This window comes from Mastigoproctus giganteus, chromosome 9 (genome assembly GCF_048544385.1).
Source record: "Mastigoproctus giganteus isolate SK-2022 chromosome 9, ASM4854438v1, whole genome shotgun sequence".
Lineage (NCBI taxonomy): Eukaryota > Metazoa > Arthropoda > Arachnida > Uropygi > Thelyphonidae > Mastigoproctus > Mastigoproctus giganteus.
This window is the reverse complement of record NC_143583.1, coordinates 72,246,767-72,390,945: the sequence shown is the minus strand read 5'-3', so window position 1 is coordinate 72,390,945 and position 144,179 is coordinate 72,246,767. Positions and strand designations below refer to the sequence as shown.

General features: G+C 38.7%; 1 protein-coding gene across 1 annotated transcript; it reads right to left on the bottom strand.

Moving 5' to 3' along the window:
• Window positions 1-61,018: 61,018 nt before the first annotated feature.
• LOC150080447 (ras-related and estrogen-regulated growth inhibitor-like protein A) lies at window positions 61,019-121,125 on the bottom strand. Its single transcript, XM_090381326.1, has 4 exons — window positions 121,045-121,125; window positions 74,841-74,897; window positions 68,931-69,007; window positions 61,019-61,690 (listed from the first exon to the last, which is right to left on the bottom strand). Exons 1-4 carry the CDS (start codon window positions 121,103-121,105, stop codon window positions 61,241-61,243), a joined length of 645 nt encoding a protein of 214 aa, XP_090237452.1. The 5' UTR covers window positions 121,106-121,125; the 3' UTR covers window positions 61,019-61,240.
• Between the last annotated feature and the right edge of the window lie 23,054 nt (window positions 121,126-144,179).

Genomic DNA, 144,179 nt, shown 5'->3' with positions numbered 1-144,179 from the left:
CAATCTGAGGAATAGCCATTTATCACAACCCTCTGTCTCCTGCCCTGAAGCCATCCTTCTATCCATCTAAGGATTTTCCCAGTGATTCCAACCTGTTCCAGCTTATAAAGCAACCGCTCATGTGGGACTGAGTCAAAAGCTTTGTTGAAATCTAAATAAACAATGTCAAAATTATTCCCTAAATCCAGCTCGTGAGTGACCCTTTCGAAATAGCGAACCAGATTTGTTAAACATGATTTTCCCTTTACAAAACCATGCTGAGTATCCTTGAGAATTTCAATTCGATCCAAATGATCCTGAATTCCACCCTTGATCATTGCCTCCATGATTTTCCCTACCACTGAAGTCAGACTGACAGGTCGATAATTTCCAACTTCACTTTTAGAGCCACCCTTATGTATGGGAGATACATTTGCACTTTTCCAATCCAAGGGAATCTCCCCAGAGTCTAGTGATGCTCGCATAATTAGCCTCAATGGTTCAATGCACTCGCTTGCCTCCTCTCTTAAGATTATAGGGTATATTCCATCAACTCCAGGAGCCTTACTGCTCTGTAGGCTCGAAAGTTTTTTCATTAAATAATCTTACGAAATTTCAATATCATTAATTACATATTTTTTAACTTCGCTCCCACAATTTCCCATTGCCACAAAACGTTTTTCATTTGGAAATATCGATGCAAAGTAACTGTTGAGTTCATCTGCAACGGCAGCTGGTGTATTTATTACTATCCCCTTTACCTTACGTGAAGGTCCGATCTGGTTTGTCCTGCTCTTCTTGGCATTTATATATGTGAAGAATTCTTTATCCCCCCCCCTCTTTGCTCTGTTTGCTAGTGATTTCTCATAAACTGCCTTTGCCTGTCGGACCTTTTCTGTGGCTCTATTACAGATCACCTTGTAGCTGCTATAGGCTTCAGTACTTTTTATTTCAAGGCATCTGTGATTAATGTTTTAAAAGCGTACCACAGATCAATTGTATTCATTCTCAGCGCGATATCTACCCAGTTAATAGAGACCATGTAGTACCTTAAGGCATCGTAATTTCCTTTTCTGAAATTAAAACCCATTCCTTTGCCTTTTACTTCTGCTACCTCTCTCGTCATCATCCACCGTAGAACTCCGTGATCACTTCCTGCTACTGGTTCCTCTACTGTCAGCCTTGTTATGTCATCTGATTCATGTGTGATGATGAGGTCTAGGATATTCTTTTCTCTAGTACTTTCCCTGACATGTTGATACAAATAACAGTCACCTAGTTGATTTAAAAATTTTGTTCCCCATGTCGAGTTTCCTTCCCATTTACTCCAATCAATTAGAGGCAAATTGAAATCACCCATAATAAGGCATTGACGCTTACTTGCCCATTCCATTTGCATGTAGAGGCTTTTGTCATAATCTTCACAATCACCTGGTCTGTAGATTACTCCTACTCGCATTATACCTTTGTTTCCAACTATCTCACACCATACAGACTCTATACTAGCATGTGAAATGTCTGAATCCGGGAAAGCTATCGTCGCACTTAGGCTGCTTCTGATAAGAAGCATTACCCCACCACTCCTTCTATCTACCCTATCCTTCCGAAATACATTATACAAGTCGTACTGAAACTCATCTTCCCCAATTTCCGGGTGGCACCACGTCTCTGTAACCCCTATTATGTCCGGTTACTTGTTTTAACCAGCAGTTCGAATTCGCTCATTTTATTGACGACACTTCTAACGTTACTGTATAAACAATTAAGATTTACTGTTCTTGTATATTTAACAACCCTAACACAACCCTTGAAGTTTTTTAGGCTCCCTTCCCTGATATTAGCTACCCGCTCACGTGAAACGTCTTTGCCCCCAGAACATCTAGATAAGACGTCCAGTTGGGGTAACAGATAAGAACTCTTAAGGTATGTGCAAGAGTTACATTGACCAATATTATCAGATATACGCGTGTCAGTATTAACCACATCCCCCCTAACTAGCAGTTTCCCTGAACCTTTAAGGTATCCTCAATAATACTGGCAAAAACGTTTGCACCACCTTTGTTTAAGTGTATCCCGTCTGTACAAAACAAATTCCTTCTACCTACAAGTGTGGGGCCATGCTGATAGAAATTTACCCCCTAAAGCCTTGCAAGTTCCTTCAAGTCTTGAGTTAATCCACAAGGCTCTTAACATATAATCCCTCCTATCGTGTCTGGGCAGAATTGCAGACACATAGACATTATGGCCTAGCTCTCGACCTTTCCTCAGCATGGTCCTGTATTTTTCCAACAAATCGTCAGATCGTGTACGTTTAATATCGTTTGTCCCCACATGAATAATAATATTTTCTTTACCCCCTTTAAAATCTGACAGTCTGTTGGTGACATCATCAATAGTTGCTCCCGGCAGACATACCCTGGTTCTGCTCCACCTATCCTTATTACAAAAAATATTCCCCGTTTCCCTGACAATGGAGTCTCCTAATAAAACAATGTCCTTTTTAACCAGAGTAGTTTGCACTTGGTTTTTCTGTTTTGAGGCTCGAATCGGGTGTGCATCACTCGGTAGATTGCTGGAGTTTTGAGTCCCTGACGAGCACCCAGATGCATTATTTTCGAGGGCAAGCACTCGTTTTTTGAGGGACTCAAATTGTTCCATTAATGCACCAAATTGTAATTTAAGATCGGTGCACTCCTTACATCGATCACAAAGAAAAGAATTCCCAGGTGAGGTAGGATTAGTCACCAGATCGACCTTGGAAAACATACCACAGGTTTCACAACGGATTAAATCATGACTCACCCGTAAATCGCCATCTGCTATTTCCGTGTGAGTCACGATACCCTGTGACGTGTTTAAGGCAGATCTCGTAACTACCATTATAAAATTAAATAAATATTAATGAAAGTAACTTTAAAAAATTATATCTATAATATTATTAAAATCAAACAGTTACAGGAAAACCTATAACAAAATAATCCAACAATATCTAAATAAATCAAATATTTAAAAGCACTATCCAAAAGTAAACCACTTAAGTGAGGAGCCCTGTTTAAGCGCATCCGCTCACCTCGAATTCTAACGTATTAGTTATACAGGATTTAGAAGTACAGTTCGCAGATTTTTTTCCCCTCTGAAACATGAAATTTTAAATTTATTTGATTTTTTAAAATTTTTCCTGGTTGGAAATATAACAAATTCAGATTTATTAAATAATTTTCTGTTCAATGTTTTGAAACTAACGTATACAAACGTACACGCAACTCATGACATCGATATTTTAGTCACACAAATAAAACGTTCATCTGAAACTGAAAATTCATCCCGAACCTACTGAGGACCGCTTGGAAATATAATTTGAGTAGCAACCTGAGGTTCGGAACCATTGCAAACGTACGGTATTTTTATATAACACAGTTTTATATATATACAGTGGTTTCGCCAGATGTCCCTCATTTGGAAAGATTCGATTCCTCTTTATGACTGGAGGAATTTCTAAAATCCTCTTCAACTGGGACTTTAGTTAGCCGATCTGTGGCGGAGGGAATAGGTTTCCCGGTGAGTTATTCCAGGATTTTCATCCAGCACGACATGCAATTCGGCCGTGAACACACACTTGTACAGACATAAAGTTGCTCTTCAGCGTCAAGCGTCCATTTTAGTTATGCCAATTTTAGATCATTATAATATTATGTATATTTATATGCTCCTGAGTCTAAGAGTAGCCCAATTGGCATTAACCTGAGGTATAATAGAAAACAGTGGCAGACAGTGATGCTTGTCATTGTGGACCGGTCCACTGAAATGATCCATTGGTTCTTCTACACCTCATGTGGAGTGGAGTGGAGCTGACTACTTAAAAGGGTTGTTATGCTCACACATAAGTGTATATGGCAAACCCTTCTCGATACTAAAGAAGCTGCTGATCGGTCTCGGGGCGGTTCGTTACCCTGCAGAGTGGAATCCATCATCGTGCTAATTTTTAGGAGCTCCCGTTGAGTAGAGACAACGTACATACCACTCTGGAAAGAAATTCTCTTTATAGATTTCAGGCTCTCGATCATTGCAATATTTTCGGCCTTTCGCTTTTGTATACGTCTGTATTTCTTAAATTTCCCCTTTGATGGACGTCTTATTAGGAGGAGCACTGTCGTTGTCGTATTTATTTGAAAATTCGTTTTTTAAGGTGGCTGCTTAATTCGGATATCTAATGCTGCATTCCAAAACGAATATTCCTTACTGCACTCCATTCTTGTAAATCTGTAAAGGTAAGAAACGTTAATTCAGTAGGTTTTTTTTGTTTTGTTTTTTAAACACGCTGTAATTAATAGATAAGTCGTAAACATTCAGATTGCTCTCTGGCGACGACATTTGCTTAAAAACATTTTTCTGTACTTCTTAGTCTTTGTTCTTTTGAGATTTTTACAAGATCATTATAGGTTTGTCAGGTTAATTATTTATTTTTGTTTGTTTGGATCAGTTTTGATTTAATATTTTTTTTTCAGGATGTTTCTTTGTTGTTTAGAATTCTGTTTATTTTTTTATCCTTCTCTTTTCTTTCGTTTATCGCGACAGTTTCATACATTTTTCACTTGTTTTCAGTTTGCATCCTCGAACCTAACCGCATGATTGTCGCGTTTAATAACTTCCATAATCTGAAGCATAGCTGTGAGCCTTGTCGGTGCGTTCCTTGGGTTTTTATCCCTTTATTAAAATAAAATAAGATGTTGGCATTTTTGAAGCGGTGTCTCTAAAAAAGTGATTAGCGTTAGTTTCATCTTAATAAAGAGAATCTTGAGTGACCTCGGCGTTTCTTATTTTTGCACCTGAGCATTTTTGTGAATGGTCAGGAAAGATGTGAAAGTTTAGAAGCGAAAATTATTCTAAATAACAAAACCTGGTCTTGCCTAGGGATAGGAAAATTAAGAATTGGTGAAAAAAAAGTTTTCTTTGCATAAATATTTAATCAGAATATTATCATCGTGATAACTGCCAGACGGACATTGATAAACAGAATAATTCAAAATGACTTCCTAATTTCAAAATTTATTACGACTAAACCAATAAAAGTATTCCGAAATACAAATTAAATTTATGACAAAAACTCTAAAGATTCCTTTTTTTTTTGTGTTTTAAAGTTAATAAAATTCTGGGTTCGTTTCGTTTTTGGTTTAAGATGGTGTAGCACATAATCCTGAAGTCTGGATATTCAACGCCCCAGCATGGAAGAGAGAGAGATCGAACTTTATTAGTTTTAAAAGGCTTTTTGAGCTTTAAGTGATTAGTCAATCAGTTCTTATTGAAATCAGATAAGAATTCTCCTTTATAAAGGAAAAAGTTCGTGTAAGAACAGAATGAACAGAACCGCATTGATAAAACACGATAAGCAACTCAATAGAACCATGTGTCCTACTAAAATGATTTCTTCACTTTTCCAAAGGGCTGTATCCATAGCTTTTCCAGCTGAGAAAATAAGTCTAAATTTTTAAGACTTTCTTGTACAATTTATAAGAATGTGTTTCAAAACTCTGCATTTAAAAATGAAAAAGTTAAATCTTATCTCATCAAAAGATTCGTAATTTTTCTGCGGAAATTTATTTACTTTTGTGTTTAAATGGGAAGCATTATTTTTTGGGGTAACCAAAACCGACGTCTTACAAAAAATAGTACCTCATATTGATACAATGCTCTGAGAACTCTACTGTATACAAATTGATTTACTGTCGCTTTAAACATAAACAGAATAAAAAGAATTGTACATAATAATGATTAAGTTTTATTTTTGGGAAGAAATCCTTCCTTTCCCTGTTGAATATTTTCTTTCTTCTTTTCTGGTATTTAAGGAAAAATTATGATCATTCCGCTAGCTGAAGTTCGTATTATTATGGTAGCATTTTAGATTATGAAAATTAGATATGCGAGAAATTAGCGAATCCAGAAGAATTGCCAATTTAAAGAAACCCATGAGGGGATTAAAATAAATTTCTGAAATGCACTCGATCGAAGATATTAACCATCGATATTAGAACCCATGAGGAGGTGCAAAACTTCCAAGGATGCGCGACTCGTGATACCTTCAGGATATCCATCCTGAAGATTTTCCAATGCAACTTATTTATGAATGAATTGTTTTAAAGACAGCAGAACTCACTCGAAGAGGAAGAGCGGAGATAATGAGTTTCCCAACATATCAAACATTTCTTCTTCTCCAACCACAACTTTCCTCGACTTCATTCTCTGCTTAAATAAAACTCGCTAAAGATTACAAAATGTCTTTGTACAATGCAAAATTTGTAATTATCTCTTTGCCGAATAAACCCGCTAAGACGTCCGCCGAGACCACTAGCGGATATCTACCACTGCGTCTCACTGCGCCCTTCTCTTCTTTGGAGCAGTTTAATTGCATTTCAGGGAAGTTTCCGAGCGCGTGACAGCTGCACTTGGGACGACGGAATTAATGCATAATGTCTCATTCATTTCGCTGCTTACAGGTAAGCAACACTAATTTAAGTTGTTTATCTTTGGTACTAACACGTATCGAGCGCAGAGATTAATAACCTGTCAATAACAGAGAAGAACCCGCTTGCAATTCGAGGAACAATTCGGCCCAAGGTTCGAAAGAGAAAGAGTGGACACATTATTCTGCTTTTATTGCATAATTCCACCACTGATTATAGTTGACGGTATCATCCCCTGACGACGCTATTTTCATTCAAATGAATTGCTGAAGTTGTTGTAGTCTGATTTGTTCCCACCGAGTGAATGTTCCATGAATTAAAACGCGTGGAAGCCACCCAAAGATTATTCTGTCCGCCAGTTCTACTTCAGGAGTTTCTAATACACTGCAAAAATTGTACTTGGGAAAGAGAGCTGTTTCAATTTCATCACCTCAGTAGATATTTGCAATTAGATAACAGCATTCCCTGTAGCAATCGGAATTGCTTCGATTGTATGCTATTAGCATACGTGGGTTGTTATGGCGATGCCATGTTAGCTATACTATTTTTTTTTATCTGCTCCTGACTTGTTATGTAGATCTTTTTGATTAAGCACAGAAACTTTTTTCCCAATATACTTTTTTTTTTAACTGAAGTTCTTTTTTTCACTGTTCGAAAAGAGCAAATTTAATTTTGAAGGTAAATTGGATTACATTTTAGCAAAAGAAAAAGTCTGACGCGTTTTAATAATTCATGTGTGCAGTTCTCCATAATTGCATTCCATTACTTTGAAATGTTACATAAGTTGAGTTTCTTTTCACATGTCTAATTTCCAACAGATAAGCAAGAACTTTTAATTAGTTAGTCTTGAGATTACTGATTTTAATTTCTCATTCACCATTTTATTATCATCAGCCTGTTGTTATTGTTAAAGTTAATAGAGATAGCATCAGCATTCTCGATGACTGTAGATACGACCGCAGGCGCCACAGAGGTATATTGTGAACCCAGAGACTTCCCAAGTAATAAACTAGTATATCAAATATCAGTTTTATTAGCGGTTAAATAACAGCTAACATACAAATAAAATAAAGTCACCTTTTGTATTTTAAATAATAAGAACTACATTCACTTTAGCTATGGTCTCTGAGGCGTAACTGTTGTTGCCTCCAGGTGAAGGAAAGAGCAGTTCCAGAAACCACGAACAGAAAAATAAATTTTACTGGGCAAAAAAGAGTACCAACTGAGCAATAAATACATTACTCCTGGGGGATTTTTCGAGAAAATCCAACCAAATGCCAAAAGACATGGAAATATTAATCGAACGTTAAAAACAGAAACAGCATCATCAGCAGCACCACTATTCTTAAACACAGTTTTTGCCTCCCTTCTTCCTTTGAAAACTTGGTGGAATATTTATTGTATTGAAATAAAGAAAAGAGAAGACAGTGGGTGCAAACCATATAATTAACCTTTCACAAGTGATGAACTAAAACTTTGCACTTAAGAGGATCTAACGCTGTTGGATCGGACGAGGTACCTTAAGATGATAAAAAACCATGTGAGGACCTACCAACCTAAACAAATACAGACCCATTTCTCTAATCAGTGGCATATATATATATAAAACGTACTAGAAAAAATAATAAATACAAGTTCAGTATGGTATCTAGAAAAAAATTTCCCCATCAACGCAGTTTTAGACTCAACAAGAATCGAAGTCAATATCAGAGACGTCGGATCTGAAAATTAGTATCATTTAGTATCAGTATAGTCTACTTAGATATAGAAAAAAAGCTTATTACACAGTGTTCATATGCCATCTTACAAGATATATTAAGTTTTGGATTTAAAGAGCATCGCCTGTCTTCTTCCGGAACTTCTTACTAAACCGGATTTTTAAGTGCTAATTAAAACCACTCATTGAAAGATTTTTCCAAAAAGTAATCTCACAGGCTTAAGTGCTACTTTATTCCCAATAAAGATAAATCCCATTAAGACTGATATTATCCTCCTACAGTGTCCAATGCCTCTATGTGCCTTCACTAGACCTAGCCATCCGCAAAATATGTGAACAATCGAGACTGATAACATTCAGGATAATATGTCAGCTCTAGTATATGACTACCACGAAAGAGTGTACCCAAACTTCTTCACTATAGCGATCCCTCAGAAACAGTTCTAACGTCTCCAATACTTATATACAGAGACGAATGTGCCTTTATCTTCAGAAGACAACAACCAACAATAAATTATGGCTGTAAAATCCGATCTATTCCAAACCACCCTAGGTGGACAGCTTTACGTATATGCAATATGCTGGGAAAACATCTACCGAGCATATCAGAATGCCAACCAACCAATAGGCATCCGACTCTGGACATTGTTAACGACATTTAAATTAACCATGGACACTGTTGCTCTTTAACCAAAACATTCCTCTAAACACACAACTTCCAACAGCTACATACAGCCCATTGACTATACTGGGATCTAAACAAACTGCTGAAAATCAGAAACTTTACTTGAAAAAGTAGCGGTCTTTCTAGAAGCAGCTTTGTCATATACATTTCCTCAGAGTGCACTATTTATACAGCAGGACTACGCGCAGAAAAACAACTCTCGATCACCTCTGAACTAATCGAAAAACGCATCATCTACACATTCCATTAATGATCTAGAGACCTTGCACAAGAACCTATTCCTATTACACCGGTACATTACCTTGACCTCCTTAGAAATAGTTTAAAAAAAAACATCCGTTTCTGTTGGATCTCTCACATCCTATTTCCAAGAATTCCTGCATGAACCAAACCCCCTGCAAATCAGTTTCATAATTTCACCTCCTGGACTGGTGCACTATGACCTCATTTGTCGAAGCTCTAGCAAACAAACAAGTAGATCTTGTATAAAGAAGTGCATGATAAGCAATTCTGTTCAATCTACACATACCTCAGTGGCTGATCTTATTTGTTCCCTCTTCAAACACCTGGAAAGCTCTAGGGGAGGGGTGATCTTGTTGATTGCTCAAAGAAATTTGCCCAATTTCGGGAGGAGAAAGAGGAAGTTAGATTTTTCTGGGATTATTTTCCCCTCCTCGCACTTTTCACCAATTTATAGCAACAATTTAAAAAAAAAAGCATCATCTACACATTCCATTAGTAGTCTTGTTCTATTTAACATGTTTAATTCATAGGAAACCAAATTATTCTAATTATCTGAAAGGGAGGGATACGCGATTTGTCATCACGATAAATAATAAATTAAATAAATAGCACACTGATACACCATATGAAATTGATTTAAGATATTTATTGAAATGTTTCCATCTCAATACGCCTCACTTAAGAAGCAGTTTTGGCGACTTCAGAATAATCTCGATGCGTCGCCAAACTCTTAAGTGTGTTTTCAGATGGAAAGTTATCAATAAGTAACTTAAATCAATTTCAGGTGGTATAACAGAGACAGTTTTAATTATCTACAAAGTTGACTGATTTTTCAGGTTCCTTGAAAGTTTTGACTTACTCATTCTTGTCACTCAGGAAAAAACATCGCTTTTTGTGCCTATATTTCGTAACAAATAGTCGATGCACAAAAATGGTGCAAAAATGGAGCAATGCGTTAATATTAAATTTGCTTTAAACTGGGTAAAAGCGCAACTGATATTTATAACTTGTTAAATGGTCTTACGGGTAGCAAAGTGATTGCAATCACCTTCCTCCCCCACACCGGTGGAAAAGGCCCTGGTTCGAATCTGGTCAATGACGCGAGCAACTGTTATGGGCTTTTTCACTTAATCATTGAGTTAGTCGGCCTCAGGCGTGGATATCAAGGTTTTTTCTCCCGGAAACAGGCTTTACTACAGCAAAGCAAGCAAATCTACACGCCCAGTTTGTAGAAAGAATACTCGTGGGCAGATGAGATCGTTCTCGGTTGGCCCTAATATGACTTTTTTTTTTTAACTTGTTACATAAAACTTACTGTAACGAAGACTCACCACGCCCCCACCACATTTCAGTGGAGTTATCGTTCTCGCAATGGGGTGGAGCTATTTGGAGATGGACGGCCATCCTCATCATGCAATCCTATAATTTGTGAAACAATTCTTGTATTGCTTGCTCTTTATTGTTTGTCTACCTGAATTGAAGCCATTCAATAATTCGGGAAGCACCTGATGACGAGTCCAAAAAAGAATAATAAATAAACTTTCTAAAAAAAAAATCTGTATCGATGCAAAGGGGACTATTTAGAAACAAACTACAATACTGTAGCTCTTACTATACTTTGCATCAAATCATAGAGACATGGGCTGTGTATATCGTTCTGATTTCAACCTGCTTATTCTCTCTCTCTCTCTCTCTCTCTCTCTCTCTCTCTCTCTCTCTCTCTCTCTCTCTCTCTCTCTCTTTCTCTCTCTCTCTCTCTCCCTTTCTAGAAGCATGCGCCACATGCTGTCCTTCCCCTCTGGGTATATAAATGGCAGTGGGCCTTCCATTCCATGTGCTATTGACAGGCTATTAATCTGTGTGTTTACTACACATGGGTGGTCCCGACACGTAATATAACTTTTGGACCTTATTTTCACGTAACAGAAATGAATGGGATATTATTGCTTAATTCCACTTGAAAGTGCAGTTGTTACAAGTCTAGAAACTTCAAGGTAATGCAATTAAGCTGTCCCGTACAACGACCGCTCAGCAGTATGCAATAGTCATCTGTTAGTGGCAGGAATCTTAACCAGTTCATTCGACAAGAGATAATTAAAAGATCTGCGTTGTGAAATGCAATATTTTTTTTTTTTTATTTTTGGAGAATTCATTTAAACGTGGAATGAGACTTCTTGAAAATAATTTTAATCCCGAATAAAAGAAGGGTCGAAAGCCTGCCAAATATGTTAAATTTAATGTATAAAAATACATTAAATTTAATAACTTAAAGTATTCATGTAGTATGACTACCATGATGTGCAGAGAGATCCTAGAAACGTTTTTAAGACAAAACGAGTAAAATAATTATTTGCATGGAAAAAGAAAACTGTTTTATTCGAACTCCAGACTTTTCGCTGCGTTTAAGAACTGATCAGAATTGTTCACTATAGAGCGCCGTCTCAACTCATTTGGAGCTGCAACTTCCCCTAGAGTTTGTGAAGCCTTCCTCATCCACGAAAAGTCAGTTTGCTTACACCTTCTTGATCAGAGAAGAAACACGGAGTATATATTTATATATATGGTAATAAACAATAAAATGTGAATACTATAAACCAAGATAAAGTGAAGTACGAGTAATATTACAATATGCTGTAAGATATAAAGAAGTTGGAAAAAAAATGTAAACTTCCTAAAGATCCAGCCTATTGGTTTTCCCAATAATTTATACTTATGCGCCCTGCTTTTTGTGCCAATGTAAAAATTTCATCGTCATTCAATTTGCTCCTCCCTTCTCAGTGTCTTATACGCCTCAAACAGAACCCCTTTGAGAAACCGATTTCCAACCTTTTTAATCTTTCCTGATATGGATACCACTTTGCTATTCGTGTTAGATGAGTCGCTTGTCAAATGCGATCTCCAAACCTGAGCAGGTATTCCAATTGTGGTCTCGCCATTGACTTATAATGGAACTATAACTTCCTTAATCCTAGATGGTAGTGAAAATTAGTTATAAAATACCATCACCTTCTTCGTCGCCTGCTTATACTGCATGCCAACATTCATGCCTAACCGTATCAAAACGCCTAAGTATCTTGCCTAATTGACATCCTTCAGTTCTGCTCTACTTAGTGTATAAGTTACTTTCGCCTTATCGTTTCTTCTTAAATGTAGAGCTATACATTTGGAGCGTTGAAATGTTGCTGCCATCTCTCGAACCATCCATGAAATCTTTTCAGATCATTGTGAAGGAGATCAGCCTGATTTGTATTATTAACCACCCTTTCGATCTTTTCGACGTCGATCCTTTATTCTCTCATCTATATAATTCAAGAAAGGCAGAAACAAGAATGGTCCTGACACCGAATCTTGAAGGATTTCGGTTGTAACTCTACCCCACTCCAAAGAATGATCCTCTCTCTCCTGTCTATCAGCCATCCCGCAGTCCACCTGGAGTTCCATGTAAGTGTTCTCTGGGGGGGGGGGGATTACTGTTGTTCGGTTCTTATGGAGGTTCTATGGCACAATGCCGGTAGTTGACACGATGATCGGAATGGTCATTACTTATTCCATATGCCACATTCCTTTGACTTCCTGATCTTTTCCTCATGTTTTCTGGAGGTTGCGAGTATTGGGCACCACTGTGTCAATACTCGCAACCTCCGTACACTCTGAGGCTCGTACTTTTAGTACGAGCCTCAGACTGTACTAAACTTTCTTTGATCAGCTGGTATTTTTACGCTAGCTTCTAATGTATTATCCTAGCCACCTGGTCGTGTCTGTGAGTGTAATTCGTCTGGGTGATCAGCCTGCATTCTGCGGTGATGCGCTGGATTGTTTCTGGGGGCAGCTGACATTGGCGACATGTGTCATCTGTTATTCTGTGGCCCTTAGAGATTTATTTCCTGTAATTCTTAGGTTTGATTACACGGTCTTGGATGTCGAGCATGAATCCTACGGTTGCGGGAAAGAGCCATCCGTTCGTCAGTCAAGCGTTGAAAGCTAGCTTATCAATGTAGTCCCCATGGAGATCATTGCAGTGTGCCATGGAGTATCTTCTTCGCCCATCTTTCTGTACTTGTTTCTTCTGTCCGTATCACTGTAGTCTCCTTGTTGAGGTTGAGTGTTGTATGCTGTTTGTCTATCTTTCTTATGGTTGGTACATTGGCGTTCTGTTTTCCTGGAAGTAATTACGCAAGTTTTAATTGTCATCTCCTGTTGTTCAATGAGGTCAGTCAATCCCCTCCCACCTTCTTTACAGGCTGTTGTCAGTCTCTCGATGGCCGACTTCGGGTGGTGTTGGCGGCTCTTGGTCATCATACTCACCAGATGTGAACCCCAGGGGCTCACATCTGGTGAGTATTGGGCTTGGCAAACCCAGGGTCCTGAGCTGGATATCATCATTCTTCTCTTTCTTGCTTCCTTGGTGATTCCTTTCTACTTCTCTCTCTCTCTCTTTCTCTCAGGGTAATGTGGAATTTTTTTTTTTTTTTGGCTGGTGCAGCATAAGTCTCAGGCTTTCTTGCACCATATGGCTAATAATAATAATAATAATAATAATAATTATCCAGTCGCTCTCATAATCTCCTCTAGCTCGGTGTTGGTACAATCTATGATCCCGAAGGAGTACGTTAGTACTGGGACTGCGTAAGTGTTTATGGCTGTGACCATGTTCCCGTGATTAATCTTTGATTTTAGCAGGCTTCTCAGTCTCTGAGGGTACATCATCAGTCTCCAATAATTTGTCTAATTCTTCCTTGAATTTATTCAATATATCCACCTCCCCAACACCAAATGGGAATTTCTTTCAACAATCAACCACCCGCTGGCTGAAGCACATCCTTCGCACATCTATTCCGCAACCATACTTCTTTAGTTTGAATTTATGCCCCCTCATATGTAGTCTGAGCACGAGGAAGAATGCTATCAGCACTGAGCTTGCCCAATCCCTTTCAAAGACTTAACCATCTCAATCAGATCACCTAGCATGTGCTAGGTGATCTGATTGAGGTGGCTAAGTACAATTACAATTTGCAGAACTGTGGCCATTCTTTGTAAGACCACCATTTCATTCCCAATCTCGTTGCCCTTCTCTGCATCCGTTCCAGCAGATCTACAACTTTCCTGAAATGAGGAGTCCAAACTTTTATGCAGTACTCAAGAAGATACGGGTTATCACCTCTTTAACTCAGCTAGAAAACGTCTTGTATATCAATGACAAAATCCGACGAGATGTCCTGGACACCTGTTTGTATTGCTCAGAGAACTTCATATCTCACTCTAGGTGTCCGAAAAGTCTGTAACAAATGGGATTTACACTACATATGCTTACTCTCATTTGCAATATGTATTCAAAGTGTCCACCCTGACTCTCCACGAATTTTATCAGCCGGTGTACCATGTTTATTTGGATTGTTCTCAACATATTGGGATCGACAGCAGCACAAGCCTTGTTAATTCTCTCCCTAATAATACGAAGGTCTGGGATTTTTACAGCATACACATTGGGGATGCCTTCAGGAATCCCCAAAATCAAAGTCCAGCGCGTTAAGATCAGGTAATCGTGATGTCCACTCCAGTGGTCCTCTCTTCCCAATCCATCGATGAGAAAACGTGTCATCGATCCAATAATGTACTCCAATTGCGCAATGGAGGAGCTCCGTCTTGTATGAACCATTTAGGTCGTTCCCCAATTAAATCAAGTTCTGGTATCATTTCATCACCGAACATTTTCAGGTGTTTTTCTCCATCCACTGTTTTTGCGAAGTAGAACTGTCCGATGACATGTGTGTCCCATAGACCACATCATACTATTAATCTGTTCGCTCCTTGTCTCTTTCTACCAATGAGGGTTTTCGCTCGACAAGTAACTGAAATTCTGCTTATTCACTTCTCCACTCACATAAAAGTTTGTCTCGTCAGAGAACATCACACCTTCCAAGAAACTCTCTTCTGCTTCAATTTGGCGCAGAAACCATTCGCATATTTTGAGTCGTCGATCAGAATCAGCCTCGTTCAGATGAGTCAGGATTTGAAGTTTGTACGGGTGAAACTTTTCTTCTTTCATAATATCATGCACCGTGCTCTTGAGCACTACGATTTCAGCACTCGTCCGTCTTGCGGATTTCTGTGGGCTGGCATGAAGCTTAGCAATCGCTGAAATTCGAGTGTGTCTTCACTTACAGTAGGGCGACCACATCGAGACTTGTCGGCGAGAGATTCAGTCTCTTTAAATTTCTTCCCCAGTTTGACAACTGCGCTGTAAATTATTGGATTCCTTATATTATTTAGAAATATAAAGTTTAATGCTTCCTCTACTATAATGGTGCGTTTTCCTACATACACTCTCCATCTATTGACCAATTTGTTCATTATTGGCCGTTGCGAAAAATATTGTACAAGGCGAATATCACGAGGGAACTAAGATTCAATGAGAACAGTCTAGTATTCAGCAGAAGTACTGATGACTTGTTTCAAGCAGTCTTTGAAAAACCACTAAGTTATTCTTGTAAATTTCTCCAGCTAGTTCAGGAAATAAAATAAAGTAAGGCCAAGAAAAAGACGAGAAGAGGACCTATCCGAAACTCGACAAGCGGCATACTTAATAACAGTTGTATCACATCTTCTCTGGCTCTACCTACCTACCAGATCTTCTATCCAACATTGTGCTATCTGCACATTCCAGCGGTGGCTACCAGACAGAAGACTGCTTTCCACATCAGTAACTCCAGGTCAGAGACATCCAAGAACTCCTTCTTTAAAAGAACTATGGCACTCATGAACAAGTATAATCTAGATTTGACTGTGAATAGGAAAGAGTTTCACAGAAGTATCTGGAGCAGGTTGGCTGGTTGACGGATGAGCTCAAGATAACAGATGTCCTCATCAATAATGTGTGTGTGTGTGTGTGTGTGTGTGTGTGTGTGTGTGTGTGTGTGTGTGTGTGTGTGTGTGTGTGTGTGTGTGTGTGTGTGTGTGTGTGTGTGTGTGTGTGTCCGCTATTACCTGCTTGCTGTGATTCTCTTCATGAATTGGACTTATCCCATTGGAAATGAACTATTATTGTACTTTGTCCGTTATTCTGCTATTTATTTATGTGTTAATATACAATCTTTGTATCCTCCTGTGTATTTTCGCTCTGTTATAAACTTTAACTGGGCGCATGCCTGTTGTGTATATTTTATGTTAATAATAACAAAGGAATAAAAAGCAGTATTGTTTATTATGAGATTTTCTAAATGAAATCAGTTTAAATGCTGTATATAGACATCAAAAAGTTTTCCTTTAAGTGTAAACAGCTGCACATAAGTTGAGAAGGCTCCATGTGGTTGTGCACTAGGATCTTCTTTGTCATGTCACCCGTGCAGAAACATAAACACCAACCGAAGCTGTAAAAGTTAATATCTGGAGTTTCGAGCTAAGGTAATTTGGTTCAGAAAATGTAACATGGTGACGAGAAATGCGACGTAGACATGTAATTAATTATCATTAATTAACCCAGTTTACCCAGTTTGTGGATTTGAGCCATTCATTTTGATGTATTGTTTATATTGAAGTTTGTTTTGTTATTAATGACTCACAAGTAATTGCCTTTGACTATTATATATATATTTAATAAGTGTCATTAATTAGACCAATTGCCAAAGTTTTCCAGAACTTTTGATGCTTCCTATTTTTTATTTTGAACCTTTCATTTTGATATACTGTTTATAAGTAAGTTTAATATTTCACATCTAAATCTAAAAGCTTTATTAAGACTCAAATTCCCTATGAAAGTAGAGGAAATTCTGCGTAGTTTGTTTATGATTATTAAATTTCACCAATTTCAGATAATAATCTTGTTCAATTTATTCAAATATTCTGCTCATAATTTTTTCCACACAATAATATTCGAATAAAAACTACTCCCCCTTTATTGCAATAAAGATTTCTAAGATATTCTTTTTTATGAAAGTATTTAACTTTCAGTAAATTCCGTAGTAAAAATTTAATGGACAGTACAAACATTGTAAATTCGTGAACAGCGCTATTTGTATTATTTCATTAAAGCGCCACCTGGTTTCTTTCTTTGTATGACGCAGTTAACAGTTACTCTCCAAGTTAACGCTTAACGTATTTTGGACGTCACAAAGAAACTAATTAAAATCGCCAAATCCAATTAATTTTTTATGGAGTGAAAATTAAAAAACTGAATTTTCCTTAGACATTTTAATGCTTCCTCTACTATCAAGACGCGTTTTTCTGTTTTATAACACAATTCTTCCCCTTCTACCAATCAGCCAATTTGTCACTAATACAGAAAACACACAGAAGTTGTTCTAACTGGCGAATTATAAAAATCTCCGATGTCGTCTAGCCTTGATTAATCGTTTTAATATCTTTTACGATGGGTAAAAGGCAAAAAATGTGTTTCGCCACCTTTCCCATTCCACAATATATCAACACTGCCCGCGTTTATTGCTTCTTATTATGTTTTAATATGTATTAAAAGGAACAGCAGCTGCACTGCATGAGAAACGCCTGCTGCTTATTACGTGAAACTTTTCATCTTATCTCGTTTTATTTCTGTTGCGCGAAATAGGATCTAGGAAGCTGACAGCAAAGACGAATGAGCTCGAGAATTTTGAAAGAAACATTTAACAGAGGAAGGTTCGTTATTAAAATCTGTATTTTGAGAGCGTAGCGCAAACCCAGTTATTTGCGTAAAACGAATTTGGTGGAATAATCAAGGTTGAAGTAATAAACTGGGGCGAGAAATAGATTGCATCATCAAATGAATATTAAAAACTACACCTCGTGCATCGCACACTTAACTTATATTACTACAGTTTCCTTCCTTTGAATAAAGAATATCAATTCTAGTTCCACCACTAAAATCTAGTGAGTGCGTACCGCGGACTGTTTACCAACGTTTCTTTTTTTATTATTATTATTTTTTTACCAACGTTTCTTTTTTTTTATTATTATTTTTTTAATTTATTTTCTAAATTAAGAAGGAGAATATTTTGCTTTCGGTTGTTTGTAGCATCTGTAAAATATATATTTTTTTTTCATTAAAAGCAAGGCAGTAGTTTTAATAACTGAAAATATAAACAGTCTTCGCAATACATTTTCCATCTAAACATTAAGCTTTCGGGCATGCGCAGAAATTGTATTTTTGTAAGATCTAATAATGCAAATTAAATTATTTCTCATTTATTTCTTTGTTTGAGGAGCGAAATTAAGTTATACATGTTCCGGATGAACATCAACTAATCCGAATTTAATGTATTTAAGAAGATATCGTGTTTAAATGATAAAGAAAGAAATTATGATATAATCGTTGTTCGTATTTTAGCGATTATCTTACAATTAGTTAAAAGCTAGGCAATATAATAATGAGAGAGGGAAAAAGACAAAGAGAGAGAGAGAGAACTTGTATGAATAATTAATTTTATAGTGTACCGCTAAATGGAAGTACATCATAGAATGACAAAATCATTGTATTAACCTGTGTAATTAGTGTATCTGTATTTTCATATACACACTATATTGCCAAAAGTAATCGGGCATCTACACACCTTTCAAAGAACCTTTAATTGATAAATATAACTTATAAGACCCTTTGGCTTTAATTAAACAATATATGAGTACGTATAATCGTAGACTGAATCAATTGATAAGAAAATGCAATGTTTTTATCCATTCCTCCTTCAACACAGCGGTCGGTCAATTCAGGAACTGGCCCAAAGTTGCCGTTACGGTTCATACTAAAAGTATTACTGTGGTTAAGGCTAGGACTGTGGTTAAAGCTATGGAAGGCTAATGAAGCTATTGCCCACCCATGTCTTCAAACTAAATCACTATCAATCTTGAAGTATGACAGTGCTTTGTAATGCTGAAACAGGAAAGGGTTCTCCACATCCTGCCATATTGTGGGAAGAGAGAAATTGTCTAGAACGTAAACGTATGAGTGGCATTCGTTGTTCTAGGTATGAAGACCGATGGTCCAAGACGAAACCACGAGAAACAATCCCCAGAAGATGATGTCATCTCCGCGCTAAACATCAGAGTTGGGACGACAGATTCTATCAATCTATGGCTATCAGATCGAAATCGTGTACCGTGATTTGTCTCACTATAACGCAGCTTTTCACCGTTGCAGGGGAATTCAATGGGTTGTGCACTAGGCAGGTTGGCGCTAAGAATTTGATATGTGCTGCAGCTCTTCTGTAAAATTCAATGCGGTGGTCCTGGTGTGTCACTGACGGTGTTGTACTGACAGTTTCTGTGGCCTCCCCGAACTTCAGACAGTATTCTGTGACAACTAATAGGGTCTACGTATCACTCTTCACAGCGTACCCTCCAGCTTTTTCCGTTAATTGCACAGTTGGTACAATCACCGTTTTCCATATACCGGGTTGAAATGATCTGAGTTCGAATATCGTCAGTGACACACCAGGAATTTTTAAGGGCCTTTTTTATAACGTGGCTGAGTTAGTTGGTCTCAGACGAGAGTAGCATGGTTTTAACTCCCTCACGGAAACTTGGGTTTTTCGTTCAGAAAACAGCAACACGACCACAGAACGCATGCAATTTACAAGCAGACATATTACATACGGGGAAATATGGCCTAAATTTCTGATATTCCTAAAACGACAACAAGAACGCAACAACAACTAATATGGATCTCTACGCTCAACGTTTCGAACCCATCTATTCGATGCTTACATTTATCGTGAATGCAGATCACGATAAAAGTAAGCATTAAAGAAATTACTAACATATGGATCTAGTATGGCTCCTTTTAACAAATCCAATTGTCAGATACTTTTGGTAATGTAATGCGTATTTGTGGTAGAGATACCAAGATGGTTGCTTGTTTTCGAGTTCTTCGAAGCATTGGGTATAGTGTACCTAATTCACATGGGCACCTACACGCAATCTTTATTATTACCATTAAAATTGGTTTGTTTTTCAATAAACACCTCCTTTACAGTTATTCAGCCCACAAGACCACAAAAACAGTCTACATCCTTATACACTGTCCAGTCAAAACATTACCACCACCCCCCACGTTTTAGCAATCGGCCGTTCCTCCCTGCCTGGTGGCACACGTGTCGAGGTGAAAATCCTGTGAATGTGATACTGTATGTTCGCGGCATGGGATTCATACGAAGTACGCGATCGACATGGGCAAGGTGGACTGATCTGATGGACTTCGAAAAATGGATGATTGATTGTCGGGTACCGGTTGAAGAGTGACAGTATTGCGGAATCTGCGAATCTTGTGGACTGTTGCGGAGTGCTGTAGTTATGGTGTTCCAAAAGTGAGCGGATTGTGGGAAGAGCTGCAATTGCCGGGCCAATGGCGAATGCTCACGCTACATCGATAGTTGCCGTGAACGTAGGGCTATCTCGCCCTGTGCGAACTGATGGACAGAAAAATGGTCGAATGGGTGACCATGAACTTTTTTAACCAGGAGATGACTTCATCCTTATTTGGATGAAGCGCTTTGCTGTGTAGCGACGGTACTTCTTCTGTTTCTTATTTGGTTTTTAGGAGCATTAGCAACTAAGGCCATATTGCTCCGGGATATGCGGTGGTCATTCCATGACCTTTCCGCATCCTCCGTATTTGGTGGTCACGGGCTCGAACCCCGGTCTAATCAAGAAGCGTGTTCTACGCACTGCTGCTCCTGCTCACCTGGCTACGGAGGCGCCGGCGACGGTACTGTCGGAAAGACGAGGGCATATCCAATATTAGGTAGGCAGGCACAAGGTTTGGACTGGACAGTGTGTATAGTTTGTTACTATGTCATGGACGAAGTAAAAATAAAGGAGAGACACAGAAGAGTCAAAGCAAGAGCAAAAGAATAAAATCTCAGCATGAAGAAATAGACAAGCCATTTGAAACTCAGAGACCTGCGCAGGGCTACTCCTCCTGGGAGAGACCAAAGCAAGAATCCTGCAGCCGACCATCTCTGATTTGATACAAACGCGCCACAACGAAGTTCCTGAAAATTATGAAAACTGGAATGACATCAGAACTAGAGTGCCATCTGGCTATCAAATCTCGCACCTGCGAGATTTCTTTAAAACCCTAATCCCTGGTGGGGAGGGAGAGATACACGCTCCCTTCCCCCTTGCCAACCCTATTTCCCTCTGGTGAGGCATGGGCATGCCCCACTGAAAAACCTTCCCTATCGACCCCTCTGCTTCCTGTTTCACCCCCAGCCTTTTGTCTCCCCACCCAAATCTGTCATCTCACACAGCGATTAGCCCTACATCAAAATTCTAAGCCACACCAAAATTCTTGCCAGACCCAATTAGGCTTTATCAAAACCTTCAGCGTAAAACCCCAAACAGTGCTCCTAAAGCAAAAACCCAAATTCGCAATAAAACATCCTCGCGACTATTTATTTTGCTAATTTTTATTTAATTTATTTTGGTCCTAGCCACTGAAATCCCAGGTAAGTACGTCGCAGGACCTGCCAGAGTACTGATTCAATCACTGGTAACACCCGGCCGGCCTCCCCGTGGCTGGTATTGGTAACGTCAGGCCCCACTAGGGGCCCGGCGGCTAACAGGCCGGATGAACAATGGGCACAACATACTACATAGTACATATCCCACCACTTTTAAATCTCTGGCTTGACCGATACAGAGAACATACGCGGAGATGGGAGAAATCCCAGGAACCGTTAGACCCTCAACATACCAAATACCAAATACTTTGTTTTAAGTTAAATACATCTGTTTTCTAAATTTGTAGAGATTCTGTATAAATCATTTTAAAACCTGCGCACAACGATTCCCATACTTATATACATTCTGCCAATTCGTTTCAAAGTTAAATGCATTACTTTTAACATATTATTACAGTGGCGGACAAAAAAACTGCATCATTTGTGAATTTTTGAAAAGAATGTGTTTTGCACTGCATTGTGGGTCGCAGAAATGTTCGAAATGCATTTGTTAGATACGACGTCTCTGTGAATGAAATCCAATAAAAAGACTCCACCTGATATACCGAATTGCTATAAATATCTTCCCAAAGGGTAAAATGCGAATAGGATAGCTGGTATGGCTCCTGTTTGTCATGATTTCTCATGCAAATGGTAATCATGACAACTAAACATCCATTTTATTGCATTTACATGTACAAACAGAAATGACAAGTTAACAAAATAGTACTATGTACTGCAAATCAGCAAAATAAGTCCTCGATATTTTGTTGTTCCTCCTCGAGCAGCAATTACAGACGATCTGGCATAGAGTTAATCAATTTCTGGAAATACGGTTGCTCAATTTCGTGGTACCACACCTTACAATGCTCTCCTGCAGCAAAATCTTACTTGTTGGCTTCTTCTGAGCAATTTTGGACGACATTATGTACCAGCAATTTTCAATAGGGTTCAAATCTTCACTGTTGCCGGGCCATTCCAACACTGTAATATCAGCATTTCTGAGGTATGACTGCACCTTAAGGGAGAAAAATGAAGGAAAACATTGATGTACGTTTTAAGCCTTGTGAGACAAGAACACAAAACTCATCATTAAATCTAAAGCATATAATTTACCAATTTTGCTGTGTGGGAAGGTGCTGAGTCCTGTTGAAAAATGCAGTTTTCGAAGTCTGTGTGGTGATCCCTAATAACGGGTTTCAGGCACTCCTCCAAGATAGGTTTCTGTATTCACCGTTCCGTTAATAAACTAAATTCGCCCACCCTTTACTTGCTATACATCCCCAGATGATCTGACCGGGGGGGGGGGGACTTTACAGTCGGTGTTATGCAGTCAGGATGTTATGCCTCTGATTTTCGTCTTCTGACAAATCGCTTCCCATCCGAGCCATGCAGGTTGAATTTCGATTCGTCAGAAAAGACGGAGTCCCATTGCTCTTTTGTCGATGAAACATGTGTTTTAGCCCAAGCAAGTCGCTTCTTCCTCATTTGTTGGGTCAACAAAGGATTGTTCTTGGGCCGATAGGCATGCAGACCACATTCTGAAAGCCGTCTTTGGATAGTTCGTGCACTTGTTTCAACACCAGCGGCCATCTCAAAGTCTAGTTTTAGATCAGGAGCACTAGCATTGCGATTACGAAGGCATAGCCGTTTCAAATATCGATCTTGGGAAGGCACAGTCACTCTCTTACGGCCTGATCCAGGTCTTCTCTTCACATCACCAGTTTCACGCTTTAATTTCAGCACCCGGGATACTGTTGACTGGTGGCAGCCTATTTTATCAGCGATAGCACGCGTACAAAGCCCTTCCTGGGACAAAGCAACAGCTACACCTTTTTTTTTCTTAGTGTCAACTGAACATATGAAGCCATGCTTACACCTCTGCAAAACAGGATACTGATGATCGTGTATACCGTTCCAACGCTGTATTTATAGAAACGGCTGATGCAATACCTTGCAGTTAGAAGTGTCTGATGCAATACTTTGCAATTAGAAGTGTCTCATGCAATACCTTGCAATTAGAAGTGTCTGATGCAACAGAAGCTTTATCTGACGCAATACATTTGCTCTGCGACATGTAGACATGTATAGTATCTTATGTAAGGCGGCTCCCAAACGCTAGTTCAACTCCGCCGTGGTACACTGTGATATTACAAAAACTCTGCAGAAAGGCCAGAAATATGTGTAATGCTATGTTTGTGCCGTGTATGTGTCTGTTATGTTGTTTCTGGCCGCTTTGCTATCAGGAAGCAACAAGCACCAGGGTGGTGCGTCCTGATACCCGTCCAGCCACGAGGAGGCGGGCCACAACTGAGCTCGAATTGCAGCAAATCTCGAGTGTCACGTACTGAATGTCGAAATCATTCAAAATATGAGCAAATAAAATTAAATTTAACAGTAAGTTAATAAAAATCAGAAAAATTAAAGATAAAATAAATAAAATAAAAATAAAATTCTGTAAAAAAAATAAAGATAAAAATAAGTTAATAAAATGGAAAAAAATAAAATAAAATAATAAAAAATATATAATAATAAAATAAATTTAAAAAATCATTGCGCACCAGTGTAAGGCAGTGCCAGCAGATGACCCCACCTCAGGACCAGCCTGAGGTTAGCAGGAAACAGAAGTCAAGAAGATACAGTGATATCACTCGGCGTTATACAAGTTTGTTAACCAACTGTCCAAGTCGAAGACGGTACTTGAGCTAAAAAATGGTGGTAGTGACGATGGTGGTGGTATCACGAGATGGCGACGATAAAGATGCTGGTCTGGACTGAAGGTAGAGCTGGAATAGGAGTAGTTCCTGAAATTGGGACACTACTGATGATTTGTCCAGTCTGGCAAAGGCTTTATTTATGTGCAAAACCTTGCAGAAGATGAAATTTTTCTTTGGAGTCCAAGAGAGAAGACTCATTGCCTGGGGAGAATGGTTGACACAGAGCAAACGGAGGCTGACGAAGATACAAGTAATATGGACAGGTGAAAAGAACATGCTGCCAGTCTTCTGGCAGCATGTTCTTTTCACAGTTACCGAGGGGAGAACCAGACAGGTTAAACGTAGCAAGTTTAGCACGAAGGGAACCATGACCAGTTAGAAGAAAAAGAGTGCGGAAACTTGGACTGAACCATTTTAGAATAGACTTATGTCTATTCTAAAATGGCAAAGGACTATGTCTATTCTAAAAAATATTTTAAGGCAAAGGACACAGTGGAATAAACTTTCTTGTGACCATACCTTTGGAAGAAGAAGACCACCGATCCAGGTGGTTCCAGCAACGAGTTTTTTCGGTTTTAGGATCGCAGTGGATATTAACAGCGAAGTCTAAAAAGTCAACTGGAATGACATGTATAAGGTAATAGCAACAACCTCGATAAGCGATTTGGAGATCCAGAAATAGGCAACCGTTTAAAACCTGGAGCGCAGCTGTCGAGACAGTGCGACAGGTACGACTCGTCATTAAGAGCATACGTCTTTGGATAGAGGAGAGTTTCTCTTGGATGGCAATCTTCTTAGTATACCAAAACGAGGCGCCAGTGCCATAGGTACAAATCGGAACAAACGCCACTTTGTACAAAAGACGAAGGGTATGATGGTTAATACCCCAGGATTGATGCGAAAGACGGACAAGCATAGATGTATACTTGGCTATTTTATCATGAAGGCGCAAGATATGTTTCTGGAAATTTAACTTACGATCTAGAATAATTCCCAAAAATTTGTGTGAGTCAACCATGGAGAGAGAACAAACAAAAAGTTTAACAGTCGGAGGCCTGAAAATGTTAAGGTTGCCCTTAAGATAAAGAAACTTAGTCTTGTTAATGGTAAGTTTATTAATAACTAACCAAGAGCACAGATCATTCATAATGCTACTGGCAATACTTTCCAAAGAAGCACGAGAATTACCAAGGACAAGAAGGGTTAGATCATCGGCATATAGACAAACAAAATGACTGTAATCAAACAATGTCTTATACGTTTCACTATAAATATTACTTTTTAAGGTGATGCAGTTTTTTTTTCCGCCGCTGTATGTATAATTTTTCAGATTTTTCACACAGATGAGCTAGAATAGGGATGAAAATTGGGTAATCGATGTACGTTTAGGTAGTTGTGGTCTTAAATAAAAATTTCTGAATCGCTTCAACGCCATGGTGCCTGCTACAAAAATAATGCAATTTATTTAGAGTATTTAAAACTTTACTAAGTTTTGGGTTTTAATTTAATTGTAAATAATGGAATATAAATGCACTTTCTTAATTTAATGACTCTAAACTTAGAGCTCCAACTTCGGTTCGCTATTATTTTTTAATGGATAGTCTCAGGCCGTTCTTTAGCAAATATAAAGATTCGAAGCATTTTCAGAATAAACAAAAAATATGCTACTAACAGCATCATTTATTTTATATTTTGTACTTTGAAAGTTTTGTTATGGTTAAGATTTCTTTCTTTCTCGTTGGGTTGTATTAAAATACAACCCAACGAGAAAGACCCTTGTGTAGATAACGAGTTTTTTTTTTTTATGACTGCTAGAAACCTAAAGTGCATGGCATTACGGTTCTTGAATCTCTAAGAAAGCTGGATTCGCCTGGTCAAGCTTAAAAGGAGTAATCGCATTATTACAATACAAAGGCGAACTTAAAAATATCTTTTATGTAACCAGTTTAAATTTCAGCTTAAATTATCTGAATACCTGTGCCATTACCTTGCGTGAGTCGAAGTTTGTTTTTCGGTGTCCAAACTGGAGTGCACGGCCATTAGTGACTCTACACCCTTCGTTACTTTGACTAGCGGTTTCTCTGAATTATACAGACATTGCTAAGCGACTACTTTCTCCAGCATCTCTGTTTTATATAAAGTAATTTGATCCACATACTACCAAAGTTGTACGTAATAGCGAGGTTCACTGGAAACTTAAATTACAGCAGCATTCTCCGAAATGCTACCAGCATCGATTTGATCTATAAAAGCCTGCGGGAGAATGAGAGAAGGGGAAACGAATAGATAACACAGCGACCAGATAAAGATGACAGAGAAAGTTAAGGGAAGAAATCAGAGAAGAGAGAGAGAGAGAGACCCAAAACAGAAGTGAAAGTCAAAAAAAAAAAAAAAAAAATCCGTGAAGAAGCATAAAAGTTCGATCTCATTTTCGACATTCTACCAGACCCTTTTATTAGCGGCGGAATAGGGAGAGTAAAGTATACCCTACCCTCCGGCAAGCGCTTGTTAGTATGGCAAAGTTTGAATAAGGCAGAACTTGTAATTTGGAAGCAAATGAACAACTCGCACTTCGATCGGAAGATCACGTGACAGGCCTGGCAATCTATTGGCGCGCGATCACATAGCAGGTGAATGAGAACAGAGACACGCACAGGGAAACTGATAGGTATTGAGTAACAATTGTCCAGGGATTGCACGAACTGGGGTGATATAGACCGGCATCCTATTGATTTGTAAAGCGCTCCTCGCTGGGATCTGCCATGGGTTAAGATATCTAATCTGTTCTCTGCTAATTGATTATCGACTCCAATGTTTGTTGCTTTGAGCATAAACTCGTCCCTCTTTTGCAGTTTAAAATACATTCTTCGTTCGTTTAATCAAAAATATATTCTTCCGTAATACATGGGGATGAAATGCTCTTGGTGTTGATTGTTGGTTTGGTCTGGCTTAGTTGTGTTGATTATGAATCCTAAAGAAGTCAGCTGAAATGTACACTTTATAATCGGTTAATCATTACTCCCTTCTGTTTCTCAATTAGAAATCCCAAACCAATCAGTGAAAGACCATCAGCGAGGCACCAAATTAAAGTTTAGACTTTTACGCATTCATACGTCATAAAGTCTCAAAGTGCTAGCTTTTACAAATCATTTGAAATACAGTGATTCGTTTTTACTGTGCTAATCGACAAAGTTATTAACAAAAACATAACTGAATGACATAACTTGAACATGACTTAATGTTTTCTATTTTTACGTGCGATCCATCTCAGGACAAGCCAGTAAATGCCAATATTAGACTTTAAGTACCACAGTAATGATTAATAGAGATTTTGGTTGATGTTGATCGATGGATATGGTAAGAAACGTTAGGAGCCTCTGTTTTATAATTAATTATAGGAAGCAAGCATGAAGAAACTAAAAAATTGATAGATAAAATTCTTCTAAATAAAATTATTTTATCTTACGATCTTTTATGGTAAATGCAGTAAATGTATAAAACACGTCTAAACTTGAAACTGTACTATTTCAATCTAGATATCCTCGGCTATTGTTCAATTATCCATTGAACAAGGTCGAAGACAGAAAATGTTAAGATTAATTATTATACTGTAATTTTTTTCTAGAAGGCATCCAGATTGTTGCCGATCTACACTTTGCTAAATCAGCGAATATATCGTTTAAAAAAATCAGTCCTAAAACTTTTCAGAAACACCTTTGTATGCTGTTTTCACAAACCATGTAGAAATTTTTCGATTTTAGGTGATTTTTTCCATGCTACAGCAGAGTTAGCCGTCTTGGATGGAGGTTGCATGTATTTTCTCCGAAAAGTTTGATTTTTCATCCACAAATGAATAAACTGACTCTGAGATACACTCCTCGTAGCATGGAGTGTATCTCGGACACAGCCCTCGCTGCCTTGATGCATATTCTTAAAAACAATAAACCGATCTTACGAATACGAATCTAGAAAAGAAAGCTGACACGCGGGAGACAATAAGTAGTTCAAAGAAATACCCTGTTTGTCAACTAATCATTGCTCTACGAACATCCTAAAATTACTATGGGAAACTGCTGCGAAATACTATGGAAGTGGCCATATTAGAAACTTCAGTTATTTGATGCGAAAACAATAAAGTATTCAGTTGGAATTCGCTCTATTTAAGGAGCAACTGGCTTCTAAGTTCATTCATTCGACATCAGAGTACATCCATCAGTAAAAATTGAGTTCTTTTGGAGGTAAATCTTCGAGAAGGTAAAACTTTGATGTCACGACCCTGATAATTCAGTAACTCTGTCAGACAAGTACTGAATTCCCGGAGCTTCCAGTAAGCAAAAATTTTAGTTGCACAGGCGGGAAGGTGAGCGGAAAACAGACGTCATAAATTACTGGGAGAGAAAGACTTCTATAACGGAACATTGAAAAGGTGCCAAATGGGGTAGAAATGTCCATTAAAGCTTCTCCAAGGAGGAATTTGTTATGGCTCAGTGCGAAATTACTGCTGCAGATTTCACAGCCTAAAAGACACATGTCTGCTGGATTAGATACACGTAAAGAAACAAGAGTTTTTCACATGCCACGCGATGCATTGGAGCCGCTCACTGTAAAATTCAGTTATCTGCTGTCCGCTATCATTAGAAGATGCTGAAATGGCAGTCAAAAAAAATTAGAAACCTGAAAAAATTTTCAAAATGAAGATTTAAAATCTAATTATGATACTCTACTGATTTAAAGATTTTTCATCCGGTTGTCCCACACCGATAGTAGGGAGAATCCCTGAAATTAGGGAAGAATTTCCAAGCCGGGGGGCTCCGCAAATTTTATGGTACTTATAGCACATTTTCTGAAAGTGATAAAAAACAGACCGGAAAAAAACCGAACTTTTATTCTGTTAAAAATGTTTGTAGCAAACTCAATTGAATTAACAGTTTTATTCTTTATCACGATTAATGCTTTTATTTGATAAAAATCGAAATTGAATAAACTAACGTTCGCATGTCACCATTGAAAAATCAAAACAATCGTTTATATTAATGAATTGATAGACACTACACTATTATATCACGTGGTAGATTAAGCAATTTATTATTGAAATCATACAATTTTAAAGGAATTGAACCACCTCAATGTCAAACACTTTTATGGTTACGTTTCGGGAATTCACCGTTTCCTGTTTTCAGGCCTATTGGGGGGGGGGGGAGAACATGGTTTGAGGAGTGGTCCCACAATTTTTCAATTTGATAATGATATATGATTATTTACAATACATTGTTTTCTAATTATGCTATAGTCCTTTACATGTACAATTGTCGTATATAATTGTTACACTTTTTTGCTTATAATTTAATTAACTCATAGATTAATAAATAAATATAGTTTTTGAACAATCCCTAGAGTTACCTCAAAATTAGTCGGAATGGCTTATCTGTTGATGTGATCAGGGCGTGGAGTCTCTTGATGAGACTCAACAATCGGGATCTCACATTGCCATAACCAGAACACCGTCAGCTAGGCCACAGTGAATATATTGCTTTTTGGGACTTGTGGCTTAGGTCTTGTAGGCGAGTTGCTTTATCTGGTGGACAAGAGATTATAAAGGAGGAGCCCGTATGTGGTAGTTAAGTATGTGAAACTGGATTGCTAAACACTACCTGCCACGAAATTATTGAAATTCTGCCTTCTGTTTGCATTGCAGAATGACAGATTTCGGCGCATCAGCCGTGCCGCTTACTTGCTGCATATGTCTGACGAATGATGACCTTATAATTAAATGCGTTACTTGTCACAAAAATTATTGAAATAAGCCTGATTGTACTTCTGGATCAACTCTTGAAACCTTGGGATGCGATATTTGCCCGGATGACTGCGAGCACTGTGAAGGCTGTTCCGCTAGACAAAGGAAAAATCATAGCCCGAATAAAAGGCAGGAAGAGAACTGTAAACAATATGTCCCGCTTGCAGAATTAAATGACATTCTTGCAGACCGCATCAGACCCTTTTTGATGCAGGCTGCGGAATATGCTGAAAATCTCGGAATCAATTTCATCCCTGTACATAAAATGCTACGGGAACTGCAGGAAGAGAATTTTCTTTTCAATGAACAAAACAGTAGAATACCGCACACCCTTAAACGACTGGAGGAAAAGCTAGGATGCTTTGAATCCGTCCTCGTTGCACAAGGTACCTCACCGGCCCCTGTAACTGACGAATCGTGCTATACGAGGCACAGCTACCCAAAGAAAAGTAGAAGTGAAATGCATGGATTGCACAAGAAGATAGAAAGTAATAAAAATCACAAACAGAAGACAAGAAACGAATGGAATTCAGGGGAAAACATATCAGAAAGAATAACAAATCAACAAGACATCCAAATAATAAGTGAATTTCGAGCCCAGCCGCGAACTGTCTATTTCCGGCAGGACCTCGCAAACAAACCCAGTGAAACTTTATGGGAAGCACAAGGAAATGACTTCACACATTCCACTAGGAAAATTAGAAACCAAAATAAAAGTATTAGAAATATCAGGACAACAGGAATCCACTGAAACGATTTGGCCATGCATGTGTTCCGAGAGTATGAGCATCAGAGTTACCTTTTCTCCCTCAGATGATGTTCTTACAAACCCACTCACCTATACGCACATCGCTAAGCTACCTAAAAAGCATAACACTTTTGAGGGTAGAAAAACCCTCACATCCCAAAATTTCATTCCTGTTCTTTCTTGCCGAGGATGTAAGCCAGTTCACAGAGAAGGTAATAACATGTATATAGCCTCCTATAACACACCTGAAACAAACAAACGGTTTTCTGAAATCTACAACATTACTTCTGTTGCAACCAAAGAGAAAATTTTTTATATCAAGGCTGGGTCCCACAAGACAGCCCAGAAATATTAAAGCCATGTGTGTGTGGGTGAACATAGGATAACTGTGGAAATAAAGCAAGTGAAAACACGACACCCAGCTTACTCCTCCTTTATAATCTCTTGTCCACCAGATAAAGCAACTCGCCTACAAGACCTAAGCGCCTGGCCAGTAGGTACCTTAGTCAAGCCCTATAGGGACAGATGGGCCAGATCTTTGGTTAAAAATGATGCAAGGGATCGGGCTCAATAGCAATCCAAAAACTTCCCCCAGCTTGTGATGCAGAACATCACATCCACTTGTTTGTACAAAACGTAAGGAGCATCTCAAATAAGCTCCACACCTTACAAACAATGATTATACAGGATGACCTGGATTTCATTTGCTTAATCGAAACCTGGTTGGGAAATGGAAAACAGTTAGATCGGCTAACTGCAGCAGCAAACTACAAATGTGTGGGAACCGGAAGAACAGATAGACGATGAGGGGGAGTTATAATTTGCTATCAAAATAAATACCAGTCTATAAGAGAACGAACAACTAATTCAAATAATTTTGAAGGTATTTGCGTTACTTTTTTAAAAGAGTACGTGAAAATACAGTTATACATCATATACCTCCCACCTGAGCACACAAAGGAGACGAGAAATGAGCTATATGTGTGTCTTGCTACAAATCTAAATCATCAGTCGACACAATAATAGCGGGAGATTTTAATATGCCTCTTCCGAAACACAGGGAGGCCAAGAACGAGCTGGATGCTACACTAGGAGCATTGCACTTAACGCAGCTTCCGACACCAGTGACAGGAGGAATTCAGCAACTTGACCTGTTGTACCATAGTTCGTTAGACATAAAGCTAACGCAAAACTTCATAAAATTTAAGTCGGACCACAATCCCAATGAAGAAGAAGTAGCATTGAAGATTCATAAATACATGCAGGGTAAGCACACGAACTGGGCAAAGCAAAGTATCTCTTCTGCGTAAAGTATATTAATGCAGAAGTCATTTTCAGCCATCTAACTAGTTACTACTGGAATGACCTGCAAGAAAAGCCAGTAGACGAAGCTTTAGAAATGATCACTAAAAAGCTATACCAAACAGCATTGGAAGGAGCAGCAAAAGAAATCAAAATATCTGAGAGAACAAAAGAATGGTTCAACCCACAACTGAAAGCAAGTTTCCTCAGAAAGCAAAAACTGTATAGAAAATGGCAAAGAACGGGTCATCCCTTCGATCATATTCGTTATAAGAAGGAGAGAGCACATTTCATCAAATCAAAAAGACAGGCACACTGCAATGTTGTTCATAACAAATTAAAAGCAAAAAGAGTTACTAGCAATAGAAATAGCACAGAGAATATGACCGAATGCATTTTCAAGGAGTGGGCTAATAACAGTTTTGGTAACCCCCTCGACTGAATCAAATTGAGACTAATGGTAATAGGAACAAAATTTTGGACCTCCTGAAAGGTTTAAACAAGCGAAACTATTCGACACGAGAGGAACCAACAAGACCTCCATTGAGTGAAATACAAATCACCAAAGAGAGTGGAATGAAAGCAATCAACGATCTGCCCAATAAGGCCACTGTTGGACCAGATAAATTTTCAATGTTCATCCTTAAAATAAGTAGCCTATTTATAATAGATCTATTACTACACATCTACCAAGAAATCATCAAATCAGAAGCGTTTGCGCAAGCTTGGAAAAATTACGTTGTAACCCCAATACCAAAGATTAAACACCCAAAATTTGCTAAGGATTACAGACCAATTTCTGTTAGTTGTACCCTACGGAAGGTATTTGAAAAATCACTGCTTCCTACCATCAACCAACACTGCTTCAGCCATAGACCACCACATTTGCACTCAGTCATTTCAGGGAGATCGACAATGACAAACTTACTGGAAACCCTTTTTCGCGTGCAGAAAGCACTAAATGAGAAAAAACAAATTGATATTATTTTTATTTTATATTAATATAAGAGGAAATTTGTTAAACATAATAAGCAGCTAGAACAAAGAAAACTTACTGTTAAGCATCAAAAGCTACAATCTTGTTTTACCATCTCGCGAGGAGTGCCACAGGGGAAAGTTCTTTCGGCTACCCTCTTCGCGGCCGCCCTGGAGTCGTTTCTTGATCGGTACTGCAATTTTATAACGTATGCTGACGATGCGAAATTCTTCATCACGTCCAAAGACCACGAATCAGCAGAAGGTATTTGCCAGATGGAGAATGGCGCAACCCGAGAATTTGAGAGCTACCTGGATTGCATTGGGCGCCGTATTAATGTACAGAAGTCTTCCCAAATGACCATAACTTACAAGCAGAATAAAAATGACATCTCGATCTCTGTGAACAGGTCTAACGGGCAAAAGTGCAACTCTCACCTGGACCTGGCTCTTAAGTGGAATGACAGACTCACCTTTGCTCAACACTCCGCCCATAAGAAGACGAAAACATACGTTGTTTTATGGGCTACTGGACAAGAACTGGTAGGAATTAGGGATCCTCAGCTGGCAACCAAGTACATTTTAAAGCGTATCCTGCCAATTCCAATGTACGCCTCTCAAATCTGGTCCTCAGCTCCTGAATCACATCATAAGTCGCTCCTTGGGATTGAGTACAAGTTGTTCTGGAGATGGCTTAACAGAGTTGCTGGCCACTCTTTTACTATCTGAAGGGCCATTCTCTACTCAAAACTGAAACCTTAACATCATACCCTGGATGCAGCGGACAATTAACAGGAACATACACACTCTCGCACAAATACTCACAGGCAGAGTGGTTGCGCCAGCCATGGATAATATTCTAGTCAAATCACGTGCCTCTGCTAGATGTTGCGGAGGGGTAAATCATCCACTGCGTTCAATCCTGAGCAATCTTAGTAGTCTGCAAAGATTCTTCCCATCAAATACAGCAAAAATATTAAATATTTAACTCTCTGCACATAGATTCTGAAAATCTCTATGAGAATACAACATACCGGAAACAGATCTTCCAGAATTCTTACAGACTTACCAAAATATAAATCGGCTGCAAAATGGCAACATCGTGAAAGTGCCCCATTGAACTTACCTTCCCCAAGGGCGGAGTGACCACTGAGGCAGATAGTAGCGCCAGCTGGTGTCACCCGTGAGAACTAAAAAAATTAAATAAACCACTGGACATAAGCCGAAGCTAAACAAGTCCACCTCCATAGATGGATGATGTCGCAGAGAAATATTATTCATACTGCATCGAGTGTGGCGCAGTATAAAGTCACTCTCGTTAAGGCCTTAGGCAAAGGGATCGGTTCGAAAAGTTGGAGACAATTTCCCGAGAAAGACAGTGGAGCAAGTGGCGCTGTCCCCCGTAAAGCTACCACAAGCGAAAAGCAAGACCATCCAGCTCCACCAACTCGAAGCGTTTCCTGCGCAACTACACTAGTGACCACCCAGGAAGGAAGAAAACACCAATGTACGAAGTGGAGCATTGAAATCAATACGTACATCATGCGAGCAAACTATGAAATAACCAGGCTTGAGACCGATATGACAATGTACAGGTCGCGACTACATACCAAGTGGTTTGAACGATACCCGGATATTCAGGTCACGAAACAGCGATTAGCAGACCAAAGAAGGACCATCGTCACGAGGAACCTAATAGCTCCTGCCATCTTGGAAAAATTCGAGCAGGATGTCAGCGATCAACTACAAAGCACAAAGAATATGGTCAATATGGAACAGAGGAGGAACATCATACAATGGAACAAGAAGAGGAACAGCAAGAAGAAGCACAACCCAGAGTAGCTGAAGTGAAAGAGACGAAGTCATGATATCCAGAATAGAAGACGAGTGGAAGAAGGCCCTAACAGAATTCGGAGGAATGGACACCACAAGTACCTACGCGATACCTAAGCAAAGGCCATATAAAATCCTGTGGAGAGTAACAGACCTCCTCAATCGGCAAATAATGCCACATTAACTTGACAACAATGGTGCAACTTTGGAGGCTATCCACACAGCCATATACTGTGCTGCCGTTGCAGCTACTAGGATTAATGAAAAAGAAACGAGAGACCAGCATCAGAAGAACCGTAAAAGGAAGGAAACCGCCAGCATGGGAAAGAAGACTTCAGCAGAAGATAGATGAATTAAGAGTCAAGATAGGTCAGTTGACCCAGTACCAACAGGGTAATAGAAGTAAGAAATTGATTGGAAAGGTGAAGAGCATTCTCAAGAGAGACAGCATCCACAACAAACATGAGACTAGAAATCAGAGAATAGGAGAATACTTGGACACACTGAAGCAGAACCTCTTCGTACTCAGCAAGAGACTACACAGATACAAAGAGAGCTCCCAGAGGAAAATAAACAACCGAATCTTCGATGAGGACCAAAGAGCCTTTTACAGGAAACTGAGTGAAAATGAGAAAGCAGAAAACGGACCACCCGAGAAGAAGACGATCGAGGAATTCTGGCGGAAATATCTGGAGCAGTGACGTAAGACATAACAGCAGAGCACCCTGGATAGAAGTAGAATGGAAGAAAACCAAGGACATACAAGAGATGAGAGAGTGGGAGATTCGAGGAGAAGAAGTAAAACAGTCGATCAGGAACAACCACAACTAGCGAACCCCAGGAATTGATAACATCCACAACTAGTGGTACAAGAAGCTCACCTGCACATACACACACACACACACAAGCACCTAGCAGAGCACTTCACCCGAATGATAAGGCACCCGGAGACAATCCTGAAGTTTCTCACCGAAGGATTCACATTTCTGAAGCCTAAAGATGAAGATACAAGAAACTCGGGGAAATGCAGACCAATCACCTGCCTCCCAACGATGTACAAGATCCTGACCAGCTGCATAACCAAGAAGATATCAGACCACTTAGAGAGTCAGAACATAATGGCCGAACAGCAGAAAGGATGCAAGCGGAGGAGCAAAGGATGCAAGGACCAATTAACTATAGATGCCACAGTTATGGAGCAAACCTACAAGAAGCACCGCAACCTATACACGACCTACATCGATTACCGCAAGGTAATCGGTGTAGATCGTGTATCGCAAGGTACCGCAGGGTCTCTATTAGCCATCTACACCGATTACCGCAAGGTAATCGGTGTAGATGGCTAATAGAGACCCTGAAGATCAACAAGGACAATCCGATAGTGACAAACCTCCTAGTAGCAACATGGTGAAATGGAGTACCACCATTTCACCACCAATGGTGAAATGGAGTACCACCATTGAAATGGAGTACCACCAATGGTGAAATGGAGTACCACCATTAAGGTCGAGAACATCACAACCAGGCCAATCCCCATTAGAAGAGGAATCTTTCAGGGAGATGCTCTGAGCCCACTGTGGTTCTGTCCAGCATTCAACCTGCTATCCTCCATGCTTAACGGCAGAAAGTATGGATATAACGTAAAAGAAGGAAGAAAGAACCTGTACACCCTCACCCATCTGATGTACATGGATGATATCAAGCTCTACGCGGCAACCGAGAAGCAACTCCAGCAACTGCTCCAGATCACCGAAGAATTCAGCAGGGATATCAAGATGGAATTTGGTCTAGAAAAATGCAAGACCCACACACTGCACCAGGGAAAATTAGTTGTCCGAAACTACCAGCTGCTGACTGGTAAAGAGATCGAAGCTATGACAGAAGGAGACGCCTACAAATACCTAGGGATGATGCAGGCTGAGCAGTTGGAACACAAGGAAATCAAGAAGTGCCTTACCGAAAAATATCATCAGAGACTCAGAAGCCTGCTGAAAGCAAAATTGAACGGAGGGAACACAGTTAAAGCCATAAACACCTATGCAGCTCCAGTACTAACATACACCTTCGGGGGTCATAGATTGGACTAACACCGAGCTAGAAGATATCATGCGAAAGACAAGGACAATGATGACCAAGAGCCACCAACACCACCCGAAGTCAGCACTGGAGAGACTAACAATAGCTCGTAAAGTGGGAGGAAGAGGCCTGATAGAGCAACAGAAAACAGCGATAGTTAACCTGAAGGATTACTTCGAGAGCAACACAGCACCACTCCACCAGGCCATAAGGATGATAAATAAATGGTATACCCCACTCAACCTAAGCGAGGAACCCCCTCCCGCCCAGACGGCACAAGAAACAAAGTTAGAAAGATGGGCAAAGAAGACACTCCATGGCAGACACTACAATGACCTCCATCAAGATCACATCGATAACACTGCTTCCAATGCATGGCTCACAAGCAGGATGCTCTTCCCCGAGAGACTGAAGGATTTCTGCTGGCCATCCAAGAGCAGGTAATCAACACCAGAAATTATAGAAAATACATCGCAAAGGAGCCTGGAATGTCAGATGACACATGGCGACGATGTCACCTGGCCTCAGAAATGATCCAACACATCACTGCGGGGTACAAGGTTATTATCCAGACTGAGTACACTCGTAGACGCTACATAGCCAGGATAATACATCAGAAGCTAGAGAGGAAATACCAGTTGACCAAAGAAAGTGTACCATACTACAAGTACGAACCCCACAAGCTGTACTGGAGCCGCGCCATAATAACGGATCAGACCATCTCGCACAACAGACCGGACATAACCCTTGTGGACAAGATAGAAAAGTCTACCTACCTGATTGGCATAGCGGTACTCAACACTAGCAATGTCGAGAAATGTCATGAGGAAAAAATTAGAAAGTACACGAACCTGAGACATGAGGTCAAGGAGATGTGGCATATGCAAGATATATCAACCATCCCAATCATCGTGTCAACAACCGGTATGGTACCAAAGACTCTACATAGCAGCCTAGCAGCAATAGGTCTCCCAGAAAACACCTACAAGGAACTCCAGAAAGTCGCAATCCTGAACACCTGTAGGATATAGTCAGAGATTTCCTTGACCGACAGTAACAACAGACATTACAACCACTCTGTGTACTTGGTAGCAGTACCCGTCACGGAGTAAAATCCCCCAATCAGGGAGAAATAATATAAGAGCAACAATAATAATAATAATTTGTCAAACCTTGTTACACATTTCTCTAGCTGTAGAATGACCACTGTTGCCGTTCACAAGAACATCATTAGCGTTGCCGTTGACACATGCATCTATCCAACTTTGAGGGCGTCCGTGATTTTTACACTTTGCTGCCTTTCCCAGCTGGTGTACTTCTTTCGTTCTATTTTAATTTATTAGGGGGAGTGTATATGCAATATTATGTTTTATTAAGTACTGCATTTTCGCAGTAGACCTCGGATAAATCTAGATTATTATTATATCCCTCAAAAGTATAATACTAATCTAATTTAATACTAATAAAAAGTATGATACTTATAATAATTGGTATAAAATAGCGATCTATATTAGTATTATAACCTCCAAAATACGCACACGTCGCAAGAAAACTACTACAGCGTGTGATTAAAAAAAAGAAAAAAAAATTAGAAAACCAAATGATGTCTGCTTGAAGAAACAGTCGCTGAAGAAGGAAAATAAAGAAACAAGCGAAGTATGAGTTTCATCTGGATGAAAGATAACACTGAACTTTCATAAAGCAAAGAAGGAATTTAATATTTTTATCCAGTCTACTAATTTTTTTTTCCTGAACAAACCACCGAGAAAAAATCTGCAGGTTCTGTGCCAAGTATGTTGACGTTAATTGAAACTGCTCTCGCAGGAACCAACTTCAGGTCTGAGCTCTGCTTTTTTGTGACTCTCTAGTCGAACGGTATTAGAGATTCTCATTTCACGTCTGAATGGCTTCCCTTTCCTCAGACGCTTTTCAAACAGACACAATCCCGCGAGGACTAAACCGACACTTAGTCTAAGAATTTCCTCGTGCCGTTTGGAAGCTAATATCTTTCAAAAATCTTCGTTGGTCCTTTCAAACGTATTTATAAATTGACTGAAATTTTACAAATATAAATTCATCTCGTTTCTTCCGGATTACTGCTGGACTGGGGTGGGTGGCAGAATCTTTAGTTGAGAGCTGCCTTTCCGCATCTTTCGGTACTTTAATTTTATTTCCGAATAGAGATTACTGCGATGCATAACCGAATGGTTAAAAGAGTTCCACAAAAAAAAGAGTGTTTTCAATTAAAAAAAATTAACCAATGGAAATTTTATTTTGCGCAGGTAATGAAAATATTACACACTCCTTAATTCATTCCTGGAAAAGTAGGGGCTGAATAAAATATTACTTGAAGAACTTCTAATTTACGAAAACCCATCTGAGAATCCAGGAAGGAAACTGTGAATTGAAGGAATGAAATTATAAAATGGTAGCCGAAGGGAAAGCTACTTGAAGGCAAATTAGGCACAATTCTACCTTAAAGTATTTAACAGACAGATGAGTCGAAAGAGATAACCAAGCTTATGAAACCCACACGCTTGCTTAGCTTTCGGAAGATGAAAGAAAGAGGATGGAATATACACCGAGGCACACTTCAAGACTACTCTCACTGAAAAATATTTAGGACAAAGTCACAAGATACGGATCTGTGCAGGGATGGATACTCTCTCAAAATGTAAACGTTACTAAAAACCAGTCCCCCAACAAAAGGAATGCAAACTGCAGGATATGAAACAGAACAGAGCCCATCATCTGTGGTTCTGCTCCTTCCCTCAGATTCTCTTGTAAAGCAGCAATTTACCTTCGTATAGACTGCTTCTCATCCGACAAAACTGGCTTACCTTTGGTCTGAAAGATACAATATTGCCTCTATACAAATAAGAGGGGAAATATTTGTCTCGTGGATTAACCCTAAAATTACACAGAGCATCATCAGAGAAATGTCCGGTGATGGGATGGGGTTATCGAGGTGGAAGTACAGCAAATGAAGGAGACACCCCGATTACTCTTCCAATTACTATTTCGTGTCCAATTAATTATGAAGCACGACTGCTGGGCAGAAGAATATGGTCCACTGGCACACTGGTTAAACGTTGAGAGAAACAATTTACAAGGTTCTCATCAACGCAGTAACAGTTAATGACTACTTCGTCTGACTCGAAAAGAAATACATGGGTCGCTACTCTTCCACGAAATGTTAGCAGTATGAACCCAGACATTTTAATATTTTAGCAAAATAAACTCAGAATACGAATTTATCTGGCTAATGCAGACCTGATTCCAAAATAACAAAACAATTTGATGCTCTAGCAAACAATTTCGGCTATAAATACGTATATCGTAAAAGAGAGAGAGAGAGAGAGAGAGCAAAAAGAGGCAGAGACATGGTATGCTCTTCTGCAAAAATGACTTCTCAATCGTCAATTCCAACACGTACTCTGAAAACTTCGAACCTGTTTCCGCCACCTTCATAGATGATGGCGAAAAGCAATTGCAGTTCTGTATTCTATACCTTCCACCACATAATGTCAGGGAAGCCAGAAATGAACTCCTCACATAGCTCGTCTGAAATTTAAACACAGACGCAAACTCCTTCGGAATGTGCCACTTCTAAAACATAAAAATACAAAAGGATGAATTGGATAATATCATGGAAATCCTCTCGCTGAAACAACTTAAAAAGCCCACCGCAAGAGGTACACAGAGCTTTGACCTAATGTATTACAATACTTTGTACTTCAGACTAACTGACACTAATATTCATCCAATTTTTCATCTTCCCCCTCAGTTAAACTCAACCTGAGAAGACAACCATGTAAACAAAAAGATAGCTTGCAATAGGAAAGGAGCATTAATGTTATCTTCTCCACTAAGGAAACAGAAATAGAAGTAGTTTTAAAATTCCTCGTGAATTTCAACTGGAAAAATCTCTATCTGCTCTCCATAGATCATGCCTTAGACGCACTCTGTGCGCTTCTGCATGCTGCTTTTGAGGAAGAATCAAAACATATGAGAACCTTCAATCGTGAAAATTCCTGGTTAGTCCAAATTAAAATCAGCTTAAAGAACAAAACTTTCTCAAGGGGAGATTAACTTTTGAATTTTGATTCCAGTTTCACGCAAGCGTGCTTGTCAATTTGTTTTTAGATATTCCGATTTGGTTGTATGTTTTGGGCGCATCAGCACCTTAAGCCATATTGTGCCGTATATAACGTCTGTAAATTGATTGTGTTCTGTGGCCGATTTGTCGTTTGCTGGACGAAAAACCTGAGCTTCCAGGAAAAAAAAAAAACAAGTACCCTCGCCTGGGACCAACTAACTCAGACACTTTGTAAAAAAGACCCATAAAAATTCCCCGCGCCATAGACGGGAATCGAACTAAGGTCTTTTCCAACATGTATGGGGGAGCATGGTGATTACACCCACGAGGGCTATTTTTATGCCTGATTTCGAGTCTTCATTACGAGTATAATACAAGTGTGACAATAAAGAACCCAGGCTAATCCTGTAAATGCATATTTTATCCTTTTGCGCATGCACCTTCAAAATGTTATGCTTCTACCTTTATACATTTATCCCAGTCCCAACTTTCCTTCTCTGCCATGTCTGGAAACATTGCTGTAAATCATTTGCTGGAAGCCATTAGAAAAAATGCTGATCTCCTATTTTTTTTTTGATATTAATATTAGCATTAATACATGCATATTGATACATGGAAATCAGGTTTATTCTTGGGTCTGTCCAACCCACCTTAAATTTATACAAACTCACTTGTTCTAAAGGATTATGTAGTAATTTTTAAACAGATAAAAACGCTTTAGTTAAAAAGCTAATTTCATTATATTTTCCGTTTAAATTTGTCTTTCTTTAATTCAAGTGCACGACATCTAATAAATATATAGACTCAGTCAACTCTCCCCCAGACGTCTGGTCTGATGACTACAACCTTTATATAACCTTTACAAACTTATATAAAACAGAATTCTTTCCATAGGAATGCTTCAAATTTAGTGCTGTTCACTGCACTTTTCCCAGCAGATCCACATTCTTCCTGAAATGGGGGTTCCAAGGCTGTATACATTATTCAAGATGTGGTCTAACCAAAGCTTTATCCCTGCTAGCAAAATCCCTGTATATCATAGAAAAAACCATGTGCGTTGTTCTAGCAGCCTACACTATTGATAGAACTTTGTGTCCCTTCAAAAAAAAAATCAATCGAGCGTCCCCTTGAAGGTTTTAAACATTTACCGCAGCGAATTCCTCAAAATCAAACCAAATATTTCCTCAACAAGTGAATCATAATAACGCACTTCTGAAACTGTTCTTTCTATAAAGCAATTTATCTCCCAATTGCCTTATGGAAAATTTACTGGGATCCTGTTGAAATATATCATCTACCCGTATTATATCATTTGTGAAACTTTATGAAAGAATTATTATTGAAATTGCAAGACATCCAGAAAATTGTTTTTAGATACACTGGGATGTTAATATGTCAAATCAGAGGGAGAGTACTTTGAAGGTGATAAGAGTCGCTAACAGTTAATGATTATTATTTTTTTTTTCATTTTTTAAAAGAATTAGTCCGTTTGCTTAATTGTCAAAATCGCATTTTGTTTTAATTCCCTGGAATTATGATCCTATGGAAAACAGAGCAGAAACTAAAAACAAAATATGGCGGCCATCTTGTTTGAAAATATTTGGAAATCGTGTTCACAATAAAATCAAATATGGCCGTCTCGGGGTAACCCGGACAATATTTTCTTTCTTTTTGTTTATTTCGATATGATATCTTGTAACAAGACTTAAAAGTAGCGTCATTACTCACTTTGAAAAAAAACAGAAAGTATGTTTATTAATTCTGCTTATAAAGGCCTGTTTTTCACTTTGTCGCTTACTTTAGTTATTACAACATCTTTACTTCTTGTAACATTTTATTTATATTAAAATATAAACACTACACTCAAAAACACCGGACTCCAAATTAACTGGACACCCGTCGGTTTCACGTTGATGACATGGTCCCTCACTTCAGTAGCTTATCGGTCCCTCTTTGGGCACTATGACTCACTCTACCATCCTTGGCAGGCTTTCCATCATACGGAGGGTTGATTCAGCCTTTTGATAACGATTTTGACATTAATCCTGCTTATGACATACGGCAACAATGTAATTTTTTTTTTTTCGTGCAGGCGCAGTCCTAAACCTTATGAACAGGGGCATCAGTTGTAGAAGTTGTTTTAATGTCGACATGCCTCGGAAATTGGACCCATGGTTGGAAGGTTACATAATCGCGCTTTCCGAAGAAGGGTACAGTTATGCGAAAATTATTGATAGGTGCAAGTCGAAAAATTTTAGTGTATCGAAGTTTGGTATCCATAAGGTTTTGAATGGCAAAGGAAAATTCATTTGCCATTCAAAAAGTACGGAAAGTGCAGTCGCTCGTTGTCGGTGAAAATCCAAAAACCCAAAGAGCTATAGCGTCACGTGTGGGAACTGCCCAGTCACCCATTTGTCGCATACTCAACGAAAATTTACAACTGGAGAAGAAGCACAAGGCCCGCGTACACCACCTAGGAGCAAGGCACATTGCAGAGTGGCGGATCAATGCTCGAAAACTCTACGAAAAATATACGGCAGCTGAAAGATGGAAATTCGTAGCAACATTGGACGAAGCGTGGGTATATCTCTCAGATTGCAATGAAATTCGGGCAATTTATTACCGTCCACAGGGTGACAAGGCCTTTTCAACATGGGTGCGTCACTGCAAGGAAAGTTTTGGCCGAGGTTTTATGGTTGTAGCCGGTTTTTGTTATAACAGCAAATTTGAGTTGCGTAGGGTCGCTAAAAACGTGAAAGTCAACTCAGTGTATTACCAGACTGAATTTCTACAGCCGTTGTTTGAACGTGAAATACCCCATTGTACAGTTTTAACGCTGAAAAGGTCTGGGTGCACCAGAATGAGACGTCCAGCCATACGTTATGTTCCACCCGCGCTTCTTTGCGGAGAATGGAAGCGGCAACAGGTATTCGTTTGATCCCATTTCAAGATATACCTGTTAAATCACCTGACGGATTTTTGTACATTCGGACTTTTGAAAAGAGCTCTCGGAAACCGCCGCCCCAGAACTGTTGAAGGTTTGTGGAAAGTCTAGAGCAGGAATGGGACAAGTTCGACTTGGCAGTTTTGCAGAGTGCTTTACTTCAATGGAAATTATAATGCCGTATGACAGTCCATGAGCAGGGAAAACAAATAGAACACAACTGGTGGTGGCCGCACGGAATTTCGTAGTTTTAAAGGCCTATCAAAATCGTTATCAAAAGGCTGAATCAACCCTCCGTAGTAGTTGATATAGTGTGATTGTTATGCAATTTCTATGATTTTCCGACAAATCTGCTTTAGTACTCTGTAATGCTGCCCATCTTTCCAAAACAATGTTTGTTTTGTTTGTTTGTTATTTGGTTTTCAGGAGCATTAGCAACTAAGGCCATATTGCTCCGGGGATATGCGGTGGTCATTCCCTGACCTTTCCGCATCCTCCGTATTTGGTGGTGACGGGCTCGAACCCCGGTTTAATCAAGAAGCGTGTGCTATGCACTGCTGCTCCTTCCCACCTGGCTACGGAGGCGCCTCAAAACAATGTGATTAGTGTGTTATTCATGTTGGTCGACTGGTGACTTAGTTACTGGGAGGCACGATCACCAGGAAGGGGCCTCCCAGCATCCCTCCATGGCACGGAAAACCGGACCAGGCACGGTAGGTGGAACGCTTACTGGGCCACTAATGCTGTGTGCATAACAAGAGAAAAGGCGGTCCGGGAACGAAGTGCGAAATAGTTAAGAGCAAGGAAGACACAGAATGGGCGATGGAGGAGGAAGACATTCCTCAAGGCGAGTGAAAAGCAGGAACCCAAAGGAGGTGAATGAGGGGCGCTATAAAAGAGTAAGTAGGATGAGATGGCCTTCCGAAGCCTAAGGAACAGATAAAGATGAGAAAGTGAGGGTCAGAGATAGCTACACAATGCGCTCCGGCAGTAGATGTTCTCTTGGCACTCCCCACGTCCGCTCATCTGATCGTGAAAAAGGTTTCTCACTGCATAGAACCAATTTCCACTGCTCCACGAACTAATTACTGAGTTCGTTACGCGATGGAAGGCGAAATCGCTAATTGCATTTGGGAATGTTTGTCTTATGCGCTGCCTCTTTTCCATCAAAACCAAAGCTGTGAAGCTCCGCACGTACTCTGTTCCAGACTTCAACTTGTTGATATCTTAAACTCCTGGTTGCTGTTTTGTAAGGTTATCCGACAACATTGTAATACCGCCCTTCCGGATACCCTGTGGTCAAGGGAATGACCTTCTGTGGTCTTCCTATGGGTTTGCGGGAGATGGTGGCACATTACGCTCCCATTTCATGATAAAATCACCGACGGTGGACTTTGGATGGTGTAGACTGCCATCAGCTTCACAAATCGACAAGCCACAGTGTGACATCAGATAGAAGCAGCCCCCCCCCCCATTCAAAATCAGTCAGTTAGGCTCTACCATGACGAGTACAACTAACTTGTATTACTCATAAGCCTTTCTTATATGCCAATCTAAGTCACTTGTTTATCCTGAAAGGTCCAATGTATTATGAAAAGGCGGATGTCCCGATAATATTTGTAAGATAGTGTATAACAGTGCATGATTCAGATCCTAACTGTAGTAGTTCCATATAACTACTCACTGTTTGCAAACTTCCTTCATCCCAAAGATAAGATTTAACACAAGAATAAATACACCTTGAGTTCAATTTGTATTGTATCTTTTCCTTTTCTCTTTGGTCAACTTCCTACATGTGCTACAGAAAACTTTACACCACCTTTCTGAAGATGTTCTCTTTTTTTCCTTCTTGGGTATCTCAATTCAATTACGGGGAAAGAACTAAATTAGCCGCAATTACAAAGTATCCCGTTTCTCTTTTGGTCATTTTTACCTCTTCTGTTAACGTAGTTGAGAGATCATTATCGCACTCTGGTCCAAGCACACTGTTTTGGAATTAGCACTTGATTATATCTGACAGCTTCGCCGTTAACTTTGCTCTTTGTCTTATCAGGAAACTTAATTCGGTGGAACTTTCCGTCGCATTTTTAAGGTTTACATTCTCAGAGAGAGGTAAATAATCCAATCCAATCTTTGCGCTCTTTGAACGGTGACTGTTTAGTCTTAAGTTTCAGGAAAACAACTTCATCCATTTGCCTTCTCAGACTATTTTTCTTCTCAATAAGACTTTTGATCTTTTCTTCTGTCTGATAAATTACAACCTTTATTTGCCACGTTAAAGTATAAAATTAGCTAATTAGCTAAATGAACTACTAAAAATTATCTTCTCTATATTTAATTTTTTTAATCCGGATTTTGATTTTGACTATTGAAAGTACGTACACGTATTGGGAAAATAATTGAAACACCTGTCCGTGTAATAGCGCATTATACGCTGATGATGCCTAAGGATTTTCATTTCATCAAACTGGAAAGAAAAAGCAAACTCATGAGATGATGCACGTAGTAGATTAAAGAGTAAACTTGTTAAATAGCTTCAGAAGGACGTTCCTCTGCGCATCTTCGTGTCTGCACGCGTATAGCTATGCCTATAGATATAAGTTTTCAATAAGTGATTTGGAAGTGTGCGCTTAATCAGTTTATGGAATCCTGGATAGTTTTAAGTTAGTGCGCCTTACATACCTAGTATGTAAGGCGCTGGCCATAGTAGCCCTTGCGCCATTATACTCCCACTCCATCAACAACAACAGCAACCCAATAAGTAGCGCAGCCCCTGTACCGGTTCACACTTTCAATTAAAAATTTTCAAGATGGATCGAAACTTTTCTAAAAATCTTCCTTTAAACGTTAAATGTATTTTATTTTAGGGCTTAGTGGCTTCAACATTTATAAATCTACCTTGTCATATTTAGGAAACCATTAGTAATAATAAAATCATTAGCTTCCCTGGAAAAATTCCTTGAATATAACGAGAAATATTATGTCCTTATAATATTAATAAAACGATTGGACAATGGAAAGTTTCTTAAGAACAAGAAAATTTCTTTTGAACGAAAGTTTGTTTTTCCTCATCTTCAAAACGTGCATGTTTTTTCAGGTATATTTATATTTAATTTTGACATACGACTACATCAGAGGCTACGCTCATTCTGTGTGATATTCATCAACTTAATTGGGATAATATCCAGTAAATATGTAAATTATATCCAGTTCATACGCTCGCTTGTTTAGTACATATAAACACGCACAGTACAACGTTTCTACATTCATTATGATTAGGGCCCATATGTTGATGATCATTTACAAAAATTCCCGTGGTTTATTATTCGGAGTTTCGTGCAGCAGAAAACAAATCGACCACAGAACACGTGCAATTTACAGACATATTAAATACGGCGCAGTCTAAGTCACTGATGCGCCTAAAACCCTTCATACAATTTCAAAATCTTGGAAGTTGCCATAAAATCTTGAAGTTGCAAACATTCAGCGAAAAGTCCCCACCGCATTACCGGTTGTGGAAGTTAAACGAGACCAGAGATGGGGGTGAGGCTTTTCTTTTGGAGTGTTGAACATGGGACGGATCTTCCGAAAATGCTTTTAGACATTTGATAGAAGTTCGTAAAATTTGTTTGTAAAATTCGATAACTTGTTCATACTTTCTCATCAACTCAGTGTAATAAATAAAATGACTGAATAAAATTACGTTTATCAATCTGTAACACACCGGTAAATATATATTTCATTTTGAATCTATTTATTTCACACAATAAGGTACGATGGCGTGGAGAGCTCACTCACACAAATCAACCCTGTTATTTGTGACCACCCCTGTCTCAACGAGCGGACGCATCTCACAGCACCTAGGAATACTCAGAACCCAAGATTTTTATTTGGGAAGTTTATTGTTCTGAATAAATGTGCTCTGAATAAATCACAAAAAATAAAATCTCTTAAACGTTCTGTTTGCTTCTATGATTGGTAGGTGTGTAAATGCGCGTGGGAATTGGTAATGTACGTTGTGTACTCGTGTAAACATAGTCAGGAGGTGCACCCTCCTGACCTTGACTGCATGGGGGGCAACTATCTTTTGGAAGTCCCCTCGTGCCTGTGCTGATGCAATGCTGAGTCTTTTTCCTAGGCGGCACGTCGTGGGACTCTGACGCTGGTTCCAGCTGGTAGGGCCAGCGTGAGAATTTCGCTCGCCACGATGGACAAGGCCAATCCTCCCACATAGGGCACTCTAGCCCTATGCCATTCATCCATCACCTCCAACAGCCTTCCTATACTTTTCGCCTGGTGGATCCTACCACCCTAATTCTGTGTCTGCCTCTTAACAGTCTCCCCAGCAGAAAGTGAGTCGCCCCTTTATCCCCTTGTCCTTCCTATTTCCAGGTGGAAGTCTTCCTATCATCCACCTCCTATGCCTTCCCCTTTTTCCCCAAACTCAAACTGTGATGCCCTCTTGAGTAGAACGGTTGGAATCGCTTCCTCCCTACACCGAGTGAAAAAACATCTGAGTTCAAATCCTGTCAATGACAGCGAGGAATTTTTAAGAGAATTTATCTCAGGCGAGGTAGCATAGTTTTCCTGCGCGAAACAGGTTTTACGTCAAGTAAACAGCAAATATGACATTTCTAGCAATTCAGAAAAACTAACCAAACTAGAGAGCTATAAACATAATATTACGTGAAATTAATATTACCAGGGAAAACTTAAGGGAAGCTGTTAACTCGCTCCCCGATAAAGCAACGATCAGGCCGAACCAGTTCCCCTTATTCATGGTAAAAATATGTAGTGCACACATAATAGACCACCTCTTCCAACGAATACTAAGTGTTGGGGGTTATCCCGGAAGCATGGAAAAGATATGTAAAACCAGTTCAAAAAATAAACAATCCTAAAACCAGTAAACATTTCAGGCCCATCGCATTCGGATGCTCTCTGCAAAAAATATTTGAAAAAGCAATCCTAAACACTGTCAATCAACGCTGCTTTGGGGACAGGCCAGAATACTTGCATTCTGTGCTTCTCCGAAGGTCGACTATTACAAATTTAATGGAGATTCTACTACGTATACAGCGAGCATTAAATAATAAACAACAGTTAGACATCGTTTTCCTGGATGTAGCAGCAGCTTTCGACAACATCTGTCTCCCAGCTATGACAGTAATCCTGAAGGAGTATTTCCATGTCGACCTCGGCCTTAAGTGGGATGAAGGATTAACCTTCATACCGCACTTCGACTACATTAGAAAGAAGACATAAGCAGCACTCGGGAGCACTAGACAAGAACTCACCGGTCTCCGAAGCCCTCATCTTATGATCCAATACATCCTTAAATGTGTTACACCAATTTCGTTGTGCTTATAAACTATCTGGTCATCGGTCCCTGAAAACAACATCAAGGCCTTCTTAGGATTAGAATACTGGCTCCTGAGATGGCTAAATAGGACGGCCGGGAAACCGTTTACCATTTCAAGAGCAGTCTTGTATTCCAATCTTGACATCAAACCCTAGAAGCACATCATCATTACTAGAAGCATATTAACTGTGGAAAAGATATTAACAAAGAGACTGGATGCGCCTAAAGTTGGAAATGTGATTACTTTGCCCTCGCTTGATGCGACGGAGAATAAATGGAGAAGAACCAAGTCTCAAGTGTGAATTGGCTCAGTTAGACTCTCTGGCGAGGTTCTTCGCAGCAAGTACTGTTAAGTATTTTAATAATTTAAACATAGATCTAGAGAAACAGATAAAATGTATAGGATAGAAATCTTCTGTAATGTGTACCGGTAGGTACAAATATAACAAGAACACTAATTTAATAATTAATATAATAATATTTACTTCTTAACGATTACTTAGTAATTAATCAGTAACTATTTAATAATTAATTTATTAATCACATGCTCTGTGTTATTTTTATTTTCAAATTTTGTAAATAAGTTCATGTAAATATGCTTGTAAATATTTAAATAATGTAACCACACCCTCTAGCTACATGTTGTTAATGGGTGTCTCGAAAGAGAAATAAACAGGTAATAATAATAATAAAATTGACCAGAGAACACACACGCAATTTACATACATACATATATATAAGGCGCAATATTGCGTAAGTTGTGATGCGTCTAAAACCCTACAACAACATACCAACTAGGAATGACATCACCGGTCAACGCAGCTTGGATGACGTATTGACGAAGTGAAAGGCACTATGGGTAGTGCCTTTCAATTCGTCAATACGAAGCCCGTGTAGCAACCCAAGGTCGCGGGTTCGAATCCCGTCTCGGGCTTGGATCAAAGTACTGCAAAAACCTTGGGAGGTGCATTATGGCCACAGAAGCCGATGCGCCAACAACTACTACCAAAAGAAAAAAAAAAAAAAAAAAACGAAGCCCGTGCAACGGAGAAAGGAAAGAACCTGACAGAGTTTGAACGGGGGAATGATTTGTGGCGCCAAGAACGCAAGTGCGGCATCTTAGTAACCATTTGCATTGTCGGCTATTCAAGAGCCGCTGCAGTGAAGGTGTGACGGGAATGATCTTAAAAGGGACACACAACCACCCAACGTGTCAGGACTCTGAAACCACCACTGGTTGACACCTGAGGTAAACGGCAGTTGGCACGTGCTGTTCGGGACAACCGACGGCTCACGATCTCCCAGTTAATGGTAGACTACAACCAGGCGCACAGAGAAACATTTCCGAACATACCATTCTGCGGACCCTCTTGCATCTATGCAAGAGCGTCCGCAGAATGGTATCCTCCTGCACTGGGTACGGGAACACCACTCTTGGACATTGGAAGACTGGAAAAGGGTCACCTTTTCTGATGAATCAAAGTTTCAGTTCCATCATGCCGATGTACGGGTGAGTATCCGGCGGCGAGAGGTGAACAGCTGCAACCAGACTGCATGATTAGACAATAACAGGACTATGGCGATGGAATCATGGTTTTGGGGAGTTTTTCATGGATATATCACCGTGTTCCCTCATCCCCATTAAACATACAGTCATCGCCAAATCCTACCTCGGCATTGTTTCGAACCAAGTTTTGCTCTACATGGTGACCAGCATCCAGACGGCAAAGGAGTCTTTCAACAAAACAGTGCCCCATGTCACAAAGCCAGAAATGTGCAGGAATGGTTCGAGGATGATATCCAAGTATTTTGTGTACTTCCCTGCCGCCTAATTACCCCTACATCAATTCCATCGAATATTTGTGGATGGGTTGGAACTTAGCATTCTCAGGTTCACGCCAGGGCCTCGCTCCGTTGCCAAACTCAAGGTGGTTCTGTCCAGCTGGTCCCCGGATACCTATGGATACCTTCCGCGGTCTCATAAAGTTAATACCACGAAAGGCGGCCCAACACCCTGTTAGGTAGTTAGGCTCATGAATGTATAGTATACACCCATATCATGATGGTGTTAATTGTATGTCGTTTTGGCTAATGAGTGTATTATTTTGTGCGTCATAAGTGTTTTTTGTGTGAACATTATTATTATTATTATTTATTTGCACATCAGTGGGCACCCCTGGAAGAGCTTGGTTCGGCTAGAAGGGTGTACATTATGCAAATTCCATAACATTGATTAATTACATTGATTAGAATTACAAGAGACCAAAACAGATTGAACATACACAAAAAAATAAAAATAAAATAAATAAATAACAAACAATAAAAAACACACAACGGTGAATCCAGGGAAGCCTTTGCAGGGAATTCTTTTCATATAATGCTCATTGTTCGTTTATAGAGTTCATGTCCTGTCTATAGCGCTTCGAGCTGCAGAAAGATGAGACATCAATTCCCAGGGAGTTATACATTCCGAACGTATTCGCCGGAAATACTGCCCTAAGGTATTGCACGTTTTGCAGAGAAGATTGCGGATATGGTGTTGTCCACAATCTTGCACAAACACAAATCTTAAACAAACACAAGCACTTACATAAACGATGGTTTTCCAGGGTTTCATGCCAAGGTATGCATATATCACACTCCTAGAGATGATGAAAGGGTAGCCCATCTCCCTATTTAGCCATCTCGGGAGCCAATTTTTTCAACCCCCAGAAATCTCTTTAGTTGAGTAGAGGAGGCTCCTGACCAGAGTACCGAAGCGTAGAGCAGTAAGAGTGTTAAATTTCTTCGGACGTATTCCAAAAGGAACTTTCGAGGTCTAAGCCCGATCAACTCCTGCCGGATTGCCCAAAACGCCGCAAGCGTTTTTAGCCTGGCCATCTTGAGGCGGACTTTGAAAGTAAGCCCGTCATCCCACTTCAACCCCAAATCTGTGTGGGAGTGCACCTTTTTAATGGCGGTCCCATTTATTGTGAGCATAATTTCATTAACAGTCCTCCTTTTTGTGGAGGTCATCTGAGCTGCTTGCTGAGGATTCAGTTTAAGTCCCAGATGTCCTAGATAATCCTGGAGTTCAAACAGTACTATCTGATTTTCATAGGCGACTGCCTCATCTTTTGCTGGATCACCGGATGTGACCAGCATCTTAAGATCATCAGCGTATGAAATGAAGTTTGCATGCGTCGCAAGGAAGGGTGCTAGGGCAAAAAAACATGATGAATGGACTCCCCCTTGTGGGATGCTGACAGAGGTCGTGGTGGTCCTCTCCAATCTATGGTCATATTTAATAAAGATCTGCCTGTTGATGAAGAGTTGATGGAGGATAGCAAGAACCTTCGATTCTGAAATAATGCTTCAAAATTTTAACTAGCTCTGTTGTGCTGAGATATGTGATTATCATATAATTAGCTATATACGTACATACATAAGATGCATTAAAAAATATCCCTCCGCCTGAGATAGGCTAGTTGCTGCTACGAATGAAATGGCTTTTAAGAATTTCTCCACTCTCTAAAAGGATTCAAATCCTGATCGATCCAAACGCGTAACAAGTAACAAAACCACTGTACTCTCACAGAATACTAACAGAATATCTAATTATGGAATAAAATTGTCGTATTTATCATATAAAACTGTTCTGAAACAATTAAAACAAAATATTAGTAATGAAACTCTGTTGACGCCCGTATATGGGGCGTCAACAGAGATCCCAAAATTAATCCCTTGTGTGGGCCGTTTCAAATTATAGTGCAATGGGCCTGCAAGTTTTTAATTAAATATTCAATTGTGTGTTGTTACACTAGTGCATATAACAGGTGCCATCCTCACTAGACGACCGAGGAATGGAGCAGTTTAATTATAAATAACAAACCCAGGGGTTCACATCTGGTGAGTATGGTCTTGGCAAACCCAGGTAACTCAGAATTTATTTTAGCTGGTGCAGCATAAGCCTCAGGCTTCCTTGCACTACATGGCTAGTAGCAATAATAATAACAACAATAATTTAGCGTATTGCTGGATATCAGTGCTAAAATCAAAGTGCAATTTTGACTTGTATTTATTCTCAGTGCCAAAAGACAAAGTAGGTGGCTCCATCTACTGTGTCGATAATAAATTAAGAACAATATAACGTAAAATCCAAATAATGTATGGTTTTATTTCATCTAATTCATTTTCGTTTGCTAAATAACTTTTAGTTAGAAGTGGGATATCCAGACAAGTAGTTTAACGAATTTTTTTATTTCCTGAACTCTTTCCAAATGACACCCAACATACTTCGAGGATATTTTATTTTGTTTGAAGTTTTAAAGTTAGAGATTTCGTAAATTATTATATGACAACAATTCAGTGGATTTATTTCGACAAAATATTCAAATTTTGAACTTCACAGATTAATATTTTAATTAAGTAATGGATTAGAAAACTAATTCCCCATATTATTGTAAAATAATTATATTGTCTATTTTAATGTAAAGGTACTCAAAACGTATGAAATTCATCTAAATACGAAATTCGTCTGTATCACCCACTACTAGATGGCGCCACCTGATAAATTAATGATATCTCAGAACGAACGTAGCGATCCATGTATTTTTTGACCAGTTAAATTAAATATGGGTGGATAAAAAATGCAAGACTTTACATACTGTACGCAGTATGTACAGTCTAGATATTACAATACGTTTTTTTAACCATGAAATTACGAAAGACAAAACCGAAATAAGTTAAAAGCGAAAATTAGTTGAAAGCAAATAGGGGTGATGTCACAATTTTCTCAGAAGGGGATAAAGTAGTGTTTTGGGGATTCGTTAAGATTTAATTATCGTGTAGCAGTAAGAAAATGGACATTATTTTGATCATAAGAAGGGGAGTTATAACTCCTTTAACCCCTACTTGGAACCCCTATCCCCTCGAAAGCGAAAATTAGCAGATTAATAACTCGTGGGGTAAATCGTACTCCTCTGCCTGAGATTGGCTAACTACAGCTCCTAATTGAAAAGGCTAGGTTCGAGTCCAGTGTATGATGAGACCAAGGCACAGACCTCTCCAAATGAGTGACAAGTAGCGAACTCACTGTGCTTCATTGAAGACTTACCGGCATTAAACTTGGATATGTATATATCCAAGTTAAATTTCGGAATTCTTTACAATCTGCATGTGAAAACCTGAAGTAATCCATAAAGATATGATTGAAATATTAGATTATATGAAATATTGAATATCAAGGAGTGTGCTTTCCTCATTCTAAAGTTGGATTGCTTAAAAATGCCATTTGTAATTCGAAAGTATCGAGCTATGTTAGTGAATTTAAAATGGGATTGATAACCAAAGAAGGGAACGTCCGTGGACCTGGAAATACTGATTCACTTCACCATATTATGATTTCAAAATGGCCACAAATTTATCGCATAAGTATGCATATAACGGTAGATATATCGCAATAAAAAAAATTAGAATATTCTAAGAAATAAAGATCGGGCTCAAGTTCAGAAATTAAGTAAGTTTAGTCATTTTTCAAAATTGTCCAAATTTTTGTCTGGATTGAAGGCGCTCTTTGTTGGGATTTGGAGTCCTTTTCAATCTAGGCCCCTGGGAAAGCGCTACACCTTCCTAATGCTACACTGTAGTGCCGGACCTGGGGCAGTAGACAATATTGCTGCTCTCTCACGTCGGTTATATGTCGTTACCCCAAAGCTCGTGATTTTTCATCCAGCTAATCGACCACATAATGCACCCAATATACAGATAATATTGATGCCTCGTAGCCTCAGATACTTTTGGCAACTCGTTGTGCAGATATTCACATTATGAGATATTTAAAACGATGCCAATTTAACTACTTTTGGTAGATGGCTGAGAATTAAACTGATGCTATTGTATTACCTAAACGTTAGTATTTGTTTTTTTAAGTCTTTCAAAAACCAGAAGGTATACATTATTCACCTAAAAATATCCAGAGGGTATACAACGTATATCCGCGTATACCCTCCACTTCAGCCCTGCCGGTGTAACAGAATCAACGCCATTCTGAGCAACTTGTACCGACACGGTGGAAGACTTTACGTGCATTTGTACAGTACTGAATTTTTTGTTCTGTGATATAAATTAGTCTTTGACACATTACGGAATCAAGTGTCGGATTCACATGTTAAACGACACAAGCTTGCTCATTTGAAAGTCCTAGGTTCAGCAACTTTAGGATGTCTATCTTGCAAATGTAGAATCACTTCCATAAATAACATCACAAATCTCTCCTTCCGCGGCGTATCTTTTTCCAGTGAGTGCAATATCGGATGGAGTTTATTGCTATACCGTATTCCACGAAGTCAGCAGATCGAAAGTCAACAGTTAGCCTGTTAACTTTGGATCTGCTGAAGAGACCAGCAAAAGACGGTGGATATTACTTTTCCCACTGAGGAAACTGTTTTAGTTATGTCGCTGTCAATGACATGTTCTTTCATCTCACTGATGCCCACTTTGTTTTGAGAATAAAGTAATCATCCATGTCTCATTGTAACCAGTTCAAGGAACAGAGGAACTAACTGTTCACACTTCTGCAAATTGCCTAAATATTTGCTCTTTGCTGGCCAAAGAATTTAGAATATTCTGAAAAAGAAAGGCCGGACTCAACTTCAGCAATTAAGTAAATTTAATCTTTTATCAAAATTGTCCAGTTTTTTGTCTGGATTGAGGGCACCCTTTGTTGGGGTTTGTTGTCTTTTCAATTAGACCTTGCTCTCTGTTTTAACTCCTTTGGTTACTAATTTTAGATACCAAACAGTTGATTGTCAAAAGGATCGGTTAATCCGGATCTTTTGTTTCCATGAATGTATTACTGCAATTATTTTGTATGTTCTGTGTCGCCGGCTATATCATTTGTACTTAAAGCGTACACCCCCCCCCCCAGCTAAATGGGATTTCCAAGGATTCAATTAATTCAGTTAAGTAATTTTATAACAAAACTTAAAATGTGCTCACTCGTTGACTTTCTGTTCATCCATCAAGTTACTTTTGAATTTATTTTACTAACATTTTCTTGCACTACTACTTCTCTTCGACAGGGTTGTAGGTAGTGGCATAACAAGGTTGACGGCGCCCAGGGCAAATAAAAAAATGGCGTCCCTTTAAAATTGTTCTTTTGTAATTTTTGCATTTTTTTAACCATAAATAGGCGTCCACCAAATTTGGCGCTCAGGGCACGTGCCCCACCTGCTTCAACCTAGTTACGCCACTAGTTGTAGGTCTCCCTTTATCAAACGCCAAACTTTGAGGGAGTGTCATCAATTTGTCGGTTTTGACTATCGCGCTAACAGCACCACTGTTCACATCATTAACACACATATAGGGATGGGTCAGAGCCCTTTTCTTCGATGACTGATCACCTGTCAAACTGTAACTTGACATGGTATTTTCGGTAGAAACATCTGCTGCTGTTGGTAAATTATCACCAGGTTTGAAACTTTCGGGCGAAAGAACTTACAGAATTTCTCATCAGTTGAGAGGTCTGGATTTCAATCCCGTCAGAGACTGGAGGAATTCTCAAAGACCTATTCACAAACAGAAGTGGAATCGCACTGCCAAAAAAAAAAAATAATAATAATAATAATTAACGTTATATTTGATGTGTAGACAAGTGCTGTTTATATGTAGTGCAACCCGAGAAGCTGATTTTGAGATTTCCTAAATTACTAATTGCAATTGGATAAGTAACAATCGCAAATGGTCCTATAAGGATAGTTTCCCCTCAACTGAGCTTGCCCACATTAACCCAAGCCCTTCACATCTGTGTAGTGTCTATAAATCGTGTGTGTGTTCTAAGGCTAGTTTTGTGCTTTCGGAACCACAATAGCCGAAGAAAATACCTTGAAAACTTCCCACCTATTGGTGTGATTTCCCCAATTTAAAACTGATAGTCCTATCCTAGATACCATCGTTAATATATTTAGACCAAGCAGTTTTAGGTTGTAGTCTTTTTAAGTAACCCCAGGGGCTCACATCTGGTGAGTATGGGCTTGGCACACCCAGGGTCCTCAGCTGGATATCATCATTCTTCTCTTTCTTGGTGATTTCCTTCTACTTCTCTCCCTCTCTCTCTCTCTCACACACACACACACACACACACACACACACACACACACACACAGGGTAACTAAAAAATTTTTTTTGGCTGGTGCAGCATAAGCCTCAGGCTTCCTTGCACAATATGGCTAATAATAATAATAATAATAATAATAATAATAAGTTTTGAATATGTGTATGTCATACACAGTTCCTATGTGTACCGATAGATGGCAGTACCTCAATGCTCAATTACAATTCCTGTACGATTGACTGACATTTAATTCTTGTTATTTCACGTCAACTGTTAATTTATCCTGAATGATAAAGCATCTTGGATAGCACTGACTACTCTGTAGATCTGTCAGCAGAAATCAAAATGCAGTTTTTCTAATACAAATATTTTCAATCACAATTAGAACATTATAGTTATCAGCTGCCCTCTCTTTTCAAAAGTTAAGTTTCGTCAACCAACTTAAGAGAAGATAGTTTTCTTCCATGACAACATTCACCTACGAAGTGGAATAAATTAATCAAAAATAACCACGAAATGGCGTCACGAAACGTACCGAGCAACACTTGGATAAGGATAAGTGGGAAATCACTTTGAAGTCATTAACGACCTCACGCATGACAACGTTTTCTTTCTTCCACCAGACATTGATCTGGTTTGCGTTAATTAGTTTCCTGACACTTCACGCTCAACTGAAGAGATCCACGAGCAGCAGTAGTGAACCTTCAGAAGATTGGAAAGGGGGGGGGGGGATATAGGGGAAATAAGAATAAATAAGAGACGTCTTAGGTGTGGTCCCTCTAATCCATCAACCAGTTAGTGATTTCTTTGTCGTGGTATCGCCTGCAGTTAAAGGTGCGACAGTCTTTCAAATGCACCGTCGGATTACAATATGTAATTCGCACTTGGTAAACAGATACAGGGATCAGATATAAAAACTGAAGTCTTTCATGGCGTACGAGGTTGTGATCCGACAAGCTCACGTGATAATGAAGGCTTCTTACATGAATAATGCAGAGAGCGTTAAAAATCAGATACAAAGAAAGAATGCAGATACAAATTTGAGACATGGGACTGATTATCAGGATGAAAGTGGGAAGATTGAGTACACGAGAAAATAAGTAGGAGAGGTGATTGATAAGTTCATAGTCTTAATATGAAATAGCGATCTCTTTCTATTACATTGATGAACCCTTCCTTGCGTAAGCCTCTTTGACAGTTCAGTGGTGGTTTTGCCCCCTTATTTGCAGAAGGCTGGGTTCGAATCTCGTCGGACACTACAAGAATTCTTAATTTCCTCTTCAATCGGACTGCTCTTAGTCGATCTCAGTTGGAGACATAAGGCTGTTTTCATGATTTACTTCAGGTTTTTCAGCCCGCACAGCATAAAAATCGGTCTGTGAAGACACATTCAGACATGCTACAGAGTGCAATACTGTTTTCGATTCTAATACGCTATATAAATAACAATATCTTGCGTAACATTTAAATTTTACCGCATATATAGATACATTAAAGGTCCTATTAACTTCTCGATATCAGGCTTCAGTGCTGAATGTTATCCAATACGCTAGCCATAAAATCCAGAAATCAATTAGAGAGCTACCTCAGGCGTATATGCTTTTCCATAAATCCTGCAAAATCACTAGTAGTTCGTTATTCATAACGAACAAGAACAACATCACTATTTGTGTAGGAGGAGCTATGATAACCATCCATCAGAACCTCGGGCTTACCTGGGATGAGAATCTCACTTTTGTCCTACACTGTGCCTCTACAAAAGCCAAAAGTTTTACTGCTGTGTGGTCCGTATAGAAAGAGCTGATAGTTAAAGGAAACCCAGAACTCGTAAGCATGTCGTACCCAAACCAATGTAACCGTCAACAGTCTGATATCTCCCGTCCACTTCCCCCCCCCCCCCACTTTCTCCCATTACTAACATCAGTAGTGTCCTGCAGACTGAATACTGTCTGCTCAGACGGCTTCACCCTAATCTAAATATGACGCCTTGGAACCATGACGAAAAACACACATATTCTCGCACAACTCCTGATCGAGCTGATAAATGCGTCCAACCTAGAAACGAGATAGTGAATCCTCGTAGATACAGAAGGAAACTCAAGGACGCATCCTACAGTACATACGATTTTAACCAATGTAGATGGCCTTGGTTGTAGATTCATGGAGACTCTGCGTAATGTATTCGTTGTTTACTGTCCAAATATTGAGATCCCTAGTCATCTGGTCATCATTAGAAGACCTTCTACGTGCAAGCCATTAGAGAACTTACTGTGATTTATTTTGACTTTCTTTCGTGGTTGAAACCACGAACTCGTCAATAACCCCCTTTTGGTAGGTTTGTCTCGCTTTTTTTCATAGGATATTACACTTAAGGATAAGAAAATTCATCGCCCAGTATGATACTTGATATACAAGTACATATTACTAATGTAAGTACTATGTTACAAAATTAGGTAAATTAATAAATTATCACAATAAGTGCTCAGATTATAATGGTCTCAGTTAAATGGAATAGTATCATACTGAAATGCCCAAATCTTATCTTAGTTTCATATTCTAGGTGGTTTTTTTTAATTTTTTTTAATAATAATATTTAAACATATTAGTTTCTTTAGGGTAATTTTCATTTCGTGCTTTATTTTCGCAAATTCAACATTTACTAAACCCCCTTTTTAATTCAATGAGAGCTTTTTTTTTATTGTTGTTAAAATAAAATCAGTAATTATCTGTTGAAAATATTTAATATTTACATTATTTAACGTTTAATTGTATCTCCTGATAAAACAGATAATCAGGAATGAAACAAAAATAAATCATTCAGACCCTATAAAGAATATCTAAGAAGCACTTGACTCATTTAGTTGGTACGCATGGACTTTTCCATTTCAAAAAAAAAAAAAAAAAAAAAGCACCAGTTCCATATTTATAAAAATAATGCTGTAAATAATGACATTCGTACACACTTGGTTTTTGGCAATTTTATTTTTTAATCAGGTATCGCACGTCAGTTACCCGGAGACAGAGAAATAAGGAGGAAGAAAGCATAACAAGCTACATCATTTTTGGGTCTTCTCAGGTACTCAGGTTGGGATCACTGTGCTTCATTAAAATACTTCATTATCACAACTCAAACTGAACATTACTCACATCGGCCATTTTAAATGGCACTGTTGTAGTAGTAGCTAAATTCGGTAGATGACGCTGCTATTCAAATTTAAATAATGATCAACGATAACTCTCTTGTATTCTTTATGTTAGAAAGCAGTCACAATCATTTAAGCGAAGGAAATGTGCTTTGTTTAAATACTATTCGCAATCACCAAGGTATCTATAATTCCTTCAGTTATACTCTAATAGTCACATGTCATAAAAAGGTCATTCCTCTTACGTAGAAATTAAATATTCTTGTAGGTCACTAATTTGTGGAACACAACACTGTCTTTTGAAAATCGTTTAATCAAATATGTACGCTGACTGAAAGACGGAGATGATCTGTGATTTTTTTTTCTCTTCGTTTTTTTTTCATTACTAGAAACAATGCGTTAATTAGCTGGCCAAAACACAGTTGGTACAGCTCTGTGCGTTATTTATTTTATTAAGATACAATGTCATTATTGCAAAATTGCAAAGCAAGTCGTAAATTGATAACGACAGTTTAACGTGCGCTGCTTCCTGCCATGCATGGGTTCACACTTTAGTGATGTCATCTACCGGCGTCCAAACACACTTTTAAAAATAAATAAAAATAAAAAAAATCGTCCAAAAGGTTAATATTATCTCGTAAAACAAATTTATATCGATAACGATGGCCTTTTCTTCCCATTTCTACCGGATTTATTCGTTTTCCCAAACACCATTCCAATCATTTTTGACACAGTCATGGCGGCGCCTGCCTTCCTGCGAATCGGGAGAGTTCGTAGAGCCTGTAAGGCACGCGCCTCTCGGATTAAACTCTGAAATGCTAGACTCACTCCGACGTAATTCTCGGCAGCGGACACTTCGTAGAACTGGCACTGGAACTGCAGCGACATCTCGTGGCCGTCATCCACACCCACTTGTCGGGCGTGTTCCAAGTCTCGTTTGTTGCCCAGTAGGATCACCGGAGCGTAGCGTAATCCCTTCAGGGTGCTGATGCTTTCCAGACAGTGGCGGGCCTCCGTGAAGCTCGTGCGATCGCATATGCTGTACACCACGACAAATGCATCCGCCCAAGTAATGTGGTCATAAAGGCACCCGGAGTCCTGCGGAGACAGTTAAATAGGTCTAAGACTCGTGGAGACAAGTAATCTACTGCAAACATGTAATTTGGACATCACTATGTGACAGCCATGTGCAAATATGTGACGTGAGGAGGTTCTATTTGTCAAGGAACACAAACTAGACTTTTCTAGGCTATGTAACTTGACACCGTTTTAAAGGTTTATGGTCACACAAGGCTGTTACATACCGTCTGTCCCACTGTAACCGATAGACAAAAAAAGAACTGAGATGTAGGTATAATGGCAATGGCAACAGGTGAATTGAGTGTGGATGGTATTTGCAGGTTAAAAGAGGTCTCATTATGCGATATTTTTTTATGCGGTCTGGTTTGCTCAGTTATATTCACATTGATTTAATGAAAGCGGCTGAAGTTTAATATTCATTTTGATTTAATAAAAGCAGTTGAAGTTTATGATCATTAATTAATGCATTTTGTTTTTCACGTTTCCAGCCTATAGAAATTACAAGCGTTAAAATAATAATGTCATTATTGTTAGAACTGGACGCCACCTAGAGGAATTTATAATATTGTATCGCATTAAAAAATAATTACGTCATCAAATTCATATTAAAAGCATTTAGGAACTTTTTTTAAAATTCAATAATAGTATAAAATAAAATAAAATAAGGCGAATGGGCCTTTTAGGACTTTTATGTCAAAGTTAAGTCGAATAAAAGAATAGATCTAATAAAATAAATATAGACATTGTGAATGTGAGAGAATTTTTAATTAGAATTTTTGTTAAAACGTTTTTGCTAAATTTAATTTTTTTAAATATTTTTAAATGTATCACATCACAATTCACCAATTAATACAGTTTTTTTAAACATACTGTATAATATTTCTTTTGTGCATATATTACACTTTAAAATACGAATTAAGTCACACTTTCATAAAAGTGCATCTAATTTACAATGTATACATACTAATAAAAATACTAAAAAAAATTAATAAGCATGGTTTTCATGAAACGAATGTAAAAATTCATTAATTTAAAATTCATGTACACTCCCGCCTAAAGTTTTGGAATCACACAGAGTTTGACAACAGTTTTCATTATCTTATTTATTATTATTATTTTTAATTAGCTATGACAATGTAAGGTTTAATATAAAAACAACAACTTAAAAAGTATTTTCAGATTTTTTATTGAGCATCGAAAAATACTGAAATGATTTATATTAACAATTATACTGGTTTTTCATTAAATTGTCCTCCCCGATCTGCAAAGTTTCATATAAATTGTGTGAAGATACCAGACTTCACGGACTTTACAACGTAGATGAGCCCATAAAAGGTCTGCTGAGGTGATTGGGACGACTCACTATAATTTGCAATATTCCCTAGTGTTGTTTAATTGCTAAAAAGTCGCTGTACAACTTAAAGCTGTGTTTCGGGTCATTATCTTGTCGTAATAAAAAACTTCGTCGAGTCCAAAGGATATTGCATTATGCTCAAGAATATTTTTATAGCCTTCTTTTCTTAAAATTCCTTCAATTCTACGCTAGGATCCAAAAGTTTCAAATTGGAATTCATCCGTCCATAGTGTGGACAGCTACAACCCCTGGCTTGTAGTCGTGAAGGGTATTGTGTACGTGTGCCTTTTGTATGCAATAAAGAGTTCTTCTTCTGTGTTTTTTCAATCTTCAACTGTCCAACAACCAGAGTCATATCGATCTATCGGTCAGTAAACTGTTTGAACGTCTACTCCTAGTATAGCTCCAAGACCATTACACTAAAGCTGGGCTCCAGTCCAACTTCCAGTTTGGATTTCGACCGAGGCGTTGCACAGAATACGCACTGCAGAGGATCATCTCTGCTGTCAACTTCTACCTTCAAATACTACCTACTAATAGCAATAGATTTCGCAGGAGCCTTCGACAGGCTCTCGTGGGCAAGTATCCTTCGCAGACTTAGGCAAGCAAACATTCCATTAAATTTATACAAATTCATCGAAAACTACTTATCAAATAGGAAAATATAATCTCCTCAACGTACCGAAGAATCACCAGGTTGCCCCCAGAATTCAGTCCTTGGTCCTTTTCTGTGGAACATTGTCCTGGATGAGCTCCTTGGACTGGACCTAGATCCTGTAGCTATACAATCCTTTGCTGATGATGTGACCATCTCGATTGAGGCTAACAGCAGAGCTTCTCTGGAAACCAGGCACTTCAAATCCTTCAGAACTGGGCAGCCCTACACAAACTAATACTCTCACCCCAAAAGACACAATCCATTCTCCTGAAGGGATCACTGCAGCCTACTAGAAACCCCACTATCAAACTTCAAGGCTAAACCATCAAGCTAGTTACTACATTAAAACTACTGGGAATAGTACTTGACCCTAAGCTCACTTTCTCTCCGCATCTTGCATACCTCCACGCGAAAGTGAGAAACTACACTGCTCTCATTGCACGGATGAGTCGTCGTGATTGGGGATTGAACCGACGCACCCTTAAGGTTCTGTACAAATCAATCTTTCTTCCCTTCATAACGTATGGATCAGGGGTCTGGTTTCGCAGGACAATTCTTCACAACAACAAACGTAAACTGGGAACCATCCAGCGCACCATCCTTCTTACTATTACAAGGGCATGCTGCACAGTTAGCAACCCAGACCTTCAGGTTCTTGCCGGCGTCCTTCCGCTTGATCTGGAGGTTATTCGAAGGAGCCTCCACTACTGTCTATCCAGGGGTATACCAGCAACTATCCTTGGACACTCCATCAATAACCTGAATGAAATCAGGCAGGAAAAGAAACAATTTGCCATCCTACTACTTCAGACTTGGCAGGACAGATGGACTGCTACCGACAAGGGCCCAATCACCAAGAAATTTATACCTTATGTGAATTCCATATTTCCCAAATCTCTGAATTGGTTTTCTCCTGGTCTTTATACCACCTACCTCATTACCGGACACGGATCAATAAACCATAAACTAACATCCATGGGAATCATTGACAACCCCTACTGTGCATGTGGTGAAATAGAAGGCTGGAACCATCTAGTATATACCTGTCAACACTATGAGGACCTCCGCAGCATCCTGTTTACTCGTATACAAGATAGCCCTCAAGGAAATGCACACTTATTCATCACATAAGAAAACTACTACTATGAGTTTACCAAGTTTGCACAAGCCCTCTTCACAAGACTTGAGCACCATATTGCCAACACAAAATAGGAACAACCCAAACATCTGATTTTTACCTAACTGGCCAACCGATCTTAACCTGGATAGGATCAACTGGCGTACGGACTACCTGATTCCTCAGTGGCAACTTACACGCAACTCTCCTGCTGTGTCTTATTTATCGTCCTTCCCGGGTTCCCCTTTCAACTGATGGCGTTTATTGCTTCATTGATAACCTGGAGGATGCCTTCGCCTACATCCTCCATATTTCTAGCTATACCCTCCTTTCTTGCGTACACTCTGTACTTCCCCCGACTCTATCTTTTTTTTTTTTTTTTTTTTTGTCTCCGTCCAGGAAGCTCTGGCGATCCTGACGGAGACAAGCCAGAGAATAATGGGCAGACTGGTTACCTCCTAGTGGTGTGTGCGGGCAACGTGGAGTCCCACCAGGGACCCTGCGGCCAAATGCAGGACACACAACAGAACCTAATATGTCATATACAACACACAACACTTTTCTGGCATTTACAGTAGTACTGTATTCCTTCACAGCGAACATATGGCGCAGATGTGGGAAACCACAGGTGGCGCCTGACCCTAATACTATGCACTCTATGTCCAATGTTGATGACTCTTAGCCCAAGCCAGTTCATTTCGATTTTTTGGTTTTAATAAAAGTTTTAGGACCGCTCCTTGTTTAAGACAAAGTTTTGCAGTGGATGTAGACTTGGAAGTTTCTCTGTTGAAGAGAAACTTCCATGTCTACATTCACTTGCCTACAATCAGAGTTATGGTCTTATCTTGCTCTTCCGTTGTTACTCACGGTCGTCCTGATCGTGGTTTGTCCTTTAAACTGCCAGTCTCCTTGAATCGTGGAACGGTAGTTTGTACTCTTTTAAATGAAACACCCAGTTTTTTGCCATTACTTCTCATGGCATAACTTTATACAGAGTTATAATAGCACTTCTTTTTTTAACGCTCAGTTCCTTATTTCTTGCCATGTTTATCACGAAACATACAAAACTTATACCAAACACTCCTTCTGAATGAGGGTATTCAATTTTATAAGTTACAGCTCTTGCTTCTTAATTTATATTATTGCAAAACACTCTACAATCATCTATAATCTTAGATATATTGAAACAGTACTCCTACTTTCCAGAATAATTCCACAATCATCTACAACATTCAGGAATCTTCTACAATGTTCTACCGCATTAGGGAGTCTTCTACGCCTCCTTCAATATTCTTGAATATTCTAGAATTTTCTTAAATATTATTTAAGTTCTTTGATTTTTATACATAATAGAAAATATAGTAATATAAATTGGTAAACAAGTTGGTCCTATTTTAATAAAAAGTTTGAAAATGAGAAAAATTAAATGTGATTCCAATTTTTTAGGCAGGAGTGCACGCAACCTTAATGTCTTATTAAAGGAAGATGGCGCAACCCCAAGAGTCAAAACAGCCATCTCGGGGTGGCACCATATTACAAATGCTGAAATAAATATCATGATATTAGATGCTACTTATTTGTAGCGTAGAACTGAGATAACCCGTGATACTTTTTATAAAATATCGAAAATGGCGGTTTGTTTATGAAGTTTTGTTTTTTAAATGTATTCTGCGCATTCTCTTGTTATATCAAGAAAGCACAGCAGATTATAAGAGAAATACAATATAAATTTATTTATGCTCTCTCTCTCTCTCTCTCTGCAACAAGTGAGATCCTATATAGGGGAATGCACCCAAAGTTACTTTGTTTTCTTATTTCGATATTTTAAGAGAAACAATGAAAACTGTTCTTTGTATCATTGGTTAAGCAACAAAAACAAGATCAGAACTGTAACGAAATAAATAACAAATATTTTCAATGTTATTTATGAATTCGTGTCCTTGTGCTTGAAAACTGAAAAGCAATAGTACATAATTAATTTTAGAAAAATTTCTTATCAGGGAAATTTTGCTGAATGTTTAAGTTTATCGCTGTATCTTTTCTTTCAAATAATCCCACAGACAAAATCTTTAGGGATGCTAAATCGGGAAACCTTTGAAAACTCCTAATTTAAATCCTTGCAGCAGCACAGTTGGTATAATCACTGTCCTCCCTACACCAGGTGAAAAAGATCTGAGTTCGAATCCCGTCAGTGACGCGAGGAATTTTTTCACAATGTGACTGAGCTAATCAGTTTCAGGAGAGGGTAGTATTGTTCTCCCCGAGTATACCTGGGTTTTTCTTCCAGCAAACAGCGAATCAACCACAAAACACGTATATATTCATATACTCAATTTATGTTATATACGGCGCAATATTGAGTAAGTTGCTGATGCGACTGAAACCCAACAACAAAACACCTCCTAATTTAGCTACTGCAATTTTTCCCCAATTGAAAAATTTTTGTTACCTTAGCAAGGATGAAATTTTTCCAATAGGAAAATTTTCATTCTCGCCCATCTATTGGATAAAAGTCTCTGCAAGTTCCATTTTTTTCTCTCAGGTTCGGTTCATTGTTAATTAGGACTCAATACAATTTTGTAATGTAAACTTTATATCTCGAGTGTTTTAAAATTATTGTAACAGAAGTTTTTGACATTTTCAGTTTAGATGAGCGCTGTCGTGTTAAGGTTTGAGAATTATCTGGGTAGCTTCATCGAACTTTCCCAGCATTTTCTGGAAGAATGTAGTCTATTACTTGGAGAGGTTGATAACGCCTCTATTAACGTAATTTTTCTTATTTGTTTGGTAAATTATTGGTGGAGTTAGCAAAATTATTTAGACATTACCTACGGATAATACTTGCACAACCAGGTTTGTTGGAAACATGCCTTATTAGAATTTTTTCTTCTTTATCTAATCACTGCCTATTTCTAACAAATTTTAAAATGTTTCCAAGAACGATGTACAATAATAATACAGCAATAATAATTAAGAAATTAACGCTGTTCAGTCTTAAAGTGTAAGCTACTCTTTTCGTGTATAAGATGCTACTCAAATGTTTTCGGACTTCTCTTACCAAGACAACCTGGATGACGTTATGGATTTACCGGTATATTGATATACGATAATTATGTATCTTTTTTTGTGAGTTGTTTGACACCAGCTTCGCTCGTCTAGCTTTCTTCTGTGTTATTTTATACGCTTTCGTCTGGCAAAGGTCGTGTTGAGTACCCATTACGATTTCTACGTTACAGCTTCTGTGTTCAAATCTGCCATCCTGGCATGACCGATTTGAAAGAATAGCCAGTTTACACAAAGTGCTTTTATGAGTATAAACTTGAAAAACAGCCTTTGATAGACACAAAATGTTACCATCGTAGTTGAAAAGCAATTACTGGAACAGAATGCAATCTTTTGATTCGTAGGGAACTTCAAAAATGAATTGGCCATTTAAAAATGCCGAACGTTCATCAACGATGATTTCAGATGAAAATTTTGCATGAGTTAGCGAATTAATTCACTAAAGCTATTGTCGTCTCACCATCCATAATTTGGTGGAACAACTGTAACTTTCTAATGGAACCTGATAACACATTTAGAGGAAAAACATCGTGCGACAGACCGTGGCGAATATTTGCGCCACGTGGGCTGACTGATGATCAGCAGCAATAGTGCGTTAATGTATGTCGTGATCTTGAAGAACATGTTCAGGATGACCCGACGTTCCTTTCAAAGGTCATCACAGAGATGAGGCAGGGATTTATAGGCATGATACAACAAAAATCTAGAGGAAATGCAGGATATTACGAATCAAGGAATCCAGAATAGCTTCCAGCAACGGCGGTAGCACTGGACAAAGTGTATTATCTCCCAAGGGAATACTTCGAAGGTGAAACATCTTAGAATAGTTGGTAAATTATATTATTTTTTATTACAGTCTGGAAACTTTTTGGTAATACTACATATTTTCCTTTGTTAATAACTTCATAATAACTATGCATCGTGAGTTAAATATAACGTACTTATTAATAATTTAAATCTATATTCTCATGAATTGAAATATAATTTAATATTTGGCACACATTTTCTAGGATTATATATTCTATAAACAAATAAATTCAATTAAAAACTCTCTCTAAACACCTACCTTACATCCCGATGTATCTAAAATTTCCACTTCTGTTGTAATGTTGTCAAAGGTAACGCTGTGTCGGTAGATGAAGTCTGAAATGCAAGAAAGAAATTAAATATAAATGAAAGAAACCTAACACTGCACAGAAATATGACCAATAATTAGTAACTGTTTCATTATACAGAACAAATTTAATTGTTCGAAACATGAAATATCATTTGATATTCTTAAATATCTACAGGAAAACTATGAATCTCGACAAACGAATGCTTGTCGAAGAGGCAACGGTGATGTATTTCTCCCTTTCTTTACTGATACCAGTATACTGTGTGCTAGTATCTCATTCAAAAGCATCGCAGGACGTTCAGCAGGGGACTATGGCAACCGTGACAGATAAAATCCTCTTCGTGTTCCTCAAACCACTTGATATACATAGAATATGATGGATGGGTGACATTCCCATTACGAAAGGAGTTATCTGAATCAGAGAAGATATTAAGCAGCACAGGTGGTCCGATATTTTGTTAAATACTTCAGGAGTTTATCTTCTTACAGACATATCATAGGACAGATTCTATACCATCTCATGTGAGCATTCCCTACAACTCGACATCTTTGTGTATTACCTACATGCGCAGTCTTCTGGTTGACAGCGCCTAAAATAAAATATGTAGCTCATCAGGCGAGGTACATATTCTTTCTCTGCCAACGTTAACTGTGTGCAAATTTCAAATCTTCGATACCAAACTTCAATGGTATCTTATCTACATCTGGAAGCTTCTCCTAAAACCTCTGTGAAAATCCTCCACTCCATCCGAAAGAGAACGCTCAGGTTGATCAATAAGTCCTCACTCCTATTAGAATGATTCTCACATTCTGAGAGTGTATCGTTGCTACAGTATATTTCATATTTAAAATTTTTCAATCTTCGTTTATTTAATTCTACAATTTCTTATGATTTCCTCTGCTCATAACTCAAGAACATTGAATCCCTGCAAGAAAAAAAGGCTGATTCTTTCTAATAAGTGAAGTCATAAATCAAAGGTAGAAACACAGATATCCCGAAGCAATCCTTAATGAAGATTATATGAGCAGTTTTTCCACCAGAGGGCGTGTCACTGTAACGGTCGTTCATTGTACGTCTACATTATAATGCCTGCGTGTTACTTATTAGCAGCTATGCGTCTTGCTGATGGCCTAAAAAAGATGAAATAACTTGTGGTCTATTATCCTCTTATTATGTCCTTGAAATGAATGGTGCTTATTAGAGGTTCGTGGCCGCAAGTGTCGAAAGCAACGCCTACAGGCGCGAATGAAATATTATCACCTTCATACATTCCTTTCATAGTTAATGTTGACACACTTATGGCTCGGTGGAAAGCAACGTATAATCGCCTTGCTGTTCATGTTAGAGGTAGTAAAAGGTTATGATGAACACTGTATTGGTAAACACGGTGGTTTAATTGTCAACTCAACGTACGCGAAGAGAGGATTCATTTCTAGACTTGAAAGTGTCGAAAAGGATAAATAGAGATGAATGTTAATACTTGTTATATGAAAAAATCCAAACGCAGTAATAAACCGAGCTGGAATTTATTGCAGAAACAAACAAATCCTTCGTGATGGTTGAGTGGTTACTCCACCTGTAACGCAGTAAAAAGATCTGGTTCAATTCGATTCGAATACAATTAATGTGTTCCTAGTGAAGGCGTGAAGTTTTTTATCCAGAAACAAGGAGACGATAAATTCGCAAAATTTACAAATATCATTTGTTGATGCCTCATGAATTAATTGCTTTAGGTACTTACCTTAAACACCCATACTATTGCATTTTCGATTTGTATTTATATAGTATATTTTTAATGATAAGAAGTTTTCTTCATAAATAAAATGTAAATAACTACCGAAACAAATTTTAATAAGAAAACCTTCGTAACAAATATGTTGTGAAACATAAAAATTCCAAACCCCTAGTAGAAATCATTGATATGCTCTATAGGAAATTAATAGAATTTTAGCGCGTATATTTTTCATCCATATCATTGCATTTCATTTCATGGGCTCTGGTTTAATCGACGTTGTGTGTTTATTTTATATTTATTATTATTTTTGTTTATCTTTCCTAATCAAATACAAATCGAAGTCTAGCGATGTACGCGTGTAGAAACTTTATTTCCCATGATGAGACGGATTCCTTTTTTGTGTCTACAAGGATCTGTCGGACAAGGAACAAGAGGATATGTATGCGAGCAAATACAGAGAAGTTAATTTTTTTTTAAATAAATGATGCTTGCGTGTACAATGGAAATGAGCCAGGAATCGAGGTCATCACACTTACTCGAAGCAATATTTCAAGGGAAGTAACCACATCTCATTAGAAAGCACTTGGTAGTCTGAAGATGAGGATGTTGTGGCCTACTTCACACCTTTACTCCCGTCTTGGATTCGATACACAATGGACAAATCAAACTGATTATCATGCAACAGAACAACGAAAAAATTTCTTCTTTCCTTCCTTATGGGTTATAGGGACCAAGAAACTGCGCCCTACTTTTATGTTTCCTTTTTTCTTTCCTTAATCATTCTGCAATATTCTCCCTTCCAATAAAGTCCCCGAAACATACATACATATCTACGAATGGTTAACAAGAGAGCCATGAACAAGGCGATCTCTAAGACCTGAAGCCTATTATTATGAAAGTACTAAGCACGCAATGTTGCAAATACCCGCCAGTTACAGCCCTTTCTTCCTTCTCATCATATGACTCTGTTTCTTGCTTTTGTCTATAGCACTGCACGCCTATTTCACCTCGGACTTCTCATCTGTCCTTGCTGTTGATTATTTTCCCATCAGATCTGTCTTGGCAAGTCATCTTCGTGATTGTGCAAGGAGTGCGTGGTTATTCATATCTTATGATGAATCACGACCCGATGACAAAGGACTTGTTTTCATTCTTTGCAACAGAAAGGATTTCTTCTTCTTCTTCTTCTTCTTCTCTCGTTGATAAGGTGGTTGTCAAGAGATCGTAACAATAGATGATCACGTGACATCCGCTCATATCAGAAAGGTCACCGATGAGTCAACACCTCGGATCTTTCTATATAAGTTCGTATCGACGCCTTTCAAACAGGGAAATCGAAACTTTGCTAAACTGACGTCACTTTCGTTCAATTTTGTTGTCTTTGATCATTTTAGGCAATTATTAAGCATTAATAATTCAATGAAATGTAAACTCACTTCGGGGTTATCCCATTTATCAGGTGTTTACTTGAGAGGAAGTTAGACTGCTTCTCGTCAATAGAGAAGAAATAAACAGCTTTATTTGGTCTTTACAAAGATCTTTTGTGTTTCTTCCGTCTTTTGAACTCCTCACCTTATTCACAAACTTTTCTTTGTGTGTAGCATGTCCTTTCTTCAGTTAGCGGGGAAGTTTCATGGCCATCATACTTCTCATGTAGGTTAACAGCCAAAAAAAAACTACAAAGACATTTTATCGGTCGATAAAACTAACCTTTTGGGAAAACCCGCAAAACGGAAGTTTGCTTCGGTTGTCAAGGAAACGAATAGTCCACCAACCATTCAAATAGATAGCAGAACCTTCCAGATATTGAGCTTTAGCATTGTTTAAGAAATAAATCCATATTGGTTTGTAAAAATCTTATTTTTCTAAATATTATGCCTTAGAAAATTAGAAAAACATTAGAAGGAGGTTTGCCTCGAATTAAATATCTTTTGAGACCAAGTGTTTTAGTTTAATACAACTACATATACCAAGACATTCAACTCAAGATTGAATCAGAGATGCTTTCAAAAGAATACTAAAAATGTAAATTTTGATTTTCTATAGAGAAAATGTCAAATATATCTTTGCAGTCCTGAGAAAAGCAATGTCACCAAAGAGAGTAGAGTACTAAAGCCCCTCACCTATAGACCACCTTTGGATTTATGACAAGCCATTCCTCTGTAAATGCACCCTTTATTACCTTTTGCTCAGCAGGCAAAGCGTTGTCACTTTAATAGATGACAATGCCCCCTTTTATGCAGTCAGACTTAACATAATAAGTGCGCAGTGGGTATATCGGGGACATGACCGGTCATGGGATTGGCAAAGTTTTCTCAGGACTGAATATAACGAGAAAGTAAAAAAAGAAAGAAGCCCGCTTTTGGTAAAGGAACCTTAGCTTGTCGTCCACGTAGTGGAAATCACCCTAGGTTTCTTTTATTTTTTGTAACTGTAAGGAACAATAAATTCGTCTATAAGATATAGAAAAATACTAAATAAAACTGCTAAAAAATACTGCCAAATATCTTGGATTCACTATTACTAAGAGAACAACGCGAATTTTACACAAAACATAAAATTAACTTCGAAATTGTTATATTAACTTCATTATGTAATAGATATAATCTAAACTTCTCTATAAAGAAAATTAATTTTAATATCTGATTTGAGGAAAATTCCTGACTCTAATAAACTGACAGTTTATCCTTGTAACATTCTTTCAATATTTAGGACGTAATATGAAAACAAAAGGATGTGTGGAACATTTAAAACTTTTTTTTTCTCAAATGATACCTTTCACTAAAATGTGAAATTTATTTTTATTGTATTTTTTATTTAAAATATATATATATATAAACCGAAATTTTAAATTTGCTTTACTATTTGCATATTATGTATTGCAAATTACACCATAAGGGAAAATTAGCGTTTTCTGATTTGCATGAAAATGAATGTACAGATTTGTTTTCTAGAAAGTACAAAATTTCAAATTATTTGGATGCATAAATGCATCAGTTATCATCAGGAAAGGAGAAAAGAAGCATATTCAATTACCGATCACAGTGTCAGAGTACTATAGTATTCAACGTAGGCCGAGTATATGCTGAAACACTACCCTACCATTAATCTTCGGTTACTCCTCCGTTGATAATTGGTTACCGGTGGAGTGATTCCTCACAGTCCCTGAGGGTTTTTTTTTAGAATCTAGTCCAAATTCAACAATTCGTACCTATCATAGATCCATCAAGGTGGAAGTGTGCTTCATCCGTCCACAGGATGTAAAATAACCATTCTGGATCCTGCGCAACCATGTCAATCATCCAGGAGGCGAAATCGATTCGAATGATTAGTAGAATGGTTGGGTTCTTTGCGTAGTACTTCCATCTGTAAGTTCCGTTACATAAAATTCAGATCAGTATCAAGTTCTTTAACTCTGGAAAACACCTGTTGGGGTAGGAACCTGCCTGTCTATCCGGTGGAGGTACGTGGGGTGGTGTCGCAGTACAGCAGTTGCTCTGAGGTACGTCGTGAGGATTCTCTAGGTGTAATTTCCTCACAGCAGTAGGGAGAAAATGCAGTCTAAATGAGTTTGACAGTCGTACAGAATATGCGTTCTTTGATGAAATTGGAGAGTCCGGAGAGGCACAGTTCGATGGCTGTATTCATGGTTCTGATATGAGATCGGACTCTGAAGCTTTTACATGACACGTTTGAAGAACTTTGTTCTGATGAGAACGCTGGTTTTATTGTCGCGGTATTGCTGATCTCCAGTTTTTCGCTTAATACAAGATCAAGGTAGAGGATACGAGGTGGTTTTCTTGTACCAACTGAGGTTGCTTGGTAAGTCACCAAATGCGAGCGGTTCTTAGAGATAACGACTGATGAAGTTAAGCATTTTGAGATGGCAATCATCACCATTTGCTTCTTCGAAGAAAAATGGGAGCGAGTGTTTTGAATTGAATTCAATTAAATGGAACTGCCCTGCACGTAAAGGTTTTTTTTTTTTTTTTTTTTACTCATAAAGCTCATCAAAAAATTTGGAGTGCGGAGTATCCATTAAGAAAAAAATAAATAAATGCTGTCCTATCACTCATCTAATAATAATGATATTCAACTTTCCAAAATAAATAAGAACGAATACCTTTGCTGGAACTATATTCTCCGATGTATCTTCTGGTCAAATAACGTACTGTGACAGCTGAAAAGGACCATATAAAAAAATCGAATTATTTTCATAAAATCAAAACAGCCATTTTATCGCTAGGCAAAAGAAGTCGCTTACCATATACGTACAGTAATTACACAGTAAATTATGAAACAAAAGGCAAATACAGTTAACAACCCACCAACCGACCCTAATGAGATCTGGAGATGGTAGAATTTGTGGATGACCTGCTTTTAAGCACGTTTTAAAGCTCATACAACTGCTGCTTGCAGTTTTCTAATTAATCTCTAATTAAGTACTTCCTTTTTTTTTTAAATTTCTTTTTCCAGAAGCACTAGTCGAACTATTATCAGTATTTATTACATAACTTGTTCAAAAGGGTTAGGTTTATTACCATTGATAACTATCATTAGTAATAAAGAATAACCTCAAACTACGCGTTAATAATGGTAATTAGCTAAAACGAGCAAGCTGAGCATGCGCAGACGGTGACTAGTTCCTTCCTCGTGTCTACCTCGTGTCTGTATGGACTCAAAACGTAGGATAATCTAGAATGAACCGATTTTCACTTGGTCTTACTTATACCATAAGTAAAATACGGCATAGTACCCTACTGTTCATGACTGAATTTTACTAAGTGAATGACAGTCTTTTGACACGCCAACCAGTCATCATAGAAACCACTTCTGAACTTAGAATCTCCTTGCCATTTTGAATCCTTAGAAATTTTCTTGCCGCAGTTCTTACATTGATCTTTTTACAAAATGGTGTTCGCAGTAACCACCACAGATGTTGTGTTAATTAGGACTCGGAATGTACCAAAACACAATTTCGGCCCTGTAATATTCTGCATCGGCAATGTCGTGTACGTACTGCTTGATTATTGAAAATAAGATATTTTATTAATGAGAGTTCCACTGCGATTTTCATTTTCTGTTCCTGTGTTGGTTGGTGGATAGCTGATCAGGCCTTGGATCGTATGTAATACTTCTTCGACTTTCGGGAAAGAGAGATGTCCAAGCAATGATCCGTAGTATCATTAAACTTCAAATTTCCTTCAGAGCATTAGGGGGTTCTTCGGGTTCTCAAAACATAAAACTTACGCAGGAACTTCGTAAGTATTTATGGCTGTGACCATGTTCCACTATTCAGATTCGATTTTAGCAGGCTTCTCAGTCTCTGATGGTATTTCTCGGTCAGGCTGGCCTTGATCTCCTTGTGTTCTAATTAGTAGGCCTGCATCATCTTCAAATGTTTGTATTTCTCTCCTTCTGTCATGGCTTCAATCTCTTTATCGATCTTAAGCTGATAGTTTTGTCCGACTAGACGTGCTTGTAATCCATAGGTCTTCTAGTTGTCTAGGCCAAATTGCACCCTGATGTCAGTGTTGAACTCTTTGATGACCCGAGTAGGTGTTGAAGTTGATATTTTCGACCTTGCTGGTGGTCATCCATTGTGCCTTCGTTGCTTTGGAGCTATGAGGCATGAAGTCGAAGGCCTTGCGGTAGTCGATGTAGGCCATGTACAGGTTGCAGTTCTTCTTGTATGCTTGCTCCATAACTTCAGCGCCAATGGTAAATTGCTCCTTGAATTCTTTGCTCATCTGCTTACATCATTTTTGCTGCTTGGCCATGATGTTCTGGCTCTCCAAGTGGTCTGATATCATATCTTCTTAGTTGTACATCTAGTCTTGTACATTGTTGGGAGACAGGTCTGTACTTTACCGGGTTTGTGGTGTCTTTTTCCTTAACCTTAAAATAGGTGATCCCTTGAGTCAGAGACTCTGGGATTGTGTCAGGGTGCCTTATTCCCTGGGTGAACTGCTCCACTGTGTGTGTGTGTGTGTGTGTGTGTGTGTGTGTGTGTGTGTGTGTGTGTGTGTGTGTGTGTGTGTGTGTGTGTGTGTGTGTGTGTCCAGTTGAACTTTTTGTACCAGTAGTTGTGGAAGCGTGGAAGCTATCTATTCCTGGGGTTCTCCAGTTGTGAGCCTTCCTAGTCGACCATTGTACTTCTTCCTCCCGAATCTCTCATTTTGTCATATCTTGTATGTTCTTGGTTTTCTTCCTTTCTAGATCTATCCAGATGGCATGGCCCGTACGGTTAAGTTCGCTGCTCCACAGCCTACTCCAGAACTCCTCGAGTGCCTTGTGGTTTGTGGGGGGGAGCCCGTTGCCTTCCTTCTCCTGTTGTCTAATTTTTTCTGTAGAACGCTCTCTGGTTTTCATAAAATTTCCTGTTTTCCTCTGGGCACTCTCCCTATAACGGCGAGGTGTCTTGCTGAGTGCCAGGAATTTCTGCTTGAGGGTGTCAAGATATGCTTCGACCCTCTGATTATAGGTCCCGTGTTTCCAGGTTTTCTGTGGTATCGTCACCGTCCTCCCCACACCGGGTGTAAAAGACCCGGATTCGAATCCCGTCAATGACGTGAGGACTTTAATGGGCTTTTTTCACTGAGTGGCTGAGTTAGTCGGTCTCAAGTGTAGATAGCAAGATTTTCTCACTAGAAACTGGAATTTTTTCGTCCAGAAAAACAGGCAAATCGACCAGAGAACACGCAATTTACAGGTACAAATACAGGTATATGTAAGAAACTACAGAGTGACCCTAATATAATAATTTGGTTTTTGTGGTCGTTTTCTTTCTGGAGGATAGCCTTCACTTTTCTGATTAGCTTTTTACTTCTGTTATCCCATTGGTGCTGGGTCAGTTAGCCTATCTTCACTCATCTCTCCTTCTTATTATTATAGGCTAAAAATATTTAAAATTTAACTAATTTTTATAAAAAACGAAAGCACTCAGCTGAACAAGTCTGGAGTTTGCTAGCGTGTTTTTTTTTTTTTTTTTTTTTTTTTTATTCTTTTTCGACCTAAATTAGTAGATTTAAAATTTATAAAACTGTCAGTTCCAAAGCTGATTGTCATTCACACTAATAATTTATGAAAAAAAAGATTTTTTTTGCATTCATCCATTTTTCGCCTTCAACTATTTGGCCCTTATGTCAATGTATGGTGATGGCTGGAGAAATCCTAACACTCTGGCTAGAATCGAGCATCTTGTGTAACCCCCCTTGTAAGCCTATTTGTCTGTATGTCGTGTAGTCAGTTTCCTAAATATTGAATCCTTTTTATAACAATTTCATTCAAAACATCATCAAATGTCATACTCCAAAAATCTATTTTTTAATCTGTTATATCCATTAATAAAACCATTCTCAAATTCGAATAATACATTAATGCAAGGGTTTCGGGAATCATCCACCTTGAAAGGATGCGAACAACTATCCATTAAGAAATGGAATGAGTTTTAGAACACTTTTTTTCACACAAAAAACATAAAGGAAATAAAACCATTTTATTAATTTCTATTTTTATTATAAACACAAGTAAAACACAGTATTTTTTCTTTTCATTCACATACCTCGCGATTTATAATTAGTGCTCCTGTGAAGATGAGGCAAACAATATCTATAAACAGGAGGACGCACAGAAAAAAAATCCAATTAATTTAAGGGATTTAGGAGTAGAAGATAAAAGTTAATCGAAAATAACAAAATATAATCCCTGGCCAGTGTACCCTGACGGGCAGTTACAACAGCAGTCTGTTATGTACCATTTATCTCTGTTTCGATAAATGTATTCTCTCTAGAAATGCTCTTAACTTAATAACGTACGAGAATACATTCCTGAGACAAAATAAGGTCATATATCCGTGCACAGTGGTGTTGTGAACGGCGACAGTAGTCACTAAAACAGTTTAATATGCTTCCACGGATGCATTTATCACTGATGGAAGCATAAAAGTAAAGGGAAAGACGTATTAAGCAGTGGATCCAAGGTGTGTTCTGTCATCTTTCCGGTATATTTTGCTTGTGGGGTGTTTGATAACCACAAACCAAAAGGATCGCTACTAAAGAACTAAAGAGATCATCTTTGGTTTCCTAAATTTTGGTAACGCAGTGTAGAACATTGTATGTAAACGCGAGTATTTATTAAAGGAATAAATAAACATACATACGACGGCTGCAATTTGCTTTTAGTGATAATGATAGCATTTTTTTATTTTTTTTTTTAATAATTTTGGCACGTGATATTTTCTGAATTCCAAAGCGAACAATTTACTAAATCTAAAGATAGACTCAAAGCATCCAATAACATAAATATCGCAAAGTATTTCAAGAATGCAGACTACATTAGCATAGTTTCAACACCACCTTGTGGTTCAAATTTATTTAAAACAAAAACAAAACAAGAAAAGGAAACATTAAAGAATGTAAATACGAGTCAGCAGAAGGAAAACCTTGACCGTTGCCACTGGAATTGTTTCATTTAGTGCAAGGTCTCGTAACTTAAGAAGATGAATATCCAGGGAAATTAGAGTTGAAAGTGAACGTCACAGGCTTCAAGAATGCAGAAGTGTTTCACCATCCGGGTGATCCACAATTCCAGATGCGTTAAAGAAACTGATGCCGTTGCTGAGGAAGTGTGTACTGCATTTCATGTTTGGTTGACGCGCAATAGCGAGACATAACATGACTGCGAAAGGTCGACATTTTGAGAGCAGACGTCATGACCTAATAAGCTGCGAAAAACAGCGTCTCTGTTTGCTATGCCAACCTACAATGCTGCTTTCTTTTAATGAAAAAGAAAGTTTCTGAACTTTTCTTATAGAAATGCTGAGTCTAAATTAGGTTGTACGCACAGCGATTTGCTGTTGTTGTTAAAGTCCGATCTGCACATGCTCAGTTATTGACAGTCCTGGGGAAATGGAGAGAGAGGTGAATAGAAGTTTTCTTTTCCAGGCCACATGACTATTCTATTCCCCATCAGTTAGAAATGACCCATATCTAACCCCTATGTAGTACAATAGTCTCGAAAGAATGGAAAGAGGAAAAAAAATCTGAATTTTTGACAGTGCAATTTAAACTAATATGGTTTATTTATGATTGGTGTCACGAAGATTTCCAAGAGGAGATCCCTCGGGACTGGAACTTTTAGACACTTGGCATATCTGGAATATTCAAAAAGAATCGCGATTCTTAACCAGCGCTATAAGTTCCTACGTATGTGTGTACACGCCTCCGAAGCCTTAATGAATTCGTTACAAATTCCAGTGGCCTATTTACTGTACCTGATTCAGCTTGTCTGTATGAATGTCTCAACATCAGAGTGTACCTCGTCAAAACAAATATTCGCTGCTCAAATCACACATTTCCAACTTGGGAGTGTAAAGATATCGTCTGCCAGGTGTCAATCAGGTTTTTCGACAGGTAGTAACCTGGTGACCCAACTGTCTGACCTGAAATGCATACTGGGAAGGTTTATAAACGACAAGGCCTCTGGATGGGTTCTTCCAAGAAATGAAATAAAAACACCCGCACAATAGGAGTTACTGGTCTCAAATGTTGAGATCAAACGGTGCCTATATGTAGCAGGGCGTAGGGCACTGAACTGATAACGCCATCTGCAAGAACTTAACAAACTCCTCTTTGTTTACTAATAGATCAGTGTTGCTTAATTTTTTTTTGTTGTTACATAACACGACGTAATTTGTTAACTGGTATATTAACATCTGATCAAATTAACACCCAAGATATAAACACCCTCTTGACCTAACAGCCATACGAAATTCATCATGCAAAAGCTAGAATGAGGGGTGGAGAAAAAGGAGATAAAGGGCATGTAGTGAAGTAATCATTTCTTTTGAAACATACTTCCAATGAAATTAGTTGAGTGAAAAAAAAAGTCAAAGAACATTTATCACGACTGCAGATTGGAAAATTATCCCTTGGAGACAAGTTAATCTAAAGTAATGTGTGTTGCTAACGGGAAAAAAGGAATTCGCTGCTCTTCAAAGCGAAATGTTTGTGTAGTGCTTGGAAATGAAGAGGTTTTTATGTATGGATGCTCAGTTTGAGGGTTATGTCCTTGGAACTGCATGTGCAGATGGAAATCACGCGCACACGCACACATAGAGTTTGTTTCGCAAGCACAGAGTAAAAAATTTCAGTGATTAACTTTGACAAGAATCCTCTGCGCTGTTGATACGGAAGATGTCCCACAGGGCACGCAAAAAAGCAATCATTATGGCAAAAGATAAGTATTTTGCTGTTACTTTATTTTTCATCTTTACCACCTGTTTCTTGTCCTTACCTATCACTAATATCCCTGTCACGTGACAAAAATGTGAACCGGAACAAGAGGGGGAAATGTTTTGCGTATAGTTTCATTTCTTTTTTTTTTTTCTAATTATTATTAAATTTATTTTGTGAATGAAGAAATACTTCTCTCGCTAAGACAGAAAAAGAAAGAAAGGCACACCATCTGTGTAGTATCTTTTCTTCACTATTTCAAATCAACTTATTTCCACAAGAGAGTGCCTCAAATATGCTGAATATTCCCAGTTCCTACCTGTCGCATTTATTCCAACAGCTGAAGAAAGAAAAGATTTGGTAAAGATTGGACACTTTTTCGTGATCCTTGAACTTTCAACTTTTGTTCGAGACATATGAAAATCAGAACAAGATCAGGAGCCTATAAGAATATTCTAAGATCTCAACTATTAACATCCGCACATATTTTGAGGTTGTAAGAACATTTGACATCACAAGAGTACGAGCACAGTACTATTTTTCCACTAAATTTCTGCCTGCTGTTCAATCGATCACGTGTCTCATCCTAGCTAATGCGCTAATCTTTCTGAAAAATTCACCAACACGTTAACTGCATTAGGTGTTGTTGCTCCGACCACTCTGCAGACCCTCGCAGGAAACACAGTGGAAAAGACCTGTATTGAAAAGACGTGTTTGTATTCGCCCATAAAGGCAGGAACTTTTATGTACTCTTTTTACGCCCTGGCCAGGTTATTCGGTCTGGGCGATGAGTGTTCGATTCCTCCAATGGAAATTTCGGTTTTTCATTCAGCTAAACTGACAAAACGACCACAAAAAACACACAGATAGACACAATACACAGCCACTTCAAAAACAAAGAACTGAAAACAACCGGTTTAAAATTAAATCTTTATTTATCACTGAACGCCTTTAAGATATGAGAAGCCTGCTCAGCTTTCAATTCCTTCTGGAAAAAAAATTAGCAGAATTTTTTTAAGCTTTTCTGTTTTCAGTTCATTTTTGACTAATCTCTTAACAGCCATTATTAGCAGAATCCTCGGACAGTCTTAGAATGTTTTCCTGGATAGAATGTGTGGGATTCTATATTCCTGTACAGGTATATTAATTTTTTAGGTTTCAATTCTCACCATATTACTCTATTTGACTTTTCCATTTCGACGTTCTCAAGAGCACAGCCACCCTTCTGGTTTTCTCTCCTATTTTCTTTTATGTATTTTTTGTTTATTTCATGTTTGTCAATTGGGTTCCCGAGTGTGAAATGACAGTTATAAGAGTAATGATAATGGAAAACGAGATGATAAGGGACGTGTTATACGTGCGGCATGCATTCTATCAAAAGCGGCAAACATCAAACTGCCTGACCCTGCGGTATGTGCACTATCGCATTGCAAACAGCATTAGTCTTCCACAAGAGAGCATTTTTTCACACCTTTTTTGCATCTTCGCAAGACCTCCAACTAAGAAACCCCTCGAATGCTATCGTAGAGAATTAAAAAAGAAAGACCCTCGAGAACTTGATCCACTTAAAGCAGAAGATTCAAAAAATTCTCGTGTAATTATTTCCTCTTCAATGGTTCCCGACCTCTGTGCGCATAAACCTATCGCTGCCAGGTCACTAGGCGCCATCGGTCCGCCTTCCTCCTGGCCTACGTCAAGATCGGCGTGACTGGGATGATTACCACGCGAATGTAACGCCAGCTATGCCACAATGAAATTGACCCAATTTATTGTCACCCATCCCCAACACTGTTACAGACACCGGAATCCCCAGGGGATTTGAGATCATAATGGCGCATATTGCAAGGAGAGATAATTAGATTCTACTGGATGTTTATTAATGCGAAAGGTCTGCGTTATGAATTCACCTTTGGCTTTTACTCAACTGGCAGAACGCAATCGCAAAAGAAAACATCATCAAGACAAAACCCAGCTTTAAAGATACGTGTTCTGTTGGACATAAAATATATGTAGTGCATGGAAAAACCGAAAGCGCAGTTTTCATTTTCAAAAATAAATAAAAAATATATCACTGTATGAATGTTATGCAGAAATCCTCATGGAAACCAATGAATATCTCTCTTGTGAACACAATGATACCGTCTTCACATCCTACAGTAAACCATTAATGAAAACTCGACTTTATGCAGCCCTAGTCAGGAGTAAAACTGCTCATTTCAAAACAGAAAAAGTTACGAACTGTTCGACAGGGCTCTTGCATATTGAGATATCAGATTCTCAATATTTTGGGACGTCAGTGTACAATACAAATCTAGTGTTGATCATTGCAATATTTTCTTTTTTATTTCATTATTATTAGTTTCCTTGACAACTTTTGTTGTTAGGAAACGGGCTCTTAAACTGGACGGTAATCCCGTTAATAACGCGAGAGACTCTTGGGGGCTTAACTCGGGTTTTTTCATCCAGCAAAATAGAAAAACCGACCAGAGAAAACACGCAATTTACGAACACAATACACAAGTGTGAATGAAATTGATCTCCGCTAATCCTAATAAAAAGTGCCGTTTTTATTGCTCTTGATTGTACAATTGTTTTTGTTGGATTTTAGGTGCATCATTTTATTCGTGACAACTTAGACGACACATACACACACACTACTGCGTTGAGTAGTGTGTATGTGTGTGTGTGTGTGTGTGTGTGTGTAGAAAGGTATGTTTAAGGTGTCAGATTTGCCAGTTTTCCAAGCTGAAAAATGTGGAATAATTCGGAAAAAAAAAAACCTTGCTCCTCCTGTGAGCGGTTAACTATAGCCCCGACTGAAGAAGAATTCAGAAATTCCAGTCATCGAAGGAACTCGAACCCAGACTTCGCCAAACAAGTGACGATTAGCAAAATGACCACAGAAGGAGATTCCTTCTGTGGTCATTTTGTAAAGTATGGAAGCAGAGCAATAATTGCCAACTTTGATAGTTCTTTAAATTCTTCAGTGCGATTACTTGGCTTCACTGTGCTATCAAATCCGACTCAAAAACTCTCACTCCACACAAGGTTCTGTTTTACGTTGAATATTTGTCAAGTTTGGTGGTGGAGTTGAGGCAACACAAGAATTTTTTTCTCTTTTGAATGTTCATTTCTCTTTCATTTCAAACGTATCTCAACGGATTCGTCATAAAGATCTTCGAATAAAGATTCTTCTAGAAAGTAGAATATATTTGTATTCTACTTTCTGTAAATAGGTACTCGGCTTCCTTTCTGACTGCTCATCGCGTGTGATACTCTATTTTTTCTTATCGACTTCTGTTCCTTCACGTACTCTTACCTTTTGTATTTTAATCGCTTTTTCCATTGACTGGAAATGCTCTGTCCACAACAACCTTCTCATTGTGTAAATAGCCAAAAATCTTTGAATATTCAACTCCGAAAATAAATATTTCCAAATTATTTTCCGTGCGAAGAAGATAATTAAATTAATTCAGGCATAAAATGCAATTATTTTCTTTAGCCTTGAGAGACCCGAGTTCTACATCCCATGAGCTGGTAAATCCACTTCTTTTCCATTAGAAAACACGCACAATTTACAGACACGCTGTACCGAAGCTTCATAACCTTAGCTTCTTGGGCTCTTATTTAAAAAACTGAACCGAAATAACTTTTACCCGAAACAAATCCATCTTAGTTTCCTGGCTGTCCCATTATTCTAAAAGTTAGATTTTTTCTTTTTCTTTTTCTGAGTTTATTTATGTTTTTTTTTATCTCGCAAGCGTCGTGAATTTCACTGTCTAAAATATGACTAGACGACCTCGCCCTAAACATTACTGCAAAGGAGTTCTTGGTTGTTCCCTAGCTTCCAATTGCATCAACTGATGGCGGGATTACTGATGGCAAGTCCATGGCTTCATATTATTGTCAATCAAAGAATCCATGGGTCCCTTGATTACTGTGTACAAATGTCTAAACGTTGTTGAGAAGCAGGTTCATCCCTTCATGCTGGCTGCCTGTCCCTCAGGTGAAGACTTAAGTCCACAAGATACCATGTAATGACTTAAGTTCACCATATAATTATACTTGGTCCCCAAAGTCACCGGACCTCAATTCCATAGAGTAAGTCACAAATTAGCAGACCGCTAACTATTTTTGACCGAGTGCACCTAATTTAATAATTTGGATATAAAACACTAATTGGAATCATACAGGAACTGAAATTGAAAAGAGGACATCATTATTATAGTATTCCATATGCTTTTTATCGTAGTGTATATCATGGTTAACCTGATAATCAGATAAAACATGTAATAGTTTATTTCTCTTGCGCAGAGCTCACTTTCGTGACTATTTGGTTTGCATCTTGTGACAATGATTCTGAGGTGGATTCCATGTCATCCTGTTGTATCTGAAGATGATTTAAGTTTTTAGAATAGAACTATTTAAATAAGCTAATTTTAGTAAACAATATTTGCCTTTTAGAGTTACTATGAGTATGAAGTCCCCTCCAAAAAGTTTGTGGGAGTTCGTTGATGTATATTCACTATGTCAATGGATAAGCAGTCGAAAACTGGTGCGGAAATTTATTTTAAGGACAGTACCCTCGTGTGACTCATAAAGTGGAGTAAGACTTTTCCTTGATTAATATGGAAGAAAATATGCTATGTCCGAAAGAACAAACGCTGTATGTGATTTATAAGTGGAACAGTCTTGAAACACTTCTATGACACATTCCCACGAGGTTAAAAAGCACCAACTGGTTCGTGAATACTTTGAGAGGAAGTATTTCAGAAAGGGAAAAATCAGTCATTTAATTATAGGAAGTATATGGTTTTGAGAAACCCCAGTGTGGCTATGATTATGCTAGATATTCGATTACATTCTTATCAGATACAGAAATGCTTGATTATTCATTGGAGAGGTTCTTGTTCGATTACTCGAGATCTGTGCCTTCTGATAAGAAACAAGGAAATGATTTTCAATCTCCTGATACGATTACTTAATCGCTAAACCGTGATTTGGGAAGTTCTTTTACGGAACGTTTATTTGCTATTTTATGGAACATGGAAATTTTATACTCGAGGCCCGATCTACTTCAGCTGTATTGTTCTTTCTGCTTCCTTATTTTCTTAACGGCTCGTGAACCTTACAGAAAAGATGTCAGAAAACTGTTATTGTGTCTTAGCAGTCTACGTTCTGGAAAGGAACAACTCCGAAAAGAAAAGAAAGATGAGTTTATTTTAGATTTGGGTGAAAAATTTTATTTTTTATAGCGTGCAAAGGGAAGCTACATTGTTTAAAATATAAAAGCATTCGTAGATTTATTCATTACACTGCCCTATCAAAATATTATAGAATATTTAGAATACGTTCTCTAATACTTTGTTTGGGCAGCGTAATGAATGATTAAATCTAAAGTGCTTTTATATTTTGAACAATGAATATTTCCATTTTGGTAGTTTCCACTTGAGTTATTCGGGGTTTTATTTAAACAACTGAACCGAAATAACTTGTTTAAATAACTTGTTTTCATCCCGAATAATGTCACGACTGGCCCGCGAACACACACTTGTATAGACTTATTGCACAATGACGCAACATTCTGTAGGTCGCTGATGCGCCTACAACCCAACAACAGCAAAAATAATAATAAATAAAGAGCGCATATTTGAGAATGTAATAGTAATAGAGTCGTGTGATGAAAGAAAGCAAGCGTATGAGCTTATGAAGCATCAGCCAAAAAATAAAAAAAATTCACACAGCCGTCTCTCTAAACGTTTGTCCAGTTCCTCCTTGAATTTATTTAGCCTATCAACTTCCACAATGACAGATGGAAGTTTGTTCCAGCAATTACCACCCGGTGGCTAAAGGCAAATTCCCGCACATCTATTCCACAACTGTCTTTACTCAATTTGAATTTATGCCCCCCCCCCCTCAGGTTCGTAATCTGAGCAAGCAGATGAATCCCATCAGAATTTAGCGTGCTCGACCTGTTCAAGGCCTTTCACATCTCAATCAGATCACCTCGAAGTGCCTAGACTCCAGCCGCTGCAATTTTCAGAACTTAAGCCTTTCTTGGTAGGAGGACCCCCTTCGTTCCCCTCACCAATCTTGTTGCCCGTCTCTGTACTCATTCAAGAAACTCTGCATCCGTCCTAAAATGAGGCCTCCAGACTACGCAGTATTCAAGGCGTGGCCTGAACATTGCCTTATACAAAGGGATAATCACCTCTTTTTCCCTGTTAGCAAAATTCCTGTATATCATTGACAAAACCCCATGACCTGCTCTTGCAGCCTGTCCGCATTGCACAGAAAACTTCATATCTGGCAGCACAGTTACTCCCAGGTCTTTTTCATTTTCTACCACCCTAAGTGTAGAAGTACCACACAGTTGGCAGGTTTCTCTTCGGGTTATTGCTACCCATATGCAGTACTGTGCATTTGTCAACGTTAAATTTCAGTTGCCACTTCTCAGCCCATCTGCCCAAATTTTCTAGATCCTGTTGCAGTAGCACACTACCATTACTGTCATTAACAACCCTGCCAACCTTTGTATCATCTGCAAACTTCGACACTAAGCCTGATATACCTTCATCAATATCATTGATAAATATACAAACCAACAGTGGGCCCAACACTGAACCCTGTGGCACTCCACCAATAACATTAGTCCACGAAGAGCAGCGTCCATTGATTACTACTCTCTGTCTTCTTCCACTCAACCACCTTTTTATCCAATGTGTAGTTTATCATTTTAAAGACTCAATTATATACGAAAATTCAAACGTTTATACCAAATGTAAAAATTAACGTTCCCTCACTTCTTGTAAGGCACTGTTGTAACTGAGTAATTTCAAGGTAATTTTACAAACTACACATAAATTAAAGAATTATAAGTTAAAAATTAATAAATACATTAAACGCTCACTTTATTAGGCCCACCAACCCTTTTCATGAAATGGATACGTAGATGTCTGGTATGTATGCAATTCGGTTCGAGAATGAGAGGCCGAAAAATTTACGTGATTTTGAACGGGGTACAATAGTCGGCGCCAGATGCATCGGTACGAGCAGTCCTGGTGGAATTCTCACGTAAGACTGCGTGTTGTATATATTTAGATTGCTCCATTAACCAAATAACATCTAAACCAATGGCGATCCTGTGGTTGAAAACAGATCATTGACGTGGAGGTTAATAGAGGCTGACAAGCCTTGTTCAGGGTAACAGAAAGGCCACAGTCACTCAAACAAAAACAGACTACAAGAGTACTCAACCAAAAAGGAGTATTAGAACGTACTACTCGTGTACGTTATCACGGATGGGGTATCGGTGCCAACGACCGAGACGGGTTCCATTGCTGCTAGCAGAAAACAAGAAGGTACGGTACACAGGGTCTTCCCCAACTCCTCGTTTATGTCTGTGGGATGAATGCAACTCTCTGTACAATACCAGATATGTGCGGGTTTGTGTGTGGTATGGGGTATGTTGTTAAATTGTTCCTCTGGCTTCTTGGCCGCGCAGCTCCATGTTGCCCGTCCAGCACTACGTGGAAGTGAGCCAGGCACTAAGGAAGCGGACTCTGGATAGGCTTTCTAGGGTGCTTTCTAGGGGTGCCTAATAAAAATAAAATAAAATAAAAATTCAAGGCTCAGAGGGGTAGATAGCAAGAGAGTAGTAGTTAAAGTTGGAAAGAAATAGAACGACGTGGAAGGAAAGTGTCCTTCGGATGAAGGATTTGGATACCCCCAGTCCTAGGAGTCTACTAGGGCCGGGGAAAGTAGATTGCGTGGCAGTTGTTATTGTTACTGCTGTAATAAGTTTTTTTTAGAAGTATCAGCAACTAAGGCCCTATTACTCCGTATATACTGTCTGTAAATTGCGTGTGTTCTGTGGTCGATTTTCTGTTTGCCAGACAAAAAACCCGAGTTTTCGGAAGAAGAAACCATGCTATCTCGCCTGAGACCGACTAACTGAGCCACATTGTGAAAAAGGTCCATAAAAATTCCTCACGTCATCGACGGGACTCGAACTCAAATGCTTTCCACCCGGTGTGGAGAGGACGGAGATTCTACCAACTGTGCTACCAAATCCACGAGGTCTGTCAGGATGCCAGCAAAGACGGGTCGCTAATTTGTTGCTATTCACCTGACCCACCATAAGGTATACAGGTAGATACAAGCAGTGTGATCCCATACCCCAAGGGGGTTGCCAGCAATGTGGTCCCACATCCTTTTGGATATCAGCAATGCAGAAAGACAGGAAATGCTGTCAGTGAGAATCTCGCATCCTGGCCGATGCTAGCAGAGTCAATCCCGCACCCCAAGGAGGGTGCCAGAAAATCCTACATCTCAATAGATGTCAGCAGAACGAGTTAAATGCAGTGTGTCATCAGGCAGATCCAACATCCCAGAGGAATGCCAACAGTCAAGTTTTCTAGGTTGTCAATTTCAGAGGTGGAGCCCAACAGGTTTAAGTTGAATGCCCAGTTTGGTTCAGAGTCTTGTTGAGAGAAGTGGGTACAGGACATTTATGGCTTCAAGCGTGGTCTGACTGTAGCAGGTAAGTTTTCCTGATTGCAAATGCCTCCTGGGCAAAGGTAGACAGCTGTTTGTAGTGGTCCTCTTCAGTGAGGAAGAGGAATTCTTTGTCAAGTGGGGGGGGATGTAACTGGGTGACCATAAAACATCTAGGCGTGTGATAAAGGTGACAGTCGTAGAGTATGTGCTCCCAATTTGCACGAGCCTCACAGATGCAGATTGGTTATTAGGGTTAGAAATAGGTCAGATACAATTGTGGGGAGTATCATAATGGTGGGTGAGAGAAGATCATTGAGACTGTAGGTATAAATCTTTTTTGTTGTTTTACTTTTGGTTGTGATGTCCCAGATTTTTGCCATTTCTGCAGAAGGTTTCTTCTCTTATTTGCGATTATTGCTCAAATTCGGGGTGTATATATATATAGCCTTGTCACTGGTAGAGATTTTCTTAAGTGGTAGTGGAGTCCTCGAATTCTCTCGCTATAACTCCATATACAGAGGAACTGCCCTTGCAGAACATAGAGGGCTGGTGTGCTAACGGTGTAAGAATGCCCTAGTTATAGTTAGCAGGATATACCACTGTACTGTTTCCAGTTTTCTTCTGTTTTGCTCGATGGTGGCCTTGTAGAAGCAGGCACCTGCACCACTGCACAATGTCGGGAGAAGGACGGCCTTTTATATGACTATCAGTGATCTGCGTTTCAGGCCCCAGTCACATCTTGAAATCCTCGAGATAATGTTGGTATACTTTTTAATTTTTTCGGCGAGATGGAGGCTTAACACTGGACGGCGAAGGATTGGAAAATTTTGTTTGCTATGACGAATTCCGGTTCCTGCTGTTTCGTACTGATGGGAAAACCAGAATGTGGCAAAAAACAGCACGAGTCCAAGGTCCATCTTACCAGCTTTCGAGAATGTAGACAGGTTGCGGTGATGTAAAGATGTGGTGTTTATAGTGCACACTGGATCCCTTGACCCCAGTGGAGCAACTTTGATTACAAATTCCAGATTACCATTGGTTATCTGGAATTTGTTTCCGACCAAAATTGTTCCTTCGTGGCTGCAGTGAATTCATCTGCGAATGGGTTCTTCCAAAAGAATAATACACCATATCATGATGTCAGAATTGCACAGAACTGGTTCCAGGAACATGAGAGCGAACTCGGCTTATTGAGGTGGCCTCCCGAGTAACTAGATGATGGAACAAGCTCTTCGGAGTGGTGATCTGTAACCACCCAATTTTAAACAATTTGGTGAACCCAGTTAAGTCAACGCAGACCGACATACCATTGGAACGCTTTCCCCACTTCGTTCAATCCATGCCATGATGAATCCAATTTATTTTTCGGGCTGGTGGGGGAGACCTACTCGCTATCAGGTAAGTTTTCCTAATAAAGGGGTTACTCAGGTATTCTAACTTCAGTGTCGATGATAAATTAAAAAGTAAATAAGTTAATAATGAATATTAACACTTACCATGGGAAATGGAAAAATGCAAATTCTTGTTTAGAAAGGTGGAAGTGCAACCGGTATTATGATTCAAATAGCCCTTTCCTACCCCAGCGCAAACCAAAGATGGATAATAATGCCCACCAAAAAAAAAAAGACATCATCACGTGGATAAAAAAGTTTGGATTCCACAAGAACGCATTTCAGTATTTGACTCCCAGAAAGCAAAGAGCCAACTGATAACTCTATGCAATGTAAGTGAAAGACAATTAAATAATGAACGTCTGTTTAAATATGGTCAACGCTCTGTATAAAAAAAATAATAAATAACAAAACAAACAACAATTTTCAATTAATCAGTTCATCTGTATATGTCTTAGATTCGTCTATTGGCTGGAATCGACAGTGAAATTTGAATTCTATTGTTTGCTTATTTTTTTATTGGTTGAGCCTTTACAAGCATAACCATTCAATTCTCACAGTGGTATAAAATTGTTTAAATTTTTATAACTGAATCTTTAAATACTATTATTTAAGATTTACCGGCTGTAAATTGATTCCCGGCTAAACTTTCCAAAGTCAAGCCTCACTGCCAACCGAACTGACTTTCACTAGGGCAGCTGTAACAGCAAGTCTTCCGATGTCCGACTTTCTCCAACTCTTATTTACTGAAAGCGAAGTGAAATAAAGAATACAAAGAGGTGCTGTATGTGTACCACGACTGTCCATTAAAGTACCATGTTAAAGTGTACTTTGCCTTCGTGTCGACCACCGGCATTTAAGCTGGCGGACATACGAACAGTTTGTAGGGTGATTAAGTGGCATCCACATTCCAGCACGCCTCAGTCGCTTAAGTGCCTGATGGTTAAAAGGTGCGTTTCCTGAAGACCAATACGAGCACCACCTGTCCGTCTTCAAGCTTATTAAACTCACTTCTTTCTTTTATGTGGACCACCCTCTACGGCTGTGTATACAAAAGCCGTAAATGAAGTGAAAGTTGCCGCGCGGCACCGAGATGTTATCTTAAGATGCTTACGGTTAGCGAAATGGTAGCTACACATGTTTGCTACCCGCATCCGTGACTGAGCCGTCTTACAGCTCCTTTCTTCGGTTTACAAAGGTGGGGCCAACAAAAGAACGGGTGCATGAACCCTTGCCGCAATGACTTGCATAACGAAAGTAAAATCGGGAGTAACTGCTGGTAGACGTTAACCTTTTCAACACCTCCAAGCCCATTAAAATAGTGAACTCCACTTCCTTGAGACATGGAGAAAGAGAGAGAGAGAGAGGGAGAGAGGAAAAAACAAAAAGAAAAGAAAGAAGATCGAAGGGCGTGATGGGGATGAAAAATTACTGTGACACCATCCCTCCCTTTGCTCTTCGGGTCCTCACTTTCATTTAGCTTGATTTCAATTTTTAATCTGAGTGCACCAAAATTATTCGGTTTTTTAAATTTTTAATTTCTGTTAAATTCTTCGGTTTTAAAATTTATTTTAAATTATAACTCATTATACTTCACAGCTTCATATTACAACGGTGAAGTTGTTTTCATTTAGTGCCCAGGGAACTAAGTCCATGAAGCTTCGAAATATGTCTGTAAATTGGGTATCGGGCCCACTTTTGAGCACACTTTGTGCCCAAGATGTCTACCAAACTTGAAAATCAAATCATTTAGTTGGAGGAAATTTGCATCGTGTAAGAATTACAAATTATTTAAAATGTATAAATTGACCTTACTCTAAGCGAATTTCAACTTTACCAGAATTATGACTACAAAGTTAAATTAGTTCCTGTTTACAGTGTTGCAATTTGTTCTATTTTACAGTAAATAAATTAGAAATTTACACTAAAGTCGCTAAAAGTTGGAGGGTATGGGAACTGACCCACTTAAAAACATACCACAATTTCATATTTCATATAAACATTGTTAAGAATGACCTAAGGTCGCACGGTCTGTTATAGACCTTAGAATAGATCTGGGTCTTCTGGGTTGGTACAGTTCACAGTCCCTTTGCCACCGATTCTCTCCTTACTGGTTCGTGTAATAAAAGTTGAGGTTAAAACCTCGAAAACTTACCTAGTTTTTTGAAAGTCACGAATTCGTATTCATACCGGTTGCAGGCAACTCATCATGTTTTCGCCCGACCGTGTCCATTTTTACGAGGAGGCTGACCTTTTCTTATTCCAGACCTGACCTGAGCGCAAGCACTGTTCACAGCTTGGAGGTCTTGAACCCCGTTGTTAGGTGCTCTGCTGCTTTCTGGTAATCTTGGAGAAGTTTCAGACCTAATCATTTTGGTCCTAATTTTTTTTCCCCTTTTTAAGAATTTATATAAGGTGAAGTGCATTTATACTTTACTTATACAAGCTCTTAGTCCTTAACTGGGTAATTCGTAGAATCTGAGTAATCTATTAGGGTCTTTCCCAACTGTTAGACGTCGTGTAATCGAAGGAAGGTGCATTAATGTGTTTTTGGAATATTTTTTTATGGAATTTGTTTATTCATCATAAGAAACTGTCAGAGCAGAACCTCGATGTTTGTGCAGTAATTGTTGAGATGGTAAATGGCTCTCTTGTTATTCTGATAATTTCCTCAAAACACAACATTCATGCTTAAGTTCCATGGTCACGATGTAGTAACTGCTGACCACATGATGGAGCCTTTAGTCTTGGCAGGATTGTGTAGACTAAGTATTGAACACTTCAGAGTTCGTTGATTACTATGTTAAGAGATTCGAAGTGGTTGGAGAAGTTTTGCCCTAAGGTTTTCAGTTGGTCTCTAGAATAACTTTTTTTTATCTCAACTTTTATGAAAATATTTTAGTGTTCAAATTTCGTTAACTCCCATCCAAATTCTTATGAGGAGTTGCCTAACCCAGACAATCAGATAAAGAAACTTATTTTATTTTGTATTCCGGACTTCTTAATTACGTAAGATGCCACGTAATTCCGATGACTAAGAAATAATTTAGCGTACGTTAATTACTTCTTATTAATAATAATTAATTTGCTGGTTAATTAATTAAACATTAATTTATTGATTAATTTAGTATTTATTAATATTTAATTAATATATTAAATTTTAGCGGAGTTATTAGAAGTGAGGTTTGTTTTGATATTTTTTTCACTTCACAAAGCATGAAGTTCAACATAGCGTTGAATTAACTACTTTTCAATGATTTTCCCCTTCCCACAAGCTGTTCCTCAACAAAAAATTAATTTCAGAGTAACTAATGCCTCTTAAAATATTCTATTATAGTTTTAACAAACCTCTTCGATTCACCAACTGGTTTCCATCACTTCTTACTTCATTTGAAACGTAATGAATTCTATCAGAGATAAGTTACAGAAATAAACTACAAAGAAATGAAAAAATCACCTCAGAACATCACCTCTAAAAAAAGCTGTAAAAAAAAAAAAAAGGTCAAAAATTGGGTGTATTGAAGGCCCCTATAGCCTAGAGGCGTTGACACAAGTCAGTGCACTAAGCAGACATTCAGCATCCCTCTGGTGACAAAAACAGGATATGAAAGAGTAAACCTCATTACGGCCTCGTTTTAAATGTGCGACAAAACTACCCTGTTCGTGGAACGTATCCGAGTTGTGATAAAACAAAAGGAACTGGACTCGACCCTGTTTCATGTATTGGCTTGCGTGATGATAATTGTTCATTATCCGCTTTTAGTGTTTATTGGGTTTAGATTTCGCCCTCCCAAACGAGGAAGTGCAACGCTAAAGGAGCCCACCCAGCCCCTAAACCACGTGTCAAATTAAGAATAGGAAATTCAATGCCAGCGGGGAACGCAACATAATCCGAGCTGCCGGAAACTGGGCGATAAAAATGATAGAAGCAGAAAGAAAGAATAGCGGAGCTTTGTATGCGCTTCCTTCCTTCCTTGAGAAAGGTGGGGAAACTAGTGGAGAACAATATGCGAGTTGAAATATCACGTCGCATCTACCCCTTCATCGTGACCAGGGGAGGTGGAGGGTCATTAGTCACCCCAGACGCCAACGAAAAGGGTTATAGTGAGGTGTGAAAATCGCTGTCGTGACTGAAGTCCGGTGTATATCCACAGGACGTTCACTCCGTGGAATCATGTGTCTGAAAACATGTGATACGAGATACGACATTTTATGAAGGCCAGTAACCTCCACCTACACACCGGCGGACAATCTTTCACGCATACGAACAAACCTGGTACGGCTCGTTAATTAGTCATCATGTCACTGTCAACAAATCATGAATATAAATCAACTCTGACTCACGTTTGTATTTCTGTAGGCGGGTTTTGTCTTCACTTGTTTGTTTACAGCGAATTAATGCTGTATTTGCCACCCCTCCCCCTTAGTCATCAATTTATTTTACTTTACACTACAAGAGTCGAAATATTCGCTAACGTTGCATGTTTAATGTTCTTTGTCAGAACTTGTAATCCTACAAATATTGTAAGAAACGTTGTTCAATTTCTTAATATTTGCATAAACGATACACAGCTAAAAACTTTCGTATTTGGTGGAAGCATGTTGTAGAAGCGATTGCAGACAAGAGAATTATGCAAAGATAGTTCCAAAAGTGACCACCTCAACTGTTAATGAATACTGTTGACTCTACTTCCCCATAAAAGAAAATATCATGGGGCGGTTGGAAGTAGGATCGTTCCTATAAGAAACTTAACTCGGGTTAAGTGTCCGCCCAGTGTTGGTATTACTTTATTTATTTAAACAGCGATAATTGATTTTATTTTGAATATTCTATTAATTAAATTTTTAACTGAAAAAACGAATTACTTGACTTAAAATGATTAAATCAGTCTTGTGAGCCGGTTAAAATTTTCACTTGCACATTAGCACCACGCTATTCATGTTAATACGTCACGTGTGACTTCGCTTCATTAACCTTTGGGCTTCACAGAGTTCTGTGATGTGTCCCGGTTTGAAATTTAAAAATAAGGCAGCCCTAGCATATACGTAATAGCACAAAACAGCAATGGTTCTGATGATAAGAAAAGAGCGAAAGAATGACAGATAAATGAAAAATTAACTAGAATAAACTTGTGCCATTAGAGAACCTGCAACGATGCCTCCTGATTTTAGATCCACCAATGACGAAAGACTGCTTCTTTTTTTTTTTTTTTTTTATGCTGTTGGCACTAAATATATACGGAACTTCATCGGGCACAGTATTTGTAAATTGTAACCTGGAACCAGGCTATTTAACGCATCTTCAAAAACTGATGGAAAAAGCAAAATACAGCACATACACTGTGCTGCCACTTTATTAGGTACTCCCTGTTGTGCATATAAATGGTTTGTCCCACAACGTTGCAAGTCACATGACCACAGTTGTTGATATAGATGCAGCAGAACAACCTTTCTAGTATCAGTTAAGCGTACAAACCGTAGCAAGAATGGGGAAAAGTAGTGATCTAACTGACTTCGAACGTGGCATGGTAGTAGGTGCAAGACGTGCAGGACAAAGCATCCCTGAAAAGTTCTCCTGAACTTTTTACGCACCACAGTTTCAAGGGTGTATCGAGAATGGTGCAACGAACAGAAAACATCCTCTCAACGGCACCCCCTGTGAAAAAAATTCGCTTGTTGATGAGAGAGGTCAGAGGAGGTTGGCTAGAATTGTGCAAGCAAACAGACGGGCCACAATGTCGCAGATAAGGTCAGAATACAACCTTGGTGCGCAGAACAAAATATCGCAATGGACCACTAGTCGCACTTTGTCGCGAATGGGCTACAACAGCCAACGGCCACATCGCGTACCTTTGTTATCAATGAAGAACAAGAGAGCACGCCTCCTGTGGGCACAGCAACACCAGTACTGGACTATCGAGAATTGGAAAACAGTTGCTTGGTCTGACGAGTCGAAGTTCCAGGTGCATCATGTTCATGGAAGGCTCAGAATTTGGAGAAAACAACATGAATCCATGGACCAGTCAATTTGACGTCTACTGTGCAAGGTGGTGGGGGCAGTGTTATGGTGTGGGGAATGTTTTCTTGGCACACATTGGATTCATTGATACCCATAGATTCACGTCTGAAAGCCACATCGTACCTAAACATCGTTGCTGACCAAGTGCATCCGTTCATGTTGACAGTTTATCCTCAGTCAGATGGTTACTTCCAGCAGGATAATGCGCCACTGCACAAAGCCCGAATCACTATGGAATGGTTCCAGGAACATGACAATGACTTGTCTTTGTTGCAGTGGCCCGCTCAGTCCACGGATCTCAATCCTATTGAACATCTTTGGGATGAGCTGGAAAGGGCTGTTCTCTGCAGACCTACACCTCCGTCGAATCTCAAGGAATTGCGTGACACACTCATGTCTGCATGGTACACTATTCCTGCACAACGTTTTCACCATCTTGTTCAATCCATGCCTAGACGAATTCAGGCTGTTTTGAAGGCTAAAGAAGGCTCAACACGCTACTAGGTAGGTGTACCTAATAAAGTGGCAGCACAGTGTATGTTAGCAATTATATGAGAGCTAATTTAGAGGAAAAAAGCCATAGTTGTTTTTGTGTTAACTTGGGTTATAATAATAATAATAATAATTAAAAAATTGAAGGATTACTTCCAGAAACACTCAGCAGTACTCCACCAGCCATAAGGAAAATAAACAAGTGTTATACCCACTCAACCTAAGCGAGGAGTCCCCTCCCAACCAGGACGCACAAACGAAGCTAGAAAGATGGGCAGAGAAGACACTCCATGGCAGACACTACAATGATCTCCATCAAGATCACATAGATAACAATTGCTTCCAATGCAAGGCTCACGAGCGGGACTCTCTTCCCCGAGACTGAAGGATTCATGCTCGCCATCCAATCCAGGTAATCAACACTAGGAACTATAGAAAATACATCGCCAAGGAGCCCGGAGTGTCCCATGACACATGTCGACGATGTGTGATATGAACGATCATAAACGATCCAACACATCACAGCGGGATTTAAGATAATCACCCAGACTGAGGTGTACTGTACACTCATAGAAACGACCATGGAGCCAGGATAATACATCAGAAGCTAGCAAGGAAATACCAGTTGATCAAAGAAAGTGTACCATACTACAAGTACGAACCCCAGGCAGTACTAGAGATCCCAACCCACAAGCTAAACTGAGACCGCGCCATAATAACGGATAAGACCATCCCGCACAACAGACCGGACATAACCCTTGTGAACAAGAAGGAAAAAGCTACATATCTGATTGACATAGCGGTACCCAACACTGGCAACCTGCAGAAAACCCATGGAGAAAAAAATCAGGAAGTACACACAAACCTAAGACAGGAGATCAAAGAGATGTGGCATATGCAACAAGTTTCGACCATTCCGGTCATCGTGTCAACCACAGGTATGGTGCCAAAGATCCTACATAGCAACCTAGCAGCAACAGGTCTCCGAGCGAACACCTACAAGGAACTCCAGAAAGTCGCAATCCTGAACACCTGTAGGACAGTCAGAGAGTTTCTCGACCAACAGTAACACCAGACATAACAACAACGACCCTGTGTACTTGGTAGCAATACCCGTCACGCGGTGGAACCCCCAGTCAGGGAGAAATAATATACGGATAAAAAAAATAAATAATAATAATAATAAGCCCTGACAAAACTCTAGAGCCTTTGACTCAAGGAATCATCTATCTGAAGACTAAGGACAAAGACACCACAAACCCACAAAAGTACAAACCATTATTATTAGTAGTAGTGGAAAATGACGCAAGAAAGCAAGCTTATACAGCATTAGCCAAAAAAAAAAAAGAAAAAAGAAAGAAGTCTGTCCATCTTTCTTTCAAGGAAGACCTGTATAACATCTTTCTTACAAGGAAGACCTGTATAACAATTTATACAGGTCTTCCCTGAATTTATTAAAACTACGCACCTTTACAACACCAAATGGGACTTTGTTCCCACAATCAGCCTAGCTCTCTGGCTGAAGGAAAATTTTCACGCATCTGACCTGTAACCATACTTCCTCAATTTGAATTCATGCCCCCTCGTGTGTACTCTGAGCAAGAGGAAAGAATCCATCAATATTGCTTACCTGAATTCATTCAAAGCCTTAAAGCCCTCATCAGATCACCTCGCAGATGCCTAGTCTCCAGAAGGTGCAATTTTCAAAACTGACGCCTTTCCCGGTAAGAGCACCCATTTGTTCCCCTCACTAATCTTGTTACTCTTCTCCACGGTCAAGAAATGACCACCGCATATCCCCGGAGCAATATGGCCTTAGTTGCTAATGCTCCTAAAAACCAAATAACAACAACAACAACAACAACAACAACAACAGCTCTTCTCCACACCTGTTCCAAGAGATCCCCATACCTTCCACAAATGTGGCTTCCAGGCCTATATGCAGTACTGAAAATATAGCCTAACCATAGTCTTATACAATGGAATAATCACTTCCTTATCCGCACGGGAAAAATCTCTGTATATCATTGACAAAACCCCCATAAACTGTCCTGCACTGGCAGCCTCCCTGCGCAGCTCAGAGAACTTTATATCTGACTGCACAATTACCACCATGTCTTTTTTCATTTTCAACTGCCCTGGGTGTGGTACTACGCAGTTGATTCGTTAATATGGAATTACTGCTCCCCATATAAAGAACCTTGTATTTATCAATATTAAACTTCAATTGCCGCTTCTCAGTCCATCTGGTTAATTACGGTGATTAACTACCCTGCCAACTTTCGTATCACTTCAAACTTAGACATTAACCCTGATATACTTTCATCAATATCTCTGATAAGCGAAAACAATGGGCTCGGCTCTGAACCCTTTGATATTCCACTAATAACATTAGTCCAAAAAGAGCAGTGCCTACTGATAACCATTGTCTGTCTTCTTCCACTGAAGCATCCCTTTATCCATAGCAACAACCTGTTGTTCATTGGCAAGACAAGATCGCCCCTTAACAATCCATCCTGAGACTACCGTATATCATATTTCCCTGGATATATTGAAACCCTGGACATCTAGGAAAATTGCCATCATATAATTGTAAGCAATTATATGATGTGATATTTTGACTAATTTATGTTTAAAAAGCCATAACTGCTTTTACGTTAATTTAGGTTATTAAACAAGTTGGATCCTTTGGAGTTGGATCCTTTCCTAAATATCATAAACAAACCTATGTTTTTTTGTTTTGTTTTTTTTCAAAATAATTCCTAAAGAAAAACAGCCAATTATTTATTTATAATGCATTTGTTACATGGGAACTGTTTAACGTCAATAACCTCTTAATAAAACAGAATTTTCTCAATTGATGAAAACATTCACATTTTAAGAAGTTGCATTCCTTATATTCAAAAAAATAAAATAAATGACAGTCGTATCTAGTTGTAATATCCACCTTAATCGGCGATGTTGCTTTTCCTCCTGCTTTCTCTTCATTCTCTGAGCGTAGTCTATTTCTTCTTTCTATTTTTAGAAGAGAGTTGAGCGGAAGTGGTTTGAAGACTTGAGGTCTTCATTAATCATGATTACAACCTGTCGGCCGTACCCTCTCGTGGCCTAGGTGAAGTGTGCTACGGGAATATCGAACAGCAAGAAAAGCATGGGATACAGGAAATTCAGTGACAGTACCAAAGGGTTGGGGGAAATGCTAATTTCTCATTAGGATGGGCGATAGAAGTGCTTGCGAGTTACGTGAAAGTGATTTGGGACATCTTATCTTCCCTCTTACATCTACAAGATCACCACTGCGACTTCAGACTTCGATTCATGATTAAGGCAATTAAGTTAAATGGAATCTTCTCGGAGAGTATTCGATAGATAATTCCTGATGGTACTTCGCTTTCTAACTTAATTTATAGCAATCATATATACGAGGATACTCAAAGAAAATAAAAGAGAAATGTTCATCCTTTCTTGCACTGAGGGGTATCACGAATGAAACTTAGTTACAACGTTTGCATGATGATATGATGCCTCGAGCACAGGTTAGAAATAAGGGCGTCCACAGACATAGAGGAGCTGTATGTTAGTTCTAATCTCAGTAGTAGTAGTTCCATTAAGAATCATAATACAGTTCTAGACCTGCTTCAACCACTCCTTGCTCTATCGGCTGTTAGCCTCCAGCCAGCACTTTTTTGATGCAAATGTTCTCTTAATGGCTTTTTACGAGTATAAAAGTAAATACGAGTATAACTCGTATTTACTTATGCCTTTATTTATTAAATATTTTCCTATAGCATATCCTTCCTGTTTCAATCTGTTTTCATAACGAACTGGAGGTCTGTTTGTGCAGCTTCGACCCTCCCGAAGACAATGAAAAAAAGGTCATGCTTCTGCTCATCAAATGTTCCGTTATGGGCTAGCAAATATAAACTTCGGAAATCTCAGTCGATCACTAAATCTTCACGCTACGTCTGTTATTCAGCAAGTTTTATATCAGTCCAATCAAAGTGACATAACCTGCTTCATGCTGTGAACTTGAATTCTTTTGGTGTCCTACTCTCCCGACTCTATGGGATTCTTGGTGACCTATTGGACTTTCTCATAAGCTCCATGAATAATTTAGCAGTCATGGTTAAAACCACAAATAGTTTCCGGGTTATCAGTTGTGATTTGCCATAAAATAGAATACTCCGAAACTACAAAGTTTAAAGATAGGTCAACAGCAGAACTGAATGTTGTGAATATACGCAGAATAGAAGATAATTTTCCAAGCATGCAAACAACAGATCTTTGTGGTATTATTTAATTTCATTCACTTGGAGTCAATTTACCATTTCAACGAGTTGTGTAAATACTGCGCTGTTTTTAAATAAATATGAGGGTAATTGGAAAAGTAAGTAACAGATCAAATAAAATTCGTACGCTTCATTTGGTTCGATTTAGAAAGCAGCCTTTTCTTCTTCTTCTTCAGTTGTTGTCAGTCCGCTGTACGAAACGAAGATTCCCCTCATATCTCACCATTCTAGTCTTGGTAATCCATTGCACTCCAATTTTCTAGATTTCATCTCTTAGTCTCACTCTAGGCTTTCTTCGTTTACCCTCCACTGGCTCCATTCCATTAATTTTATTGTCCATCTTTCGTGACTACGTCTCGCAATATGTCCAGCCCATTTCCACTTTAAGAACTTAATATGTGCTATTATGTCAGTCACCCCTGTTTTTGTTCTGACCCACTCATTTGTCTTTCGGTCCCTTAGGGTAATTCCCAACATGCTTCTTTCCAACTTCCGCTGTCTCTCTTTTAAACACCACGTTTCACATTCACGTGATTCTTCGTTTTTACACTTGTTGGAATTTTCTCATCTCTAATTATACTTCTCAATTTTCCATATGCTATCCATAACCAGCTAAGCTGAATTCTTTTTTTTAGTTTCTTCCCTTTGTCCATCTTCCATGCTTATTATTAGATATATGTCGATGTCCTTTCTATTTCCTGGTTTGCAATTTTAATAATTCTTCTAGTTATATGTTTATTGGTCATTATCTTCTTCTTCGTAATTTTTTTTTCGTCATATTTTATAACAGCTCCGTTAATAAGCTTTCTTAATATATGGCCTGTTTTATATGTTAGGCTCATTTAGTCTTCTTTATACGTCCAACGTGTTTTCTTCAATTAATATCACATCGTCAGCGAAAGTTAGATGTGTCAGCTTCTCTCCATATATTTTAATTCCACTTGACGTCTAATCCAGGTTCTTATATACCTTTTCCAATGCCCCAGTAAATAGTTTACAGGAGATAGTGTCTTTCTTGACGAGTTCCCTTCTCTATTGGAAATATTTCACTGTTTATATGAACTATAAAGTTCATGCAATATTACTATAGATATATTTTAATGATTCTATATGTCTTCTCATTGCCTTGTTGCCCTCGTGGGTAGCACAGTTGGTAGGATCGCCGTCCTCTCCACACCGGTTGGTAAAGACCTGTATTCGAATACAGTCGATGACGAGAGGAGTTTTTATGGGTCTTTTTCACAACATGGCTGAGTTAGTTTAATTCTATTACTTATTATTTTCATAAAACCTGATAATAGACTAATAACTTGTTATCATCTGTTGTTCTCTATTGTCTGCGCGATAGCACAGTGGAATCACCGTTCTGCCCACACCGGGTGGAAAAGACTCGGGTTTGTATCCCGTCGATGACGCGAGGCTTTTTTCAGTTTCAGGCGTAGATAGCATGGGTTTTCCCCTGAAAAACTGGGGTTTTTCGTCCAGCAAAGCAAGTCTACCAGAGAACACACGCAATTTACACACACAATACTCATGGACAGTTGAAAGTAACTCTCCAGGTGACCCTAATATGATAGTTTAGTTTTTAGGTTATTGTTCTCTATTGCCCTTGCGCGTAGCACAGTGGTTATAATCACAGTTTTCCCCACTTAGGGTGGAAAGGCGCAGGTTCGAACATGTCAATGACCTGAAAAATATTTTACGGATATTTTTCGTTCCATGGCCGAGCTAGCCAGTCTCAGGAGAGGACAGCAGGCAAACTGACAGAGAACATACGCAATTTATGGACATAATACACATGGATGGATGAGGTTGTTCTCGGGTAATCCTATGACCTTTTTTATAGTTGTCTGTTTCTTCTTTGTTCCCTTTCTTAAATACGAGCATCAACATAGCATTGTTACAATTTTTTGCGATTTTTCTGTATTTAAGACATTTTGTATAAAGATTAGCTACTTGAGCCATAACCACATGTCATCCCAGTTTCAACAGTTCAGTCACGGTTTCATCTGCTCCAGGAGCCTTTCTATTCATTCATATTTTCATTCCCCTTAGAACCAATCCAATTTATTCAGGTAATAATTTCTGGAACTCTTTGACTGTCCACTTCCAATTTTTCCTTCTCTAAACATCTATCTTTTTCATTATACGACTCTGTGTAAAATTCTTGAATTCTCCTGACTATTTTATCTCTGTTCGTTGAAGGGATACCATCCTTCTCTTTTAGCAATGATTTTGCCTTTTCCTGCCATTAATGATCTCAGAATTCTCAAATTTCGGTTTTTTGTATTATTTTTTTTTTGGAGTTTCTTACTATTATAATGTATAATTTCATTCTTTTTGGGTAGTTTTGCTTATTTCTAAAATTTCAATTCTGTTTATGTGGTTAAATCTCTTTTTCACCAAATCTATTGTTTCCTATTGAAGGTAGTAGTCCTCTGAATACTGAAGACCAAATATTCGACCTCGGTCTTCAGTGGGAGCAGAAAGATCACCATGATTGAAAACAATGCAGCTGTCAGTCAGGTCATGATATCTTCTTTTAAATAAATATCAAATTATACCTCTTTTGGAAAATGTTTGAGGACTTTGAAAAGACATTTTTACCACATAAAATTTGAAATGATCCTTAAAAGAAGACGCATTAGTACATTACTTTTTGACATAGTTATCTATCACATCGCGAATTTTTACGGTAACACAAGTGCTTGTATTTCAGTGACATTTTCATTCAACCAGAGTTCACCACCCCGTTAACTTCATACTCTTCACCAAATCGGTTCTTTGGCAGATTCTTTTAAGCAGATGAAAGTTAGAAGGGTCAAGCATTTTCCATCCATAACTCTGTAAACAGTTGTGTGCAGCAGAGGAGGGCGACTGTCTGCACCAGAAACAATACTTACTTGGTGGATATTCATTATAGTTGCTGTGGTGAATTTCCTTTGGTATAGTCTTTTTGGTAAGTAGAAATTGGATAACTACGCGCACTTCTTCATCTGCCCATCTAAAACGTGGACAAATTTTGGATATTTTTATTTCACCTTTGTGTCGCCCAAAATCAACAAAGGTGCACTGCATTGTCAATAAGAAGTTTAAAAATGTCACGTATGTACCTTTATTCATGCAATGTCTCCATTAGAGGAGGTATGGCTTCTCTCCAAAAACATCTGCTACCTTACATTTCAAATAGTCCTAGTAACACTTTTGAAAAGGGAGATAATTCGATATTTACTTAAAATAAGATATCATGCCCTGACATTCTTTTTGATAGAATTTCCATCTAAACGGAGATCTTATCGATACCAAATAGTTCAAATTGGCGAAACTTTTAATAAGGTAAAGCAGCTTTTTGACAAATATCAGTGGTATTCGAAATTTTCAACTGCAAAATCAAAGATTAATGAAAAGATCTCATGGTCCCTTTTGTGTCTTCGAAAACGGTATTGTCTTTTTCGAACAGGATAGAATAGAAATGTTTTTTTATATATAATCATTGTGCTTAATATATACAGAGATATACACACCTTACCTTCACTATAAGAAAGGAACTAAACCCATTTTTATATATATTCTTAATCAGAAATCCAGGCCTAGAATATTCATCGATCAGATTATAATAAGTTTAATGGGGTGCATTAATAATAATTTCGTACACTTCGATGCATTGTTCGCTTAGCTGCAAGACGATGGAAAAAAAGATGAGGTAAGGTAGAACGCGTCCTTTCAATCTCCTAAGATAAGATGAGAAACCTCACCTCTTACTACTCTGCAGGGATTACTGTATTCTCTGGTATATTTGAAATAGCCTTTTGCGCGTCGTGACCCGATCCCCATTTTCATGAGTTTGCTATCTGTTTTTGCTTCTTTAACCGACTTCAACAATCACTTATTCTCTCTCTCTCTCTCTCTCTCTCTAAATAAAACAACGGAGATCTCAGCGTCGTGACACACTATGCTGCAAAGAATAGAAAAATCATTACCATGATGAGAAGATACTTTATTTCTACAATAAGAATCTCCCCAAACGATACCAAAAGACAGAGAATCAGAAGTTGTTTTTTGACTTCTGCTAGTCAGATACAAGAGGATATGATGTCATCTGGCTTTCTCTGTTAAGGATGCTCTAATAGGATGATCTGATAAGGACGCTTAATGTTAAGGATGCTTAAATTCCAGCATGACTTATTTTGTGGTGCAGTAATTGTCCTCGTCTGATAAAACAAGTTCCACCCGTTGTATCAAAGATTTGTAAACGTACAGCTATTAAAAGCATTCATGTGAACGTTTCCTCTTTGGTAAGTACAATTGTTTGCTACCGTGTCGCTCAATAGTAAGAGAAACAAAAGCTACCAACCAATTCCCCTATGCTAAGGGAATACAGATTACTTCTTCTTCTTGTTCTATTCATCGTGTATGACCTAACAACCGGTATACTGTATATCTGTGCATTTTGCCAACTGCTACAAATTTGGCCCGAGGATGTTCAAGGTTACATTATCTTAATTTGTTCATAGAGCAATGGCCTTCGTAATCTGTTGGTTTCTGGCAAGTCATGATAACCTTGACTGACACCAAGCTTTGCTTTGGTCAAGAGACAGTGCCTAAACACAAACATGCACACAAACCAGGGGAAGGAAAGGGGTAATATCAGCCCTAATTAATTAATGGAGACTTTCTTCGAAATTGGAACCAGGACGAATATTTGAAATTCAGATCATGGCGATATTTTTTCTCTTGACCTGTAGTCGAACGGAACTGAGGTCACAGCTAGACCCCTTCCTTATTAGGATTATATGCAGACGATTGAGGATGTTGACCTTTTATAATTTGAGGAATCTAATCGCTATTGAGTTTATTTTATCTAAATTGTAACATACCTATTTATTTATTTTACCATACTTGCTATTAATAATCTCAATGTAATTCTGAGTAGAATTCATCCAAGTCACCATTTGTTATTTGTTGTACGAATCATCGATTTACAACGTAAAGAAGGCTCGTATTTTTAAAATCACTAAATCTACACCTGTTCTCTTTTGGTTTGGTTCATTTTAGCTTTTTCATTTCTACTGGCTAGCATCCTTTTCGACACGTTCCGAGATCTTAAAACACAAAAAGGAACCACTCTGAATAAATTGAAAAACGAAGTGTCCCTAAACTTTTATCCAAACTACTTATGATGAAAGTTGTGCTCGCGCTGTGTGTTGGTACAGCTGCATCTCAGAGATTTTTTTTTTTTTTTTTTTTCCAGCGACGAGGTTGAAAAGCCGGTTGTGTTGGAATGCGACAGAAGACAGATTTTTATATTAGCTTTCCTTGTATTAATTTGAATTTAATCCAGATGTTTTGAATGTTAATGGCAAACATGAAAAAAAAGAAAGTTTTTTTAGGTAACTGGGTATCAGTTAATAGCAACGGCTTGAAAATAAATCAATTAATTCTTGGAATCCGATTACTGAAAGAAATACTTTCCATTAATAAAATATCGAATGAATTTGGTGGACATCTTCGAGACCCATAAAGCCATGCTCATCATGCGATAGAGTTTTATCACTGCTTTAAATAATATTAATTTAAAATATCACTATTAAATATTATTAGGTTAGTTATAGTAATAAATTTTAACAGATGTTCGTAACATATATATTCGATATTTTATAGCAGCTATGATGGCAGGAATTATGCTGAGGACCTCTTTTTTTGGGTGGAGGAGGGGGAAGAGATTAAATGAGCCTACCTTACTTTTTTTTCTCATTTTTTGCGGTACTATGGACATTCCTTTTAAAAACCTCTCGCAGAATTAGGAACAAATAATTACTGTAGCGAATTGACCATCGAGGTCATCACATCCATAGTAAGTTTCTCAACTTTCATCAAAAAGTGGGTCACTGTATGTCCTTTGGGTATGCAGTTAATACGAAATTTGGGGTTATTGTGGTCGGTATTGTCTGTTGGGAAAACCCGGATATTAAGGAGGAGGATCCTAAACTAGCAATAATGAGTTCAATTATTGGGAGACCTCAGTTACTTAAGAAAGTATATAAGATTCAAATGATTGAAGGAAAAAGGAGATTGATTTTGATTGTCTTCCGGTGAGGAGATTGACGGTCATTTTTAGGTGATTTTTAAATTAGATAATTGCTTAGTTTTCTAAAATATTTACAAAAAAGAACCACATCAATTTCTCATGAGCTGACATCAGGAATGTCAATGATCTGCTGATATCGGCCATAGCAACGTGTGAATAGTCTTATCTGAGCACTAAAGTGACTATGTGGTATGGAACATCATTAAATTACTGCACTAAGAGTTAAAACAAGATAAAGCTAAACTTCAACATGGAAAAGCTCTTGAGTCGTACCGGTTGGGTTTAAAAATAAACTGTCCTCTTAAAAAGAAAAAAAAAAGGCAGCGGTTTAAATATATTTATATTCTTGTATCCTCTTTCATGTTCTACAATAGTCAATTTTTATGATCTGTAAAATGTTTACAGATCATAAAAATTTGAATAAAATTTAATATTTGTCTTCTAAGAAGAGCGTAATGAAGCGAAAATTCCCTTTTTTTTATTGTTGTTGTTAACGAAATCTCTTTAACCACAAGAAAATAAGTACTTTCTGCTTCAGGAAAGAATGCAGTTGAAACTTGTCAGTTTCTTCCGATAATTCAGCAGTCTTGGCTGGTGGCAATGAAAGTTGCACTTGGTTACAAGTCGCTGGAGGTGAATAAAAGGGTGTGAGAATGAAATAAGATGTTGGGAGATAAAATCTTCATGAGACTTCCAAACAGGTATTACTTTTATCCTGGGGAAACCTGATGCGCGATGTCGATGGTCAGACTTAGTGTTAGCATAAGAATGACTGAATGATGCAAGGAAGTGGACCTGGATCGAAACCCTTCATTGGTTCTCTTATGGAGGGAGAGAGAAAGAGAGAGATGGACTTCTTAGGCACATCGACTACTTTGATCAAAGTACGCCGCTCATGTGGTTTACGTCCTATGGTGACAGTATAGTTGTTTCGCCACTTGTCACTCGCTGTCCGAACCTGAAACTGGCAGAATTCTTAAAGGCCTCTTCAGCTGGGGCTTTATTAGCCAATATCAGGCGGGGGATTTGGGTTTGTCCATTTTTCATCCTTGTGGTTGTTGTTGTTATAGGGTTTTAGGCGCATCGGCAACTTAGACTATATTGTGCCGTATATGTATGTAAATTGCGTGTGTTGCTGGATTAAAAATCTAACTTTCCTGGAGGAAAACCATCTTGCGTGAGACTTACTACTTCAGCCACATTGTGAAAAAAGCCCCATAAAAATTCCTCGCGATAGTGACTGAAACTCGAGTGTTTTCCGCCCGGTGTGTGGGGAGGACGGCAGTTATACCAACTGTGCTACTCACGAAGGAATTTTTCATACTATACTTCATCAGGCCACGGATTTTACAGGCATACTACACACAGCACATTTTGGACTAAGATGCCGATGTGCACCTTAGCTAAAAATATAAACTCAGTAGCCAGTTCATTTGGTAAACAGACAAATAGCGAGCAGTACCATCTTTAACCTTTAGAAGAGCCTCATCTAGTCTGGGAATTGATTGCAGATGGTGTTGAAAGTGTCCCATAGGGATGCTGGTTCACACAGACCAATCGCATCCATAATTGGTTCATATTGCACTGCGATAGATCCCCGCCCCGTTCCACCTCATCCTACTGATGAAAAATCGGTTTGAAATCTGATGACTAAGCAAGCCGATGAAGTGATTCTCTTGTAAAGTCACTTTCATACCCTAGAGAGATTTTACCTAATCAAAAGTAATGTTAAAAGTAGGTCAGGGGCCAGCAACATTTTTCACCAAACGAGCCACTTTAAAAATAAAAAAAAATAGGTATCAAGATCGACTTGTAGCAAACTTTTACAAATATGTCTATCTTAAATAAAATGCACTGCTTGTAGAATTGTTATTTATAAAAATATTAGGTTAATACATAAAAATTGGAAGTAAACTTAAATTAAGCAGTGGATTAATGATATTTCTGGAACTAGGCTGGGGTTAGGCTGTAAATATTTTACGAACAAAAAGTAGTAAAAATGCTTAATTTAACTTTTAACAATACAGTAAATTGTATCTTTAAATGTTATATATTAGTTATATATGTATATAATCTATCATACATTATCAAAACCATGCTTGTTCACAATATTGGCTTCGAGTTTTGCATCTACAAAGGTAAATCACGCATTCGAAGGGTCTCAATTCATAATCGAGTACGTCATGTTAACCAGAATTTCATGAGTTAAAAATTAAAATTCGAAATTAATTAATTGACGCCAATTTGGGCAAATGACTAACACACTGTAAATCAGAATATTATAAGCTTGAACGAAGTAATATAAATGAGAGATAAAAAGAAAAATGCATTTGACCGGTAAGAGAATTTACTGATTAAATAAACTAACCACTGAAAGTTATACTGGAACCTGATTTTTGATCTTTATATTTTCATACCTTTAATTTGGTAATAAAATATTTTTGAAAATTTGACTTTATTGAAAGATATTTTATAATGTATGCTCGTAAATGTTAGGAGTTAATACTAAAGTTTTAATTTTTAATAATTCATATATAAGATATTACTTTAAATCTTACCTAGGACGTTGGAATAAGTCAACTCCTACACTCCCGACTAAAAGTGTCATTTTTCAAAATCACGTTTCATTTTTCTTAATTTCCAAACTTTTTATTAAAATAGAACCAACTTGTTTACCAATTTTTATTCAAATATTTTCTATTATGTTCATAAATCAAAAACTTTAAATAACATTTAAGAAATATTTAGAAATTTCTAGAACATTTGAGAATATTCCAAAAATAAAGGTGTGGAAGACTCCTGAATGTGGTAGATTATTGTAGTAGATTCCTGAACGTTGTAGTAGAGTCTATATTATTCTAGAAAGTGAAGGTATTGTTTCAATATTATAGAATATTGTAGATGATTCTAGAGTATTTTTCAATAATATGAATTCAGGAATAAGAGCTGTAACTTATAAAATCGAACTTCTATCATTCGAAAAGAATGTTTGGTGTAAGTTTTGTGTGTTTAATGGTAAACATGGCAAGAAATAAGGAAATTAGTGTTGAATAAAGTACTATTATACCTCTGTATAAAAAAAGTTGTTCCATGAAAAGTACTGGGAAAAAACCAAGTGTTTCATTTAAAGAAAACAGACGCAAACAGACGAACTGTCTGACGAACAGACGAACAGACGAACTGTCTGTTTGCAGCAGGACCTCGCAAGCAATAGCACCAAACCCAGTGAAACTTTAGGGGCAGCACAAGGAAATGGCTCCACACATTCCACTAGGAAAAGTCGAAACCAAAATAAAGAAGCCTCAGAAAGAAGCCTAGAAGTTCCGCTAGGTGGCGAAGGTCAGTGAGTTACTGAATTATGTGCTCCTAAAAATACTCAAATACCTAAGTTAACCTGAAAGGATCATAAATGAACTGCATATTAACAGAGAGCTTATGAGAAGTGGAATCTGGATATAGTGTCTACTAATGGAATCCTGAACAGGTAATATGTCTAATCTTGATTTTAAGCATTCATACTTCGGGTAATAGTTGAAAGGAACGGTTGGTTTATAGCTATTCAGTGCAGCGGAACATAGCAATATTCTGCTTAAGGCAATACGGCACTTAAGCTCTGAACAAGGTCAAGCGGTGACAAAGTTAGGGATTAAAACCTCCCCCATTTCCACCTGCATATTTCATAGGCTAGTCATCGAACGATAGAAGTGCCCTATCTTGTTGTACTAAAGACTACCTGCCTCGAAATTACTGAAATTCCAGCCCCCATTTGCATTTCAGAATGACAGATTTCAGCGCATCAGCCGTGCCGCTTACTTGCTGCATATGTCTGACCAATGATGACTTCATAATTAAATGCGTTACTTGTCACAAAAACTATTGCAATAAGCCTGATTGTACTTCTGTAGATATTAAGAAATTAAACAAAACTAGAAAACGCAAGTTTGAATGTAACGCCTGTAGGCAACAAACAGGGAAAAATAATGAAGAATTACCCAATGAAGTCATTTGTGAAGATTCTTGCACAGAACAGATTAATGACCTTGAACAAGCAACAAGAGAAATCCTCTCGCAGACTGACCTTGGAAATGGCATCTTGGGCCATCCTGAAGGATCAATTTTTGAAACCTTGGGATGCGATATTTGCCCGGAAGACTGCGAGCACTCTGAAGGGGGTTTCGCTAGAAAGAGGAGCAATCATAGCCCGGATGAAAGGCAGGAAGAGAACCGTAAAGAATATGTCTCGCTTACGGAATTAAAGGATATCCTTGCAGACTGCATCAGCCCCTTTTCGATGCAGGCTGTGGAATACGCTGAAAACCTCGCGAGCAATTTCATCCCTGTACATAAAATGCTACAGGAACTGCAGGAAGAGAATTTTCTTCTCAAAGAACAAAACAGTAAAATATTGCACACCCTTAAACGACTGGAGGAAAAGCTAGGATGCTTTGAATCCGTCCTCGTTGCACAAGGTGGCTCAACGGCTCCCGTAACCGACGAAACTTGCTATGCGAGGCAGAGCTACCCAAAGAAAAGTAGAAGTGATATGCATGGATTGTACAGGAGGACAGAAAGCATTGAAAATCACAAACAGAAGACAAGAAAAGAATTGAATTCGGAGGAAAACAAATCAGAAAGAATTGCAAAACTACAAGACAGCCAAATAATATGTGAATCTCAAGCCCAGCCGCGAACTGTCTGTTTGCAGCAGGACCTCGCAAGCAATAGCACCAAACCCAGTGAAACTTTAGGGGCAGCACAAGGAAATGGCTCCACACATTCCACTAGGAAAAGTCGAAACCAAAATAAAGAAGCCTCAGAAATATTAGGACAACAGGAATCAACTGAAATGATTGGAGCATGCATGTATTCCAAGAGTACGAACTCCAGAGTTACATCTTCCCCCTCAAATCATGTTCCTGCAAACCCACTCACTTATGCGCACATCACTATGCTACCTAAAAAGCATAACACTTTTGAGGGTAGAAAAACCCGCCCATCCCAAAATTTCATGCCTACTCTCGCCGAGGACAGCCGACGACGTAATCCAGTTCACAGAGAAAGTATTAACGTGTCTTCCTGTAACACACCTGAAACAAACAAACGGTTTTCTGAAATGTACAACATTACTTCCGTTGCAACCAGAGAGCAAATTTTTGTATCAAGGCTGGGACCCACAACACAGCCCAGAAACATTAAAGCCATGTGTGAGGGCGAACATGGGATAACTGTGGAAGTAAAGCAGGTGAAAACACGACACCCAGCTTACTCCTCCTTTATAATCTCTTGTCCACCAGATAAAGCAACTCGCCTACAAGACGTAAGCGCCTGGCCAGTAGGTACCTTAGTCAAGCCCTACAGAGACAGATGGGCCAGACCACTGGTTAAAAATGATGCAAGGAATCGGGCTCAATAGCAATCAAGAAAACTACCCCCAGCTGGGAATGCAGAACATCACATCCACCTGTTTGTACAAAACGTGAGGAGCATCTCAAATAAGCTCCACACCCTACAAACGATGATGATGTACGAGGACCTGGATTTCATTTGCCTAATCGAAACCTGGTTGGGAAATGGAAAACAGTTAGATCGGCTAACTGCGGCAGCAAACTGCAAATGTGTGGGAACCGGAAGAACAGATAGGCGAGGAGGGGGAGTTCTAATTTGCTACCAAAATAAATACCAGCCTATAAGAGAACGAAAAACCAATTCAAATAATTTTGAAGGGATTTGCGTTACCTTTTCAAAGGAGCACGTGAAAATACAGTTATGCATCATATACCTCCCACCTGAGCACTCAAAGGAGACAAGAAACGAACTCTATGCTTGGCTTGCTGCAAATCTAAAGCCATCAGTCGACACAATAATAGCGGGAGATTTTAATTTGCCTTTTCCGAAACACAGGGAGGCCAAGAAAGAGCTGGATGCTACATTGGGTGCATTGCACTTAACGCAGCTTCCGACACCAGTGACAAGGGGAATGCAGCAACTTGACCTGTTGTATCATAGTTCCTTAGACATAAGGCTAGCGCAAAACTGCATAAAATTTAAGTCGGACCACAATCCCATTGAAATAGAAGCAGCACTGAAGATACACAAATACATGCAGGGTAACCACACGAACTGGGAAAAGCAAAGTAAGTATCTTTTCTCCGTGAAGTATATTAAATCAGAGGTCATTCTCAGTCACCTGACTAGTTACAACTGGAATGACCTGCAAGAAAAGCCAGTAGACGAAGCTTTAGAAATGATCACTAAAAAGCTATACCAAACAGCATTGGAAGGAGCAGCAAAAGAAATCAAAATATCTGAGAGAACAAAAGAATGGTTTAACCCACAACTGAAAGCAAGTTTCCTCAGGAAGCAAAAACTGTATAGAAAATGGCAAAGAACGGGTCATCCTGCCGATCACATTCGTTATAAGAAAGAAAGAGCACATTTCATCAAAGCAAAAAGACAGGCACACTGCAGTGTTGTTCATAATAAACTAAAAAGAGCAAAAAGAATTACTAGCAATAGAAATAGCACAGAGAATATGACCGAATGCATTTTCAAGGAATGGGCTAATAACACTTTTAGTAACCTGCATGGACTGAATCAAATTGAGAACACTGATAATGGTAACAAAATTTTTGAATTCCTGAAAGATTTAAACAAGCGAAACCATTCGGCAATAGAGGAACCAACAAGACCTCCTTTGAGTGAAATACAAATCACCAAAGAGAGCGTAATGAAAGCAATCAACGATCTGCCCAATAAGGCCACTGTTGGACCAGACAAATTTCCAATGTTCATCCTTAAGATAAGTAGCCCATTTATAATAGATCTATTACTGCACATCTATCAGGAAATCATCAGGTCAGGAGCTTTCCCGCAAGCCTGGAAAAATTACATTGTAACCCCAATACCAAAGATTAAACACCCAAAATTGGCTAAGGATTACAGACCAATTTCTGTCAGCTGCACCCTACAGAAGGTATTCGAAAAAGCACTGCTTCCCACCATCAATCAACACTGCTTCAGCCATAGACCACCGCATTTGCACTCAGTTATTTCGGGTAGATCAACAATAACAAACTTACTGGAAACCCTTTTTCGCGTGCAGAGAGCACTAAATGAGAAGGAGCAAATTGATATTATTTTTTTGGATATCTCCGCAGCCTACGACAACGTCTCAATTCCAGCGCTCATTGCGATTTTAAAGAATTATTTTAATGTAAGAGGAAATTTGTTAACTATAATAACCAGCCTGCTAGAACATAGAAAACTTATTGTTAAGCACTAAAAGCTACAATCTTGCTTTACCATCTCGCGAGGAGTGCCACAAGGGGGAGTTCTTTCGGCTACTCTCTTCGCGGCCGCCCTGGAGCCGTTTCTTGCACGGTACTACAATTTTATAACATATGCTGACGATGTAAAATTCTTCATCACTTCCAAAGACCATGAATCAGCAGAAGGTATTTGTCAGATGGCAAATAGCACAATCAGAGAATTTGAGAGCTACCTGGATTGCATCGGGCTCCGTATTAATGCGCAGAAGTCTGCCCAAATGACCATAACTTGCAAGCAGAATAAAAATGACATCTCGATCTCTGTGAACGGGTCTAATGTGGTAAAAGTGCACTCTCACCTGGACCTGGGTCTTAAGTGGGATGACAGACTCACCTTTGCTCAACACTTCGCCCATATGAAGACAAAAATATTCGCCGCTTTATGGGCTACTAGACAGGAACTGGTAGGAATTAGGGATCCTCAGCTAGCGACCAAGTACATTTTAAGGTGTGTCCTGCCAATTGCAATGTATGCCTCGCAAATCTGGTCATCAGCTCCAGATTCACATTATAAGTCCGTCCTTGGGATCGAGTACTGGTTCTTGCGATGGCTTAACAGAATTGCTGGCCACCCTTTTACTATCTCAAGGGCCATTCTCTACTCAAACCTTAACATCACACCCTGGATGCAGCGGACAATTAACAGGAACATACACACTCTCGCACAAATGCTCACAGGCAGAGTGGATGCTCCAGTCCTGGATAATATTCTAGTCAAACCGCGTATCACTGCTAGACGTTGCGGGGAAGTAAATAATCCACTGCGTCCAGTCCTGAACAATCTTAGTAGCCTGCAAAGATTCTTCCCATCAAATGCAGCGAAAATATTTAACTCACTACACATAGATGCCGAAAAACTGTGTGAGGATGCAACATACCGGAAAGAGATCTTCCAGGATTCGTACAGACTTACCAAAATATGAATCGGCTGCAAAGTACCAAAGAATTTAGAGTAAAAGAGAAACTTTCTGCTTTCAGAACAATAATAATTTGTTGACTGTAAAAATATACCTTCTGTAACAGTTATGTAAATATGTAATTTATAGATGGAATTATTAGTGAATTGTAAATATATCAGTTGTATAATGTATGTACAGAATCATCAATGTGTAAATACTATATATATTAAACATAAAATGTGTATATAATATTTCGGGACGAGACTACGTGTTCAGTATATGTAACCCACTGCACGTAGTATCTCGTACCCTGATTTGTACTTAGCACCCTCCTGGCACTTTGCCGTCCCGGGGTGGTTTCCTTATGGAAATAAACGGATAATAATAATAATAAAAAAGGAGTACAAACTACTGTTCGACGATTCAAAGAGACTGGCAGTTTAAAGGACAAACCAGGATCACAACGATCGCGCCTAACAACGGAAGCGCAAGATAAGACGATAACACGATTTCTAAACGCAATCGACTTACTGCACCTGAAATCCGAGCTGAGTTCAATAGGTACAGAGAAACTCCAGTGTCTCTATCCACTCTAAAACTTCGTTTTAAACAAGCAGGACTTCATGGTCGTGTAGCGGTCTGAAAATCCTTATTAAATTCGGAAAATCGAAAGAAACGGTTAATTTGGGCTAAAAACCATCAACATTGAACAGTTGAAGAGCGAAAAACGTATTGCAGACGAATAAATCCAAATTTGAATTTTCTGGATCCAAGCGTAGAGTTTATGGGAGATCAACTCAAGAAAAAATGATGCCACATTGTTTATTGCCTGCAGTCAAGCACGGTAGTGGTTCCAACATGATCTGGAATTGTTTCTGTTTTTCGGGAATGGACATGGACATGTGAACATGTGTTTATGTATAGGGCGGTACCTAGAACGTCTCTTCAACTGCGCCTCGTGTCTCTGTGAAGAACAGTATCACTACAAATGGGCCAGATATGTGTGTGACGTAGGTTTGTGTGTGTGTTCTGTTTTGTGTCTGGCCGCGTGGCTACCCAGAAGCATCAGTCACCTGGACAGATGATTCTGGGTACTCGTCCACACCACCGGAAGGTGGGCCAGTCCCAGTAAAACACATATCGTCTCAAAAGAGACTCTGACCTACCTAGTGATGCCAAAAGGTAGGCTAGGATCCTCTGGGGCTCATTCCAGAGGAAAAGAAAGGAGCAAAAGAGGGAAGAAAAAAAAAACAAACAAAAAAAAAATAAATAAAATATAATATAAAAAAACATTAGTGCAAAAAATATAAATAAAAAGGATACATTTGGGATAAAAAAATAATAATAAATAAATATTAATAATAATAAAAAACAGTAAATAATGAAATAAAAAATAATAATAATAAAAAAGCTGGTGTTTTTCGGGAATGGGTGGCACCGTCAGAATTGAAGGAATTTTAAGAAAAAGAACTATAAAAGCATTCATGAATATAATGCAATATCCTCAGGAGTTCGCTTCTGTGGAAGAAATTTTATATTATAACAAGACAATGGTATGGACATAATTTGCAATATCCAAATCCACCCAAATCGCCTGGCTCAAACCCAATGAAGCTTTTATGGGATCATCTAGACCGTGAAGTCTGCCCATATTCAAATTTCTGGGAAACCTTGCAGATCTCTTGGAATAATGCTGGTCAAGACACCATTATAAAATCAATCACCAGAACACCACGTTTGTGTAAAGCAGTGATAAAACCTCGCGAAGGATATTTTGATGAAAAATCAGTATAGTTGTTAATATTAATCATTTCAATATTTTTTGCTGTAACTTTTCAATGTTTAACGAAAAAAATCTTAAAATACTTTGTGGTGTGTTTTTTTTTTAATATGAAACCTTACATTGTCATAGCTAATTTCAAAAAAATAAAATAAAATAACAAAAACTGTTGTCATACACTGTAATTCAAAACTTTTAGGCGGGAGTGTGCATATATATAACTTATATTAAGTTATAGACCACTAGTATTGCGTGGTTCTTCGTAATCGGTCACGCGATTGATCACAATCAACCAGACTACACTCAAAATGCTATGTCGAACACACTGATGTTCTGTAGAATTCTGTGTGCCCTGCATTGCGTCATTGCGTGTTAAGTGCCAAAGCTACTAAGGCTGTGATACATCAATGTACGATATATATAAAGCGCTCTCTTCGTTAGTGGGGCGTTCAAATAGTTTAAAGGGTGAATGGAGCACAAAATCAACAGTTTTTCTAGAAAAGATTAGCAGAAAGTCTTCAATGGCGTGCTGAAACAGCGTTCAAGTGATGGTCAAAAGTAGGGCAGCACTATTAATTGTTTTGAAGAAATACGTGTTTTGTTCATAACTACAAGTATCCTAATACTTTTGGTAAGAGTGTGTACGTTGATCCAGTGATGATCCTCCTCATCGTGAACTTACATCACAACAGTACTGCAGTTATTGGAAGTTGCGGCCTTTCTTATCAGTGTAGAGTCGCCGATGTACTGTGACTGGATAGCTATCCAGTGACATTCCAACATGAATTTTCTTTATTTTAACTCAGAAATTACTTGGACCTTAAATTCCTTTCATAAGCCGCATCACATAAGGCCTAAGCCGCATCACCACTGCGCTTATCTTTAGATATAATTTTATTTAATGATAATCATCACTGTAGAATTTCTTTTAAAGAAGATCCTCTGATACACCTCATCATCATATCATCTGGAATTCAAGGGATACAACGATTATATGAATTTCTTAAGTTCCCTGCATTCAATTTATGAAAATTAAATATATATATATATATACTCCAAAAATTAATCGGCTTATGTAAAAACAAAAATCTTTTACTTGCGTAGAAATACAAGGATTTGTTTCTTTCATCTGGAATCCGGCCGCAATGGAGGTCAGTCGTTTAAAATTCAACTCAAGAAGAGGAAGAACGCAATAACAATAGGTGCCATAAAGTCTTCTGGACCGACCAACCTGTTTGCTATATCAGATTACCGTTTTTTTACGTATTCCAAGTGTCTGTTTAATTATGTTGTTAAGCCTAACCTGTTCCACAAGAGAAGTATTCCAAATGGCTTTCCACCTAGCTAGCCCTGCGGTTTGGTTTGATGGAAGGTACTGAATTATATCTGCGACCTTAGGATTGATGAAAGCCGGATCAAGTTAAAATACTTAACACTTACGTTCCGGCTTTACAGGAAAGGTCAGTGGGCGAAACGGTCAAGTACATATCCTCGGCGCCAGTACACTTTGTCTTCCTTTATTTACGTAACTCCATAGATAAAGATGAAGGAGGAGACGCTACAACCTTTCACCTCATCCACGTGGCCAGCTTTGTATATGTGTGTGTGCGCGCGCGCACGGAAGTGGCGCAAATAGAAGTTTTTCTTTCTTCTTTTTGCTGGATTATCCTCTGGTGATTGATAAGCAGCTGCAGCGGACCCAGAGACCCTGTTGCCTCCAGCCCACGTGACTCAGCCAAGCAAGGTCGTCAGGTATGACTGCACGGAACATAACACAAAAAACATGGCTGTGCTAGTAACGTCTCGCCTTGTTAACTTGCTTATGAGAACTCAAAAAGTTCATAGTTTATCGAGGGGGGCCGGACGGAAAGAACGTTCCTTACCTCAAGGTTAGCGACCTTCAACAGTGCACACTCTGCTGCAATAAAAGGCAACTTTGGTAGAGTTCAGCTATATTTTGATGCTCCCAGAACATTTCTTTGGATTATGCTTTAACATATTACCTCGTTAGAGACTAAATGGGATAAAAATAGGGGCTTTTGTTCTACTTATCTTATTGGATCCATATATGTACGATGTTACCTGCAAAATGAATCCAGGCATTGTATAGAATGTCTGGAAAGGTATATAAACTTTTCTTTATTGTCCTATGATGCCATTATTAAGTGAATCACAATTCCGACTTTTAAAGTACAAAGCCATACTGGAGGGAAATACTGCTCCCCACACCTCGCTGTTAAAATGACCATATACCTGTTATAAGTACTAAATATAATCTAAAAATGTTTATGGCATGAAAACTTTAAGGGCTTCCCGCCCGCTTTGCATTCATTAAACGCATTTTCCACCACTATGTTCCTAACAGATAAATTGTTTACTTTTTTTTTGTATATTTATATATTAATTTTGCGCATTAATTACCGTATTTTGTTTACGAATATTACAATAATTTTTTTGCGTCCAAAATATCCCTATTTTATTTCTCAATCTTTTTTTTTTACATAAATACGGTTCTGTCTTGTTCTGAATTTTGTAGACAGAGATCGTTGAGTAAAAATAATTCCATATTTGTTTGCAAAATACAGTAAGAAATGCGAAAAATTAAATATGAATACATATACAAAAAAGATAAAAAGAAATGTTCAAAAAATTCCATCTGTCAGGAACGTAGTAGTGCGAAATGAATTTAATAAACATTCTTTTTATTCCAATGAACAAATGAAAGAAATATTTATTTATTAAATGAAAGGACTATAACTGAATAAAAATTTAATCACAAGAGGGCGCTTATAATAACTTCTGACGAAGGACACATTTGACTCTCGTGAGTTCTACGCATATTTAAGATCGTACACAAATCTATAATCCACTTTACATTTTACAGTCTCCAGTAGATGGCGCGTCAATTGACAGTACTGACTCTTAGCGGACAAATTTGAAAAATGCAAATATTTGAAAGTAAATTAGAAATATACGCCACATTTCGGAGGAATATTTTTCATTAGGATGGCCACTCCTTCAAAAGAAACTGTTCTGCTTTGATCGAAACTGCCAGGACAGTTCTGCACATTTACTCTTCGAAAATGGACAATTTTACACTCTAAATGAGATAATACGTACACACACACACACAAGTGGAGGTCTGATTTTCATGCGTGCACCCTGACCAATGCGACCTTATCTGAAACGCGGAAGCAATCGATAAATGATCACACAAAAACAAACGCGGCACAGAAACAGCAAACAAAACGGCCTTCCTCACCCCATCTGTTCTCGCTGGCCAATATTAAAAACACTGAATGCTTACCTGATTTACCTGCACGAGAGATTCCCAGAACTACAACTTTCAAGCGACTCTGGTTTGTCATTTTTGTCAGCGTAAAGTGACTCTGGTGTGGTCACGTGATCCGAAAACTATGCGAGTCTCGGTTACGTAAGTAAGAGGAAGACGCTCGCAGTGAAATGGGAGCTACTGGAGCCACATGTTGAATAGAAGCGAGACGTTAGTTCGAGGATAATGTGGGATTGTATTGTTGGTGCAAGACCTTCAAGGGTAATAATGCTTTAGCAAGGTACACCGTACAAGTGGAACGCTCGCGATGCACAGCGTTCACAGTAAGACAGCGTTACCTTGGGAGTACCCGCTCTAGACCCTGTTTATATCTCGCAAGGGCTTGCCCGTCAACTAACCAACAAGAACTTTATCCCCCCCCCTCAGTTTATCCCCGTACTTACCCCTCGCCCCGGCAGCAAGTAGCACAGACCTAGCAAAGCGGTGGAGTCATCGTACCCAGCACGTCATGAAGGAGCCAGGTAGGTCTCCCCACAGCCAATAGGACTCATGTATTGTGCGATCACATACAATCAAGTCGTCAGTGTAAGAAGGAAGCAGAACAGCTGTTGTTTGTTATCGTATTGGGATGATAGAAGAAACTGAATCTCTTCCGGATAGGTGTGAGTCATGGTTTTAACTCTCTTTTCTGTTAAGCAGAAGCGATGGATAAGATTCTTTCCCACCAAATCCTTCTCTTCCTCAAAGGATTCCTTCATCGACTTGCCAGCTTTGAAACCGTGACAAGAAACTCGATTTCTTAGAGACGCTATTAAGTATTCAGTAAACACTCTTTGCATACTGAACCTGGAGTAGACGAGTTCAGTATTTGATTTCTTGAATGCAGGTTAAGTTGCCGTTATAGATCATGTCTGCCTTGTGTAAACATGAATATAATTTTTCACTTAAGCTGCGGGTTAAATAAATTACCTGAGACGTATCGAATAACAGAGCATGAACCTTCTTCAGTTGCATATTAAAACAAAAAGAATGATCCCATTTAACTGTCAGCTTGTTCTTAAGCTGTTGGAGAGTACAATGAGGGTTAGGATTGTTTAAGACGAGCTCTAAAGCAACTAATGTCAGATGTTAGTATTTCGTGTCTGCGATATATTCGACGTTTGAAAATTAAAAAATAATTAAATACAAAATTGACTGTTGTCTTTAAAATTATGAAAAATGCATTGCAAATCGGTCTGTTTTTCACCTATTTTTCAGGAGAAGGAAGATTGAAATGTATGAAGCTTGTTCGAGTATTTGTAGACAGAACTTGGTATTGTCGGTATTTTAAGTGGAAATATGTACCGATAAATTTTAAAAAGAAAATAAAAATGTATTTTCTTCAGTTTACTAAAAGGTAATCATTCAATTACCTTTTAGTATTTTATAAGGAGGAATTAGTGAAACCAGAAATATGGATTAGGAGGGATTCTACAAAGTTGAAAACAAATAACGTAGCGGAGAAACCATAAGATATACAAGGGTTGTTCAAAAAGTAGCGGCAGCATTGTTCTTGTGAGCAGGTATTTCTTGGCCTAGGATACGTATAATAATAACGGACACGTACAATAGTAGTTTCCAAAGTGCACGTGAATGTGAAAAATTGTTTTACTTGATGCCGAAATGTAAGTTCTTTCTGTGTCACAAGGCACAACTGAAATGCCACTTACTACCATTCGTTCCTGGAGAAGCAATTGATCCCACCCATGACGAAAACATGATTTCTTGCAGACGGCGCCAAACATTTTGCGACTATGCTAGGTGTCGTGTGACTAGCAGTGCGAAAGTATTACTGCATCAGTGGCAATGGGAAGTTCTTTGGTATCTCCTATTTTCTGGCAGGACTGTGCAAAAGAAAGGTGCACCAGATTCAACGTACCCGGCCCAGACACAAAAAGAGAATTGACAAGAAAACGTTTCTTAAAAATAGCCAGATTTATAGCCACATAACCACAACAAAAGAAAAGGCCCCCAAAACAAACCTTGCACAAGGACCACCAGATGCCATTGCAGTGTCCCGTTCTCAGGAAACGAATCCTTGTGATTTTGATTTCTCTACAAGACAGCTCCTCAGAGATCGATTTCAAGAGCTTCTGTACAACAGATATGGATGGGATACGCTTTCCAAACCCACATGTTTGGGTTTGAGTTGCAGAGGAGGCCAGAGATTACCCCGAAAGAGCCATAATGATTCACAAAAATATTAAGTTATAGGACCAGATGACCAGACGTCAAAAAATGTTTTGAGTATCGAAAAGAATGATGGCCACTAGATGGGAGTGGAATGATATCGTTCCTTGTCTCATCAGTGATCTACAAGCCGTGAAAGCCTATTGTGGCGTTTCGATAATCAAGACGTTCAATGAAGTGTGCCTAAGTTGAGAGGTAATGGAATGTAGCTTGGCACAAAAAGCGAATTTAATTTCTCAGAAAAGATTTAATTGCATCCCCAGTGCTATGAATCAGATTTGACAAAGTTACCAAAACCATAGTAAATAAAGCTGTTCGCAACTTTCACAAGTTAAGAAGCACGTATTTTCTTCCTCAAAATGTTCTTCCTCTCACCCCTTAATATTGGCATGAGACATAATAATATTAGCATCTTTTCTTGCTTAACTAACTTTATTTCATCTTATTTTTAATTTTAATTTTTACTTTTGTGTTTCAATACAATTTTTGCTTATTATGTGCTTTTGTAGAAGCTAGGAACATTATTATAATGATCTGGTCACTGCAACTTCAGATTCATACGTTGATTCCACAACTCTATGCTGCTCTGCATATATACAGTATATACAGTGTACATACTGCCCTACCATAACAACAAGGTCGCTTTTTTGGGTAATGGTCATGAAATTCAAAAAAAGTGGATGATGATAAGTGAGTTCTCAGACGTTAAAAGTAAAGAGGTTTAACAAGGAGGGAAGACTATGCCGATCTTAGGCACTACATGACCTCTTTCAACTAGAAATGCAGTGAGGAGGACAAATACAAAATATTATGGAACAATTTTAAAGTCCCCATAACAGAAGACACAAATGCATACATATTTTTAAGAAAATATATAGTCCGATGAGGATGCCAAGATGGACGAATCTGTTGAATTGATTAATATTATCTATTAAGCAAGCTCAAAAGTTAATTACAGAAATAACTCGGTATATAGTTTTACCAGTTCTGCTGTCTTTACAGTCAGTGAAGAAGTAGTAGTACAAAAAGGTTCTGTTTGTAGAAAAACCGGATAGCCATCTAGCGGCGAAAAGGCGAATTTCGCAACTAATACCCTATGTCCGTAAACAATGAGAGATAAGAATTCCGATACCAGAAAGAACCATGCCCTCGTTTAAAAGGCAGCTACATTTACTTATCACGAAAGAGATAAAACTTGTCAAAGACAAATTTAATTATGGTCAATAAAAATTATCCGAAGTCTTATCGAGAGGAAAGTGAAAGCCACCCCTTTGCCATTACAGATAGCACACGATAGCGGACTGCAGTCGAAAGAATGCAAGAAAAACAAAAGCGCATCGCTCTTTAGGGGATCATTAAATTTTTATGTTCTCGCAGCACCTCAACCACGGCAAGTGAAGTTCGGTGTGTGGTTGGGATGTCGACAGAGTTGGAAATATGAGTGAAACACGATCCATTAAGGGTCTCAAGTCCAAGTACGTGTTTGGCCTAACAATGTCCGTATTAGATTTGAGCTATGGTAGCTAAGAAACAAAGGATTAGTTTTACGAATATCTGATTGATAGCCTCGCTGTCCCTTGCAGTCTAGACATCGAGGAATAAAGTAGTACTCAAGTCGTCTCTATTGCTCTAGATAATTAGAGGTTACTGGGATACTCTCAGTTCTGATTTCATTCCCTCCCCGCACACCTTCGATGGTTATTCCATACAACCTATTGAAGACAATGCATTTCAATTTGAGCTGTTAATGACTATTCACTCCACCGATAGATGTTTCCTCAATTACACAGAATGTACGTTACTTGAACGTGTATAAATAATCGGCTCAACTCTTCAATCTCTAAGACCTAATCGAAAGATCTAAATTGGTCGTCCTACACCACTTGTAGGACGACCAATTTAAATCATCATGGTGCGGTACATTTTGTTCTAATTGTGACATTTTTAATTGTCTTCTAAGTCCGGGCAACTGTCGACGGTTTTGTAGTCGCCTTGGAGGGGTATTCAACTGTCAATTACTGAGGATTGTAGACTAATGCCAACAGCGAAGCAACATTAATCCAGACCGGTTAGTAAAGTTCAGCTCATTAATATACCCTCGTCCTCTTCAATTAACATAAGACAAGTAGCAGACTCTTGAGAATGGAGTATGACACAAAGATCGTTCATCTCTATCTTTTCTTTCATTCACCATCTAAAAATAAAACACAATTCATCAATTGGATGTTCTTAAGTTTCAAATGTGCCCCTGGAACGTGAGTTCTTGGATAGCGCGGTGGATATTGTCACTGCTCTAAGTGCGAAAGGTCTGGGTTTAATTTTCGTTGCAGGCTAAAATTGAAGGAGAAAGTTGTTTCTGCTTTTGTTTATTTATTTATTATTGGAGACAGTGGGACAAAGGTTGCTTGAGTGATGTTTCGTTCTTTTTCTTTTGCTCTTTTAATGATCAGGCGGCTCTCTGATCAATGTCCAGCAACACGGTCATCATATTTAGCTAAAGTTTGTAGCATTTTGTAGCAATTAACAATTGTAGCAATATCGCAGTGAAAACTTCACCGTGTTCATCACTAACGTTTCCAAGGTTATCTGGGGAAAAAAACCAACAGGAATGGAGGAAGTGTATTTTTAGGGGTATAGTACATTGCACTAAAGCTCGTAAAAATTCTCAATCAAGGTTTTATAGTTTTTTCCCTCTGTTGCTGCCCGAACACTTCGAATTCCAAAGAACTAAACACCCTTTGAAAATTGCGAGCCTACTTCTGTCCTGATCGCCTGATTTACAGCTAAAATAAAGTTTGTTTTCTTTAATAAGGGTGTTATAGACTGTCAATGAGATATAATTGTCTATAACACAAATAACAAAATTTATCGGTTGAATTAACTCAGTGACATAGCGTTTTAAAAGCAAGTTTGACTACAACGAGCACCAAGAACTATAAAAAGAGCACGGGTTTACTAAAATGTAATAACTCGCACACTTGCTACTCCGACTGATTTGCTTGTCTTGAGAAGACAGGTCAATCAGTTGGTGTCACAGGTGTGTGAGCTAATATATCTTTTGATAATTCTCCACATGGTGCTGTAACCAGGGCGTTTCTCCCAGACATTACTTTCCCGACTTCTAAGGCTGTCAGGAACTGGCTTTCATTGAGCCTTGAAACCTCATTCCTCGTCACTGGACATGGCTCGCCGAATGAAAAACTCCACCAATTTGGCCTTGTTACAACGGATCTCTGCTCCTATAGAGCTAAGGAAAATTGGAAACATGTACTTCTTGCATTCAATACTGCTGTTAGCTACAACCAACATTACAGAAAACCGGGTAGACGTCCTGCATCAAGCTTCAGCGAACTTCAGAGCACTTCAAAACTTTGCAATTGCAGCTTTTGAGGGTAGAAGACAAATCCTCAGAGAGGAACTCACCACTAACTGAGTATCCAGCGTAGATATTTTCTTTTTTTTTTCTTTTTTTTAATTTTTTTCTTTTTTTCTAGGGTACCTATGCTTTTTTTCCCTCGCGTTCTCTATACCAGTATATATAAATATATTTTTTTTTATTTATTTATTATTTTTGTGCGTGTGTTATGTTTTGCCTTTTCCTCGCTTTCTATCTAGAATTAGTCACTCTAGTTTTTTTTTTTTTTTTAAACCAGCACCACTAGCTGGTTTTTTTTTTTTTTTTTGTCATAATCTGCATCACGGGCGATTTTGTATATACAGTATATATATATTTTTTCTTCTATGGAATGGGTCCAGAGGATCCTGGCCCACGTTCTAGCAGCACCAGGTGGGTCAGATTCTCTTTTGAGATGGTACATGTTTTACTGGGACAGGTCTACCTTCCCGTGGTGTGGACGAGTACCCAGAATCATCTCTTCAGGTGACTGATACTTCTGGGTACCCAAGCGGCCAGAACACAACAGAACATGTACACTACTCACAAAAACTTACACCAATCACATTTATGGTCCTTTTGCAGTTGACTCTGTTCTTCACAGTGACACGATTGAACAGAGGTACCCCCCCTTTACATATACACATGTCCACACATATGGCCTAATCGCTGCCGGTAGTCCTCATCAGTGAAAAGTTAGTCCGCTCGCACCAGGGGTTCTAGTTCTTGCCATCAAAACATGTTCCATATTAAGCAATCACCGCCATCTGTCTGGATAGTAGGCACCATGCACGGTGTGTCCACGGACTCGTGTTGCTTGCGTTACACAGGAAGGCGTTAGCGAGTTGCACCAGGTATTTGGACTCATCACCAGTTCGCACCACAGAATTTCCCATCGACGATGAACAACGGTGAGGAGAAGGTGTCTCATGTGTCGTCTGCTGTGGGATCCCCTTACGTCTGAGTGTGCGGTGCATCGTCATTTGGGATATTGTTCTTGTATTCCCATATGAAGTTTTCCTCGCACACGGATCTTTGAATCACTTGGGATGAAAGGGTTCTCTTTTAGGGAGCTATGTGGGCGATTAGGCAGGAGCTACGGGGTTTAAGGGACCACCACCCAATGCCACAGTACATAAAAAGATACCTCCTTCAAATCTCGCTTTAGGCTTCTGTTATTTCGTCCTAAGCTCCTCAAGTACAGCTTAGCAGATTCTATGAGCTCGAATATTGGATACGTAAACGGGTCAACTGACTAGCTGGACGACCGTTCACGATCTCAAGATCGGTTCTCCATACCAACCTAGGCCTACCATAGAAAATACAGGTCGCAACCGCAATATCCAGCTGCTAGCAAAACTTATCGCAGGGAAGACAGATGCCCCATCGATTTAAAAAATCCTAAACTACACAAACTTGGAGAGACGGGTACACAGTCGCATGGGATCTTCACTTCGGCCTTCGTCAACAATTTAGTGCCTCAAGAACATGTTCCTACCTAACGCAATTGGTCTCTATAAGATCCCTTCAATATTTTTACGACAACAGCGACAGGAATCATGCATCGAGAATACTTATCAGTTCATGGGTTGGAACCACCATCAGGGAGAAATAATAATTATTATTATTTCTCCTTAATGGGGGTTCCACCCCGTGACGGTACTGGTACCATCACAGGTACCAGTACCGTCACTCGGTGACGTAACTGGTGTTACTGTTGTTCGAGAAACTCTCTGACTGTCTTACAGGTGTTCAGAATTGCTACTTTCTGGAGTTCCTTGTAGGTGTTCGCTGGGAGACCTATTGCTGCTAGGCTGTCAGGTTGGGTCTTTGGCATCATAACCGGTAGTTCACACGATAATCGGGATGGTTGTTACTTACTGCATTTACCACATCCCTTTGATCTCCTGTCTTAGGTTAGTGTACTTCCTGATCTTTTCCTCTTGGGTTTTCTGGAAGTTGCCAGTGTTGGGCACAGCTATGTCATTCAGATGGGTAGCCTTTTCCTTCTTGTTATATCCAGTTTGTTGTGCAGGATTCTCTTGTCCGTTATCCGTTATTATGGCTAGGTCTCAGTACAGCTTGTGGGTTGGGGTTTCTAGTACGGTTTGGTGTTCGTACTTATTATTATTATTTTGTAGAATTATTTATTAATAATAATTATTATAAGGGGGGAAAAATCCCATAAAAAAGGAAAAAGGGTTTTGTAACAATAATAATAGTAACCAGACACAACCAACCACCCCATGCACTTGTTATCAGTACCTGTCATGGGGCGGAAAAAACTCATAAAGGAGAACGGTTTTTTTTATTTTTTTATTTTTTACAATAATAATAATAATAATATTGTATTGCGATGTCATCTTTCGCACAGTGACCTGCCGTTGAGTCCGTACAACTCACCGCACCCTTCGCTTACCATGGACATACACCTTGCGTAATCCTTTACAGATCTGTCGGCAGGTGGTGGTATGACCAGTTGGACTATTCTTTCTACACCTTAACCACAGTGGGCCGCGAACAACCTACAAGACATGCCGTTTCAAGCTCCCCCCCCCGTGCGGTGGGTGCCGTTTCAAGCACCCACCGCACGGGCTCCCACAATCATGCCCTTTTGAAACTTCGTAATATCTTTACTATATCGCATAACCGCTACTTTATCACTTTAACTTGCACGACCAGATGCAAATTATCACTGCTGCAGTGTACGAAGCTGTTCAGCTTTTTATAATGCGAACTATGCGGCATAGTCCATTACTGATGGGGTGGTTATAGTTCAGTGATCACTGAGTATATCCATCTTATATACAAGGAGCAAGCGGAGGCGGGTGAGAATTGTCAAGAAACCAGGAAACTGCCCACTGTAGCAAGATCTATAAAACGCCTTACTCTAGAACTTCTCAATCAGCAGTTCAACTAATATGAAAAGATAGAACCAAAGAAACTGAAATATTTTCGAACTGAGGTCCTAGCAAAAAATGGGCTACGGATTCGAATTCAGCGTTCATCATATTTCTATTGAGACAAGGTTCCATTGTTGTTCAGTGTTTTCTCTTCAAAAGAGCCACCACTCTCATCAGAACAAGTTTCTCCAATCTTGGTCCTGTTTTGTCAAAGGAAAAGGTGAAGACTAGTAAACGTGTTCAGATCCAATGACGATATTGGCCTTTTTGGCCAATTGTCCGATTGCTTGGCAAAATATCTGAGTTGAGCACTGTTATTAATTATTAATGTCATATGATATGATAATTTACTAGGATTTAGGTCCTTGGATGTACTACTTGGAGTTACTTGGATATATATTGTACTTGGATTAGTCCAATATATGTTCCTCCTAATCCCTGCATGGAATTCCTGTTTGCACTCAAAATCAACTTCGCGCCAGATCTTCTGCTGAAAGGAATTTTATTAAATTTTCCCTTGGTTTTGCCATGTTTTTCTTGGAACAAATGAAATTATCCCAAAAATAAATAAATAAATAAGAGGAAAGAGAATTTTTGATTTTTAACTGAAAGCCGAGTCTAATTTTAGCCATTTCAGTTTGTATCAGTTCCGGAAAGTGTCGCACCAAAAAATGGGTCATCGGTGGTAAATGTTTGATAATTTTAGCTAAGTTCTTTAGATCAGAGCTACATGTTAAGAGTTTCAGCGTACCTACTTATTTCACTAAACAGTTTAAAAATAACACATTTCCTCTTACGCTTGCCTCCTTATCTCACAAAAGGAAAGTTTTAATTGGCTATCAACCCTAAACTGTCTACCTCTGTCATGGCTCTTTGTACATCAGCAGATATAAACATCCCCTCCAACCTCTAGAAGTAATTAAAGAAGCCAGATTTATTTAAGTAATTCTCGCTCTTTACGAGCATCTTTCCTCCCCTTTGTGGAGGAAAACGACTGGTCTGGGGCATCTTATCTGCCACCAAGATGAGACAAAACGTCTCAAGGTCTCGGCTGTCATTCGGCTACGCGAATGAAAGTCAAGGACGCAGTTAGTAGCTGTAGCATCCACGAAATCACACACCAGGCGAGTCGAAGATAGGAGCGCAGGTCATGCACTTTGTTTTGAAGCACGGTTCCTGTGCAGCTGAAAACAATACCGTGTCCACTACAAAGTGTTAATTAGAAGGAGTTGTTGTTAATCCAATTAAAAAGTTATTTTAAAACAATACTTCTTTTTCAGATATTTGCGTAACTCAAAATGCTTCCTATTTTCTTTATTTCAAAAACATTTTCTTCGTTGCCCCTCTTCCGTTTGGTCATCGTTCAGCAACACAAAAAATGGCAAATCAAAGGAGATTAAATGTTTCATTAAAGATTTTTTAATGAAGATAAGTTGTTAAAATTTTAAACGACAGAGCTGCGCGTCATTCTAACCTTTGCTAAGGTCGCATTAGGGTTTAATGTCATCGATCTGCTCTTGAACATACACAGCCCAATATGGAGTCTGATGCTAAAGCGTTATATAAATACAGGGTGTTCCATAAGTCTGGAATCATAGGGAAAAATAAAAAAAATGGCAATACAAACAGTTCTATTCATAGAATGTGCTCAATGTGAACACTATTGTTCCTGATACACAGATACCCAATCAGAAAGCGTACGATAATGAGGTCAGGAGTAACAAATCTACTATTTGTTCTTGCTCTATAACAGGTTAGGCTACCTTACTTAATATATATATGATTCCTTCTGACATTATGGGAATCTTCTACTCTTGAAGCCATTCCAATTCAGTTTTAATACAAAATTTCACTTATCTTATTCTAAATACCCTTAGCATATTGGCTAGAGGTGTGTAACAAGCTGCGATCTACTTTAATTTCCACCTTCAGTACGAAAAAACATCCTATAAGTGTCAGGTTTCTTAATTTACGAAAATTTTCCCTTCTATGAAGCATTAACTATCTCTGCTGTCCCTAACGTTATCGCAACTTTAACTTATCCTATTAATTAACACAATTCATTTACCTAAAGCACTCAATCTATTACTCAGAGCTACCAGAGCCTTAATATGTGCATATATACAAACATACAAGTACTATGGTTCTGGTATATTCACTTATGTTGTCTTACAATTTCCATTTTCGCTGCCACACTCCTTTTTTCTGTACTGCCCAACTTCAGGCATACACACATGTATATATATATATATGTCCTGGAATTTACTTTGAGGCTTATATAGTGTGAAAGTAACAGTCCACTTACTTTATTCCATCTGGCTCTTGCCTTGTCTTAAGTTGGTGTTCCATTGGGTAATTACTGCTGCTGCTTCCATCTTTCTGGAGGATCTCTGGTGCTTGTCGATTATTACATCTAAGAGATGGCCTTCACTTCAGTTTAGTAGGCTGTACTGCTGGCGGATTGTGGTGGACAAATAAGGACCAGCTTCTCACTTCTCGTATGGATTCCATTTCTCCATAGGGACATCGCTTTACTTGGAGATTCTCTCTCCCTGTCAGGCACATAATTATCTTAACTTTACACGCACTATCATTATTTTCTCTTACTTCTCTCACAACACCGTTTTTGTTCCGACCTACACTCAGACTACTATTTCGACTATTCTCCGACTTCTCTAAGTCTCATCCCCTATCCTTTTCCCCAACATCACATGATATATTTCTCTCTCATCTATTTGTTCGTCCTTCATCGTCTGATCTCTTCCACCAATCACGTCGAATTCCTTTCTCTTAACTTTTATTTCCCGCCAATATTTTTACTAAGAATAGCGTATTCTTTGTTGCTATTTCTTATTGTTTTTTTTTTAATTCTTTCCCTACAGCCTTCCCAGAGAATCGCTTACAGCAGCCCTCTTCCACAATTAGTCACGGGCCTTCACTGATTCGGCGTGACCACTAAGCCTTTCCTGTTGCTTGGTTTATGCCAGGCTCCTTACTTGCCCTTATTGCAGGTGTGGTGTCTCTTTGTCAATTTTAAGTGAACCTTTTAGTCACCATTATCTAGGCCTGAGCTCTTAATCGTCCCTTTTGTGAAACTTCGAGTTGTTCTAAGTGGCATTATCACTTAGAACACTTAAATTTATGCTAATATTTTAGTTGATGCTAAATTAACCTTCTTTACTTACTCTTTCACTCTTCGAGACACAAATACAGTACACCAGATCATGTAAGATTTACTCTTACAAATGTGCAGGAGCACCATCTTGCTGGAACCGTGTCGGAAATCTCTATCCCCGTTCAAGACATTGGGGAATGCTTCCTCGTTGACATAAGTAAACTGGTGTCTGCAGTGACATTTTCTTGAAAAAAGAAGGGACCTATGGTCTTTTCACATGCCACACCATACCATTACACGAGTAGCACCTTGTTCCTTTGAAGTAGTAAACCAGTGAAGAATGTTTTGAGACCAGTAGTGAATATTCCTAAAAAACAGCCTCATCACTAAAGAGAATTGTGGACGGAAATTTGCATTTAGCATATTGTTCTCTAGCCCATTCACAAAATTCCATTCGTCTGTTCTGGATCATCTTCGCCGCTTAATTTCTGCAAGACCTGAAGTTTGTATGGACGTCATTTGTGAGCTTTAAGGGTGCGGTGGATTCGACACTCTTGTCTCAGAAGACAATCTTCGAAGAAACTTTTTGGAACTTCTGCATAAATGAGCGAGGATGACAGTGGCTGTGTCATCGTTGATGGCCATTCTCTAAGGTCCACTGCCTGATTTATCCTCTATAGATCCTAATCTTCCTAAACTTTCCAACAAGTTTGCTAACACAACTTTGTGTTATTGGCTCGCGATCTAGATGCAGTCTGTTTAAATTCTGCAGAGACCTTGTAATCACGATGACCTTCTCTATTACAATTGCTAGAATTTTTAAATGGATGCAAGGGGTATTTCATTCTATTTTGAAAATTTCACGATAAGGTTTAACAACCATAATCAGTTAAGAACATATATTTCTTTTACATATTAGCGCATTAGGATTTTTACTTGGAAGGAGGAAGTTAAGCATCAGAGGGACTGCTTCTACTTAGCGAAAATTACTATTTCTTTGGTGGGTGGCTGAAGCCGGTAAGCCACTCCCCTCGGTCGGTGCTTCCCCACTTCTACATTACTTTCTTTCTCGGATGGAATTCGACTGTTGCTGATTTATGTTCCCTGTCAATGTTTATGGTATTAACAATTATTGCAAAAATTCATTCATTCACATTTCTGCTTCCTTTTTTTTTTTTTTTTTTTTTTTCTTAAATTAATTGAACTTTTGTTCTTTTTCTGTGATTAATAGAAGTGAAGGGTAAATATAGTTATCTCTTCATCAATTAAACTGAACTTAGCTGTTCAATTTAATTACAACTCTGTAATATTTATTACTCTTCTCCCGTATTTTTTTTTAAGTCTCTTGTCTCTCTGTATTCCATTGTCTTTGCGAACAAATGCATGTCTTTGCGAGCGACACCACGTTCACGAATGTGACATAAAAATACACGCCAAACATGCACAGTCACATTTAATCTATGAATTTATTTTTTTGCCACACAAATTGCATGGAAAAAAGAAATACATATGCACCTGTTATACATATGCGAACATGCCTAAAAAGTAACACGTTGAATCTGTTCTTTGAACTCTACTTCGTCAAGTATAGAGAAAAGAAACTCGAATTATTTCAATCAAACTAAATGATAAAAATCCAGAATGTTAAAGGATAGGGGTTCGGGAGTAATCAATAAAACTGTAGTAGTGTTAGGGCCACGCCAGTATCACGTAAATAAATAAAGGAATTAAAAAATCCCACTAACTTTTTATCACCTCGTTACACACCACGCGCACACATAGCTGCGTCTCTCACGAGGTCCTCTTTAACCATTCTGGTACTGCGGACATTAGCTTCTTCAGAGGAAATACTTACTTGTCTCCCCTCCCCCTTCCCAAGGGGCATTTCATTGTACTAAATAAAGGTTATGGTCCATGAAATAACTGCGCCTATCAGGTTCTGCCTATGGCTTTTAATGGACAGCGATACTGCAACTAAAGAATTCAAAGTTGATTTTTGTCTTTCGCAGAACGAGTTAATTATGCTAATTATAGTTTAATGGCTTATTTCTTAATTAATTAAATAGCGAAATCCATCGATATAATCAATGGATTACTGCCTGCTCTCTAACGAGACCTCAGGTGAACCAACTACATTCGTTCTACGAGACGGTCAAGCACCACATAAATAAGGAAGGCCACCGCGTTTATTGCATTCGTAGCGCCATCTTCCAAAGCAATCCATTGCAGTATTCAGACATTAAGATACGATTTCAAACTGGTAATCCTCGGTTCGTTAGATGGACATACGCAAATCTGTACTTGGATGTCGATGGAATACATCTTAAGCCTATTAAGGAAATTATCTTTAATCCCCTTCTTAGTATCGTTACAAAGAATGCCACATTTGTTACCCTCACCGATAAATGGCCGTGCTAGACAAAGAGCTTGACAGTCATCACCCATAAAAGTAAGTGCCAGTGCCCCACCCAGATCCGTAGTTTCCCCGCTGATTTTTCTCTTCTTCTTATCGTAGAATTAATGGTGACCTTTTTAACTCACATTCCTGTCGTTGCTGATGGGAAGTAAAGAAACCTGTTGTATTTTCTCTGCCTTATGGCTTAAAGGAATGATAGAAATCAAAGTGACCATTATTGAAATGAGGCGATTGTAAAAATGTCATCTATTTTTAGAACGTTCTACCCACAGACTATAACCATACGTTCTATTGGAATTAATCTATCACTGACTAATGATTCCATAAGTAATAATAAGTTCAATCCAAAGGTATTAATTTTTTAAAAATCCAAGGGGTACAAAGGTCTGAAACGCACAAAATGGACTATTAAACGTTTGAGTAAAAGAAGCAATTTTTCTGTTTAGACTTCTGGATGGCTATTTAGAATCAGAGGGGTTACTGACATTCTGGTAATGTAAGAAATAATATATTTGTTTATTATATAATTATCTTCATTGCTTTATTATGGATGCGCTTCGTGTTTTAGATAATTCTTTAATTGTCAAACCACATCGGTCAGCAACTGCAGCTCTGTTCATACATTATATCCCCTCTCAAAGAGTTCTTTGTAATAATAAGGTATGTTTAATAGGAACTCTAATATTAAATATACTAACAAGAAAACCGATCTGACAACTGTTGACATTTTTGTCCAGGATTATTCTTAAAGCAGCCAATTTGCATAGTACATAGAACTGCCTTCGACTGTATAAACTATAACGTGATCCTGACTAAATCGACAAATCTGGCTTGAGACGAAAGGTTAACATTCTAATTGGCCATTACATCACTGAAGTGTAGAGAAATTTTCACCCAGTCTTGTTTCATTCGTCTCCATCAATTCAATTCAGTTAGAGTTGAATCGATTACCGATTCAGCTCTAACTGATCGTCTAATATGCAAATATTACCTCATCAGTGGAGAAATAGCGTGCTTTATTCACCCTTGAGAACAGGTTATCGTAGGGATGGAAATCCGAGCTAAGCTAGAACACTGTAATCTCTCAGAGTGTTCAGTATCCTTTTATCAACTATTCTTCTTCTATTTGTGATGGGCTGAAGAGATATTGTCACTTACGCTGATGATATAAAATTGTTCACTACCATCAGCTCTGAGGGCACACTCAACGACGTCAATGGCCTGATGCAAGGCCTAGAAGCGTACCTGACTGGACTGAAAGTCCGCATTAAATGAGCTAGGCAGCTGATATTCTCAACGAAACACAATCCCATTAGAGTGATATTGTCACTTACGCCGATACCGTGATCATTGTTGACCAACAACACACCAATTAACAGAATCTTTCACACATAGGATTAGTCACTTTGTAGTCAAATTCTGCCGACTCTGATAGATATTAAGCATCAAAATTTACTCTCCATATGTTCAGTTGACACCAAGAAAAAAAAGGTGTAGCTGTTGCTCTGTCCCAGGAAGGGCTTTCTACGTGTGCTATCTCTGATAAAATAGGCTGCCACCTATCAACAGTATCCCGGGTGCTGAAATTAAAGCGTGATGTGAAGAGAAGACCTGGATCAGGCCGTAAGAGAGTGACTATGCCTTCCCAAGATCGATATTTGAACCGGCTATGCCTTCGTAATCGCCATGCTAATGCTCCTGATCTAAAACTGGACTTTGAGATGGCCTCTGGTATTGAAACAAGTGCACGAAGACGGCTTTCGGAATGTGGTCTGCATGCCTATCGGCCCAAGAATAAGCCTTTGTTGACCCAACAAATGAGGAAGAAGCGACTTGCTTGGGCTAAAATGCGTGTTTCATGGACAAAAGAGCAATGGACACCGTCATCTTTTCTGATGAAATTCAACCTGCATGACTCGGATGAGAAGCGATATGTCAGAAGACGAAAATCGGAGGCATACCATCCTGACTGCATAAAACCGACTGTAAAGTTCCCCGCTGGTCAGATGGTCTGGGGATGCATAACAAGCAAAGAGGTTGGGCGAATTAAGTTTATTAACGGAACGGTGAATGCAGAAACCTACACTGCTATCTTGGAGTGCCTGAAACCCGTTATTAGGCATCACCACACAGACGTCCAAAACTGCATTTTTCAACAGGACTCAGCACCTTGCCACACAGCAAAATTTGTAAATTTTATGCTATTTAGATTTAATGATGAGTTTGTCTTCTCGTCTCACAAGGCTTAAAACATACTTATACCAATGTTTTCCCTCGTTTTTCTCCATTAAGGTGCAGTCATACCTCACAAATGGAGTGTTGGACTGGCCCAGCAACAGTTCACATCTGAACCCTATTGAAAATTGTTGGTACATAATATCATCTAAAATTGCTCAGAAGGAGCCAACAAGTTCCGGTCAACCCTTCCCTATTCCCTATCTCTTCCATCATGCAGTAAGACTGATGACTTTTGAAGTTATGATGAACATCGTGGCGAGATCCAATATTAATTACATTTCGAGGGTACAGCTCTAAAACGTGTTCGCAGCCCGGCCGCTAATTAATACACCGGACCGAACCTATCGGTAACACTCTAGGAGGCTTCCGGATCAGCTAGTGTATAATCTTGCTACCTCTACTCTGCCAGATAGTGACTGGAGGGAGTCCGAGTAGTGTGTATGTGGGGAGCATTGTTGAGGCCACGTTATGTCAAGGATCTGGGTATATTCTTACCATGTGTATGCCATATCCAAAAATTTCATTACTTCATACAGCATGTCCACCCACTTTTTCTTACTATTGAATAAACAATGAATTGTCAAACTAATAGAGCAAGCTTATCTGCGAAAAGATCTAAACCTCCCAAGCACTTCCTAATTCATTTCACAAATATACGTGGTCTCAATTCTAATCTCAACGATGTCCATTTCGAGTTGCAGTCTGCCAAACCCCATGTACTTTTTCTGACAGAATCTCAGTTATCGGTTGATTCAACTATTGCTCATCTTAGATGCCCATATTATTCGCTGTATGATTCCTTTCGCCTCAAAGGTGGTACTTGAGCATATGTCCGTTCTGATATTCCCTGTCAGAGACTTGGCAATTTGGAATCTACTCTCTTTGATCTTCTCTGGCTCAAAATCTCTCTACCTCATTGTGTAAAATTCATCTGTTGTCTCTACCATTCTCCCAACTCCACTAATCACTTGGAGCTCTTTGACTTCCTCTCTTTGCAACTTGACTTTCTCCAGTCCAACTTTCCTAACAGTGAGGTAATTTTCCTTGGTGATTTTAATATTCACAACTTCAGCTGGCTTCTGTTTTCTAGTCACACCGACCCAGCTGGTCGAGATGCTGAGGCTTTTGCAATTACTAATGACCTTGCACAGATTGTTCATTTACCTACAAGAATACCTGACAATCCTAATCATACAGCCAACACGCTTGGTCTTTTTCTCACAAACAATCCTTCTAAGTACACGGTCAAAGTGAGAGGTCCTTTAGGCACTTCAGATCATAACTTGGTGATTGTCTCTTCTCCAATGGAGCCTTTATCTCATGGCTATTCACAACCTCGTGTTGTTTGGCATTACAAGAATGCAAAATGGGATGACCTGCAAGATTTCTTTTCCTTGGTCGGAGTACTGTTTCAAAACTTCTGACGTCAACATTTGCTCAGATCATGTCAGTGAAATTATTCTTGCAGGAATGGAATCCTTTATCGTACACTCCACTTTAAAATCTCTTCCTTTATCTTAACCTTAATTGGCTTGTTTATAATTCTTCTGTTTCATTTTCTGCCTACACCAAAGCTCGCAACAATTGTAAAGCAGTTATTAATCAATCCAAACTAGAGTTTGAACAGGCTAAGAGTAGAAAACTTGCTTCTTGCCCTAATGGTAGCCGAGCATTCTGGTCTCTTGCTAAAGCTATTGGCCGCAACTTTTGCCCATCTCTGCTCTCACCTCTGTCAAACCGGATGGTTCTGTTGTCACTTCAGCCAAGGATAAAGCTGACCTGCTAGCATCCCATTTTTCTTCCAACTCATGTATTAATGATCTTGGTAAATCACCTTCCACCATTCCCAACATGCTCCATTCAATGCCTCCTGTGGTCTTCCGTCAAAAGGATGTCAGAAGGATTTTGATGAATCTTGATGCTAAGAAAGCTCCAGGTCCCGATGGTATTTCTCCACTTGTTCTTAAAACCTGTGCTCCTGAACTTAAACCTATTCTTTGCCGCCTTTTTTCGCTTTCTTATTCCAAAGGTGTTTTTCCTTCTGCTTGGAAATTTGCTCCTTTCCAGCCAGTTCCTAAAAAGGGTGACAAATCCCTCCCATCCAATTATCGACCCATTGCAATTACTTCGACTCTTTCTAAAGTAATGGAGAAATCAATTAATCGCCAAATTTTAAACTACCTAGAAACCTTCCGTCTGATCAACGATCGACAGTATGGATTCCGTCAGTGTCGATCCACTGGTTATATTCTGGCTTATGTTACCTATTTATGGACTAATTCAATGGAAAGGTTCGGTGAAACACAAGTAGTTGCTCTTGACATCTCAAAGGCTTTCGATCGTGTTTGGCATAAAGGTCTTCTAAACAAGCTTCTATCTTATGGATTGCCAACTGTTTTTTAGTAATTGGTTATAATTGGTAACATAAGTTTTCTCTCTGATCGCTCACTGAGGGTGATGGTAGATGACTCTCTGTCTTCTAACTTCTCCACTAAAGCCGATGTCCCCCAAGGTTCAGTTCTTTCCCCACTCTTTTCCTCTTGTATATTAATGACCTTCTTCCATTGACTGGAAATCCTATCCATAGTTTTGCCGATGATAGCACATTGCATTCCACTTTACATGTTGAGAAACCTTGTCCTCTCGATTAGCTTCAACTTCTCGAAAATCTGCTACCAATTCCTTAAATGCCGATCATCAAGTAATTCTCCAGTGGGGCAAAGACAACTTAGTTGATTTCAATCCTTCTAAAACTCAGTGTCGTCTTATATCTCGCAAAAATGATTCTTCTGCTCCTATGCTTATCTTTAGTGACACTCCGATTTCTAGGCAAAATGATATATCTCTTTTGGGGATTACCCTGACTTCTAATCTCTGTTGGCACAAGCACATTACAAATATTGCTTGGTTTTCTCTTTCGCTCTCGGCGTTACTTTTCTTCCAAACAGCTGTTCACTCTGTATAAATCGCAAATCCGCCCTGCCATGGAATATTGTTCCCACATCTGGGGTGGTGCCCCCAAAACCTCTCTCAGGCTTCTTGATTCCATTCAGAAGAGGGCAGTTAGGTTAATTAATGATTCATCTCTAACAGAGTCTCTCCACTCGCTTTCTCATAGACGCACTGTTTCTGCTGCATGCCTCTTCTACAGATACTTCCATGGGCACTGTTCTTCTGAATTGGCTTCTATAATTCCAGCTTTCTCTGTCTCTTTCAAAACAGTCCGAACACGTGCCGCCACCAGCCAACATCCATTTACTGTCCAACTTCAAACCCACAGAACCAACTTTTCATCTTCTTCATTTATTCATTCAACTGCCGTTTTCTGGAACAACCTTCCTTCATACATATTTCCTGAAAATTACAATCTACAGAAGTTCAAGTCCAATGTCAACAAATATCTTCTTTCGTCTTCTCAACCTCAAACCCAAGCACGGTACTAAGTACTATAGGTTGTAATACCTCTCGTGTTTGGGGTTTACATAAAAAAAAAAAAAAAAAAGTAAGATTCAACTGCAGGAGAGCATTGCCACGAAATTCGGCAACCGTATATCCAGAAGTTGATTAGTTCCATGCCAGATCGCTGCAAGGCTGTAATTGCAGCTCGAGGAGGAACAACAAAATATTGAGGACTTATTTTGTTGATTTACAGTACATAATACTATTACGTTAACTTTTCATTTCAGTTTGTACACGTAAATGCAATAAAATGTACGTTTGGTTGTCACGATTGCCATTTTCACGATTTCTCATATTTCCATTAATTACGCATTTTACCCTTTGGGAAGATATTTAAGGCAATATCTTTTTATTGGATTTCATTCACAGAGATATATATCCCATCTAACAAATTCGAACATTTCTGCAACCCACAATGCAGCTCAAAAACAAATTATTTGCAAAATTCAAGTGATGCAGTTTTTTTGTCCGCTACTGTATATGGAGCAATATGGCCTTAGTCGCTGCTGCTCCTAAAACCCTACAATAACAACAATCACAACAACCAAGCCATCATATTCGACAAAAGATCATCTCTGTTGTTGTTGCTGTTGTTGTTTCGATTTAGACCATATTTCTTCGATATGATATGTCTGTAAATTGCGTGTATTTTGTGGTCGATTTGCTGTTTGCTGAACGAAAAAACTGCAACCGAGACTGACTAACTCAGCAACGTTGTGAAAAAGGCCCATAAAAAATCCTCACGTGATTGACGGGAAGCCGTGAAGGTGATCATCTCCAAATTCGATTTCTCAGCTAACTGGATACCTGCAGCTGAGGGGTTCCATCGCCAAGATTTAGGGCTAATCAAAGACGAATGCCTTCTCAACATTTGTCAACTGCTCCACAAATTTGAGGTTGTATTCTTTTTAATGTACTCAACACGTTACATTTTCGTGCTCTGTTTCTGCTTTTTAATTTACAAAGGATTGAGAAAGTTTTGTATAATTTATGGAAGGAAACCGACCTGAAGATTTCACTAATCACAGTTTGTCGGGTAGAAAAGCATTAAATATAGGGTTTGCAAACTTAAAATAGTCTTCCTCTATATTAACATTTCAAACTCTAAATTAGAATCAAGAAATTCGTTATGAACTCATCAAACTATTGATAAGCTTTGAAAAGTTTTGAACCCACCTCAATTGTAAAATTAAATATATTTACACATATCAAATTGAAACATAGCCTTAAATGGTATGTTTTATTCTTTTCTTCCTTTCTTGACTCCTCAAATATTAAACAAAGCAGGAAAACTAACTGATCACCTGGATGTTAAGTATATGATTTCATAAACGTTTTGGATTGCAAATTGACTTGAAAATTAAGTACATGATCAATTTTCCTCTTCTTCCTCCCGCACTCTTACAGAATTATTTTTCTGTTTGTACTCCGGGATGACCACACGGTTAGAGGAGTTCACAAGACAGAGAGAATACAAAGAACGCCACCACATTTAGTAGTCAACGCGAGCTTGAACCATGTCACTCAAAGTACGTGTACTTTTGGACCTTGCGCCTGACCAGCTGTAGCCGAGTGGGATGACTAGGAGTATAGTGTATTATACTGTATTAACGGATCAATACACTACGGATGTAGTGTATTGGTCCGTGTGCATTATGGCTGTAAAGGGTGCGTTCGCAAGCTGATTTGCATGTTCTGTGGGATGAAAACTCCGGATTATATCACGAGGGACCCTACTTCCTGCTTGAAATCGGGAACTTAAGCTCCGATTGGAGACGCCTTTAGAAATTCTTCCAGTCTATGGACGGAACTCGAACGCAGATCTCTCCAAACGAGTGAAAAGTAGCGAAATCACTTTTCACTCCTTTCGGCCTATTGTCACAGAGGACACTCGCAGGATGAGGTGAATATCAGTCCTAATTGAAATGCATGGGGTTAGATATTTCGTAAAACTTTAACTCTGTATTACGAAAGATCTCTAGCTGCAAGTTCTGGCACTGAAATGTAGGCTTTTAGTATCTCGATAACAAATGATATTCGATTAAGGATTATGTTGAGTAGCATGTTATCTTTTCAGGATATGTTCCCCTAAAAGACCTTTTATGGTGGGAAAGATTTAAATTTTCGTACACATCAAATTCGGCTAGCTATTGCTTTGTATGAATTCACGACGTAGATCTGCATCGAATATACAGATATTGCACATGATTCATGATAATTTATCCATTGAATATTGAATGGACTTTGTTTTATAATCCCACGAGACTTTTTAAATCACTCGAGCTACTTTGGTATAGTGCAACTCCCTCAAGGGTAACTTCGGTATGGTGTAACTCCCTCAAAAACGCACACGATACTCTTTCAAGATACCCCTCGGGTGGGTGTCATGCGACGAGAGGTCTCTAGGGTGTGGACAATAAAGAAATCAGAGTTCTGAGAAATTACGCAATCTTGGAAATGATTTCTCAGATGCCGTATTTTCTGCCGAGAAAGACGGGCAGTTTCCTCATCTTGTGGAAGCCATTAGGCGTAGGCGTGGAATTTAAGTTACGAGAGCAGAAGAAACATTGAAATTTTCGAATGCGAAGCTTACAGTCTTGAGCAATCTTCAAAACAAATCTGAGGTGCCTTGAACGTTGTGGTTAGCACACAGATCACATAATTCACCATTAAGAAGTTTCTTTTTAGTTTCAAACTGTTGCGTTCATTACTAGTAAATGTATTATTTCGATATATTTATTTTGGTCCATACTGCATTTGTACCCAAAAACGAAAAGACAACATCTGTTAGAATGTACGTCAATGAACTAGGCCACGTCTTGGTCGCACTTAGCTACTTTCTTATCAACAGGAAAGCTGCTTGCTTTCCTCTTAACTCGGGCACAACAGATACATGATACTCACCAATCTCGACACCCACCGCAACCAGCTTAACCTCCGCAACTGTTTGCACCTTGTAAAACGCTTAGCCTCTTAATTTAATCTTTCTCTGAGAAGCAATTAGGTCGTCTGATCGCCCACCTAGAAGAAAACCTATTCACGCATTTCGTTTGTTTCCTTCCTCAAGCCACACAAAGGGGACCGTACGTATTCCTGGAGGTGTGTTCTCGGACAGCCCTCTAGCCAACCACTTGGATAATAGTCAGAAGGAAATTCAATCTGCATTTCTGGTTTTTGTCGGCCTTTATTAGCTCTGTGTGGTGAAGTGTTAATAAGCAGAATAATGTACACCTCGGACACTGACCCCTACAATGCCACAGGTTTTCAAACGACAGTGAATAGAATTAATGTAATAGAAGCCATAAATGATTCGTAGTCATTAGGGTTAGTTGTCATAGCCCAGATAAAAAAAAATTCCATAAATTACGAATCATACAAATGAATTATTACAGCTAC

Coding starts and splice junctions, on each gene's coding strand:
- LOC150080447 (XM_090381326.1), bottom strand. CDS start 121,105: ATGACAAACCAGAGTCGCTTGAAAGTTGTAGTTCTGGGAATCTCTCGT. Junction 69,008..74,840: donor AGAATATAGTTCCAGCAAAG/GTATTCGTTCTT, acceptor CTTGCATTTCAG/ACTTCATCTACCGACACAGC. Junction 61,691..68,930: donor TAGATACATCGGGATGTAAG/GTAGGTGTTTAG, acceptor CTGTCTCCGCAG/GACTCCGGGTGCCTTTATGA.